We start from the raw sequence: 107793 nt of genomic DNA, 5'->3' as shown, positions 1-107793 counted from the left end.
AATTTTCCGGTTCAAGATGCCAACCACAGTGACAATGGAGGTCATGAAGAAGATAATTCAAAACAATTAACATTTTAGGCCTCACATGCATCAACAGGCTAGCTTATGACTTGGTTTCTCAAATTTAAACTTGCTCAGGATGAGAACCTTCTTATCGCAGTTTTATTCTCTCTATTGTCATGTGATATTTTGTTGGGTTGAGAACTTCATTTTCAAGATTTTATTGCCCGTCTCTCTTTATATGACCCATCACGTGAGGGGTGAGAGGAAAAAGATTGAGGAGTAATGAAACCTTGCGCGGGAGTATATTTTCCTTCTTGAGGAGAAATCGATTGATCTTTCAATTATATTGTTTACTGAGTTTGGTTCATTTGTAATTATTTTCGTGTAAGCAAAACCAATTCTCTTTGAAGTTTCAACCTTGTGATCCCTATTAGAAATATGAGCAATGGCCGTGGATTTGGAGGCCACGGCAAGGAGATTTAGGGCAATACCCTTTTGAACATATCCAATTTTGTTATTGAAATGGGGTTTGTAATGGTGGTGAATTAAAAGTTGAATTTGTCAAGGTAGTGATGAATTAAATTTTAAGAATGTGAAAGAGTAGAGAAAAAAGAAGTGTGTGAAAATTAATTCTCAATATATATATCGAGTCGAGGAATCACTAATTAGTTTCAAATGCACCCAAGTTCCAAGTAGTCAACTCATTTGAGCCTGTATGATTGGGCTGAGAGGTTCAGGTGCATCTTACTGGTTGTCTTGTCGAAGGAATGTTGGATTCACAAATGGTTTTACAACTAACACATTTCGATTTGCTTATAAAAGAGAAGTAGATTTGACAAATGCTAGTCGAAATTAAGGATCGAATCTCGTCCATGGGAACACCAATCTCGGAATATGGATGGAGGCATATGTCACCACTATTTTGTCAGTTAGGTTTCACTGTTTTCATATGTGACAATACCAATAAGAGTTAAACTTTGAATTCTGCTGTAAAACCTCGAATTTATGTATTTCTCATCACGTGATACAATTGACATGAATAAAAGGATAAATATCATCAATGTAGAGAAATAAACAACCTTCATGTTGGAGAGATTTAATAATCGGTGTCATTCTCGCATTAACTTGATATTACCAATTTATTTATGTTTTAACACGTCAATTTATTTTTAAAACTATATCCTAGTTTCATGAAACATTAACCATGTTGTCTACCAATATTATAACACGTTAATTATTAATAGTATATGACATGTCACACTAAAATAATTTCTCCTCTTATTCAGACAAATCTCCCATTTGGACTAGGAAATATAGAAGTAAAGAAAACAGTTTTGTAAGAGTTTTTCATATGTGAGTTGATCAAACTATTTATTTTGTTATGTCACACAACAAGTAAATAAGGGATTGTGATACACTGAGACTTAACACATGGTTTAATCAAGTGAATTAATATAATTAATTCTTAGAATTAGAGTTGGTTACAAACTCTTAAAACTGATGACTGTCTCTACGATAGGAAGAGCAGTTGTCATATAAGTGGCTTGATCCCTCTTCTCAAATCAACGTCGTTCCATTATGATCGCTAGTCCTATTGAAAGCAAGGAGTGCTAAAGGATTTCTGAGAAGGGAAGATCAAACACAAAACCTTATCGTGATGTCTTCCAGTGCAAGTAAATCCTTTTCTCTAACTAGGATTACTGGTATATGAAACGTGGATTAATCACTTGATTGTTGTGATCTCTGGATGATGGTTAATAATGGTTTACATGTTTTTCATAAATATTTTCATCAAACTGACATTTGATGTAGATAGAAAAGTAAAGAAAACAGTTTTTCTACTAGAGTGATTTTTCTATGTTGTTGCTTGACTCAGCACACGACGTGGCATTATCAATCTATTTATTAATAATATACTCTAGGTTGATGAAATATCAATTTCATCATCCACCAATATTGTAACAGGTTGAATACTCATCTACTAATATCACTACACGTAAATTAATTATTAATATATACTACATAAAAATGTGACTTTCAGTCTAACAATTTCTCCTTCAATTCAGCAAGCAAGAAATTATAAGTTTAATTTGGTGTTGCGTTGCGAGAAGAAAGGGTTTGGGTGAGTGGAGGATATTTAAAACCCAGGGTTTATAAAACCAAATTGAAGGAATGGTTTAAAACTAAGAAAGGGTTTGGGTGACGTGAGTGAGAAGAAAGGGTTTAGGAATACATCCTTAAACTGCCAAACCCTAAAATCTCCATCTATAAATACTTGCTCTTGTATTTCAATAGAGATGAGAAGAGAACCGCCAGTCTCAGAGATCTCGTCTTCCTCCATTCAGCCAAAAACGATGTCGGCTTCGGAACTTGCTTGCACATACGCCACTCTAATCCTCCATGACGAAGGCATCCCCATTAGGCCATTACCGCCGAGAAGATTCCAACCTTGGTGAAAGCTGCCAACGTCCCTGTCGAGCCTTACTGGCCTGGCCTGTTCACCAAGCTCGCTAAGAAGAAAAACATTGAAGATCTTATCCTGAATTCTGGTGCTGGTGGTGCTGTTGCCGCTCTTGCCCCAGGTGTAGGAGATGCTACCGCCCCGGCTGCTGCTGCTCCTCCTCCACCGGAGGATAAGAAGAAGGAGGAACCTGAGGAAGAGAGTGATGACGATTGTCCAATTTCCGATTTGTTCAGTTAGGAGCTCCTTTCAAACAAGACAGTGACGTCCAATTTTCAATTAATTTCCTGGTTTTTCCTACTTAGTTTGAGATTAGTTACCTTATGAACAGTGGTGAAGCCAGGATTCCCCAGAGGGGGGCGAACTTAAAAGAGTACAAGGTTAAAAAAAATGGCAACAACTAAATCTTTTTATATAGTAATGTCTTCTATAATTAATCAATACAAACAAATTACAATTGTTGCCGGCGAGGTTTTATGTTATGAAAACGTCGTATAACGGCAAAATGCAGCATCTTTTGATATACTATACTCCAACCACTTAAACTTATCAAACCAATTGATGATAAAACATCGTTTGTCGCTAGCTTTTCTTGGCATGATGTGGTCTCTAGGTTGACAAGAATTATTTTGGAGATAGTGTCTCGGAATTGCTTCACGATAATTAGGTAGATAATCAAGCATTCGACGTCTATATGCATGGTCTGCAGGAAGATTAGCCAATATTTCATCCAACTCAGTGGCCTCACTTTGTTGTGACCTACTCGGAATATTTGAAGGAGAATGACTACCCGAAATGTTTGAAGGAGGATTTAAGCATTGTTTTTTATGGTATCGTTCCATTACATAATTGTAAATGGAAAGAAAAAAAAAATCTTGGACTCTTAATCCTATAGTAAACTATACTTTAGTATGCATAATAACTAATCCAACCAACAATTCAATTAATCGATACCAATAAGCATACAAATTATTCGATAAATAAAAATTCAATTCAACTAATCATATGAATACAACTAATCAATTCAACTAATAATCAAGAATTCAAATTTTTTCACCGTAAAAAATAATTTCATAATTTCATATCAATAATCATAAAATCATATCAATAATCAATAACCAATAACCATATTAGTGAATTACCATATGATTTTGTACCAATTAAACGAAATTCGTATTAAATAATTAATTAGGGTTAGGGATTATAAATTTAAGAAATAAAAAAATTAACTTTGATTGAAGTCGCCGCTCAAGACTTCAGTGGCTGCCTGACTAGTGATGGCTGCAAAAAGACAACAGGAATCAACCTTCCAAACTTTTCCATTCCGTTGGGCTTGGGCAGTTGGGCGTTGGCTGCTGGGATTTTGGGGGCAAAGTTGCTCTCTCCCTCTCTGATTGGTGAATGAGATGTTGAAACAATAAAGGGGGACAGTACACGGGGCTGAAGGACAGAGGAAGGTGACACGTAGTCCCCTATATAGATATATATAGATATATATATATATATATATATGTGTATATATTTTTTTTTCAAACACCCAAATCGACGTCGTTTTGGCCCGGTTGTTTAAAAAAAAAAAAAATCAAATCTGCTGCTGCTGCTGCACGCAGCGAAAACAGGGGCTACACCAGTCAGTTTTCCGTCGAGGGGAGAGGCTGAACCCAGCTCTCTAATGGTGTTTTCCGGTGAGGGGAGTGGAGGCCGCCACTCCTCGCCTTCATGTGGCTTCGCCACTGCTTATGAATATCATAGTAGGGCTTTCTTTTTTTATTTTTGGCTTATGATAGCGTTGCTATATGGACAAATTGTTGTCTTTTTTTGGTCAATATAATTATATATTCATGGACAAATTGTTCAAACTCTTTTTTTTTCTCCTACCGAGCACCCTAATTTTGAACATATAATTTGTCTCAATTTCTGGGTAAAAAAGTTTGCCATATGGTCCCTGCAACTCAGTTCTTAATTGTTTCCGGTCGAAATTCGTACACAGCTTTCTGACTTTGTTTCCTGTTGAATTTAATGCTTGCGTATAATGCGTATGTCGATCTTTACCTTCTTAAATTTTATGATTTAAGCTTCATCTTAAATCAAAGGATCTGGTTGGGGATGAGGGTTTCCTTCTCACAATTCTCTGCTCACACGATATTTGGTTGGAAACAAGAACTTTCTCGTCACGATTTTATTATCCCTCTCTTCCTATGACATTTTATAAGCGATGAGAGCTTCCTTGTTATGGTTTTACTGTCTTTCCCTTCAGGTGATATTTTATCGGGGATGAAAACTTCCGCGCCACTATTTTTGCCCAATCTTTCTATTTGATCTCAAATTAGGTGAGAAATATGGAAAAGAATCGATGAGTAATGAAACTGTGACATGCATGGATGTATTTTTCCCTGTTGAGAGCAATGAATTGATCCTTCAATCATTTTATTGGGTTTGGCCTCACAACTTTAAATACACAAGTTCCCCGTGGCCGAAAAGAAGACTCCTGTCTCTTTTTTACTCTATAACAATGCATCAAATTGTCCGCACCGTTTACTTTGGTCCTTACCAATCTCATGTTATATTTAGTAATACTATCCTTTTTTTTTTTTTTTTTTTTTTTTAATAAGGAAATTGGTATTTGCACTTCAAAAATTTCATTTGGCACTCTAAACTTTCTATAATTAGAAAGAAAAATACACTTATAAGAAGTGTATAATGAGATTTTTGAAGTGCTACTAATAGTTTCCTTTTATAATACCCAACATCATTTACAGTTAACCGTCATACTCGATAGATTAGTAACATCATCTGGCTTCGCCCACCTCCCCGGTGGATGTGGGCAACCATTTTCCAGCCACCTGGGGTGGGGCTTTAGCTTACAATAAAAGAGAAAAGCCATTGTTTCTCCTATTTCTTTGTGCAATGGTCTCCATAGATTTTGGCATCAATTTTGATTGAACTGATGAGTCTGATGACTCTGAGTGGGTGGGGACTGCGATTTATTGTTTTTGAGAAGAGTGAGGAGACGCGGAAGAAGAAGAATAAAAGGATTTGGGAGGGGGGTTGAGTTGGATTCACAGTTGACATAGTTGTGCCAATTTTTTTTTTTCTATTTTAAGTAGAGATAATTTAAGAATATTATAAATTTACATGGATGTCCAGAAAAATATATAAATTTAATTGTGGGTGTCCAAATCTTTATATATAAACCCAACAACCTCTTTGGGGTCACAAGTTTTACCAAGAAATTTTGAACAAATTAAAATGCCCCAAAACAAAAAATTTCAAAAGCAACCCAAAATAATGCAAAAATAATGTAGGGGTATTTTCATCATTTTAACAGTATTTTTTAATAATTATTATTTTTTGTACAGTTTTATTTTTATTTTTTTTATTTTTATAATTAATACCTTACTAATGTTATTCAATCAGTTGTTCATTAAATATTATTTTCTCTATTTTTAAACACGTTCAAAACATCTTAAAGCATGTAATGTCGGTTATAAAAAAAATCTTTTGCACGTGCATAATAATATGATTAAATTAGTTATCAAATGATTTTTTGTTTTGTTTGAATAAACGATATTATCTACGCTAAGGGGGAGAGGGATGGGCTTAGCCTCACAATGGGCTAGCAATAATGTGATTCAATGAGTTGTTTATTAAATATTTTTTTCTCTATTCTTAATGTAAATTCAATAGAATGTAAATGGAAATTGAAAGACCTATTTTATTATGTGAATTTAGCTGCTTTGATTGGTTTGTGAGAGATTTTTTCTAGCATGATTTAAGATTATTCATTTACTTCAAATATTTGACTTTCCTTTTTGTCAATTCACATATATAAATACATTTAAAACGTGTAAGTTGTGCGTAACATGTCGTGATTCAAAAAATATCTTTTGCACACCCGTGAACTCGTGCATGAAAGCTAATAAAAAAAGAGTGTCCAAAGATAAAATTTAAAGTACAAAGAACCACTCTTAAAAATTTATCCTCCTAAGCAAACAAAGAACATTTTAAGGCATGGTTGGTCCAATGAACTCCCACATCTTGAGGCCTGTTAATGAAAAGTGAGCCCACTAATTCAATTCTGGGCTTCTTCTAACCCACGCAACTCGACTTGAATTTCTAATCGAATTAATCCGACCCATTATTACGGATCCATACCAAATCCCCATTGCGCCTGTGAGGGTTTTAGACGATTGAGCAGAACAAGAAGCTGAACAAAGGGCTTCAGGGCATCAACCCTCGAGAGACCAGACTGAACCAGCAATAACCGTAATGGGTATGCTTCGTTTTCCGATTTTTCTTACGCATTTTCTTGGCATCCAAACAGGACATAAAGTTCCTTCTTTTTCTATTTTTTTAATGTTTTTAGTGGTGTTCTTCAAAGGGTTTATCTTTATCTGACTTAGCAGCGGCAATTCTTTTGGTTTATTAGGGTCGTACAAGTGTGCTATGGACTTATGGAGGAAAAATCAAGTAGATTTGATTAGGGTTTTGCCCAGGATGAGATTGTGGGGGCAGAGGGCTTTCCACACAGAGGAGGTCAAGGCTGATCAGGTTTTTTTATATGATTTGATTGATTTGCATTTCTGTTTTACTCTAAAGGTCACATTTGTTTTCTGAGTTACTGTTTGATTGCGATGCAGTTGCTGGCAGTAGTGAGATCAGGTTTTGCAAGTCAATCTGCTGCTCCTGGAAGCCATTTGACTAGGGTGAGGTAATTGTATGATATTGGTTTTACTATTCTGTTTCTTTCGCACATTGCGCGCTGATGTTTGTTTTCTCGTAATTATGCAGGGCGTAGCCGGAGCTAATGGTTGGTGACTGTGTTTCCAATTCATATAGTTGATAAGTAGTCTTGTGCTTAGAATAAGTATTTCAACTTTCTTCTGTTGGTTTGTTTAAGCAAAATAATCTCTGGTGGCTTCTTTTTCATTTTCTGTCGTAGATAGTTTTTGTTCAACTATGGGATGTGAAAGAGATGCTTAAAGTGGATGACTTTTTTTCAGTCGATCAAGCCTTCTGTTAAATGACTTCAGTTAGAGTATTCATATGATGTACCTCTGATCATTAAATCTTCTCTTAGTTTCTAGCTTTGAATATACAGTTTGGACAGGAAAAGTTCATTAGTTAAACTTTCTAGGGTCTGGATGTATATGTATGCTATATAGTTTATGGATAAAAACCAGGAAGCATTTGGTGCCAAAAGTTTGCATTCTTATTTAAGTCTGAGGTGTAATGATACACTCCACTCGTGGGGAGTAGGGAAAGATCATATTGTTTTGCATTATAAAGTAGTTTATTATTTGCAGTTGAGTTTTATACAATCATCTTCCAGGAATTCCTGTTCTATATGGAAGGAATCCCGCCAAAGTGTTTATGCATGCTTCTTGGCAACAGTCACAACTCACAAGAAACTATGGAGAAAGTACCACCATTCCTCTCTTTAGCAGATCCTTTTCATCAAAAGCTACACGGAAACAACAACAAAGTTCATCTGAGGTTTGAGTTTGAACTGATTTTTTTTTAAATTTACATGTGTGTTATGTCTGCATGTTTGTGGCCGGGTGATTTAACGTAGTCAAACATCACTCTTGTTTGGTTTGATCCATCGTCTATGCGCGTGATCTGAAACTAGCACTTGCTTCGATGAATACAAATTATTAGGTTGAAGAGGTCAAGGGATTTTCTAGGCATCTCAATATCTGTGTTATATGGAAACATTAGGATTATCTATCTGTATCAACTTACTTCCTCAAGACCGTCTGTGCTTGAGATTGCTAAACTTGCTTTTCACTGGATACTCAAACTCAACTTTTGGTTTCTTAATTCTTCAACTATTTCTTTTTCCAGAATAAGAAAGACGTATCTACTGTAGAGGATCCTTTTGATGCTCCTACATACAACATCCCAGAAAAGCCTGTGACATTTGTAGAGGGAGCTTCCTACAGTCTTGTCATTCTTGCAGGGCTTGGAGTTGCTGTTGCTGCAGGATATGCTGTTTTCAAGGAGCTTATTTTTGAACCAAAAGAGTAAGGAGACCAAAAAAACCTTATTTTAATTTTCTAGATATGATATTTGATTCTGTCGTAAATTGAAAATTTGAATTATTCGGTATTACTCTATGATGACAACATGGTCCTTGGCAGGTACAAGATCTTTAACAAGGCTCTTAAAAGGATTCAAGATGATGCACAGGTTAGTATGTCATTATTGTTTCTCTAAAAGAAGTGTGGGGTAAATAATTTCCCTTCATCCTGGAACCGTGATTTCCAGAAAGGGGTTGGGGCTTTATTTATCTGTGCAATGGCAGTGAACCTTGAAAATATTTGTAAATTTGTAACATGGGTGGCAGTTTTTTTCATGTCCAACACTGGAAAATTCAAGAGCTACATAATTAAGGCTATCAACGTATAAATTAAATGTATGATCATCCATAGATATGCTAGCTACAATTGCATATAGGACTACAATTGCTTGGGGAGAGAAACCCGTATTTTTTATGCACTTCATGGGATTTATGAGCCGTTTCTGAATTAAATACTGGTCAATTTTACACATAATCCTCTTCGTGTGTTTGTTTGTGAACATTGTGTTGCCAATATTGCGGCTTAAATGACCTTGATTTGCCTTTTTTATCAGGTTAGGATGAGGGTCGGATATCCTATTACTGGATACGGTCAAGAAAGTAGAAATCGTGCTGCTCGCCAACGCATTCCCAACAGAGTATGGCACGATGAAGAAGGCGTAGAGCATGTAGAGGTGATTTCTTATTGTCAACTTCACCACGTTACTTGCAATACAAATTGATTCCCAGACCCGCATTTTGAATTTTGTCATTGATGCAAATGACCTCTCACCATTTAGCCTAATTTTTTTTTTGAACTTGTGCTTCTACCATTTGAGCGCAGGTTAACTTTCATGTTCGTGGGCCGCATGGAGCCGGGAAAGTATTTGCGGAGATGTTCAAAGACGGAACAGACAAGCAATGGAAGTTCACATATTTGATCGTTCAGATACAATCACCTTCTCCGGCACAATTGATTCTGGAGTCTTATCTGCCTGCTTACAACGCAGCCAACTAGTCACGGCGCATGCTCACGTCTGTTACCAAAATGGCATCGGGGTAGGATCGATATAGGGTTAGTCCTGTTAATAATTTTTCTCTTCTTTTTCCCCTAATATCCCGAAAAATTGAGCTTAAACTTGTCCCAAATTCTTGATCAACTCGCATAAGAAATTTAATAAATTTTATCCGGAATTTTGAGCAGCTTATTATTTAGCAGGGAAAAGTTGAAATGCTTTGTTCCTTCCTACTAACATTTTATTACAAACTTTTCTCCACCTCCAAGTTTTTAAGATTTTGATATTAACCTAATTAAATGTTTAATTATTGTTAATCAGCTTTAGGTCCAACTTTTGGCGCTGTCATGTTAGTTAGTTAATCTTACAAGGATCTGGATATAAAGATGTGCTTTTAATTGTATAAAATATATTCTTTATATAAAAGCTAATAGTTGTATGTTTATGTACATATTGTTTTCCCACCAACTTACTAATACATACATACATATATATATATATATATAGAATATATAAAAGCTAATAGTTGTATGTTTATGTACATATTGTTTTCCCACCAACTTACTAATACATACATACATACATACATATATATATATATATATATATTTCTTTAGCCCCTCTCGGTCAATTTGGTCTGTTCAGTTTGTCTAAATTGGTCTCTATAGTTACATTCGTTAGCCAATCTGTTAAATAAACAGTAAAATTGACATGTCTTCCATGTGAGAGGACAAAAATGTAATTTCACTGTAAGCTTGTTAAATCCATGCAAGTTCATGTTCGTTCGAAAATGATCATCTCACGTGCAAGGTACATATCATTTTTAACAGTTTTTTAACGAATTATCTAAAACTGTCATGAAGGTATATATGGAAATCAATTTGACCAAATTAAAAAGACAAAGACCAAATTGATCCATCGGAGAAACACATACATCATATTGACATTTAAGCCCATCTTTTCACAAGATTATTTTATTACATCATGGTGAAGTGAAAAAGTTGCAACGTGTGGAAATAAAGCGAATCAGTTTGGAAGTGTGGATTTTGATTGCAATCTTCTAATTGATACCGTGTGTCAAGGCGGTCTTTATCGTCCACTTTCTCCAACGATACTGCAGCAACGGCCGTGATTGCACCGCATGTGGGTCCCTGGTCTGCACCGTTGGTTTTTTGGGATTTGGATCCTCTTCTAAGTTAATGAAGAGGATCCTCTTGACTCATCATCGTAGACTGTTAAATTTTTATTCAACGGTTACAATTATAACTTTAAAATGATCCCTTATTTGTAATCGTTGGATAAAAATTCAACGGACCATGATGATGGATCAAGAGGATCCTCTCTATTAGTTCAGGAGAGAATCCAAATCCGGTTTCTTGACCCCATTGGATGTTGACATTTTCGTTTTGCATGTCCTCGAGACTCAAATGTTAGAAGGAGGTGTTAATGCGCGCCCAAGAACGTGCCCACAAGTGCCTTAACACTGAAAATTCAAACCCACGCTCACGTTTGCACGCGCTCGGGTTGGTTGTCTTTGTTTTCTAATTTATTATTTGTTTTTAAACCAACAATATTATGTACAATAAAGAGATGAAAGAATCATCTAAGCTTTTGGGCTAGTCATAATAATGTGGTTTAAATTTTCTGTTTGCGAGAATTAAATCTAAGATATTTAACTTATAAATGAAAATGAATATCATTAGACCGTACTACTAAGTGAATAATTTAATTTTTATTGTCTTTAGAATATCCCACCTTCTTTCATATATTATTCTAGGACAATAAAAATCCGAAAAGGAAAAGCATTAGTTTAATCAACAGAAATAAGAAGTATAATAGAACCTCGATAATTTAATACTCGATAAATTAATAATTTAAGAATATTTTTTGTCAATCCCAACTTGACGATAATGTGCTAATTTAAAAAAAAAAAGTAATAAGAGTTTATTAAGAAAGCATCAGGAACGGAGGTAGGAGAAGCAGAACTCGGATCCCAATATCCTAAGCCTAGGGATCAAATCATCCGGGCCGTGAAATTTAATCCAACAGTTACAAACAGGGGATCCTTTTAAAAAGTTATAATAATTGTAACCGTTTGATCAAATTTCAACAGTCCGGATTAAATGATCCCTAGGCTTAAGATATTGGGATCCGGAGGGGATCCGGGTTTGTACAAGCATGTCAAATGTAACAAATATGTCACATACTCAAAAAAATACCACACAAATTTACAATTACAAACTCAAGAATGCAATATAATTTTCCAACCACCATGGAAACCCATATCTAACCAATAAGAAGTATAACAACCTTGTGAGTCGTAGAACCACTGTAATAAACATCACGAGGAAAAGACTACACCACCTTTGATGACTTGCAATTGTCTGCAAAGAAGTACTGCTACAAGTCATCTTCAACAAATGTCAAGTTTCTTCCTCACAATCATTTGCCAAGAGCACAAACCAAAAGAAAAAAACAAAAATCAACCTTAACTATGAACAATAGTCACTCCTTTAAGATTTGAGTTTGATCTGTAACTCATAGCCATTACAAAGGATCTCCTCGACAAAGCGAGAGTGCGACAACAATCACGAAAACTCTTTTTGCCCTAATGAAAGAGTGACCACAACTAGAAAAGAAACACGAAAGAAAATAGAAGGAAGATACCAAGGGAGATTGTCGCCAACCCCAAAGCTAATTGCAAGGGTCGACGGCTGAGGAATTTTTCCTTTAGATTTTATTCTTTAGATAGCGGCTAGGGTTTTGCATTGGTGAAACGAAGAATGAGAAAGATTTAGTTGACTATTGTTAAATTAATAATTCACCAAACTTAGAAGATAATACAATAAAAAAATCATTTAAATCCCACATAATATATAAATTAATAACTTATTGATGCATAGTATTTATGATTCGACTATAAAACCTTTATAAAAGATGACTCAATCATTATTTGTTTCTGCTTAAAATTGATGTCACTTTAGATATCATCTTCAACTTCCTAACATGATAAAAAGTGATGGTGTGATATTCTCATACCACAACAAAAATTTATTCAATATCATCACAGCTTTGAGAGCTTTTTTTCGCTAAACGGGCTCTATGGTCATGTACCATCTATTTAATTAATTAATAAATTAATGATTTATCGATTATTTAATATTTCTTTAAATTAATAGATTTTGTTGGTCCCGATGCTAATGCTATTAATTTATAGAGGTTTGGCTGTAGTTTGACAAAGAGAAACAATAATAAGGCGCGTGGTGGGTTCTTCTATTTCCAACATCCTTGAGTCGATGAGGTGACTTCAAAGCCACGTGGCTCCTTTTTATTGGGAGTCCTCAAGTAACTTGTGACTTTAGCCATTTGACTAGGTTTGGCAGTTTATTCTCTCCATCTGTGCTGTTGATGCCGCGTTTGGCTTAATATTTTTGTCCCCTCCCATAACTACCCCCAAAACTGAGTTATTATTACGAAAGTAGCCTTTCTATATTTCAACGCACATTCAAGCATTTGTGGCTACTTGGTACTACAGTCTACGATCTAGTGGTATCATTCTTCATTTGTAAGTGAGATATTTTAAATTCGATTCTCCCAAAAAGTGAATTTAAACCACATCCTTACTAATCTATTGTGAAGTTAAGCTTACCTCATTTCTCTTAATGTAAATATTATCGTACATTAAAAAAAAAAAAAAATTGTGTGCATCCTCTCATGGTCTAGATTTTGGTGTAGTTCCTTATATCATAAGTTCATGGAAAATACTTGAAAACTATGTTTTTAGACATTTTACAAATCATATGATGCGACGGTTGATAGTTGGTTCTATTATTTATTGATTGTTTTTTTAAATTCAACCAAGAACCACCGTATCATTTGGTGATGATACAAATTTTATATTTATTGTTGATTCACAAATCTTCTATATCTGACCTGATCACAATGGAAAATGTTTCAGCTAATTAACTATATCATAAATAGAGAAACTGATTGTGACAGCCCACATCGCCCAGGGGAGTGATCCTTATATGTATATTCCTATCCCTATCTAGCACGAGGCATTTTGGGAGCTCACTGGCTTTGGGTTCCGTAGGAACTCCGAAGTTAAACAAGAAGGGGGCTAGAGCAATCCCATGATGGGTGACCCACTGGGAAGTTGCTCATGAGGTCTCAAAAACAAAACCGTGAGGGAATGGTAAGCCCAAAGCGGACAATATTGTGCTACGGTGGTGGAGCGGGCCTGGGAAGTGATCCGCCCTGGGCGGGGATGTGACAATTTGGTATCAGAGCCTAACCCTGATCGTGGTGTGCCGACGAGGACGTCGGGCCCCTAAGGGGGGTGGATTGTGACATCCCACATCGCGCAGGGGAGTGATTCTTATATGTATATTCTCATCCCTACCTAGTACGAGGCATTTTGGGAGCTCACTGGCTTCGGGTTCCGTAGGAACTCCGAAGTTAAGCGAGAAGGGGGCTAGAGCAATCCCATGATGGGTGACCCACTGGGAAGTTGCTCGTGAGTTCCCAAAAACAAAACCGTGAGGGAATGGTAAGCCTAAAGCGGACAATATCTTGCTATAGTGGTGGAGCGAGCCTGGAAAGTGATCCGCCCCGGACCGGGATGTGACATTGATGAGTCTAATCGATAACAATATTTGTATTATTTGTCGAAGCCTTAGAAATCACTACGTCTAACCTAAAAATTATCAAGAAGAAGCATAGCAAGTTTTTTTTTTTAATATTATAAAACTTAAATAAACCTATAAAACTGTACTATGACAAAATAAAATACAAATATGATTGCCGATTAGTACTACGGTCTAGTTAGTATTCATTTTCACTTCTTAGCTTCAATTTTCGTCAAATACCAATTTGAACCATATTATTGATAGCTGTTGTGAAGCTAAGCCTATCCCCTCATCCTTAGTGTAGATAATATCGTTTGTTAAAAAAAATAAATATATAGTACCCCTTTTAGTAGTGCTTGAAATTGAGAAGATAGCCCAAACCAAATAGTATTATCATTTAAATGCTAGCCAAACAAATGTAAATTTAATGTAGGGATGGGGAGAAAATTTAGAAAAAATAACAACCTTTCATAAATTTTAGGATTTAATGAATTAACATATTTGTCCTACCAAAAATAGCAATATTCATCGTAACATTTCCTTACAAGTTCATGCCATATATATGAATGATACACTGTAATTTTTTGTAAAGTGATTAATTGTAAATAAAAACTGCTTCTACCAAATACAAATCATGCGATTAATCACCAAAATTCTCTTGCATTCGCATCATTTTTGTGTCGTGCATGGCCCGTATGATACTGTGAGTGAAAAAAAAAAAAATGTTTTTACTAGTTTTAAATCTCAAATTATTTATAAATCCTTTAACATTTTTCTTACCAGTAAAATTACGATAAAAAAAACAATTAACATTCAATAGCGAAAGCGGTCAAGTACTGCTCATGAAAAGAAGTAGAGAAATAGAGAGAGTTTACCGCGTCCGGAATTCGATTAAAAGGTCAAAGTTTTCACACAAGTCCCGTGTGAAGTCCAGCGGGACCGTGTCTTAAAATTGCGTAATTACAGTCAACATCCAAGGGCAGTTTCGGAAACTCAGGAAGTTAATAGGCGTTTTATTTTGTTAATTAAATCGTTAATTGGAACAAAATTATGTTAATAAAACTTTACAGAGACCCGAAAAAATAAAAACCAAAGTCGACAGAACAGAGAAAAACAAAGAGCAAGAAAATCTAGTTGGAAAAAAACAGAGGGGGGCTTAATCTCTTCGGCAAGTTATTTGGATTTGTTGGAGGGGTTTAAGCTTCTCATATGTCATTCAATTTTTTTGATTAAATTATTTTTTGGAAAGAAAAATCGGCAAAAATTGTAGTGGAAGGAGGAGAAGTTGGAAGCTTTTGTGGTTGCTGGAATTGGATGGTTTCTGTTGGGAAGGGCTGGGAGTAGATCCAGAAGCAAACCCAAGTCCCTGATCTGATCAGTTTACTGTAAAAATGGTATTTTTATATATTTTATTTATATTTCTGTTGATTTTTTTGGATAGTTCATTGATTTGGAGTTCTGGGATTTTGATATTGTATGTAGGTTGTGTTTAAAGATTGGAATTTGTTGATCATTTCATGGTTGTGTTTGCTTTACTTGCTTGTGGACTGATCTGTGCTTGGTTTGGAGGAGAACAGAGATTTGATTTGCTTTCGTTGTTTTTTGTTTTGGTTCATTTGGTCGGATTTGTTTACTTATGCTGTCATGTTGAAATGCCCGTCTGGATTTAGTGAGCAACCGCTTCGAGCTTTGTCTTCGGTAGCATAAACGTATTGGCTACGTTGCTTAAAGTTTCGGAATTTAATTGACAGGAATGAGACTTTATAACTCAATGTGATTGAACTGAAATGCCCGACTGTGTTCAGTGAGCAACTGTTTCGAGCTTCTTCTTCGTAGCATTGACATGTTGGCAACACTGTTTAGGGTCTAGGCATTTATTTGACTAGAGGGAGACTTTGTAACTCAATGTAATCAGTAATTTGGATGTCTGTTTCTGGGGTTGCCCTGGCAATGACTCATTGGTTCAGCTCCCGTATGCAATATGTACTAGTATTCAGGCTGCAGATTTCACGAGCATGCCTAAATCAGTCACTGAACATCAGTTAGATTTGTTTGGCAGTAGGAATATAGAGTCTTGGAAGTGAAACTGGGAATGATGTGGTTGTTTTTGAGTTGCCAATAATTTTGAGTTCAGTAACTGAGTTTGAACTTCAAAAGGTTCATTATTCAGCTTATTTCATGCTGAATCTAGCTTAGTTATCAGTCAACTTATTTAAACCGCTAACACTCTCTTCCCGTTTGAGTGGTTAACTATTTTTTTTATCAATTATCATAGAATGCATTATTTTCTTTATCTTCTTTATTTTGGATTGGATCACTCCTTTTTTTTTTTTCCTCTCAATTACATGTATGCTGACTCTTCTGCTTAATTCTGTTGAGTTCCTTTGTTTTAAAAATTAAAAGAAAATCTTTCGGATACACTATGTGTTGTTGGCGTTACAATAAATTCTTGTTCTAATGATCCACTTGGTATATTAACTATTGGGACTCTTTACTCCAGGCTACTGCTATTAGTCTTGTGGTTGGATCTCTTGTTTGGATCGAGGATCCTGAAGAAGCTTGGCTCGATGGTGAAATTGTGGAGATTAAAGGTGAAAACTACAAGGTTCTCTGCACTTCAGGAAAGACGGTGGGTGCATTTTATTTTTGTTTACCACAAATTTGTGCATCCCGACCTCTGTAATTATGTTCAATGTTGAATCATTTAGCCTGTTCTGATAGTTCTATGGATCTTCCTTGCTTTCCCTATTTCTCGCAGGTTGTCGTTAAAGCCTCAAATGTCTATCCTAAAGATGCTGAGGCCCCACCCTGTGGAGTGGATGATATGACCAAGCTGGCTTATTTGCATGAACCAGGTGTCCTAGATAATTTAAGGTCAAGATATGATATCAATGAAATATATGTAAGTATTGACTAAATTAAATACGTTCTTCCATCTTCTTGCGTATGTGAGTGTGCTTTTAATTTTAACTTTTAGTATATGAAAGCCAATGATCTGATGTACTAAATGCTGCTTCCAGACGTACACAGGGAGCATTTTGATTGCCGTGAACCCTTTTTGTAGACTACCTCATCTGTATGATAGCCATATGATGGAACAATATAAAGGGGCTGATTTCGGTGAACTAAGCCCACACCCGTTTGCTGTTGCAGACGCAGCATATAGGTACATTTTCACATTCTCACTACTTATTTGTTTATTTATGTGATTTCTTCTTGTCCAATGGTGTAAGGTTCCATTGGTTTGGTTGGTTACAGACTTATGATTAATGACGGAATAAGTCAGTCAATATTGGTTAGTGGTGAGAGTGGGGCTGGTAAAACAGAAAGCACCAAACTGCTTATGCGCTATCTTGCCTACATGGGAGGGAGAGCTGTTGCCGAAGGGAGGAGTGTTGAGCAGCAAGTCTTGGAGGTACCCAGGATTTAGAACCTCAGTTTAAGTTGCAAACAGATATGAGAAGTCATAAGATTTGATACAATTTATGATCCACAACTATTTTCTTTCTTATCTCTGTTTTATCTTTGTATGACGTTAATATGTTATGGTTACTCTTGACTTTCAGTCAAATCCTGTTTTAGAAGCATTTGGGAATGCGAAGACTGTTAGAAACAATAATTCCAGGTGAGAGGGTCTTTATTCAAAATGTTTCTTCACGTCTTGAATTTTATGTTTACTACATGCTCGATTTGGGTATAACTTTATTTGCCTGTCTTGATTGCTGCAGTCGTTTTGGTAAGTTTGTGGAGCTTCAGTTTGATAAGAATGGGAGGATCTCCGGGGCTGCAATAAGAACATACTTGCTTGAAAGATCGCGTGTTTGTCAGGTGTCCAGTCCTGAAAGAAACTATCACTGTTTCTACATGCTTTGCGCTGCACCACCTGAGGTAAATGAATCTCTTAATATGAAATTAAATCCAACTAGAAGCAGAAACGCTTAGTCTCTGTTTTCAGGCAAAGCTCAAGGTTTCTTCTCTAACAATTTGGATTGATTTTTCTCTGTCATCTCCAGGATGTTCAAAGGTTCAAATTGGGACACCCAAAAACATTTCACTATTTGAATCAATCAGATTGCATTGAATTGGATGGGCTTGATGATGCTGAAGAATACATTGCTACAAGGAAGGCAATGGAGGTTGTTGGAATAAGTACTGAAGAACAGGTATTAATGATAGAGGGTACCTTCAAGTGTTAAGATTTCTCATAAGTGGCCTTGAATTATAATTAACCTTTGCAACTGTATTTAGGATGCCATATTTCGAGTTGTGGCAGCAATTCTACATCTCGGAAACATTGAATTTGCAAAGGGAAAGGAAATGGACTCGTCCATGCCGAAGGACGACAAGTCTTTGTTCCACCTAAAAACTGCTGCTGATCTTTTCATGTAATTATGCAATTTCATCGACACATTGTCACACACAAGCTGGTGCTCTTATATTAAGTTTGCTTCTCCATATTCTATAAATTAATAAAATGCATCCTTTTCTTTCAATGAATTTTGTTCAGGTGTGATGCGAAGGCGCTAGAAGATTCTCTTTGCAAACGTGTTATTGTTACACGTGATGAAACAATCACAAAATGGCTAGATCCAGAAGCCGCAGCTGTCAGTAGAGATGCTTTGGCTAAAGTTGTTTACTCGAGATTGTTTGATTGGTAAGCTTCTATACCAAAAAAAGTTTGACTGAAGATATAGTAGTATGGTCTTTCCTTGGTTTTACCGTTTACTTAGATTTGGAACCATAGTTGAAACTGAGGTTACTTATGCTGGTATCACTGTAATTTCCCTTGTTTGTGCAGGCTGGTGGATAAGATTAACAGTTCAATTGGTCAGGACCCTGACTCAAAATTCTTAATTGGAGTTCTCGACATTTATGGATTTGAGAGTTTCAAAACTAACAGGTGCTTCATTGGTATTCCTTTTGTTTACATAATTGACATGAAATAGTTTCGTCAAGTGAAGAAGTGTCCCCCTTCCTCGATGATAGTGTGCGCATCAGATGCAAAATAGTTGGAGCATAATCTCCTATCAGTTACTTTCAAGTCATTGCTCTCATGATCATATAGCAGTCCACTGTGCTCCACTGAATATGCTAGGTTTCAACCAGATCCTATTGAGTATTGTAAATTTATCGTATTAGGTACCACTCATATGATCTTCCCACTTCGGACAGCCTAGGGTTGGTCGGAAAGTTCACAGTTTGTAAGAGAGACATGATGGTCCTGGTATCCATAAGATGCATTGAAAATATGATTTACATTTCAGCTCATTAGAGTTTGATAATCCATTTATTAGAACTTGTTTGGCTCTTTCTCCTGATGCATGGTTGCTTATGAATTTTGCAGTTTTGAGCAATTTTGCATCAATTTGACAAATGAGAAGCTTCAGCAACATTTCAATCAGGTTTGTCAGTCAATGGACTCCCTATTTTCTCTATCCTCAGCACTTCTTCAGTACATCTAATCTATGTTGCTTATTTTATTTGGGCAGCACGTTTTCAAAATGGAGCAAGAAGAATATACAAAAGAAGAGATTGATTGGAGTTACATTGAATTTGTTGACAACCAAGATATCCTGGATATGATTGAAAAGGTTTGTGCTGTCTAACTCGAATACTGTAATTTCTTTCTATGTTGCTATTTAACACCATGTATTTATATGTATATTTAGTTTCATTTTTTTGTGAATGTACTGTTCAAGTAATTGTGTTGATTTGGTTTTTTGTTGTTATAATTTTCACATTTATTTTTATGATGATTCTTGTGTCAGAGTTCTTATGATGTTTTTAAATTTAACTCTGTTTTATTTCAGAAACCTGGTGGGATAATTGCTCTTCTCGATGAAGCTTGGTGAGTAAAATAGTTTGGATTAGCCTGTAGTTTTATGTCACGTTGATTTCCTTGACTTACCATTGTTTAAAAACTATTTTGACACTCTTTTATGGTGCGATAACTGAGGCTTATTTTTTGTAGTATGTTTCCAAGATCGACACATGAAACATTTGCTCAGAAGTTATATCAAACATTCAAAAATCATAAGCGCTTCACCAAACCAAAATTGTCGCAAAGTGACTTCACAATTTGCCATTATGCTGGTGATGTAAGTATACTTGTTTGTCGACCTCTACGGTTACTGCTAGTTTTAGGGATAAATGTAATATGTTGTGGTTATAGAGTTTAGAGTCTTATCTGTACCAAGTAACAGGGTTTAATATAACTTTCAGGTCACTTATCAAACTGAACTGTTTCTGGACAAGAACAAGGACTATGTGGTTACTGAGCATCAAGCACTTTTGAGTGCTTCTACATGTTCCTTTGTCTCGGGCATGTTTACGTCATTAGTTGAGGATTCATCCAAGTCGTCAAAGTTCTCTTCAATAGGTTCTCGGTTTAAGGTCTGATATCTTTTCTTTTCTTTTTTTTTTTTTTTTTTTTTAAATTCTGTTTAAGCAAATGATTTGTATATTTTCTTGTTTTGTGAGTTATTAACACCTCATTTGTACTTTATGCAGCAACAACTGCAACAATTGCTTGAAACTCTCAGTTCTACAGAGCCACATTATATCCGGTGTGTAAAACCCAACAATGTTCTTAAGCCAGCGATCTTTGAGAACAAAAATGTCTTGCAACAACTTCGGTGTGGGGTAAGAGAATGTTGATATCTTTAGGTTGTTTTTTTCCTGATAGTGTTGTAATTAAGATTCCCGGCATTTATACATGGTCTGAATTCAGGGGGTCATGGAAGCAATCAGGATAAGCTGTGCTGGATATCCTACTAGGAAAGCTTTTGTTGAATTTGTAGACCGATTTGGCCTCCTTGCACCCGAAGTTCTGGATGGGAGGTATTTATGCTTTTTGTTATGGGTTGGGGTTTTAAATCTTGATTGGTCACATCATTGAAGTTCCTAACATTTTTTCTTTCCGCTTATGTTATACTTTAGCACTGATGAGGTCAATGCTTGCAAGAAACTTTTAGAGAAGGTGGGCCTAGAAGGTTATCAGGTAAATGCTGATCCAATAATCAATTTTGCTTCTCAGCTTGAAATTCTAATACAGTGATGCTCTCTTTTGAAGTTGGACCTTTTTTTTGGTACTGTTGTTGTCTTAATTTAATCCTTGCCGGAATGATGCATTTAATTTATATTATCCTCTAATAGGCAAATTAGTGTTCTCTCAAACTAAACCTAACCTACTAGCTTATTCATGTTTTCAGATTGGTAAAACGAAGGTCTTCCTTCGGGCTGGTCAGATGGCGGAATTGGATGCTCGTAGAAGTGAGGTCTTGGGAAGATCAGCTAGTATTATTCAAAGGAAAGTTCGCTCTTATTTGGCTAAAAGAAGTTTTATTTTGCTCCGTCTTTCTGCAATACGACTCCAAGCTGCTTGTAGAGGTAGATTAGTTAGATGTTAATTTGAGTTTTCAAGAACTTTTGTCTATTGATTCCTTGAGGCTTATTGCTGTGATGTTATGGTCATGTCAATTGTAGGACATCTTGCTCGACATGTCTATCAGGGCATGAGGAGAGAAGCTTCCAGTCAGATGATCCAAAGGCATTTGCGCATGTATCTTGCTAGGAAAGCTTACAAAGAATTATATTGCTCTGCTGTATCTATTCAGACCGGTATGCGAGGGTTAACTGCTCGTAATGAGCTACGCTTTAGAAGGCAGACCAGAGCAGCAATTATCATCCAGGTAAAATGATAAAATAGATCAATGTTATAATCAAAATCTGCAGCTCTATTTTTATTTTGTTTTTCTTAGCCATGTGGAAGTTATGCATGAAATTCCAATACCACTTTTTTGAATTTCAAAATGTTTCAAGGAGTGATTTAAAACTTTAAATGCCTATCATGCCTTCCTATTGCTAAAAGGATTTAATGTTTCATATATTTTTCCTAAATGATTCTCTTTGGTGATTGCAGAGTCAAACTCGCAAGTTCTTGGCACGGTTGCAGTATAGGAAGACAAAGAAAGCTGCAATTACCACACAATGTGCTTGGAGAGGAAAGGTTGCTCGTATTGAACTACGAAAGCTTAAGATGGTAATAAGCTCTCTTTCTATGTTTTCTTTCATAGCGAGGTCTGTTCAATGAGACATATGCATTATTAGGTTTAAGTTTGGACGTTTTAACTGAAGAATAGAATCTTTTGGAGATGTATCCATCTACAAGGTTTGGAGCCCGATAATTTTCCCAAGTGCCACCGAAATAAGATTTCTTGTCATGTTTCTTTAATTTTGTTTCCATTCTGTAGCAGCTGAGAAGTTAAGTTTGTTCTTTCGACTGTTGGCAATTAAATCTTAGTGGGTCTCATTTCTTTATTGTTATATTATGCAGGCTGCAAGGGAAACAGGAGCTCTCCAAGCTGCCAAAAATAAATTAGAAAAGCAAGTTGAAGAATTGACATGGAGATTACAGCTGGAGAAACGCATAAGGGTATGCATGATAATGAATTTACTAAAACGCGTGTAAAGTTGTTATACTGGTGTTTTGGCTAGGCATACAACAACTTAGATTGTTCTTTGCATCATCTTCTTGAGCAAAACTACTTTGGGGATGGTGGTTCTTGCTATCCTGTGTCTCTCATTTGAATGCTATGTTCTCTTGCGTGTAGGCCGACTTGGAAGAAGCCAAAACACAAGAAAATGAAAAACTACAGTCTGCTTTGCAAGAGATGCAAGTTCAATTTAAAGAAACGAAGGCGATGCTTGAGAAGGAGCGTGAAGCCTTAAAAAGAGCAGAAAAAGTAGTCCCGGTAATACAGGAGGTTCCAGTTGTTGACCATGGCTTGATGGAGAAGCTAACCAATGAAAATGAACAACTTAAGGTAAAGTGCTCAAAAAGTATAGAATTTGTTGTCGAGGACTGTACTTTGATATTTTAGAGTTGATACATCAAGAATGTACGCTAACTTTGGGGGAAATGAACTCGTACATTTCTATTTGCTGATAAATTTTAACCTTGCATCCCTATTTACTTATGTGTCTTGCTGATTAATATGTTGCAGGCTTTAGTGAATTCACTGGAGATAAAAATTGACGAAACAGAAAAGAAATATGAAGAGGCAAACAAAATGAGTGAAGAAAGGTTGAAGCAAGCTTTGGAGGCAGAATCACAGATTATTAAGTTAAAGACGAACATGCAAAGGTTATTTGAGTAAGCTTCTTTTGTCTGAATATCGTTCAAATTGCGACTAGTCATCACTCTCTCGCTCGCTCTCTCTCTCTCTCATAGTGATTGTTACTTTCATTCGCAGGCTTGAAGAGAAATTTGCTGACATTGAGTCTGAAAACAAAATTCTTCGGCGACAGCAAATAAGTACACCTGTTAAAAGGGCACATGAGCACCCACCAATTCCACCAACTCCAGAAACTCATGTAGCACTCCTCTCTTATCTTTCCCTTTCCTCCCTCCCTCCCTCCTTCCCTCCCTCTCTCTCTCTCTCTCTGTGTATCTCTATACACACACACACACACCCACCCACCTCTTTATTGATTTATGCTATTATTTCACAGAGAGTAGAAAATGGTCACCATTTGAACGAAGAGAGCAGAGCCAATGTAATTTTACTTCTCTCTTCTCTGTTGCTATCAATCTTCTTTTATCTTTCTCCCTCATATAGCTGCTCCCTATCTTTTAGTAGTTGACAGAAGCGTCTTTGCAGGAACCACAAAGTGCAACACCGAAGAAGTTTGGCACTGAATCTGATAGCAAGTTGAGGAGATCACTTGTTGAACGTCAACATGTATGTTCTAACTAATACGAACATCCTTTGATTAGGTTGGCTTCTTTTAACATCATGCCTGGTCCTTTTCCACAGGAGAGTGTTGATGCTCTTATCAATTGTGTCGTGAAAAACGTTGGGTTCAGTCAAGGAAAGCCTGTTGCGGCCATTACCATCTACAAGTGTCTTCTCCACTGGAAATCTTTTGAGGCTGAAAGGACTAGTGTGTTTGATTGCCTCATCCAGATGATTGGTTCCGAAATTGAGGTAATGGCATTACTTTGTATAAGGTTTTCTGTAGGAAGTGAAAAACAAAACTGAAATCTGATGCTTTAAAGCATGAGAAATATGACAGAAATTATGCATAATCAATTAATCTGTCTATTGATTCCAGAACCAAGACCACAATGATCACATGGCGTACTGGCTATCAAATACATCTGCATTATTGTTCTTACTCCAACGAAGTCTGAAGGGTGCTGGTGCAGGTGCAAAGAAACCACCCGCTCCGACATCTCTCTTTGGGAGGATGACCATGGTATCCAGTCTTCAATATAATCTTTTTTCTACTTTCTCTTTGGTTCTTTTTGCTTTATATTTCGTTTGGAATGCATTATTATTTTGATTATTTCTTGGACATTTCACTCCTGTTTTATATAATATGGTTTTGAAATTGCAGGGTTTTCGCTCATCCCCTTCTTCTGCAAACCTTGCACCTGCACTTGATGTAGTACGCCAAGTGGAGGCCAAGTACCCAGCATTACTATTCAAGCAGCAGCTTACAGCATATGTGGAGAAAATATATGGCATTATTCGAGACAACTTGAAAAGAGAGTTGAATCCATTGCTTTCTTTGTGTATCCAGGTACGCTGAATTTTATTTGACTTGTCTGACTGGAAAAAAAAGAATCTTAGTCCTACCAAGAGGTGCAGCGGCCGTGATACAATTTTGGATATAAATCCAATTCATCTCGTGGTTTTTGACTTTTTATGTCTTGTTCCTAAACATTTTGAATGAGTCTGTTGAAATTGGTTTCATTATCCAATTGTTTTTGTTTTCTTCACTTCGAACTTTGTTTTTTCATCTGTCATACAGGCACCAAGAGCGTCAAAGGGTGTACTAAGATCTGGTCGGTCCTTTGGGAAAGATTCTCCAGCGAGTCACTGGCTGAGCATTATTGACAGCCTTAGCACTTTCCTTAGCACATTGAAAGAAAATTTTGTAAGAAACTTATTGTACTATTATATACTAATTTTGGCTAATGCCATACATTTTACTTTGTGTTATTCCTATCCTATTCTTTTTTTGGGGTTTCAGGTGCCTCCTGTTCTTGTCAAGGAGATCTTTACTCAGACTTTCTCCTATATTAATGTTCAACTGTTTAATAGGTAAGTACTTTTTTCTGCTTGGATGTTTCATTGGTTATGCTGAAAAGTTCATTTATACCGGAGCATGTTCTTCTTTTCCAGTCTTCTTCTACGTCGTGAATGCTGTACATTCAGCAATGGGGAGTATGTGAAATCTGGATTGGCTGAATTGGAGCTGTGGTGTTGTCAAGCAAAAGAAGAGGTGATTCTCCCCCTTGTTTGTAATTGCTCAATTCATCCTTATTTATTTTCTGACTTTCGTTGGCTTCATCTCCCTGGATTCCAGTATGCGGGCTCATCGTGGGATGAACTTAAGCACATAAGACAAGCTGTTGGTTTCCTGGTAGGCTTAACCCTCTTTGTGTCAAACGAAACATATTCGTGTATTTGTCATTTTGTTAGTGAACTCCATATTGTAGGATATATCTCTCATTATAATTTATTTCATTAAATAATTGGCGATGGAACTTACTTGATCTTTAACTCACATTGACTTAACAGGTCATACATCAAAAGTACAGAATTTCATATGATGAAATCACCTATGATCTGTGCCCTGTGAGTCTCTCTTCTCTCTCTCTCTCTCTCTCTCTCTCAAACAGTCCAGCTTATTCTCCAGAGACTCCCACTCAACCAACACTTTTTCTCTCGTCTCTCTCTGATATTAATTCTTCGTTTCTTCAGATCCTGAGTGTTCAACAGCTGTACAGAATATGTACTCTCTATTGGGATGATAACTACAACACCCGAAGTGTATCTCCAGATGTAAGCTTGTTTATGACAATATCTTCTTTAGTTAGCAGTATTTGGATTCATATCGTCCAGTGATTTTTGTTCTTAACAATCACCATATTTATCATTTTACAGGTAATTTCCAGTATGAGAGTACTTATGACTGAGGACTCGAACAATGCTGTCAGCAACTCATTTTTGTTGGATGACAATTCCAGGTGGGCTTTCGTTTTCTCATGTGTTCTCTGTTGATTAATTACTGGAAGAGTTTGTATGACAGAGAGTGAAGGAAAATGACCATACATGTATAAACTTGCATGAATGCATGCAAAGCAATGCATAAAATGAAACCATGCTTTCTACGGGATGCTATTGAAACTGTCTAGTGATTGAACGTTTATTTGCTTTATTTAATTTCCATTTACCCAGTGAAGACTGGCACTTTGAATTGCCACTAATCCGTGCTTGTTAATATAGCATCCCCTTCTCGGTTGATGACCTCTCTACGTCCCTGCAAGAGAAGGAGTTTTCAGATGTCCAACCAGCAGAGGAACTTCTTGAGCATCCTGCCTTCGAGTTTTTACATGAGCGAGGCTAAGGAAGCTTGGACATGATTTTCCCTTGTTTTCTCTAGGTAGGACAGTAATTCAAATTCTATTGCATTTGTTTGTAAATCTTTTTTCTTCCTTTTCTTTCCCCGTTTTATATCCATGCCCCTTCAGTAAAATTCTTTATTCATTCTTTTATTTGGGCATTCAAAGTGTAAAATCCTCGCCGTCGAAGGGGAAGCAGATACGTGGAAGTGGGTGTGCATTCTTTTTTCTTTCTCCTTTGTCTAGTTTCTTCTGCCAATCTATGCAGGAAGATAGATATTTGGAGTACACATACTTTCTTGTAGTGTGGTGGCTGAGCTATTTCTTTCTCCACCAATTTTTTGTTTGTACAAAGAAACAATATATATACAAGTCTTACTACATAATTTTAAGGTGTTTTTGGATCAGATTCTGGCCTTTTTTCTGCAGTTATATGACAGTTTTATTCATTTTGAACTTTTTGTTTCTGGCTCAAAAGATTTAAGAGTCTGTTAACTAGTGAGATTCTCTTCGTGCTGTCGGGTTCGCCTGTTATGGGAGCTGGAAGTAACGATTAGATGTGAGAGGGCTGGGAGACGATGGACGTTTACGCCGGCCCTGCCAAGAATTCATGCTTCCAGGACTGCAGTGTGTTGAATGATGAGGGTACTAAAAAGAACAGAAGAGATGGAATGCCTATGGTGTTTCCCAATTCCACTGAGTTACAAAATGGGGCTATTTTCTACGTCCACTAAAAGCAAATTGTATTGTGGAATTTTGGGTTCCTCTACCCAAAACCTACTAAACAATAAATGAATGGGGATATCCTTGAACTCGAATGAATATCATATTGAGGGATGGTAAATTATGCAAGGTGGCTTGATCCATATAATGTGATGGTAAGTTCCCATTCCGATGATAAAATCTTACCTACAGGCAACAACGTTCTTCTTTTCGTCACATAACTTGTCATGTGATGAGAGATAAAACTTTTGTTTAGCCCATTTAAGAAAAAATGGATCCTCTCGCCAGTCATATACAACTGTCGACACTCAAGAGTTTGTCTCCTCAGAAACCTAAATGACATGCAATAAAGCCCTCTTGTGCATCACCATCTTTGACTTCAATTTTTTTCTCTTCCTAACTGTTTCACCTCTCTCTAAACCCTAAACCTAAAGTCCAAAAACATTGAAATCAAAGAACAAGTTGATGAAATATCTAAATTCTTAGCAAACTTGATTTCCTAAACATAAATGCACACCGACATCTTGAAAATCAAAGCAAAAATTGATTCAAATCCTTTTGTTTCTCCCTAGCCATGAGGATTTCACATGGCACTTGCCAAGTACCTCCATGTATTTCACAAGGGACTTCACCGTGCCCTTCTCAGCCACAAGAAAATCCTCATTCCTCACTCTGCCTCTGGACCATATAGCAAATTTAGATTGGACCACCCTATGATTTTCTTCATACCAGTACAACTGGCCCTTCGTCGGCTTGGTTTGTACAGCTTGCTAAACCAGTCATATTGCACCTCATTGGACCCTATCCACTGAAGGCTACTTTGGGTCCATGTGGTTAAATTATGAGGATCACCTGACTCAACCAATTTTGTCACTCCGGTATTTTGGTCCATGGCTTGTAGGTCCCTTCTCTATCTAATCTCCTCCTGCCACTTGGAAATTAGACAAAAACCACACATCGGGTTATGCATGCAACAAAATTTTATCTGGCTTTATTGGGTCCATTTCTCAGGCATTCGTGTACACGGTTACAAAACGTTTTCTTTCGAGTGCGTTAACTTGTTATGTTGTTAAACTATTGATGAAGTAGAATTACGTCTGGATGTCCTCTCTAAAAAATTTAGTGGAAGTTCGTTCAAGTTGAATAAGTAATAAGGTTAGTACAAAAAGTTATCTAACATTTAGGGGTTATCTCACATTGGTCACAACTTTTAAAAATACTTTCAATAACTATATAACGCTTTGAAAACTGGACACTTATTAGGTCACTATTGTTAGTTAAGAACTGAATACATGTGAGGTCATTATCGTTAGTGATGACGTAAGAAAATATTGAAGTTGGTTCACTCTCACATATCTATGGAGCTATGAATTCCCAAATCGGCCCCTTTTAACAAGTACATTTAAGGTTTAACTTGGCTAAATAAACTCAATTTGAGGATTCATAGTTTCATAGATGACATGTCAATGAAAATCAGCTTCATTATTTGCCTATATCCTCACTTCACACTAGTAACGCTATCAGTTAACGTTGATGACCTAATGAATGTCAAATTTTGTAAACGTTGAATGGTTACTAGCTCGTACAATAACATACTAATCGATAAGATTCATTTGTATGTTTGCTGCCCAAACCCTAATCTATATCAATTCCTTTGACTGTAATGATACAAGCTAAGATTCATTCTTTATATCAAACAAGAAAAAAAAAAAAAAAAAAACAAACTAGGTAGCCGACGTGATATAGAATTCGCAATCCTAAATAATAATGTACACTCTAAATTTGTCTTTTACTCAATCGAGGATGAATAAGATGATACCTAATGGGAGAAGTCCGAGTGTGTCACTTTCATTATCACATGGCACATAAAAAAAATCCAAGTTGAACCTCTCTTAATTTGTAGAGCATCATTTTCATATGGCTTATCATATTTGTTTCCAATTTGTGGTCATGATTTGTTCAAAGTTTTCCAATGATTGCAGCCAAGAATTCTTATCATCGGTTACGTTACGACAAAATGTTACTGTGAATCGTTTATACATACATAATGAGTGCTATTTGTAATTAATACAATACGCGAGTTAATTTCAAAGTATTTTTGGTTGTACATATTTGGGCAAGCATACCTCTATTGGTGAAAGACAAATTAACCAAGCTTTTCAAATACCTAATTTGTCACCAGTATAACTGTATACGTATAATAGTATAAGTTGCCAAAGTAACCAACTGTCGTCTTCGATGCAGAATCTGACAGCTGACTAAAAGGGTTTTGAGAAGGAAGCGTTTTGGTTAGTAGCACTAATGCTACTAATTAGCATAATTAAGCATCTCACACCGCATGTTGATTTTTCAATAACTAACTAACTAATTAATTTATATACTAAAAGATAATGAGCTCGTTTGAAACTTCTTTTAAAATGGTTGAAAACGGTTTTGTCAAAATATTTTTTGAACCAATCTGTACAAATTCAAGTGAATTCTAAAAAAATACTTGAAGTGCTTCCTACGAGCACATAACTGGAGCTTTTATAACCTAAAAATGTTTTTTTTTTTTTAAAGTGTTTTCAGTAATTTTAGAAACACTTCTGAACGAGCCTAAGGTGGTTTGCCACAACCATAATGAAAGAAAATAGCAAAAATAAGAAATAAAAAATCCAAATGCATTGATTTGGTCATAGTCAATGGTGCCCCTCTTAATTAGTATAATTGAACAATTATATGGATTATGGAGATCAATTAGTTGGTAAAAAATCAAGGTTTATAGGTGATGATGGGTGGCCGATCATATATCTGTTGCACATGTATTAGTTGGGTAAAATGGAATTTTAATTTGCTAACAACAAAGACATTTGACTAATTTCTCACTAACGGTATAATTGAAGTCACTAATATTATTCCAAAATTGTAGTTACAATCGGCTGATCCATGTGGTCTCATGTGTTTCAAGGAATCGAGATCTCTTTGTTCCTATCTGGTCAAACTCCATTCATGACGTAATCGTAGGCTAATCTCTAATTGTATATGGTTTAAGGGTCACGTTCTGGTTTGAAACCCTGAACGAGTAGTTCATCAGAAATATTATAAGATGCTTGCAGTTAATGTAGTTGCAAAGTTAGTTAAGATCACCCATTCATGTTAGAGAGTAGTGAGCTTAACGATTTTGTTCAAAGCATAATCCACATATTCAGAGGTAGAATCGCCGACTTTCTCCGCATTTAGTTTCTTTTATTACTAGAGTTTAGAAACTATTTCTTATAGTTTCAACATTTTCCCTCAATATAAATGGTCAAACGGTATATTAATTAGTACGTTTTTCTTTTATTATCAGGATTTTGAATCTCAAATGTCTAATCTAGTTCTACTTATCATTCTACATTCTACGTGCGCTCATCACTAATTAAATTTCAGTGACTTACTAATCAGTAAATAAGTTAATAAAGCTTTACTGGAAAACGTTGAGCTCTATAGCATTGCCCTCTGTTCATTTGATGATGATTATATACCTCTGTATATTATCATCTAATTTTTTTTATCAAAGATTGATTTAGCATAATACTAAGCGTGGTGGTTGCAAAATTTGGTTTGCACAAATACTAAACAAATGGTTGACTTTCCCCACATAAAACCCAAGTGACTCTCTACCCTCTAATTTTTGGTATTTTTGTTTTTTCTTCAAAATACTAACCCCATCATAAAGTTTTGACTTTCCAAATGGGGAAATACCCGGGTCTCACCCACTAATAATAATGGTTTGTAACTATAAGATGGGTCACACCACATGGATTGGATTTGAGTAGTAGCTCTTATTGTGGCATAAATAAATAAGAAAAAACACAAAAAATAAATAAAATTGGTAGCTCGCATGACAAGATACTTACATAAATTTAATTTCTGGACGGTTAGGATCATTCCATAGCGACGATCATACTCCATCAAATTTTCTGTAGTTGCAAAGCTAATCCAACGTGTCGAAGCCGGCCTTAGATAGTGCCTGACATGTGGAACTCTGCATGCAAATACTGAAGCCATGAAACATTCATAAAAGTAATAATTTTTTCCGGAGTTTCTTCTCTACATTCTGCTCTGATCTACAGTAGCCACGGTTCGAGGACAAATGCAGCTAGGGTTTCGAGGACCAAGTTTAAATAAGATGCATTATTTTTGTTAATAATTGAGTTGCATGGCAGCTTTGGGAGGATGGAGAAGCATGAGACTGCGCCAATGGAGATTGACGTGTCTATGTGCATGAATCTCATAGCACCTAAAACACCCACGTAGACAAAACATTATTTTTTGTGTTGGGCACGTAGATATATTTATTGAAGTTCCAACTTGCAAAACTTGGTTTCTCGAGAAGCCTTGAGATTCTGACAGAAAATATGAGTTTAAAATTCTTGGAACTGTATAGTGAAGAATGTGTCCGAAGAGGGAAGCTAAAATAAGGCAGCATCATATTGTATCGCTACGATTGAATTGATTATGGGTTTATTATTATTTGCACCCAGTAAATATGGAATACTTTCACTCCAAAATTATGGTGAGCATGAATATTGAAATGATGTTATTAAGTTTTGAGATTTACATAGTAAATCTGTTCATTTTACATAGTAAACCTGTTCATTTTAATAAAATCAATAAATTAAGTGGTGACGTTCACTGCCACCACTTGAAGAATAAAAATACATTCATAATTTGAAGTTGTTTCCAAATTGATCCAGCGTTTTACAAAAGATACATGACCTAGGAAAATTACAATTTATTATAATCTGGAGTTTTCTTATGTATAATTGGTCAGGGACCAAAATTTTGTTATGACTAAGTGAAAATTATGAGGAAATTGTAATAATAGCTCTTCAACTTTAACTTAATTGGAGTAATGGTTTACTCAAACTAAAAATCCATGGTCATTGGTCCCTTAACTCATTAAAACATGCAATTATAGTCATTTTCACCAACACCGTTAAAACTTCTGTCAAAATGAGTCACATACCACACATGTGAGGCTGAATTAAGGGGCAAATATGGAAAACCAAATGAGAAATATTATAGCAATAGTCCCTTAATTTTAACCAAATTGGAGAAATAGTTCTTAACTTTTACCCAATTGGAGCAATGATTCCTTAACTTTAACCCAGTTGTAGCAATGATCCCTTAACTTTAACCCGGTTTTAGCAATGGTCCTTCCAATATGACTCATTTTGACGAAATTCGGACAGAGTTGATGAAAAGAATCATAACTGCACATTTTGATGAGTTAAGGGACCAGTGGTCATGGATTTTTAGTTAAAAGACCATTACTCCAATTGGGTTAAAGTTAAAGAATCATTGCTACAATTTTCTCAAAACTTACTCTTATATAGGATATCACTATAAAGATATTTATTGTATATGGGATTTTGTTCTATTATGTCCATCATAGTTTCACCATATAAATGCTTGAGTTCAATGCGTAGAGCTACCTAATCTTTAGAAGTGATTTTAATTTGGTCTAAAACTTGTAAAATAGTAATTCTAAATAATTATCTAACAGTTGAAACTTAGACATTTGTCTGTCGCTAGAGCATAAGTATTGACGTGAACAAATATATATTGAACGGTTTGTTTAGATGTTCGCTACATGTCATCTATAAATCTTTGAATCTACAAACGGACCGCTTTTTAGCCAAGTTAATGTTTGGCTAAAAAAGGTGGCTTTGAAAATTTAAAGTTCTATAAATTTCCTGATAGTAAAAATCTAAAATTATCTTTCAATTTGTTTTGTTTACGCAATTATTCAACGTTGGTGACGTAATCATCTAACACTGATGACCTGATAAATATCTAATTTTCGAATTTCAAGTATTTATCTAGAATATTGAGTTTACCAGTATACATATCGAAGCCAAAATATTTCTAACTTCATAATCATGTTGACAACTTATTTGCATGAAATTTTTTTATACTAGAAATAGTGCTTTATACATACATGCATTAGCTATAAAAAAAACTAGACCTAAAAAGCACTAAATTGAGCTACACTATTAAGGTAGTTCTTTGTATCTATACAATTTTCAATTAAGATAATTAAGTCCAAAAAAATATTTTTTGTAGCTAGTAGCTACACCTCTATTAAGTTTGTCACAATAATAATAAAATTTGTTTGGTAACTACACTTCTATTAAGTTTATCACAATAAAATTAAATTTTGTTTGGTCCTAATTACATTATTACAACATAGAGATTCTATCATAACTTCAAAATCTTAATTATAGTCAAAGATATTCAAGAGTATCATATATAAAATATACATTTAATCCTAATTAATCAGATGAATTTGTTTAGTGAGTATGGATTAGTCAATTCATATTGTTATACTAAGATGATAATACCAATTAGTGTATGAATTGAGTACCACAATATGGGAAAGGGTATTTACTTAACTATATACTTATAGTAGTTTATGATTAATTAATTGGAAAAACCATGTGACATCTATAAAACTTGGTTTATACGACCTCTAATCCCATTTTTTAATCAAAACCTCACCTGAATCCTCTCTCACTCTCACTCTCGAACTTGGAAGACTATCTATGAATGGATTTTGACGGGGTTTGTGGTATAGTTACAACGGAAGGGGGCGGCACCTAGGATTAAGAGAAGGCTCCAATAGAAAATTCACATAAAAATTTGGAAATAAATAACATAAAATATAAAGCCCGATGCCACATGCAGGCCTATGGTAGCGCCAGGTGCAATGACCCTAAAATGGTCTTTGGGTGATTAATTAGGAGATAACTTGAGACTTCATTCAAACTGTGTTACCGACCTCATCAACCGATTATATCCTATAATATAACATTACACTAAATATTAGAGAGACTATTTTTTATACTATTCGTAAAAAAACATGATGTGGTGTTTGATGATATTTTTTTTAATGAGTTATAGAAGGAATCAAACCAACCGTCATATATATCCTATGTTCTATAATGATCTAAAAACTGATATTTCTGGCAATCTAAAAACTGATCTTTCTGGCAATATTATGTGGGGTGCGATCATTGACGGTTTCTTTTGACTATTATTGACACAATGAAAAAAAATTCTATATCTTTTTATATATAGAAAACAAAAATATATTTTAAAATGACTTATTTAGACTGCCACTAATAGCTACCCTTATATTATAAAATTATTACTATATAAAAATATACTTATACCTGTTGGAAATTTAGTTATAAAATTGAAGGAATGAGCATTATTTATTTTTGACAAGAGAAAGCATTTAGTTTTAAATTTTTTTGGGTTAGATGCGTTTTTATGTTCTTTCAACCAACGATAAAGATAATTACACTGAAAAAATTCTAACTTAGCCACATAAAATAATCACACTATTCTGACTAATTTGACTTAATTTATATTTGCTTTAAATTTTATTGCTAGTGAAGAAACAATGATATTACACTGGAATTTATGAGGTCATCCACTTCCAAGGGATCAATGATTCGATTTAACAAACACATAGTCCATGTTCTCGTTCACATGCATGTGATTAACACAATGCTGATTATTGGGGAGTTGGAATCCTTAGTTTAGGGCTCTAATTAGAATCGTATATTATAACAACTTTTAATATATATATATATATAAGTATAGCTTTTATATATCAAAATTGGGTAGCATATGCTACACTGTACTAAGTTAACATCGTTAGAGAAGTTAAAAAAACAAGGGAATTTATATAGAAAAGCCGTTCCATTGCAAATTGAAGCCTAAAACGAAACTGAAATAATTTCCTAATTTAGTACTTCAATATGATCTTTTTTTCATAATAATATGAATTTGAGGTACATCAAATTAGATTTATGTGAATAATAGATTTTTTTCCTTCTTTTCAATCAATACTACAAGGATGATCAAAGTTTCAAGATATATAATAAGTGTATGAAGATAATATAAAAGCCTAATTTAATATGAGGCCCAAACTGCATGTCTTATATTCGCTTTGCTTTTAGGCCGCCTTTATAATACAGTGACGTAAAAACTACGTAATAATTTTCGCGTTTTTAAAAGTTTAAAACGTTAGTATCGAAACATAATAAAAATACTATTCTTATCACATATTTATACTATCTCTTTAATAGAGATGAGACTCATATATGTTCAAGTCCTAACTTTGTTAGAAAGATAGTACAAATAATAATACAAATAGATAGTGTAGCACTACTCAGAGAGTAAAGTTCAAGAAATGCGAAGTTCCTCCTAATGGGGTTATACTCTCTAAAATTGTTCTACTTTCCAAAAGAAAGGCTGAGTTTTTATTGTGATCACACACTGCTAATTGGAAACTTTACACAATTTCATTGGTAATAAACTAGTGATTCTTTTATTTTAACAGATGCTTATTTGGCCATCCATGTTATAATCGACTGACAAGCAATTTCATGTAAAAAAACTACTCTTTGCATTTTCTTTCAAGAGAAAAAAAAAAAACCCTACTCTAAATTAAAAAGTAAAGACCATGTCATTTATTGCACTCACTAATATGTTGACCTAAAATAGAATGTCATGAATTTTAGGCTTGACCAAAACCCTAAGCAAAATGTTAATACTGGTATCTTGGTACTAATCATATCATCACTAAGATTTTATGTTCGCAATACAAATATGTAGAACAAATCTAACCACATGCGATAAATATTCCTACTCGAATTAATTAATCAAATTTTGGTATTGTTTGTATTTAGTCAGCCACATGAAAGAAAACACATATGGAGGTTTAATTTTGGAAAGAAGATCTTTCAAATCTTTCCCAAGGTTGTTATGTGTCCATATAAATTGGTATAAGATTATCTTTGTATTTGGAGCCGTTGATTTGTGAGGTAGGCGAGGTGTATATATATATATTCTCCTAACGTTGTTTAAATCATTGGGCAGTCGCCAACTCGATTATCTTTTTTGCTAAACAATAATGAGATCAAGCTTTAAAAAGTTGTTGTAAGTGATATGAACATGGAGAGAGAGAGAGAGAGAGAGAGAGAGAGAGAGAGAGAGAGAGAGAGAGAGAGAGAGAGAGAGAGAGAATCATACTCTCTTGTAATCTTTTGGGGTCCTTTCTTAATCATGAATTAGACCTAACACTAAATTTTAAATTTTATATATTCCATTTCCTACCAAATAAGAGAAATGGAAAACGTTGCTTCTGGTTTGACCAAGAAAGAAGTGTGAAGACATGTTCGCAGACTACAAAAACTAAATATTTGTGTAGGAAGATGATGAATAGGAAAGAAGGATAAAAGAATATATTTATGTATACCTAAAAGGAAACTAAAATCTTTACCTACCCTCTAATTAGATTTTCTAGATAATAATTAAGAGGTTCACTGTGACATCTCACATCGCTCAGGGGAGTGATCCTTATATGTATATTCTCATCTCTACCTAGCATGAGGCCTTTTGGGAGCTCACTGGCTTCGGGTTCCATGGGAACTCCGAAGTTAAGCGAGTAGCGCGCGCGAGAGCATTCTCAGGATGGGTGACCTATTGAGAAGTTCTCGTGTGAGTTCCCAGAAACAAAACTGTGAGGGTGTGCTGGGGGCCCAAAGCGGACAATATCGTGCTACGGTGGAGTCGGGCCCGGGAAGTGGTCCCGCCCAGGCCGGGATGTGACAATTTGGTATCAGAGCCTAACCCTGGTCGTGGTGTGCCGATGAGGACGTCGGGCCCCTAAGGGGGGGTGGATTGTGACATCCCACATCGCCCAGGGGAGTGATCCTTATATGTATATTCTCATCTCTACCTAGCACGAGGCCTTTTGGGAGCTCACTGGCTTCGGGTTCCATGGGAACTCCGAAGTTAAGCAAGTAGCGCACGAAAGCATTCCCAGGATGGGTGACCCATTGGGAAGTTCTCGTGTGAGTTCCCAGAAACAAAACCGTGAAGGTGTGCTGGGGGCCCAAAATGGACAATATTGTGTTACGGTGGAGTTGGGCCCGGGAAGTGGTCCCGCCCAGGCCGGGATGTGACATTCACCAAAAAACAAATTAAACAAAAAATTCATATGGTATATACAGGACCAGATTCCATCTTATACATGTGTGTTTATCCATAAGCTGTTTCTGTAAAGATGGACGTAACCAACCCTATGGTCTGGCATTAGTGTTTCGATTTTGAGATATAGGGCAGATGTTGTCAAAACTTCCATATAATAAAGTTGTTGAAATTTGACCATAATAAGTCTAAAATCTCTAGAAAAGTTGTTATATATGTATTTTGATGTGCTAGTCACATATATAATCTCATGAAGAAAAAAATACTTAAAGTGAATTTTTTTTTTTAAAAAGTAGGGTAATGCTAGAGAGACTAAATTTCTAAACTACATGATGTGTCATCAATAGAAAATAAGCACGTTAATCAGTATTTAAGTAATAATCCAATCATTAATAACCACATCATTTAGTTTATAATATTTAGTTCAAAAATTGGGTAATGCTAGGGAAACTAAGTTTGTAAACAAAATTTTATAACCTAAATGACATGTAAGTTGATGATTGGATTAATACTCAAGCGTTAATAAATATGCTCATTTCTATTGGTGACACATCATTTAGTTTGTAAATTTTATCTACAAATTTAATTTCTATAGTATTACCTTTAAAAATTTAGTCTGCTTAGCATAATAAAAAAAAAAGCACATAGCACTAAAGTAGGTGCTTCTGGCAAGCACTTTTAAGTGGTTTTTTTTATTTATTTTTTTTTATTTTTTTATAACTAATATATACTTTTTGAAACTTTTTTTTAGAAAAAATTTTGAACTTTTTTTAAACACTGTCAGAAGTACTTTTAATAACCTCAAATATACCCAAAATTTCCAATTCTTTACTTGATCTCCAACATGCAATTAGGCAATCGATATGTTGCATATTACCAACTTCCTTTTATTAAAATATAAGTGATGCGAGAGAGATTATATTTTTAGGTCATATTTGTAGACTATATGATTTGACGGTTGATAATTGAATTATTTTATTAAATCATCAAATTTGAATCCAACAATCAACCATCACATCACTTAGTTTACAAAATATGATCTAAAAAGTGGTCTATCTACCATTTAAAGTTAGAGTAATGCTAGGTATATCAAAATTTTAAATCAAATTTACAAATCAAATGATACGTCACTATATGAAATAAACACGTTGATCAACACTTAACTAATAATTCAATCAACAACAATCACATCATTTGGTTTATAAAATTTGGTTTAAAATTTTGGCCTCCCTTAACATTACCCTTAAAGTTAACCCCAATTATGCCCTAGCCTCCACTTGGCATTGGCGATATTCACATTCTCCAAGATCATTTATGACTCATTTACGTAACCATAATTGGAATCAAAATACGAAATTGAATTTCAATTACGGAAAACCCTGGTGCTTACCAATTATGGAGGAATCAAATAGTTTGTGAGACCTACATGAATATTGGAATCTAACTCCAATAGTTGGAGGAATTAGACTCCTGCATTTACGTGGTATTTTGATTACGGGAGAAGGGAAGAATCGTGAATCCACTTTTTGTACCTATTATACCCTCACATAATCTCTAAATTCCAAACTTACCTTCCAACCCAACAGCAATCTAGGTGTTCTTTCTTCTTCCTCTAGGCGTCCTTCACACAACTGCGGCCATCCACTACCAGAAACCCCTACCGTTTTACCTTCCCCCCACACTAGCAATCTTCCCTTCCCATGAAATTAGTTACCAACAATTCATTGTACAAGAAGTTAATGGAGAGGGAAAGGAACTTTTGTGGCTTTCAATCAAAGAAAAAAGTTGAGATCGAGAAAGAGAGAGAGTTACAGTGGATGAGTGGGTTATTTTCTTGTTTAGGATCTGTGGGGTGGGAAGGTGAATTTGGCTAGAGTTTTTCATTTGTCTTTTAATTAGATTATAAACAATTTTATTTAAATAATGAAATTATTCTTTTTGTTTTCCTTTTATGTTATTATTTTTATTTTTTGAATAAATGCTGTTATCTACACTAAAGGAGAAAAGGTCGGGTTTAGCCTCACAATGGGCTAGCAATAATAATGTGATTCAAATTCGCCTTTGGCGAGAATCCAACCTAAGGCCTCTCACTTATAAGTGAAGAGGAATACCACTAGACTGTAATACTAAGTGGCATAACTAATTAAATTTTTATTAAAAATAAATATAGGGATGTAATAAACAAAAAATAACAAGGGCATTTTGGTAATCATATGAATTTCTATTCCAGTTAAACAACTTATATGAACTTAGTTACTATTATGATTTTAGAACATTTAAGCAAACATCGTCAACAGAAAATTCGATTATGACTTCTCTTCATTCGAACTCCTCAATTCAATTCTCCATCAATCTAATTCCTCATATTTTGATTATGGTTACATAAACGGGCTTCTCCTTGGTGAGAATTAAGTTGGCCACCGAGCTTCTAGCAATTAGCATAGCTAGCATTTATAAATAAACAACAACTAGGAAGCCAGTGATATCCTCATGATTTCGCTTTTCTTGCAAGCACTTTTCTTTACGCGTGACTGAAAATCATTATAGGTTTAACAAATTAAACTACTTTTCCATGATTAATCAATTAATTAATCTACATTTGAAAAGATAAATATTCTCCCCCAATGCTAACGCGCTTGCTTCTTAGCAAGTACCGCCGACCATAGAGAATGAAAGCATGCATGCATATTTCGATGAAAGAGAAGAAAGCTAGCCCCAAGGATCTTGCTATGAAAGAAGAGAAAAAGAAAAGAGAGAGAAGCTAGAAAACAATTCTTCCCCATCCTAAAAGTAGAAAGCATCCTTAATAAGATTATCAGCCACTAATCTGGCAGATTGGCAGTGGAGCATTGCAAGGCTGGTAGAATATACAAGCCATAGGGATGGCAAAAAAAAACACATATCCCTATCAAATCATGCATGGGATATATCATATATCACTACCAAACTCATATTATATATAATTATGTAGATATATATTCTCATTCTCTATCGCATATATCATAATATCTATCACCTTTGTATGTTGCATTTGGAGATTTGTTTTTCTACAATATTAGAGAGTGGATCACCAATGAAATACTGGGGCAAGGAGTAAGTGACTAGATAAGATTATGTAGCATGCAAAACATTTCACACTATTGAAGTTTAATGTTAGTGTCAAAAATAGGTCATGAAGTTTTAATTTTTTTACATTATATTCTAATGTTTTGACATTTGTCTAATTTACACCTTTCGTTAAGTTGATTGTATTGTCAACCATTTAACTCTAGCTGAACAACTAACGATTGACTATCAGAACATCAGAATGCAATATAAAAAATTAAAACCTCATAACCTAATTTAAAATTTTAAAATTAACTTCAAACATTAATTTTGTAAAATGTATTTTGCTGTTTATTTTTCTGCAATATAAAACTGTTGGTGGCAAATGGAGTATTGGGGCTTGGAGTAAGTGAATAGGTAAAAGCTTAGCAAGCAAAGCAACTTTAGATATTCATTTTGATCATAGTGACGATGATACTACTCATTTCATCAAAGCCAATATAATATGGAACTTCTTGCAAGTGCGAAGCTTATATCTTCCAAAACCTTTCATGAAAAGGAGAGACTCTCATGGAATTCAAGGCTTTCATGCACATGCTTCCCTCTCCTCTTCCCATGAATATATAATCTCTTTTCATATACTCAGAGCTCCAAGTGGGGATTGAGATGATCAGTAGAGTGGGACATACCCATGATTTTTCCAACTCAAAACTAAGGAGTATGATTATCTTTCCTCTTATTTAAATGATTACAATTAAGTTATGTTAATATCTTATTTTGAATTTTTTTATAAATAAAAAAAGCAAAAAAGAAAGTGTTAGAAGAAAAAGGAAAAAAGATACTAATAAGAAGGGAGGAAATCCTAATCCCAAAGCTCATTGTGTATATCCACAAAGTAGTGTACTTTGACAGTCCTGGCTAGTAATTTCACACAAGTTTTTAAGTTATAATACAAACCCTAAAAAGTTAAACCTAGGTTTAATCACCATCACGATCAACTTAATTAAGAAAAGCTCTAAAACTTCACTTTGTAGCCAGCTTTAAGGAGGGGACGCGTGTCAAAATAGGACTATTCAAGTTGATACCGAAAGTAGAACATGATATGAGTTTCTCTCACCCTTCCGCCTACTTGTATGAACAAACATCTAGGGTTTATCCAGCAAAATTAACATAGTAAAATGTGTAACTTAGTATTATGGTATATTGTGATAATTTTTTTATCTGTAAATAAGATGTTTTAGGTTTGATTCTTTAAAGACAAATTTGAACTACATTATTACTATTTCATTGTGAGGCTTAGCCATTCCTAATTTTCTTAGTATAGATAATATCGTTTGTTAAGAAGAAAAAAAACATAATAAAATGTAGCCAGTTAGGCCATCTCCAACCGATGGCTGGCCAGAGGGCTCGTTTCAGCCATCTGGCCCTCCAAGATTCTCCAAGATATTAATATTTTAATGAACAGTACAGGGTCATATTTGCCTCTGTCTCCAACCGAGGGCCAGAGGGTTCGTTTTAGCCCTGCCACAAAAAACCGTCTCCAACCGAGGGTCATAGGGCCAAACATAATTTATTATTTAAAAACTACAACTTAAATTCAAATCCAACGCCTAAGTGACGTCAGCATGATGTCAGCTAGACATTGGTAGCTGACATCATGCTGACGTCAGCTAGCCATTGGATTTGAATTTTTTCTTTTGCTATAAATAGGGTGGATATTGGGCTATAATTCACACAACTTTGAATTCAATCTATTTCAATTCAATCTTCAATTCAAGTTTGCAATGAATTCCAACTTTGGATCCTCTTTGGATTCCAACTGGGGGTCCTCATCCAATTCCAAATTGGAAGCAAAATGGGTGCAAATGAGACGAGAAGATGAGGAGTGTGATGAAGAAGTTCAAGTAAGGCGTAACAAACAAAACATAGTAGCAGCCATGGTTGCGGCCATGATGTGTTAGCCAACTGAGGAACAACCTCAATGAGGTGGCTCTATTGCTGGTCGCTTTTACAAACCACGAAACAGAGTGATGTCGCATGCCAATCTGATGAACAACTACTTCAACCCCAACTCGGTGTATACAGAAAAGGATTTCAGACGTCGCTTCCGGATGAGACGTCATGTCTTCGAGTGTTTACTTCGTGATGTCCAGCAAGTCAATCCATACTTTCGACAGAAGCTGGACAGAGCAGGCCGCCCTGGTTTCTCACCTCATCAGAAGGTTATTGTTGCACTTCGAATGATGGCCTATGGCTCCCCAGCTGATTCGATGGATGAAACCTATGGTATATCTGAGTCTACATGCCTTGATACTCTTCAACAATTCTGTGACACAATTGTTCAGGTTCACAAAGATGAGTATCTCCGCGAGCCAAATCAAGAAGATCTGAATCGGCTCATTCGCAAAGCTGAAGACCATGAGTTTCCGGGCATGATAGGGTCATTAGGCTGCATGTATTAGGATTGGAAGAACTGTCTCACCGGATGGCAAGGAGACTTTAGCGGAAGGTCGAGAAAGCCAACTGTTGTGTTAGAGGTGGTTGCCTCATATGACACATGGATTTGGCATACTTTCTTTGGAGTCCCTGGATCCCAAAATGACATTACAGTTCTTGGGCGTTCACCCCTCTTCAATAACTTGATGGAGGTAAAGCACCTCAACTTCACTACTACATCAACAACCGTCAATACAATATGGGGTATTACTTGGCAGATGACATCTACCCAAAGTGGGTGACACTTGTCCAAGCAATTCCAAACCTTAGGAATGACGCAGAAAAGTTGTTTACCATACACCAAGAGGCATACCGGAAAGATGTTGAGAGAGCTTTTGGTATTTTACAAGCACGGTGGAAGATTATTAGCGAACCGGCAATATGGTGGAGTCGAGAAAATTTGGACTCCATCATGATGTCTTGCATCATATTACACAATATGATAGTGGAGGATGAGCGAGATGAGTATATTGATGGAGAGTCCGATGACGACCAAGAAGATCCAAATAGGTCAAGAATGGCTCGTGCAAAAATATATGATGGGCCTAATTTGCCTTTCAATCCAAGAACTGGTAGTATCTCTATAAATGAGTACATGAGGCGCTATAGAATGATACATTCTCGTGCCACAAACAAGTACCTACAACATGATCTTGTTGCACATCTTTGGGCCAAAAGAAGCATGGAGAAGGCATTTAAGTTTTATGTTGTTAAATGTTTTTTAAAATGTTGTTTAAGTTTCATGTTGTTAAATATTTTTTTTTATGTTGTATAATTTGTATGTTGGTTAATGTTATTTAATGTTATTTCATATTGTTTAATGTTTTTTCATGTTACTTAAATTAGTTTAATGTTGTTTCATGTTACTTAATTTAATTTAATGGCTTAGGAAGTTATAGGAAAAAAATATAATTTAAAAAATATATGAAACAAATTTTTTGAAATAGAAGTTATAGGATAAAAATAGAATTTAAAATAAAATAAAGCAACTATGTGAAATAGAAGTTATAGGAAAAAATGGAATTTAAAAAAAAAATGAAACAAATTTTGTAAAATAAAAGTTATAGGAAAAAAATAAAATTAAAAAAATATATTAAAAATAGAAGTTATAGGAAAAATTTTGTAAATAAAAAATAATAATAAAACTATATATATAAAAAAAAAAATCAAATGCAACGGCTAGCTGACGTCAGCTAGCTGTTGCATTTGAATTTTTTTCTTAAGCATTCTTGTCAGTTATAACCGACAGGAAAACTGAATTTTCTGGCCAGCCAAGCAGCCTGCCCTCCAGCCCTCTAGCCCTCTCCGATTCCGTGGGACCCTCTCAGATTCCAGAGCCATCTGGCCTAGCCCTTAGTTAGAGACGGTTTTCAGGTTATTTTCGGCCCTCTGACCCTCTGGATCCTTCAGTTGGAGATGGCCTTAGATTCATGCGATCTAAGGCTAGATAACTGACTAGAAGATTGTGGTTCGTTTTGGTTTGGCATGCATTACATCTAAATTCCCAAAGGTGTTAGAGAAAGTAACTATTTTTATAAGATAAGTGAGAGCGCTTTCTACCTACAAAAGTAGGTTACAATTCAACTTTTAAAACTAATTTGTGGGAGTAATCGAGTCTGCAAGTTATAAACTAGTAACTTCAAACTTACTGAAAAAAAAAAAGCAATATGGTATGATCCAAACATCTTGTTATAATTGTATTGTCGGTCACTTGCAAAGAAGAAACATATTCGTTTATATCAAACATTTGCAAATGACTGAACAACGATTAATATTTAGTATCAGGCAATCTACTTAATGATTGATATAACCAAATGACAAACATTATAGTACTCGGCAAAAGAAAATCCTAGGGCTAGGGTCTCTTTTCTTTTTCGGTATAAAGAAAACACTACGGAAGTAATTTTTTAGTATAATTGTCACTACATCACGTGATGATACAATCCATCCACTTTGTAAAATGCATTTTATTAATAATGTTATATCGTGAACTATAAATCAATTGGTAAGAGCACAAATGTATCATTGGTTATTTCGTAAAATACAATTAAAATAATTGGCATTTCATCCCTAATAAATGTACTTGATAAATTAAGACTGTAATATTGTCGTGCGCGATAGATACAATCTTTATTTTTGAATACTGTATTGTCTTTTTTCTTTGGGTCAAATAAATACTATATATACTCTAAAACATACACTTGTTGATGGTGAACGAATGCATCATTGTCTACTTCAACAAAAACAAGTGAGATGGACAGATGAGATGGACAAATGTGGGACCAAGGGAAGCTGCTAGCGTGGTGTAGAAACCGGTTAGTGGAATGGGCTTTGTGGGCCATTAGGGTCCAGTTTCCTCAAGTGAGCCCCAAACAACAACTTGGCTCCTCCCCTCCACGTGAGCACACTGCTCAGACATCCATGTCAGCATTTTCCGCCACGTAGGCACCAACTTCACGAGATATATATTTTTAATTTTCAAAATAAATTATTTTTCAAACGGCTTTCGAAATTCCCTGCGGGCCAAAATGAATCAATTGAGGATGACATGTCCCTTTTCCAACATCCCATTTCTTGGATTATTATGATTTAATTTCCACTATCTATGTACTTATTTGATTTATGCATTATTTTGTTATATATAATTTAATTTTTATTTAAATTTTGTATTATTATGGGTATCATCTATGATTGTGAATGCAATTTCCCTACTAACATACATTTCAAATACTTTTGCATGGTTGAAATAGAGATGTGATATTGGTATAATATTATTTGTGATAATAATAATTGTCTTTTTTATAGGTCTAATTCATTTTAAATGCATGCCTCCAAGGGTGATTGAAGCGTTTTCCTAACCTCATTTCTTTTTAAAAAGGGGGACAATTGGTGGCGAATCACGGTTATCTATCTCTTCCGAGTCTAGAGGAGGCTAGTTGGGAATTGCACTTCATTCAAGCAGTTTCACATTTCACAAAGTATCAAACTCAGAACCTCATATTATTTTTTTAAAGAGCTGATGTTCACACATTTTCGCTAAACAACTTTTGGCGGTTCTTGTAACATCCCACATAGCCCAGGGAAGTGATCCTTAAATGTATATTCCCATCCCTAACTAGTACGAGGCCTTTTGGGAGCTCACTGGCTTCGGGTTTCGTAGGAACTCCGAAGTTAAGCGAGTAGCGAGCGAGAGCACTCCCAGGATGGGTGACCTATCAGGAAGTTCTCGTGTGAGTTCCCAAAAACAAAACCGTGAGGGTGTGCTGGGGGCCCAAAGCGGACAATATCATGCTACGGTGGAGTCGAGCCAGGGAAGTGGCCGCCCGGGCCGGGATGTGACAATATGGTATCAGAGCCTAACCCTGGCTGTGGTGTGCCGACGAGGATGTCGGGCTCCTAAGGGGGGTGGATTGTAACATCCCACATCGCCCATGGGAGTGATCCTTAAATGTATATTCCCATCCCTACCTAGCACGAGGCCTTTTGGGAGCTCACTGACTTCGGGTTCCGTAGGAACTCCAAAGTTAAGCGAGTAGCGTGCGAGAGCACTACCAAGATGGGTGACCCATCGGGAAGTTCTCGTGTGAGTTCCCAAAAATAAAACCGTGAGGATGTGCTGGGGGCCCAAAACGGACAATATCGTGCTACGGTGAAGTCGGACCCTGAAAGTGATCCCGCACGGGCCGGGATGTGACAGTTCTTAACCTCACTTGTTTCACACACAACATACAATTCCCCACAAAAATAAAGATTATCAAACAAAAATATAAAAAGTCCTTCATCTTGTGGTAGTGATGAAAACTTTCCCAAGAAAAGAATAATCCAATAAAATAATTGCAAAAAAAATATTCCAAGCCTCTTGAATATTTTTATGCAAGATCTAATAAAATAATATTAGAAAATATTGTTTATTATTATTTTTTTAAATAAACAAAAAACAAAATGCTTATGATTTGGAAGTGCATTTAACTCCCCACACTCCTATCACATGCACTTCTCATCTATATAAGCACCCCCCAACCCCCTCCTCTCCCTCCAAACCAAACTCACTCTATTCTCTACATTTGCAAACCTCAACTTACAAAACCTTTTCTCTCAAGATCTTTGATCTATTTTCGACTACAACAACAAACAATCCCAACTTGTGTTTTGCTTGAAACCCATTACTCAAAATCCCACAAAATTCACACTTTTAGTGTTTGAACTACTTCTTTGATCATAAACATGGAGAACTTGTTTCGATTAGCGGATCATGAAGATTTCTTTGCTCGCCGTTGTATCATGATCAATGGTCCAGTTATAGTTGGGGCCGGACCATCAGGTCTGGCAACGGCAGCCTGTCTCAGAGACCAGGGAGTACCCTTTGTCGTCCTTGAGAGAGCCGAGTGCATAGCATCACTTTGGCAAAAACGCACCTACGACAGGCTCAAGCTTCACCTTCCAAAAGCATTTTGCCAACTCCCCAAACTTCCATTCCCAGAAGACTTCCCTGAGTACCCAACAAAACGACAATTCATCGACTACCTTGAGTCATACGCAAAACACTTTGAGATCAACCCAAAGTTCAACTCCTGCGTTCAATCAGCAAGGTACGATGAGACAAGCGGTTTCTGGAGAGTCAAGACCGTTACCTCAACCGAGTCGACCCGGTCCGAGGTTGAGTATATTTGCAGGTGGCTCATAGTGGCTACAGGCGAAAATGCTGAGTGTGTCGTGCCAGAAATCGATGGCTTGTCGGAGTTTGGAGGTGAAGTTATTCACGCTTGTGAGTACAAGTCGGGTGAAAATTTCAGGGGAAAGAAAGTGCTTGTTGTTGGGTGTGGAAACTCCGGCATGGAAGTCTCTCTTGACCTCTGCAACCACAATGCCTTCCCATCAATGGTGGTTAGAAGCTCGGTAAGTCTTCGAACAAAGTACTTTAAAACTAAAAAACGAAATGGTTATCAACCGAGTCATTAATTTTCTTTAATAAATTTTAATATTTAATGGGATTCTAATAATTCTTGCTCTGTTTTTTACAGGTTCATGTTATGCCTAGAGAAATCTTCGGAAGATCGACGTTCGAATTGGCGGTTTTCTTGCTAAAATGGCTGCCAGTTTGGTTGGCTGACAAGTTCCTACTGATGTTTGCCTGGTTAGTGCTCGGAAGCATTGAAAAATACGGGCTGAAAAGGCCATCCATGGGACCAATGGAGATGAAGAACGTTGAAGGAAAAACCCCTGTTTTGGACATTGGTGCATTGGACAAAATCAAGTCCGGTGGAATTAAAGTTGTTCCTGGAATCAAGAGGTTCTCAACCGGTCAAGTCGAGCTCGTCAATGGCGAAACCCTCGAAATCGACTCCGTTGTTCTAGCCACCGGATACCGCAGCAATGTTCCTTCTTGGCTTCAGGTGAAAAAATGTTCCAAACTCCTCTTTTTCTTTCTTGAAATTTAAAACTCGGCCGTATACAATATCTGTCACATCATCTGTTGACATGATAAGTCAACCGAGGATGATGTGACAAAAAGTGTATGTATACGACCGTTGATGGTAAAAACTTTCATGTTAACTTTGATTGTTGATTTTGGACTGGTGACTAATCTTGTTTTGTGCTATGTTTAACAGGAAGGTGATTTCTTCTCTAAGAATGGATTCCCAAAGCAGTCATTTCCCCACGGTTGGAAAGGAAATGCAGGACTTTATGCAGTAGGGTTCACAAGGAGAGGGCTCAATGGTGCATCAAATGATGCCATGAGAATTGCGCAAGATATTAGCAATGTGTGGAAGGGAGAAACCAAGCAGGTCAAAATGAGAACCACAGCTTGCCATAGAAGATGCATTTCTCAGTTCTAAAAATATTTACCTATCCATTCAGAAGATTAACCACACACTTAATTAACTCTCATGGTGTAAAAAAATGAAAATAAAATAAAATAGTGTACATGATATAAGGGAAAGAAAACAAGCAAATAGCACACAGAGACAAAGAGCCCTCTCCAGAGGCCCAAGTACTGGAAATGTTCGGGCATTTTGTATACTGAGGATGATGAGGCTTTTTTTTATCTTTTTATTTTTTTATTTTTTTTCTGAATTTCCATACAGTTCTTTTGTATCATATTAATCCAATGATCACGTTCAATCACATATTTCCATTTCTCTTTCTATTTTCTTTTCCCATTTATCACATACTTTTTACATACAAGTAGAAATGTCAGTCTTATTAAACGATCAGAACTACATACAATATTCAGTTCAAATGTTTTTTCTTATACAATCGATATTATGCTTTAAACTAATATAGATTACAAAAGTAATGATTCAAACTCAGATGCCTGGAGAAGTACATCAACTATAGCTAATATGGCTATCGCGGGTGCCAGCTTTTGCGGCTAAGCTCATGTGTTAACTAATTTGAGGTTCCTTCTCCCACTTCCTCTCCACCTTGCATTAATTTTACATGGTTTTTCATGTGCAAGGTTCCTAATTCGCAGCCAAGAACAACTACTTGAAGCAATATAGCTCTAAAAATAGTACTAAATCAGCTTAAACCCATGTTTTCCCCAAAAACCTATTAAAAAAAGGTCAGCCCACTGATTCAAAGTTTTTGAGATTGGCAACTAGCCATAAGCATCCCATCATGGGTAGGACCCATCAATGGAAAAATGCAAACTCAACTCTCTCTTCCACCCCAACCCACCCCCCCTCCCCTCTCTAGAGAATTAGCCAAACACCATTCCCTTTAACAACTATTATCTTTGAGGTTTGACCGACTTAATGATCAAATAAAAATACATGTTTATTAAGCCTCTGTTGCCTCTGCACATGGATAGGAGCCACAAAGCCCTTCATGAAGGTTACTTACTAAATCTTCTCTGTAAAGCAATATCTAGAAATTGAAGGAATGCAGTTCAAAACTTTTACCTTTTGGAGTGATAATTTGTAATGTTGTGTGGGAATTAATTGTTTAAACATATTTAATTATGTAAAGGAAGCCAATAACTATACCTTTCTGCCAGAACACTAATGTATTTGGCCGGTAATATTTCTGAAAAACTTTTAAATGGCTCAGGTAGGAGGAAAAGGGAAAAGGCATTATGCATATAATGATATTAGCAGAAAGCTAAAGCTTATCGAACAGATGATGAGGTTGGTGTTATGGATAAACTTTTAAGTGTGATGGTGGGACGATCATGTGATGTATACTAATTCACGTGTTATAATATCAGTAGATGACATGATTGGTAATACATGAATTTAGGGTATAGAACTGTTGTTAAATATATACAAGTATTATAGTATGAATGGTAAAACTGGTACGTCAACGAAGAAGTACTCGGTGGTTGGGCAATAGATTAGGAAACTATATTTGGTTATGGCATACGTGTGATGATGACTAAGAAATTATGAAGGTATGTTGGTAGTGGTACAAATGAGCTGGTTCTAATCTGGACGTGAAAAAACAACTCAAATTCCTTTCATCCATAGAAAAATCTTTGTATCTGCAGCCACACATAAAGTTTGTTTTCTGTGAAAAAGATATCCAACAATCTATTCTTACACTGTTACACATTCTATGCTCCACCATTCTGGTAAAGACAATATATGTCACTCTCAGTATTTGTTAACTGAATCAAAGGGGGACAAAAAACTTCTCTGAATATATCAAACTAACTAATTTCGATGTGCCTTTACTTATTAGTTCTTACCCATTTTATGTTGCAGCAATATTCTCTTGAAAGAGAAAATATCAACCTCATTGAATGTAATTGATTCAATGTACAGAAGACAGATTGTAGGACAAATTTACACAAATAGAAACCAGACTATCAGTTTCTTCTGTTTTCTGTGCAAAGACAAAAGATCAGATATAGCTAGGAATGTCATTGTGGAAGTAAAAGCAATCACGCATTGAATCAAATTAAGGACAGTGATAATGATGCATTGTCATGTAGTTTAAATTTTGCCTACATTAGGAATGTCATTGTGGAAGTAAAATCAAACACGCATTGTTATGTAGTTCAAATTTTGCGTATATAAAGTAGTGCGTGATTGACTTGAAATACGGTCATAATGATATCGTCTTTGCATGATCAAGTTGACATACATATAATAAGAACATTCACATATATGTTGAGAATGAATTCCACATGGATGGGAGGTGGGACCTTGCATGAGCTTATAAGTAAGTTGAGCTACTCCCTATATTACCAATCGATTTTATGGTATAACCTCAACTCTTTATGGTATCAGAGTAAGTTGTCCCACGTGTGAAGCTTGAGCCTAATGGCCATACGTGCTCCACATCATCGATTCATTTGTAACGTGTTAGACTTGAAAAATCGCCACACGTGAGATGCTGTGTTGAGAATGAATCTCACATTGATGAGAGGAGGGACCTTGCATGAGTTTATAAGTAAGTTGAGCTATTCTTCATATTGTCCATTGATTTTATAGTGCAACCTCAACTTCTTCACTACACACACAAAATCGTATCCATTGAGTAAAAAACTGTATGAGGCAACGCATCCATTAGACTTTACAGAAAAACGAAGTCTCTTAAAAACACCCCACATGAGAACCCCATGCTGCAGCTGATTCAGAATCACAAAAATGATTTCAATTGAAAGAATGAATGATGCTCTTTCAAGTCTTTCACCACCACAACCTCAACTCACCTGAGCAAACTGAGCCTTTCTAAAAAAAAACATGACTGCGATAACATCTACAGTTATTTTTTTGTTCCTCTCTCTCTGTTATTTTCCAACATCTTCTTCATAAACGGGCTTTTTCTGCCGGTAACACTAAAAATAACACATGGGGATGGCCACGGTTCTTCTCTGCCGCAATCACATCACTATTAACTTCTCTTTTGATTGTTGCTCAAGTGAACCATCAGACTTTGTGTTCCTTCACATGCCATGTCTATCACAGGCTGGTGTTAGTGGACCTATATGGATCATCGAGGATTTTGGATCTTAAGTAAAAGAAATGCATCACTTCATTTGGGCCAGTAGGGTTTCTGACCATAACCCTAAATATATCAATCAGGAACAGGCAGCAAATTAAGACACAGTCTGAAATTAGCCAATAAAGTTGTAGTTCTCTTTCAAATGTCATGTTGCTTTCACGAACTCCAGCTGCATGCACTGTTTAGTACTTTCCAAGTACAATTGAATTGAGTGGGGGCAGTGGTTCGCTGGAATCTAGATTCTACTAGAATTTGCACCCGCGCGTTGCTGCGGGATTGAAAATTATATAAAAGATTATGCACCTGCAATCTTTATAAACAATGTTCGAGTCAAAAACTGAGTTACAAATGCAAATGCAATTTATACACAACCTCATCATGAATGAAACAAATTTAAACATCTAAAGAGAATTCTATTTCTTCAAAGCAGAAAGGGGAAAATAATTGTTTCCTTAACTATTAAGGGAATACCCGCCAAATAAAGCTTACTACATTCTTAGACTTTTCATGTGCTACATGCAACGAACGTAAAGCTTGGATACCAGACTTGCTCCCAGTTTGAGTTGTATCCAAAGAAGGGATAACTGACATTATTTTGCAATAAATTGCAGAAAGTGCCTTGTACAACTCTCCATGCTGCAGAAGAAAACAAAGACAGTTGTCAACTAATGATGTACGACGATAAAACCATAAGGCAAATCAAAAGGTGACAGTGATAATAAAAAAAATAAAAAAAAATAAAAAATGCATGACAACTTCAAAATTGAGTTTTGGAGAGAGAGAGAGAGAGAGAGAAAGAGCAGAGAGAGGTTGTAAGCAAAGACCAAATATATAAGACTTTTCATTTACATGCATCCCAAATTAGGGTTCCAAAATCACAATAATTCTGGAAATTCAGGTTCCAACATTCCAGAAATAATTAAACAAAAAGAAAAAAAATTAAGAGAGGAGAGGGAGGAATAATGCATACCAAGGAAGAGAAAAAGCTGGAATGGATCGAGATGTTTGGGGACTGAAGTGAATTGGTATCTGGGTCTGTTTTGTTTTTTCTTGAAGTTATAGTATTTTGTATGCACCATCCATTTGTATTTATAGTAATTACCTGCACAAATCTCAATCACCTTACAATCTATCACTACACACATATAGTTCATACAAAATTGCAGGAATAAATTAAACTAACAAATTAAAAGAAAGGGACAAATAATGCATACCAAGGAAAAGAAAAAGCTGGAACCGACCCTGCCATGGTATACAGGCATCTCAATTTTCAATACCAATTACCCTTCTCAAATCTAAACATCTCTCTCTAGTCCTCCCTCCCATACCAAAGTCCTCTCACCACCGCATCACATAGTAACACAAAATCGAGTTATTCATGATTACTCAAATCCCAAGTTGGGTGAGTGACTATAAATTCTCAAGGCATCTAGTGACCAAGAGAATGACGCTCAGTCTTACCTTCAAAAATAGCCATGTTAGGTTATTGTAAAAATTATGATCCACTTTTATCATATTTATTAAACTCTAAATAAAAGATTATGAACCATTGTGTTATTTACATGTACCAACATACAGGAAAAACATAGGGTTTCATATTCCAAGAGAAAAATAAGTTAAGGAAAAACCTCAACACCTAACCTTATTATAATGGTGGCTGCTGAGTACAGCATCTGATCGTCTCAAGGACCTCTTTGAAACCGCCGTGGAAACATGTGATTGGGAATCTAGATGATAGCCTAGAACAACATTGTATTTCAAAGCCTGATATTCATAAAAACCTGTGTCAGCTTTAAAAAATCTAACTATTTTCTGAATCACCAGCTACAATTCTTTAAAATCAGTTTCCTGGAAACAAAGATCATTCAAATGTCACTATTATTAAACCTATTAGCAGGAACAAAGATTCTTAAACTTCCTATCTCCATATATGAATTTAAGGAGGAGAGAAAAACAGAGTTATGCAAGTATAGAGGTGCAGTGCAGTTGATTTTAAGTTGTCAATGGGAGAAAATACCTGGAGTTGGAGATAAACTTGGTGAAAGTAGAAATCTTCAAGCTGCAAACAAATTGATCCTGGTTTTTGTCACAGAATGTCCTTTCATCAGAGAAAATTATAGCAAAACTTTTAAAACTAAACAAAATTGTGTGAAATGATTAGGAAAGCAGAATTTTTCCAGACTATGCAGAGAAATAAAATTTAAATTAAAAAAAAATGTGAGTTCAAATAGAACTATATAGAGGTACACTGAGCAGAAAATCTTATTTAATGATAGTCTTTTAATTTATCATAGGTTTTTTTGTTACCAAAATTTAACAATTCAAATTAAATTCACCAAAAAAGCATACATGTTTTTTCGTTAACTTGTACATACATTTGTGAATAATTAAAGAAAAACTGCAGTTTAAAAATCTCACTTCTTCAACAGAATTTTATAGGTGGATATAAGTAATTTGATTTTGTAGAAGCAAGTTGGATAACGTGTAAACATACATAGATTACAATGCTGAGAAAATAAGTCTTTATCTTTTATAGTAATAAACTATAATTTTAAGAAATTTAATTACCATTTCATTCGAGAGTAAAGTTTGAACGCCTTGAAATTTGTGGAAGCTCAAAACCTGCAATATGAATAGTGACAAAAAGGGCTCAATTGTTGAGAAGCATTTGTAAAGAGGAACTCAACATTGGACCTCTAGCAATCACATAACTTTGCACAAAACACTCAGGTAACTTTACCAGGATTACACAAAAGAGACAAAAACAGAAGAATAATTCCATACCTCTGAATCTCATATGGGAGACCAGTAGATTCAAATGAATTGAATGGTGGAGGCACATTAGCACCCTAGCAAAAGATGTAAATCAGATCACTCTGAGCAGATAAAAAATTGATATCAGACATCCAGAGAACAGATCATCATTCAGGACAAAGTTGAGTTTGAAGTTCTTTGAACACCATTCGGAACAAATTCCCATGTTACCTTCATTTAGGACAAAAAATTTACAAAATTAAAGTTGGGTTTTTCATATTCTCTATTGGGTATCGAAAGTCGTGGGGAAAGATTGGAAACAACCAAACCAACATCCAATTTAGCGCACACCTAAGAAAAACAGAAGCAAGAAACAAAACAATGAAAGATCATAAAAGGTTCAACAATACTAAACAAAATTACAGTTGGATTTAAAGATGCATACTCAAGCAGCTCCTTAGTGCTTTCAAATATGGCCAGGTCTTCTTTCTTGAGATTCAAGGATACTTCTATGCCATCTCCATCTCGTGTATCCATTAACATAATTAGATTCTTGAACTCCGTACCTGAAGTCACCCATGGTGGCTTTCCCCATCCAAAATCAGGTTCATAGAAAGGAAACCTGCATCAACTGCTGCAGCTATAAGTTTCTACATCACTCCTTACCATGAGATTCCAATAATCCTTGAAAAATTCCCATACATCGTCCCCACCAATACCAATACCATATTTTATTTTAAATTCCCTTAAATATTCTAACACATTGATATGTACAAATTTTCACAGAATTAATGTAAAAATTACCTTTTTTTGGAGACCACAACCTCAAAAACCGCTACTTAACCCAGAAATTTAATCACAAAAAATTCTGCAAAACCTAAAAAATTTTATTAAACTGACATAAAACCAAACCCAGAAATATAAGGGTACAATTCTACAAACCCACCAATTTAATGAAGAATTCTCCAAAACCCAGAACCCTCTGCCAAATGAAATGGTCAAAGCATGGAAAGTAGACTCGAGAAATCCAATCGTTAAAAGCCATCAAAGGAAAGGTTGAAATATAGCTATAAAAACAGGTCCAACCAAGTAAAGTAATCCACTTGGTTATTAAACGTAAAATTCTACAAAATCACTAAAAACTTGTTAAAATTCAATTATATTAAATCACAAATTTGAAGCTGATTTTGACATGCAATAGGTCTAAAAGGTACCTGAGGTGATAAGGTATCGTTTGACATCTTCTTCTTTCTTCACCTCCTTCTAAGTTGCTCTTTGCATAAACTACAGTAATTAAAAAAATAACCCAATTACGTTGTATTAATCTGTAAATACAATTAAAGGTCCACCAGAAAATTATATAACTCAAAATTAAACAACACCAAGATGAATTTAAGCAAAACCTAGATCAGATTCTAAAAGGGTTTATCAAAAATAATAATTTAATCAGAAATTAACACTAAAAATAAATAAAAAACCAAAAAAATTGCAATTTTATCGTTTCTTTTCACCTTTTAAGTTCCTGAGAGTGCTGGAAAGCTCTCGCTTTGCCATATTAGCTTTCTGGACTTCTACTCTGGAATCTAAGTGAGAACTGAAGGCCCTGCGGGAGCAGAAGAGAAAGCAACCTCTAGCAACAGAGAAAGCAGTGAAGGTTTTTTAGCAAGAAAGTGCGGTTGGTAATTTGTGAGACAAAGATCGCACGGTGGAAGAGGGAGAGAAGGTAGCCTTGGAGAGCGAAAGGAATCGAGGTTCAAGAGCGACAGAAGCAGGGAATTGTGAGAGAGAAAAGTGGAACGGAGGGAAAAGTAGAGAAGAAAGGTCGAGAAGTAGTCGATGTGGAGCGATGATCGACGCGTGGACAAACGGCATAATGGAGAAGAAACAGAGGGCATTTATGCCATTGAAAATGACAGAAGCTGAGGAGTGATCGACAGGTGGAGATGAAAGGCAAAGTCGTCTTTTTACTGTTAAAAAAAGGAAAAAATGGGCAGATAACAAATGAATTGGAGGGCACTTTCGTCCGCTTACTGTGAATGAACAGTAATTTTATCCTGTTGAGTATTAGTATATACATACACATGTATGTATATTTCTCTGCCACTTTGCATTTATTATCCATTTTTCGAGGAATGGGCCTTCGTTGCTACCACCAGACAATGGCAATGGCAATGGCATTCCCCTTTTCCTCTTGCCTCTTTCTCACATGGAAAAGAAACAGTGAGAGAGAAATAAAATAATAACATGCATAAAAATGAAAACCCACTTTCAGAGAGAGCTGCAACAGTCGGTGAGGGAGTTCTTGAGAAAAACAATTATATATATAATAAACAAAACAATCACCAATTGTTTTACCCCGTGGATGAACACATTGGTTTTTGGACAAAAAAATGATAAACAAATAGACTGCAGGACAAAACAAATGATTATAGTTGTCAGGAGTTAAATCCAGCCACATAGTTTGTGGCGCCAAAAAGGAAAAAAATTATAAAAATATTGTTTGGGTTTTTAAAAGCAAAGAACCGCAGATGATGGAGAACGGCACCAGAAAGCGGAAAGGACAAAATGGCCAACTCACTGCACAATTCCAGAAAAGGACAAAAAATTGCTCAGCAGGCGAGGGACAAAACCGGGTGGGCACTGTTAATGAACAGTGCCAATCCGCTGAGCTTTAGTATATATAGAATTTGAAGGAGGTTGTCACATAGTTAAGTCTATTTAGATGTCATCCATGCATCTTATGTTTTCATTTTTGGTTTTTTCATAAGAATTCAGCATTAATAGTCAAAATTTAACTTTTAAATTCATAATTAACAGGTTTTATAAAAGCTTTTAAATATAAACAAACATTCACATCAACATACGAATACCCTCCAAAATAAAAAAAAAACAAACAAAACACCGAAGAGATGGCGTTTTCTATTCTTTTTTTTTCTTTCTTTTCATTTTAGGGTATTGATTATTGTCATCTCCCAATATAGAAAATTAGAAAGTGGAGCATGATAAATTTTTATTCATTTCTTAGTTGACAAAACCCTCTCTATTTGAGGGTAGTTAGGTCTTTTCAAGATGAGTTTTGGCTATATTTAAAATATTTTATAAAAATTGACATGTATGAATTTAGGGACAAACAAATTTTGGCTATAAGTGATAAAAACTGACATTTATCATTTTGAGGGTATAGTTAGCAAAACCCTCAAATCTATCAAAATTAAAACTGACATTTACCATTAGGTTTTGAGGGTAGTTAGGTATTTTCAAGTGGAGTTTTGGCTATATTTGAAATGTGGGACATAAACTGCCATTTTCCATGATTGAGGTTGTGCCATTCCCATATGGACCATGCACGCACACTGAGTCACTGATTGCACATGCAGTGAAGAGACGAGTGCAAGTCCTCTGCAACCCTAAGCCTGAAACCAGCCAGCAAGGAGTCTCTGACCATGCAGCAAGCCTTGCCGAACACAGAGACACAATTCATACATTTGTTGTATCATTATTTATCATGCTTTGGTTTGGAATTAAATAGCAGCGAGACAGAAAATTGATGGGGTTCTTGGCTTTACTAAGATATGCATGGATATCTGATGAAGATGCAATTTAATAAGGAAAAATTGGAAAATAGGCACATTTTGTTATGAAAGCAGATCATACACTTTTTACAAATATGAAGGAGCTGATATCATAGTTCGTCATCATCTATTTGGGGATTTATTGACGAGGAGGAAGACTTGGATGTCACAGTCACGTGATAAGTGCTATACTCACATGACCGAGATACAGAGGAGAAAGACTATGTCGTCACTGGTCACATAATCCTATACTTACATTAGTCGGATATAGAGAAGGTCGTCACCGGTTATGTGATGAATCCTATACAGTATACACACATGGGGATGTACTTGATGACCTCCAAGAATCCACTAATCTAGAAGGACAAAGCCTACAATAACATACAAGGCTGATCGTAGTTGTACAAGCAAAATGGTTATATCTATTGCTTGAAATACACAAATATAAAAATGTATAACTTATCTAACACTTGTTTTTATTCTTTCTTAGAAAATAAATCTTTATGTAAGACGTCTGATATTGATTAAACAATGAACATGCATAAATGTTATTGAAAATGTATCTGCAAAATGTCTGGATGTATTGTTGGCAAGATATTAACGGAATGTTTATAGTACATTTTTTTTTCTAAGAACAAACGTTTGTTCAATAGCCGGATTATTACCCAATCCAAGTGTTTATTTTTGGTAGAAGGAGGGAGTTAGGCCCAAAGAAACATGCACGCTCCATCTTAGGCTCAAAGAAACATACATGCTCCCTAAGGTGGCCCTTAGACAAAAACCTAAAGGTCCATAAGTCCATATCTTCTTGCAGGTTAATGCTTTTCATATGTGGCTTTCGTTCTCCTCAGTCCAACTGCCAAAAGCCTCAAATCAATGGCAGCAAAAGCCCAGTTCCTGTTTTCACTTTTTCATCAGCCACTGAATGACAAGGAAAATGAATCCAACAGTCAAAAACCCAAACCAGTAAGAGAACACAACGAAGAATTTTAAGATTTTATCATAAAATTAAGGATTGACAATGCGAAAAAGTAATTTAATTTCTTCTAAATTTTTACAAAGTTTTTCTTTCATCGATGTGAGAATCATTTATTTCATATTTTCACACGTTCTCTCATATATAAGAAATTTTCAAACCAAACACGTAAAAAATATGAATTAAACAACGTATAGCACGTGTAACTATTAAACTTAACACAAACATGGACCATCATTTTTCGATACCATAAAAATAATTTAAAGTTACATCATAAGCAATTATAGGAGACCCAAGCCTGACAATATTTCTCCTTCACCTGTTGTACAGCTTTTTACCTTCGCATTCTCATTTGTCAACAAAAAAGGCGGAGGAAGCAGGTAAAGTGACCGGTAGATAGGCCGAAAAGCCAAGCAAAAAGCTCCCAAGAAAGCTGAAGCCACAGAGAGAGAGAGAGAGAGAGAGAGAGAGAGAGAGAGAGACAGCAGCAACAGCAATGGCAGTCTCATACAATCTCACCAATTTCGCATCCGTTTCTCTAAATTCAGCTCGCATTCTTTCTTCTGCAAACAAGTCATCCATTTGCTCTCTTCCCTTCAGCAATAATAACAGTCCGGGAGGCAGCTTGAGCACCAGCCTTTCCAGCGTCCATGGCAGCTCGAGACGATGGAGACCCATGTCGGTTCAGGCCATGGCTTCCTCCTCCTTCGGGTCTCGGCTCGAAGAGAGCGTTAAGAAGACGGTGGATGAGAACCCAGTTGCCGTCTATTCCAAAACTTGGTGTTCGTGAGTGCATCTTTTCAAATCTCCTGTGCTTTTAAATTTCGTAAATTTGCAATTTGGGTGTTGATCTTGGTGTAAATTTGGTTTCTTTTCGAGAAATTTTGAATTCGGTTTTTGGGAAATTGTGTTTGAAGATACTCGTCTGAGGTGAAAACGTTGTTCAAAAGGCTTGGCGTGGAGCCGATCGTGATTGAATTGGATGAACTGGGTACGCATTTTTTACCATTACATGGCAACGCTTGAGTTTGCAGTTCAGTCCTTAGATTTAATGTGAATGTTAATTGAGCTTTAGATTTAGTTTTCTGTGTTTCACAATGTGGTAGAATAGTTGGAATAGAAAATTTGATGGTAGGTTAGCTGAACATGTGTAGAAGGTGTGAATATTGAATACCATTCAAGATCAACGTGTGAGCTCCATTCGCCTTTCGAACAGAAAGGTTGTAGGAATGTCCTCACGTTTCTGGGGATTTCAGAATCGTCGAAATAATTTTTCTATAATCAAGAAAATAAGTTTGCTTTTATACACAAAGTTCAAAGGTTTTTGTTCCCCGAATTTAATAGGTTACGCATCTGTTTGGCTTTGTTTTAATGTTGAAGAATCATGTTTGAATCCGTCGCTGAATTTGAAAGCTATTTCTCTTGTTCAGGTCCCCAAGGGCCACAGCTACAAAAGGTATTGGAGCGGCTTACAGGACAACATACTGTCCCAAATGTTTTTATTGGTAAGCAACTCTTTGTAATTCTTAGTTAATCTAAAAAATCTCGAACATGTTCAATTTACAACCTGAGCTCCCATCCTTGGATTCATTTGATGGATCCAAGGGTGGACTGGTATTTTAGGCTACTTATGCTGCAGCTCTACATAGCTTAGAAATAATATTTATTCTAGAAAGTATCTCAACGCGATGTTTATTGCAATTTTGTACAATTTCAGTTGTCCTCAATACTTATTATACACAGTTGTTGATAAGTGCAACGGTATCACCCATTGTTGATGAAGAATGTAATCTTTGAGCAACAAATTGTTTATCTCCTCCAACAAAACTAGAGTAGTAGTCTTGTGGATGTTATCTATATGTAGTTCGGCGTTGAATGTTATCCAAAAGGTGAATTGCTGTATCCTTTTTTCTATTCTCGTCTCAAACACGCAATCTTCCTTTTTTACATTCTTTTCTCCATACTCACTCTCAAGGTTATATTCCCTTCATTTTTTCTCCTTTCAAACACTGAATCTCATCCTCCAAGGTTACAAACAAAAGTAAAGACTAAAGAAACCTCCTCGAACTCTCTTTTCACTCTTTATTTTGTTACTGAGCAATTGCCGGAATAGTCTTGGGTCCTTTAACAGTCTCTTGAGTCAATGCTAGAAAATTGTGATATTATCTGTCTCTAGCCCCTGTTAATGGTCACTCAGTGAAATACGGTAAGGTTTAATTAGAAAAGAAATTTTCATTTTGTTAGATTTTGACTTCATAGTAATCCCATCCTCAGTACGATTTCTCAACAGTAGCTTCATTCACTAATAGGCACTATCTGAAGAAAGATATTACCGACTAATGGGTTCGAACACATTATAAGTTTTTCGTATTGCAATTTCTACTATTGATCTTAATGTTTGTTTAATAATAAATTAGTAATAGAAGCTCATACTTCTGTTCCTTTCCATGCAGGTGGGAAACACATTGGTGGTTGTACAGGTATCATATTCTTACATGAATGGTCGTCTTTTATGGCACTGGTTTTTAACAAAACAGTTTTGCATTTTTTTTTTTTTTTTTGTATTTTTCACGAGTGGGCAATTGATTATACTCTTAAAAACATAGAAGACCAATGTGACAAGAAAGTTAAGAAAAACACAGGCAAATATGTAGTGACCATCTCCAACAGCCTAGTTAAACGAGACTTTCTGGCTACTTTGACAAAAAATGCAGAAAAACCAAAGCTCCGACAGGCTAGCTAAATAACTAGCTATCTTAACTTTGTGAACATTAACTAGATAGATTTAGCTAGGAGGAGAGAGGGAGAGAGAGTTGGATTTTTGCTAAACATTCAAAACTATACAATTACATTGTTCGTGGGCTTCAAGAGAAGAAAAAGGGCTTGGGTTGTTAAGTTTAGGAAAATAAATATTTTAACTTAAGCTAAAATAGCTAGTATTGTTGGAACATGGTGGCTAGCCAAATTAACATGTGGGTCATTTGGCTAGCTACAATAACAAAAATTTAGCTAGTATCGTTGAGATGCCCGAACTCGTCTCTTTTTGGGTCAACAGTTGTATATCTTTGTGTTGGCCGTGCTGGCTAGTTATAAAATCTTCCGTGACGAAGGAAAATCTTAAAAAGAAGGAAGTTAAAACAAAGGGAAACTATTTTAATGACTAATGTTGCTCTTACTTCTGATATGCAGACACTGTGAAGTTATACCGAACAGGTGAACTCGAAACTTTACTCTCAGAAGCGAGTGCTAAAAATACACAAAGCTAAGCTCGACAGCCCAGCGTGCATTCACTTACAGAGCCTGATCTCCTCGCAGTCTGATTATTCGAAAGAAAAAGACGCTCAATTTCTACCTCGACAAATTTCATTGATCAGAGAAAGTACACTGTGAATGCAAATTCATTTTCATAATACCTTTATGATTCGACAGTTAATGAAGGGTTTTTGAAGATTACACAAGCTGTTGCATTTTTTATATATCTGATATGACTCCTTACTCTTGAACCTTTATTCGTGTTTGGTTCATGTATATATATTAAGAGACTTGGATATCAAGAATTTGCTGGCTTCGTAAACTTCTCCCTTAGGCCTTTAAAATAGGCCAACAGTTGACTTGGATCAGGATGATTTCCTTTGATCCCAGGAACTTCCCTGAAACTTTTAATCCATGCGTGCAAGCGTGGGAAGCTATCGACGTCCAGCACTTTTACACCAGCCGTTTCTTCCATGACCTCAATCCAGAATGCTATCCATCCAAAAGATAAGTCTGTCATTCCGATCTCATTTCCGTCAAAAAACTTCTTCTCACCAAGGCCATGCTCTTCTAGGATTCTCAGATGTTCTTGGGCATCTTTTACTGCTCTTGCTAGATCTTCGCCAACAGCTTTGTAGAATCTAGTAAAGCTTTGCTTCTGAATTACACAAAAGAAAACTAGTCAGTGAAGACATCATATTATGTCAAATGGGGGTAGAGTCAGGGAGGTAGGATTACCTTGTCATCTCCAAATTTGGTCCAAAACCGAGCCACGGCCCTTGCGTGAGGGTCATTTGGCAGGAGAGGGTTCTGCGGCCATGTTTCGTCGATGTACTCGAGTATAACCATGGACTCTGCAATACTTTTTCCTCCATGGACAAACACCGGAACCTTCTTATGCACCGGGTTATGGCGAAGAAGCAAATCAGTCTTGTTAAAAATGTCCTCTTCCAGATACTCATATTTGATACCCTTGAGATTCAGAGCCCATGTAACCCTGTAAACATATGGACTTGTCCAGAACCCTATTACCTTCACTTCCTCCATATTCTTCTTGCTTGTGGTTGTCTTCTTACTCTGGTCTGGTGGATGCTATATATTGCTGGTTGGATGCAGTTCAAACTTGCGTGGGCTCCAAGCTGTCTGTAAAGGAGGTCACATGGAGATTACGAATTATAATACCGTCTTATTTGACCTTAAGTAATATTTCATATAAACCTACACTTAGTCTTAAGTCTTGTTGGTTCATGTATCTATCTAAGATATATATATATATATATATAACTTAATTCTAACAACTCTAATTTTTTTTCTACACAAATAAAAAATCCAGATTTTTAGATCCTTATGCTCCGGACAATAGTGGATCCAATTTCAGAAATTCGTGCTCTCGGAGCTATACGTGGCAGAGAAACGTTGGTGGTCTTGGGGAACACACAAATTGCTTTGAAAAGTCAGCTCATTTGGTCAGAAGGCCAAGAAGAAATAATCAACTTCTTGTTAAATTCTAAAGGAAATTTCAAAGCATATGTATTCATAGAATCATAACACATATGGGGCCAAAGGCTTGAGGAATTAAGAACACAAATTCAACAAAGAAAATGGAAAAAGTGAAGCTGCTGTTCGGAACTTGGCCCAGTCCATATCAATAATTGTAAGCGTGGCAAAGATAAGGATCGAAATGAAGAACATATCAAGGGCACATATGTAGTCACTTATCAAGATATAAAATAGGTTGTTATAAGGATTGTAATTGTCACATCCTGACCAAGGACGGATCATATCCCGGGCCCGCTCCACCACCGTAGCACGATATTGTCCGCTTTGGGCTTACCATTCCCTCACGGTTTTGTTTTTGGGAACTCATGAGCAACTTTCCAGTGGGTCACCCATCATGGGATTGCTCTAGCCCCCTTCTCGCTTAACTTCGGAGTTCCTACGGAACTCGAAGCCAGTGAGCTCCCAAAAGGCCTCGTGCTAGGTAGGGATGGGAATATACATTTAAGGATCACACCCCTGGGTGATGTGGGATGTCAGAGTAACAGGTAGTTATAAGGTTGTTAGAATCTTATCCAGGTAGTTAGCTTACATTGCATGATTAAAAAACTGTTAAAACAGTATAAGTGTACACCGTAAAATATTACTTGATCACTAAGAAAAATACAAGTTTTTTCTCTCATACACTCTCGAGCTCTCTCTCTGTTTTCTGCAGAATTCTTTCTTCATCTTCATCAATATTTCTTCCATCTTTACAATAATAAGCCTTGAACAAGTGAATCTAAAGGCAATATAATAACCTAACTTTGCATCTCTAAACTCCCCAATTGTTAAATGCCTGAGGGGGAAAATAAAAACTCAAATAAAAACAAAAAATGTTCACGTGTTGATCAGTTGGATGCTTTCCTCTTGTAACATGCATGTGTAGACAAATGGAAGATAAATCACATTTTCACATGAAAACACCTTATCATGCATAAACTAATTGGGCCAAATAACACAATTACACCAAGAGTTCTACCAGCGTATAGTTGTTAACAAAATTAGACACATAGCAGGAAACCGAAATGCTTAATTAGCATAGTAATACAACGAATGTGCAACATATATTAATTAGCTTTGAGCTCTAACCTCTCGTGGCCGCAGTTCTAACGGAAACAAAATTAAATTGGGCATGTGTTCAAGTGCTCCCATCGAAAAAGGCCTTCTATTGATATCTACTCTTTGAAGAAAATTCCACCAAGGTTAGTAAAGTTTCAAATCCTTGTCATGCAACAAAAATATTTGTTTCTTCTTTTGCCTCCTCCAAAAGTCGAACGGACGAATAACGAGTACAGTGGCCATCGGTTACAAGTTTTTGTTTCCAAGCCTTCTCAACAGGTCATCCTTAATCATTCAAACAATAATTACAGGACAACATACTGTCCCAAATGTTTTTATCGGTAAGCAATTCTTTGTAAATCATAGTTGTTAACCGAAAAAATCTCAAACATGTTCAATTTACAACCTGATCTTCAAAGCTTGGATTCACCCATTGCTGACGAAGAACGTAATTAATCAACAAATTGTTTATCTCCTCCAACAAAACTAGTGTTGTAGTCTCTTGTGGATGTTAACTGTATGTAGTTTGGCGTTGGCTTTTTGCTATTTAATGGTTGAGTATTAACCAAAAGGTGAATTGCTGAATCCTTTTTTCCATTCTCGTCTCCAAACTCAATCTCAAGGTTATATTCCCTTCATTTTCTCTTTTCAGACACTGAATCTCATCCTCCAAGGCTCTACTAAAAAAGCTAAAGACTAAAGAAAACTCATCGAACTCTCTTTTACACTTTATTTTGTTACTGACCAATTCTGGAATAGAAACGACACTTCTTGGGGTTCTTTAACAGTATGGAGATATCTTGAGTCAATGCTATAAAATTGTGATATTTGATTACAAAGATAACCAATGTTTGGGGCAGTTTTAGAGAAGATAGGTGGGCTATTCTCATTTGGCCACATTATGAAGTCAATAACTTGGGAGAATAGCCCACATTATGAAGTCAGTAACTTGAGTACTCCCTAGCGAGTACCCAAGTATCGCCCAAAAAATAAAAGATCAATGTGACAAGAAACTTAAAAAACACAGGCAAATACGTACGGAGCATCTCCAACAACCTACCTACTTCAACAAAAATGAAGAAAAACCAAGCTCCAACACGCTTGAAGAAAAACCAAGCTCCAACAACCTACCTACTTTAGCTAGGAGGAGTGAGAAAGTTAAATTTTTGCTAAACATTGAAAACTATAAATTGCATTGTTTGTAGGCTTCAAGAGAAGAAAAAGGGCTTGGCTTGTTAATTAGTTTAGGGAAAAACATATTTTAACTTACTAAAATAGCTAATATTAAGTGGAAGTGGTGGCTAGCCAAATTTCTTAACAACAATGAAGAATTCTATAGAAATCAAGAAATGTACAGATGAAGGAAGACTGGAAGAAAATTGAAGAATTTATCAATGTATTTCTTTCACTGTTTTTGTGTATAACCATCACTTACCGACTACAAAAGGAAAGAAAGTATTTATACTCTCCTATTGAGACTTATGACATACACTTCATGCGCATATGTTTTGCACATGTAAGTTGATGACTTGGCATTCTTTTTACTCATCCAATACCCCCCCTCAATCTTAGCTTGGATAACCAAGCTTAAGATTGAAACAGTGACGAAGAAAATCTGGACCATGAAGGCCTTTGGTGAGGGCATCGACTACTTGATCTTTAGTACACAAGTATTCAACAAAGAGATCTCCTTTCTGAACTCATTCACGGACAAAGTGAAAATCGGTTTCCAAGTGCTTGATCCGAGAATGTTGAACTGGATTTAAACTCAAAGTTATTGCAGATTGATTATCACAATATAACACTGGAGGAGAAGACAAGAACTCATGTAAATCTTTAAGTACGAGCCTAATCCAAGCAATATCAGCTGTAGTATATGCTAAGGCACGATATTCAGCTTCAGTGGAACTCCGAGAAACAGAGGACTGCTTTTTGGATTGCCAGGAAATGGGATTAGACCCAAGATAGACAACATACCCCGTGATAGATCGCCGAGTGTTCAAATCTGCAGCCCAATCCGAATCACTGTATGCAGTTACAGAGACAAACCCTCTATAAATATATGTCAAACCACACTAGACAGTACCTTGCAAATAACGAAGTATTCTTTTGACCATGGCAAAATGAACATCCGTTGGAGCATTCATATATTGACAAACAGAATTTACAGCAAAGGCAATATCAGGGCGTGTAAAGGTAAGGTATTGAAGAGCTCAAACCAAACTGCGATATAGAGTAGGATCAGGTAATAAGATACCAGCAGTGGAGAGAACTTGATTATGAAGTTTACAAGGTGTGGAACATGGTTTGCAATCATCCATGCCAGATTTATGAATCAAATCTTTAACATACTTGACTTGATTGATAAACAGATCCCTATTGGTCTTGTAAGTAACCTGTAAGCCTAGGAAATAGGCTAACTTTCCCATATCTTTAAGGTCAAACACTTCACTAAGAGTTGTGATCACAGACTGTATCAACTGAGAATTAGAACCTGTGATGACAATATCATTGACATAGAGAAGGAGAATGACAACATGAGTCCCTTCAGTTTTAACAAATAGACTAGAATCCGAGACAGAAGCTGCAAATCCAATAGCTTGCAAATAACTAGTGAATTTTGCATTCCAAGCTCGTGGAGCTTGCTTTAAACCATAAAGGGACTTAACTAATTTACACACATGAGTAGGAAACTGAGGATTAACAAAACCTTGAGGTTGTTTCATATACACATCTTCCTGCAATTCTCCGTGAAGAAAGGCATTCTTCACATCAAGTTGTCGAAGATCCCAATGATGTGTAGCAGCTAATGCTAAGATTAGTCGAACTGTAGAATGCCGGACCACAGGACTAAATGTTTATGTATAATCCAGCCCTTTTTGTTGGTTGAATCCCTGAGCAACTAATCGTGCTTTATATCGGGAAATGGAACCATCACTATTTCTTTTGATCTTATATACCCACTTACTGCCAATGACATTCTTATCACAAGAATTCGGAACGAGAGTCCAAGTACCTTGGGTTTGAAGAGCATCAAACTCTTCTTGCATTGCCATTTGCCACTAAGGAATATGAGAGGCTTGTTTAAAAGTTGATGGTTCTGAGGCATCCATAATTGCAGCAACAAAGGTAAAACCTCCTGAAAAATGAGCATCATCATCAAGAGTTAAAGACTTCACTTCTGGAAATATGGTAGTTAAGGCTGAATAATCCTTTCTGGTGATTGTACCAGTGCGTAACCTTGTCTGAATCCCATGTGATACAGATGAATTCACTGTGCTTGGAGAACTAGAGGAATTAAGTGAGGGCAACATAACTTGGAGTTGTTGTGGATGAAAGACATGCAACATAGGGCTGGAAAGAGTAGTCTATGTACATGAGTCCTGTGCATTTCCCAAAGAACTAGAAGAACCAGAAGAAGTAGAAGCACTGTGATGTTGTGATGTAGAACCAATGGATTGAGTGCCTGAAACTTGTGGCGAAGCAATACTAGAATCACTACTTGAAGATGAAACAACTGGAGATGGTAACTGAACAATTATAGGACTTGAAGTTCTAGTACAACCAGAGGAAGGGAGAGAAGTAGTACCAGTAGCTATGTGATTACCATGGTTATAAGGAAATGTAGTTTCATCATGAAGTACATGGCGAGAAATAAAAATCTTCTTCATTGATATACGGTAGCAGATAGCACCTTTATAACCATGTGGATAACCCAAGAAAACACATTGAGTAGAATGAGGCTGCAACTTATTAGTGTTGTATGGTCGGAGATAGGGATGGATGGCAGAACCAAAAACTTTGAGATTAGCTAGGTCAGGTTTCTTACCAAATAACTTTCCAAAAGGTGATTCCATATGAAGATTCTTGCAGGGCATTCGATTGATCAAAAATGCAGCATGAGTGACTGCATAAGACCAAAACTTGTAAGGTAACTGTGCAACATAAAGCATTGTAATAGTTGTCTCAATGAGATGACGGTGCTTCCTCTCAGCCAATCCATTCTGCTGAGGTGTATAAGGACAAGAAATAAAATGTAATATACCATGTGTTGCCAAGAATTCCTTAAAAGCATTGCTGAGAAACTCCCCACCACCATCTGATTGTAACACTTTGATTCGAGTATGGAATTGATTCTCAATATATGCACAAAACTTGACAAAAGAACCAAAAACTTCTGATTTATTCATTATAGGAAAAATCCATACAAACCTAGTTGCCTCATCTACAAAAGACACATAATAGCGAAAACCCTCAACTGAAGCAACTGGAGAAGGTCCCCATACATCACTGTGAACTTTGTAAAAGAGAATATCTACTTTATCAACTCTATCAGAAAATGGAATTCTAGTCATTCTGCCATCAATACAATGAGAACAGATTTTGACAGTTTCATCAGAAGTAACAGCTATATTAAAATCCCTAATCATAGTTGACAAGATATCATTGGAAGGGTGACCACAACGCTGATGCCACAGAGAAGATTTCACAGACTGTCCCAGATAAGCAGACGAACATACACCTTGATTCATTAGTGTGGGAAAAATATGCACAGGTACTCGAAACAACTCATGATTGCTACTCTTTCCGTGATGGAGGATTGCCCATGTTGCCTTGTCCTGCACAAAAAACTAAATATCATCACATATAAACCAACTACGATTGTCTTTACACAGCTTTTTAACAGACAACAGATTAACAGTCAACATGGGCACATGTAAAATATTTTTCAAATGCAAAACATGAGATGAAGTTTGCAAAGTGCCATGACCAATATTTTGGACATTCAAACCTTCACCATTTCCAACTATTATCTTCTCAGACCCTTCATAGGGTGCAAATTGAGCAAGGACTGTTAAATTAGGTGTCATGTGGTGAGAAGCACCAGTATCAAGAATCCAGGAGTCTCCATTTGAAATTTCGGGTGAAGGTTGTGCATTCATAGCTGAAAATCCAGGAGGAGATGACATAGAATGAGAATTGAACGGAGGAGGCTGATTAAAAGGCATAAACTGAGGAGAGTGACTGGCATTCCCAAACTGAGACTGATGTGAAAACATTCCCATACTAGCTGAAGAAGGCATATTAAAACCTTGAGATGCATAGTTGGCAGACAAGGAATGAGGTGGTTGAGCTCCTTGATATGCATAATTGCCTCTATGCCTACAATTTAAAGCAATATGACCACGTTTGCCACAAATTTGACACTCTTGAACATGCTGCCCAGTTTCATTCCAGTAGAGACAAGTAACTGCAATATGACCTTTACGGGAGCATATTTGACACTCAGGAACCAGTTCAAACCTATTGGAAGTATTGCCAGACCAAGATTGCCAATTATTACCAGATCTAGAACCATTGAACCTTTGTTTATACCCTCCATTACCTCGTGGTCTATAAGTATTTGAACTAAATGATCTGCCATTTGAACGAGTGCTTGAAAAACCATTAGATGGAAACTGATTACCGGAGGAATGATGGTCGTACTGAGAAGAAGAGCCACCAGATGATCCAGACCCAAGAGTGGGAGAAAACTGAGTAGCAGAAGAACTATTAGAAGATCCAGAAGAACCACCAGCATTGGCAGTAGAAGAATTAGCATTCACAAACATGGCAGACATCCCTTGAACTAAGAAATGCATTCTGGCTTCAATATTCCTCTCTACACCAATTAATTGATCACGAAATTCCTTAAGAGTAATATGAGACTCTCTTGCAAATATAACAGTTCGAATCATATCATAATCCGAAGGTAAGCCTGTGAGTGCAGCAATAATGAGATCATTATCTGACACTTTCTCTCCAGCAGCTTGTAGTTGATCTTTAATAGCCTTTAATCTCAGTAGATACTTGTCAATAGTATCCACCCCTTTTTGCATAGTATGTGGTTCGGCTTTTAAATGATTAACACTAGCTTTAGAAACATACATATATCGATCATGTAAAGCAGTCCATGCCTCATGAGAGGTCTTGCAACCTACCACATGTTCGATTGCATCATCACTGAGCGTGGCAATCAACAAGCTTAACAGTGCCATATCAATCTTAACCCAGTCTTTATACGCAGCATTGATCTCAGTGGTAATACCTAATTCAGGGGTGAGCACAAACTTGGGAGGACAAACAGAATCACCAGTGAAATGATCAAGGAGATCATATCCACACAGAACATAACTAAACTGAAAGCTCCACTTACGAAAATTGTCATCATTCAATTTAATAGTGAGCATACCCAATAAACTTTCAATTTTCACTTGATTCACCATCGTTATCTCTAAACACCTTACACGGATATCACCAGATATACACAGAACAACAATGTCGGTGAAAGAATCCAGAAAAACCCAGAAGAAAGTTAAGTCGGTGGAAAGAACCCAAATGAAAATTTCAAGATCTGATATCAAACCAAGTACCAAGTCACAACCAATCACTATACTATTGCACAATAACCAAGAATTACAAACAAATCTCAACAATGGCAGCAGCTTTCATGCAATTCAATCAAAGCAAGAAAAACCCCAAAATCAATCGCAACAAATCTGGCATCGGCCTTTCTTCAAATCAACTTGTAAATCTTCAATACACCAAAATCTATGGCATCGGCCTTCAATTATACTGATATTCGAAACAAAATTCCAGAATCAATCAAAATTCTTTCAAGATTTGTGAAAAGTACAGAAAGGATATCACCTTATTATCAATCGTAGCAGCGTATAGCAGAAACTGAATCCATTGCGCAAGCAAGACTGGCTCTTGATACCATCTTAACAACAATGGAGAATTCTATAGAAATCAAGAAATGTATAGATGAAGGAAGACTGGAAGAAAACTGAAGAATTTATCAATGTATTTCTTTCACTGTTTTTGTGTATAACCATCACTTACCAACTACAAAAGGAAAGAAAGTATTTATACTCTCCTATTGAGACTTATGACATACATTTCATTCGCACATGTTTTGCACATGTAAGTTGATGACTTGGCATTCTTTTTACTCATCCAATAAAATTAACATTTGGGTCATTTGACTAGCCACAATAACAAAAATTTAGCGAGTATTGTTAGAGATGCTCGAACTCTTCTATTTTTGAGTCAACAATATCTTCCGTGACAAAGGAAAATCTTAAAAAGAACAAAGTTAAATCAAAGGGAAACTATTTTAATGTCTAATGTTGCTCCTACGCAGACACTGTGAAGTTATACCGAACAGGTGAACCCGAAACTTTACTCTCAGAAGCGAGTGCTAAAAATACACAAAGCTAGGCTCCACAACCCAGCATGCATTCACTTGGAGAGCCTGATCTCCTCGCAGTCTGATTATTCGAAAGAAAAAGAAGCCCAATTTCTACCTCGACAAGTTTCATTGATCAGAGAAATTATACTGTGAATGCAAATTCATTTTCATAATACCTTTATGATTCGACAGTTAATGAAGGGTTTTTGAAGATTACACTAGATGTGCTTGAAACTATTGACGTATGGAATGCACAAGCTATTGCATTTTTTTTATATCTGATATGACTCCTTACTTTTTAACCTTTATTCGTGTTTGGTTCATGTATATTAAGACTTGGATATCAAGAATTAGCTGGCTTCGTAAACTTCTCCCGTAGGCGTTCAAAATAGGCTAACAGTTAACTTGGATCAGGATGGTTTCCTTTGATCCCAGGAACTTCCTTGAAATTTTTAATCCTTGCGTGCAAGCGTGGGAAGCTATCGACGTCCAGCACTTTTACACCAGCCGTTTCTTCCATGACCTCAAGCCAGAATGCCATCCATCCAAAAGACAAGTCTGTCATTCCGATCTCATTTCCGTCAAAAAATTTCTTCTCACCAAGGTGCTCTTCTAGGATTCTCAGATGTTCTTGGGCATCTTTTACTGCTCTTGCTAGCTCTTCGCCAACTGCTTTGTAGAATCTAAAAAAGTTTTGCTTCTGAATTACACAAAAGAAAACTAGTCAGTGAAGACATCATATTATGTCAAACGGGGGTAGAGTCAGGGAGGTAGGATAAGAGTTCACAATTATGAGAACGTTTTCACCACGGGTTGGCCTTGAATAAGAGTTCACAATTATGAGATTTATAGATGACAGCTTTGTTTCTATTTTGTGAGTATATGGTACTTGAGAAACCAAACTCCACATGAATGACTTAGAATTAATGTTTCTTATGCTTTAAGCTTATTGTTGGACAGATTCATTATTCAAATAGAATAGGGTCTAGTTATGTTCAGGGCTGATGTTTTAAGAGGTTTGGTGTTACATGTAGGCATCGTCAAGTTGGTTATGGCAGTGTGTTTCAGGTTTTTAAAGGCTAATTCCTTGGAATTTTTTGTTCTAACTTGAAGATTCCTATCTCTGTGGTGGCAGAGGTAATAGCGATAATTAAAGCTATTGAATTAGCTTCAGTTCAGGATTGAAATTTTATTTGGTTAGAAGTTAATTTTTCTTTGGTTGTTGACTTCTCGCGTTCTCCTCAATTGGTGCCTTAGCAATTGATGAGAGTGGGAGTGGAGGAATTGCTTGCATAAAATTTTCCAAATGCATGGTAGATTGTAAGAATTATCTCCGGCAACTTCATCAAATGCAATTTATGTGTACACATATTTATATAGAATGAAATCAGGTTGTAGATGATTTAGTTTCATTTGGGATAAATAGTTATGCTTATTACTTGTGGTCTAGGGTTCCGAATATTGTAGCCTCTGTCCATGTTCGTGACACTTTGTTTTGTCCTTATTATCGTTTTCATTGTTCATTTTGTCTTCGCTAGACTTGGCATAGTCCTCCTGCTTGTATCTTTATGGTTTACTTTCATTTATTATCAATAAAAATGGTGGAGGGATGGGGCACGTGGTTCTCCGAAGACTTGGCATAGTCCTCCTGCTTGTATCTTTATGGTTTACTTTCATTTATTATCAATAAAAATAGTGGAGGGATGGGGCACGTGGTTCTTTGGAGGAGGGTAAGTGTCTTACACGCAACCATTGCCGACTAATCTCAACTAAGTTTTTCTCTATTTAGCAAAAAAAAAAAAAAAAAATTCTGTAGTTTGTGTCAGATTCTTTATCTCTCTTCCTCTCCCCAGAGATATAATGATCACAAGTGACACAATTACTGAGAGCTTCAATAAACACATCCCATAAGTCCATGAAGATATATGTGTATGTGTGTGTATATATATGTATAATTGTTTATGATTCTGCTTAAGCAATGAGTGTTGCTCTTCGGTCCTTGTAATACGTTAACATTGTGCTGCGCTCGGGAAGGTTTTGTTTGATTGCTGGGAACTCCTTGAAACTTGTATCCATGCATGCAACCGAGGAAAGCTTTCAGCTTCCAACACTTTAACCCCAGCTACTTCCTCCAGTACTTCCAGCCACCAAGCTATCCACCCAAATGCTAAATCAGCCAATCCAATCTCTTCGCCGCCAAAAAACTTCTAATTTCTCAGGCCATGCTCTTCCAAGATTTTAAGACTTTCCTGCGCTTCCTTTATAGCTTTCACTTGTTCTTCCCCAGTTGTTAAAAAGAAACCAAGAAAAGCTAGGTTCTGTGACAAAATATATCAGGGTTAGTTTTTGCGTTTACATCAAAGATTTTTATGGCCGAACAGTATGACAAAGTCAGTTTGTAGTTCAATGCAATGTCAATATAACAGTCATATATCCGAATAAATATTCGTAAGTATTCAATCATTCTGATAACATCATATGTCTTAGACTGTCGAGAAAAATTACCGTATCCTCTCCAAACTTCACCCAAAACCAAGCTTCGGCTCTTTGGTGAGGGTCTTTCGGAAGCAAGGGCTTGTGTTGCCATGCCTCTTCAATGTACTCAAGAATGACAACTGATTCTGCAATCCGTTTCCCATCATGAACAAGAACAGGAACCTTCTTGTGCACTGGGTTGTACTTTAGAAGTTCCTTACTCTTGTTAAATAACACATCCTCTTCTTCAACATACTCATAGTCCACACCCTTGAGTGTTAGAGCCCATCTAACCCTGTAAACAAATGGACTAGACCAGACTCCCAGCAATTTCACTTCTTCCATTTTTGTTATGCTGTGGTACTAGTGATACCTTATTTTTTGTACTTGGATTAACTATTTGTGCTTGAAGTAATCTAGGGGAATATTGACATTTCCCACATAAAATACAGGATGATGTTATCTATACATTAATTTTTATCATTCACATAACTTTTTTCAAATTTTAACCTTTTGAATCTTGAATTAAAGAAGTTCAAATTATAGAAATTAAAAAGGTATGTACAACGTAAAAAAAAAAAAAAGAAAAGTGTGGATGTCATTACCCAAAATATATATCATATTTGGGTGATTGTTCAATGGTCAACAATACATACAATTCAAAGGTACATCTGTACGTCAGCGATGATGTCACAACAAGAATTCAAGAACAGTGAACATGCAAATTAAGTTTATATTGATGGGTTCTATTACCAATAATTAAAGATGATATATGATATTTTTTGGGGAGGCTATTACCCGTTTGTTTTCTAACGCTGACCGCATTCATATATTATCTCACCTACATGATGTTAATAAAAGCTCTATAATACTGCCACTTAGAAATAAAGAAAACCATGCATATTGTACATTTCAAAGAAGTGTGTTATGGTCAATCAATTGCTTCATAATTTGATATGTGATATCTGTTTATCAATCGTTGTGGGGGTTTTATAATGCATTAAAATAGCCAATAATCGTGGACGATTGGAAGTAGTATAATTATATGTTATCCATGACTGAAAATAGCAAAATCATATGTTATTGTCACTAGTACATAAGATTTTAACCAAAGTAACAACGCATATGTTTATCTTAGTAGTCAAAATGTGTGCAATTTCCACTTTAATTGACTTTTCAAAGTCAATTAGAGCAGTTCCAGCCCAAGCCATTTGGACCGGCACCAAGTGAAAAAAATAGCCTGACACCCTGTCCATCACCTCCAACCCGCAAAACAGGCTGGCACCCAGCCCAAGCCAGGCAGCAGCCCAGCCCATTTCGGACAGACCCAGAAGCCGGTCCAAAAGGCTAGCGAGTGCACAACACGCGCGACTGTACGTGAGTAGCCGACAACAATTGCAGGCGGTGGGGCCCGCGTGTAGGGCAACTTGCGTTCGACCGGCTGAGGGCTACGTGGCCCTCCTCAGAGTCGTGGGATTTCCAACGGCTAGTTTTTGTAGGTAGTTGGATTTCCAACGGTAAAAAAAAATTTAAATTTGACTTTTAAATTGGACTGTCCGATCACAAATCAACGGTCCACGTTTTTTTCACCAAAAATTAAATATAAAAAAAAAGCTCCAACGGTCAGAAATTTGACTGTTGGCCACGTGGCAACGTGTTGGCTGTTGGATTTGATTATTTTTCAAATCCAACGGTCCAGATTAATTACAACATTAAAATTTATTAAAAATTAATTAAAAATTGTCAAAATTTTTTAAAAAAATACAGAAAAATTTAAAAAAATTAACTTTTTTTTTATTTTTTTATTTTTTTTAATTTATAAATACTTAACCCTCATCTTCCACCTTACACCACATTTCAATATTTTCTACACTTTCTACACTTTCTACATTTGAATATTTTGTACACTTTGAGAGAAAAAAATGACTTCATGGAAGCTTAGTGAAGATGTTACGTTGTGTGAATGTTGGGTTCGCACTACTCATGACCCGATTACGGGTAATGAGATGGATAAGCGAGAAATGTGGAGTAAAATTACGAAATCATTTTGCGATGTACATGGAAAAGATGCCAGATCTAGTCAAGGTCTTCAAGGTCGTTGGAAAAAACTCAACGCATCCTTTACTTGTTGGAAAAACGCCATCTCTCATGCTTCTGGTAATCTGCGTAGTGGGACAAGTTTAGCGGATGAGGTAACAATATTTTTATTTATTTATATGCATTCCACCCACATCAATATTTTAATTTATTTAATTTCTTACGTAATTTTTATGTATTTGCATTCCACGCCCATCAATATTTTAATTTATTTATTTGTGTTACACCCACATCAATATTTTAATTTATTTAATTTCTTTTATGTAATTTCTATGTAATTTCTTATGTAATTTATATGCATTCCACGTCCATCAATATTTTAATTTTGTTTATTTGTGTTACACCCGTATTTTTTAATACTACCTTATCCCACATTTTTATAGATACTACAAGCACAAGCATTCTACAATGCAAAGAACCATAACAAATCATTCAACAAATGGGAATGTTGGCAAATTGTCAAAGATTGCCCTAGATACAAAATTGTGGCAACCGGTCCAGAAGTTGTCATGCACGGTATGGGTCTACACAGTTCGCCAGAAGCAGACACAACCGAACAAGAAGCCAACACATTTGAAGACACGGAAGGGACACCTGAACAAGTGCCAGAGACCCAACCGACTCGTCAGTCCCTCAGGCCTCAAGGTAAAAAGGCATCAAAGAAAAAAGGTAGTTCTTCCAAAAACGACTACACTAAATATATGGAGGAACTTACTCGTCAAGGTGAACTGAACATGGTATGGGAAAAGGCTAGAGATGAGGAAAAAGCTACTGCTATGGCAGCAATAATAGCAGCTACTGAGGCTCGTGATGCGGCGGCTGAGAGACAAAGAGAAATAGTTAATCGAGAGAACGAGATGATTAGAGAAGCACTTCATCGAGAGAATGAGATGCTTAGAGAAGAAATGATGGCTTAAACAGATCGTGACACTATGAACAAGTCTCTAGTAGGACTGTCTCCGAATTCAAAATATTTTTGGACATAAGAAAAAGGAGATGTCGTGCGAATGAGGCATGCAAGAGATGCAGAAACAAGTCAAGGGGGTTCCAGCTACAAAAATCCTAGCAACCAAGATCCTAGCACCACATATCCTAACTCCACAGACTTTGTATAATTTCGCATTTATTTGTACTACTTTATTTAATTTCTTATGTAATTTCTTATTTACTTTTAGAATTTTATTTAATTTCTTATGTAATTTTTGTACTTTATTTAAATATTTGAATAAGATTACATAAACTCACCAAATAAACATTTAAAAAAAAAAACACCAAATAAAATTACATAACCTCACCATTTAAACTTAAAAAAAAAAAAAACAAACACACTAAATAAGATTACTTAAAACAATACACTTTATTGTTCAACCACAAGCCTTATTTTAATTATCTTCGCCTTCGTGCAATCTCCACTGATGGTCAATCAAGTCATTCTGACGGGTTATGTGCCAGTATGGCTCTTGCAATGAAGTGTACCGTTGAACGATCAATTCATTGTAACGTCCATCTCGTTCTAATGGCTCGTGTTGCACGGGATCTTCGGTCCGGTCATGAGCATAGTAGATTTGTGTTCTTGAGTTATTCATCGGATCCGGCTCGTATTCATCTACGGCATCATAATCATACTCGTCTTCAACAATCATGTTGTGGAGAATAATACACGTCATCATGATGGATCGAAGAGCCTCGACATCAAACATTCTAACTACAGCCCTGACAATGGCCCAACGAGCTTGCAGGATACCAAAACAACGCTCGACATCCTTCCTACACCCTTCTTGACACTTTGCGAAGTGTTTCTCTTTTTCACTCTGCAGATGTGGCATTGTTTTGACAAATGTTGACCACCTTGGGTAAATACCATCTGCAAGGTAGTATGGTCCCTCATATTTATTACCATTAACCCAATATGTGCATCTCGGCCCATTTCCTTGTAGCAGTTCGTCAAACACTGGAGCTTGGGCAAGGACATTTAGGTCATTCTGAGCTCCTGAAACACGAAAAAAAGCATGCCAAATCCATGTATCAAAAGAAGCCACCGCTTCCAGAATGATGCTTTTGGCTCCTTTTCTGTCGCCATAAGCTCATTGCCACACACTTGGACAGTTTTTCCATGTCCAGTGCATGAAGTCGATGCTTCCAATAATGCCAGGGAAGCCTCGCATCTCACCTTTCATCAGAAGCCTTCGCATGTCCCTTGGCGTGGGTTGCCAAAGGTACTCATTGGTGTAGAGGGCTTCAATTGCAGAGCAAAACCGCATCAGGGACTTCAGAACTGTTGTTTTTCCCATCCTTGCGATCTCATCCACTTGATTTGCAGATACTCCATATGCAAGCATTCGCAAGGCAGCCGTAATTTTTTGCTCAGGAAGAAGACCTAGAACATGAAAAACATCCTCTTTTTGCACAAAATATGGATCATGGTTGCAAACATCACTCATGATTTTATCGAACAAACTTCGTTGCATTCTAAAACAACGTCTAAAAACATGATCAGGGAAAACGCTGTTGGGAATAAAATAATCTTCCAAGAGATCTTTACCTCGTCTTTCCCTTCTTCTATCGATGTTTGCCGCACGTCTGGGTTTGGCTATCTGACCCATAGCTTCCATGATACGGCGGGAATGTAAGGCCCTCCGCCTTCTATGGTGATCATCCTCATCCTCCTCCATTGCGAAGGCCTCATCTTCACCTCCACCTTGGTCAAGATTGACCAATTCTTCCTGTTGTGCCAACAACCTTTTCTGCTGCTCTTGCAACTGTTTATACGCTCTCCTTGAAGAAGACATTGTAAGAACTCAAGATTTGAAAACGATAAAGAAGAATTCTGAGCTAAAAAAAAGGATTGAGTTTAGTGTGAGGATGGATGTAGGGATGTAGGGTTTATATGGACAAAAAAAAAAAGATGAGGTTCTGGACAATGCCACGTGGCACTACGTGATTGGTTGAAAATCTTATTGAAATCTTGGCTAAATTATTGTAAATAGGAAGTGACACGTGGCGTGTCGGGATTGGTTGAAAATCTTAGCGGAAATCTATTAAAAAATAGTACGTTCGGATAATGACACGTGGCGTGACGAGATTGGTTAAAAATCTTATCGAAATCTTGCCTAAATTATTGTAAACAGGAAGTGACACGTGGGTTGTCGGGATTGGTTGAAAATCTTAGCGGAAATCTATTCAAAAAATAGTACGTTCGGATAATGACATGTGGCGTGACGAGATTGGTTAAAAATCCTATCCGAAATTAAAACTATTTTTTTATTTATTATTTTATAAAAAAATTATTTAATATTTTAAATGGACTGGGTGCCAGCGCATTTTGTAAGGTTGGAGATCGTTTGTGCCAGCGCATTTTTAGACTAGGTGCCAGCACATTTTTTTTTTGGGTGGAGATGCTTTGGCCTATTACTGTTCATTGGGTCTATTACTGTTCAATTAAGTGGATAAATAGGCTGGGTGCTGGCGCAAAGTCTTTAGGGGTGGAGTTGCTCTTAGAGATAAAGAGAAAAGTACACTTCATTATTCATAAGTAGTTAACAATATTCCTCAGATCTCTTCTTTGGAATTAATTTTTTTTTTATATGACCAGACGTCTCTCCCTAGCACGAGAAAAAAGAGAGTAGGAATATGGAGACCTATAACTCCAGTAGGCCATGGAAGTGTACATGTAAATTTAAGTGCAAGTTTTTATTTTCTGGAAATTGGACAGTCCAACTAATACAACATGATAGTAACAAAGAAGTGACACCAGCTAGCACTAGCTACTTATTAGCTAGTATATATTGTTCATGATTGTGCTGAAGCAACAACTGTTGCCCTTCGGCCTTTGAAATAGTTCAACAATGCATTGCGCTCAGGTAGGTTTTCTTTGATTGTTGGGGATTCCTTGAAACTTTGAATCCATGCATGCAAGCGAGGAAAGCTATCTCCTTCAAATACTTTAGCACCGGCTGCTTCCTCCAAGACTTCCAGCCACAAAGCTATCCAACCAAATGCTAAATCAGCCAATCCAATCTCGTTGCCGCTGAAGAACTTCTTGTTTCCCAGGCCATGCTCCTCCAAGATTTTAAGATTTTCCTGCGCTTCTTTTATTGCTTTCACTTGTTCTTCGCCAGTAGCAAAAAATAACCCAAGAAAAGCTCCGTTCTATGTTGGACAAAACATTTGGGTCAGTTTGTGTTTAAAATGTTACGTAGCCAGACAGTCTAATACGTAACGTTAGTATACCATTAATCTCAATAACCTATTTAAATAAGAATAACTCATGCTCAATCACATGGATACCATAACATGCTAAACTAATGTCGAGAGCGATTACCTTGTCCTCTCCGAACTTGGCCCAAAACCGAGCCTCGGCTCTTTGGTGTGGGTCTTTCGGAAGCAAGGGGTTGTGTGGCCATACCTCTTCAATGTACTCAAGAATGATAATGGACTCAGCAATTGGTTTCCCATCATGAACAAGAACAGGTACCTTCTTGTGTACTGGGTTGTACTTTAGAAGTTCATCACTCTTGTTGAATAATACATCCTCCTCTACATACTCATACTCCACACCCTTGAGCTTTAGTGCCCATATAACCCTATAAACATATGGACTAGCCCAGGCTCCTAGTAGTTTCACTCCTGCCATTTTTGTAGTTTTTGTGTTGTGGTTCCTGATTTGTTATGCTGGGTTTCTAGATCTATTTATACCCCTCAATTAGATCGGCTGCTTGTGCTTCAAGTACATGGTTTTGGGAATTTAGGGAGGAATTGGCTTCTTTCACATAAAATATTATTGGTAGGTGCATGTGGACGCGAGTGATTTCACTTCTGCCATTTTTGTTATTTTTGTGTTGTGATTCCCTGATTGGTATGCAGGGTTTTTAAGTTTATTTGTACCCAACAATCAATTTGGCTGCTTGTGCCTCAAGTACATGGGTTTAGGAATTTAGAGGGGAATTGGCTTCTTTAATGTAAAATTACTTTTCACTGGTGTATAGTTCTTAGTAGTACGGAAAATGAATAGCTGAAATTAATGCTACATAGAATTGAAGTTGCACCATAAAATAAAATATAATATTCTTAAGTTATTGTTACTCAGTATTACAATCTAGTAATATTTCTTTTTACTTGGAAGTGAAAGGTCTTAGGTTTGAATCTTGTGATTGGCGAATTCGATACCAAATTAGGATGCCCATTGTGTGGCTTTGTCGAACTCCCCCTCTCCTTAGTGTAAAAATATTGATGTACTAATTAAAATATATATATATATTCTTAGATTACTTAGTCAAGGGCCATCCTTAATGTAAAAATATCGATATATATATATATATATATATATATTAGGTTACTTAATCAAGGATCCTTAATGTAAAAATATCAATATACTAATATATATATTCTTAGGTTACTTAGTCAAGGGTCATTATAAATAACTCACTGGAAACATAAATGGGGTGCATGTACGTTAGCGATGATGTCACACAAGAAATCATATATGTATTCACAGCTCACTGGCCTCTCTCCTGCAGGTGGTTCGATCAAAGACAAATTTTTTTTTTTTTGTTGCCGATTCAAATGTGGTAGATAGATAAGGAAATCTATCTACAAGGCCCGGTCAATAGCACAAGTCGCACACTTTCATAATTCATTGTAGATAATTTTAACGAAAAATATCAGGTAATGTTTATTTTAATGAAAAATCATATTTTTATACTAAAATGTCAATCATGGTACTATTCATTCGACCCTTTATTTGGTCCTTATCGTTAAAACTCAAAGTTTTCAAGCCATTTTCATTAGTTTTCCTTTCATTTTATCCTTTGCTTCAATTATGAGTGTAAAAACAATATATAATACATTTTTGTAGAATTGGAGAACTAGTTGTGGGCAGGGACAGATCTATTAAGGGACCGGGGTGGTCCCGGAACCATCCGGAAGCTCAGATAAATAGTTGTGAGGATCTTCAAGGACCACCCAAGTCTGGGCAGTGGTGAAAAAGAACAGCAGCCATGGTGAAGGAGCCTCGTTCCAACGAAGAAGAAAATGCAGAGCAACCTTTTGTCTCTGTTTGTAATCAATCTCCAATGAGGCTGCTCTACCTGGCGCACTCATTAATAAGAAATTCATGAAATAGGGCATGGCTTCTATGCTAACAAAAGTAAGATAATATCAAGCGGTGTGGTGCTTTAGATGTAAGACCTTTTGACTTCTTTTGCAATTGGTGGCTAATCAGGCTGCCCCACCTAGCCCATAAATTAAAATAATAAACCAAATTTTTAATATAAGTATAACTTTTTTAGAGTGATACTATACCCACCTCTTTGTTTTATCTTTTTGCTCATCACATATTTACACCCACCGTTAAAAAAAAAAAAAAAAAAAAAGAACATCCTACTATGACAGTGATAGAGCACCAGCACTCACCATCTTTTATAGAATAGTCAGATTCTTTCAATTAAATTAACTTTACCAAAGTCAAGTCATTAAAAAATTTAAAAAAACCTTCACGTGATACTGTGTAAAAGAATAAAGTTTTGGGGTAAAAGTCTAAATGTCTGTGAAAGTAAAGACTTTTGAACATCTATGTTTTATGTTATCTTGTAAAATCGGTCTAAAAGAGATGTCTATGTATGTTTGTAATCAATTTCATTCCAGCAATAAGAAAAGAAAGTGTTTTTGTTATCAGAAGAAACTTGCTACCAATGGTAAGGAGAAACTTGCATCAAGCTAGCTTTTAGAAAAATAGTCTGAAAGTTTTTCTTACTATTAGCAGCAAGTTTCTTCTGGTTACAAAAACATTTTCTTTTCTTATTGAAGGAATGTGATCGATTATAAACGTACATAATAGTTTTTATTTTTATTTTTTTGATAAAAAAAAGGGAAGTGTTATTGGCACTCCAAAAATCTCATTCTACACTCCTCACAAGTGTATTTTTCTTTCATAATATAGAAAATTTGGAGTGTAGAATGTGATTTTTAGAGTGCTAATAACAATTCCCAAAAAAAAAAAAAAAATCCTTTTTCATGCATATTTTTTGTTGTTGTTTGTAGCTACTTCTCAATTCAATAATGAGATTTGATTTTAATTTCCTTCTTACTTTCGAGAAATCTAAGCATAACAATAGTTCTTTTCAGTATCTCTGTAATGTAAAGAACAACTACTCATGAGCATAATAATAGTTTTTTTCATTATCTCTGTAATGTAAAGAACAACTACTCTACACGAGAAATGAAAATTTAGTATTTCTAGCTTGTTTAGCACAAAGATTATAAATGAAAAGTTGTAGTTTGCCATTTATTTGTTCAATGATATTTTCATCTTTTTTTTTTTTTTTTTTTTTTGGAGCTTTTATATTGGGACCACCCTATGTTAAAATCCTGGATCCGCCATTGGTTGTGAGATCTACTCCACGTTGAATTTCAATGATCTGAACCGTACATTTTGTAAGTCTCAATTCATAGATCACCCTTGCAAAAATTCAATTTAATCCAAAGACAGTTGCCTATTTTATTATCACAATGAATTTTCATTGTTTATTATAAAACAAAGTGTTCATCAATTTCTTTGAACTCAATTAGAATTCTCAAATATTATTCTCGAGTTCAAAAAACTAGAGGTTCTTTTAGATGAGATTGTATTAGTTTTGAGTTCCTTTTTAACATATTAACCGAAGATGTAAACATTTTAATTAGAATTTAATAAAGTCTTGTCTTTTGAGGAAAAAAAATGAGATATCTCAAATATTTTTTATTTGGTTAATATTTTGCAAAGATGATCTATGAGGTCCATCTCGAATCGTTAAAATTCAATGTAGTGTGGACCCAACAACTAATCTCTATTTAAAAAAAAACGAAGATCCCGTAAAGGCCTCTTATATATAAATATATATATATATATATATTATCATATCGTGCCCTCTTTTGAAATGCTGACCACATTCATATACTTTTCTCACAAATATAAAGTTAATTGAACATATACTAATAGCATTTGAAAAGTAAAAGCATGCATGGTATATTTCAAAAGTATGCTTCAGCGTTCATGAGCAATTTCTGACTGTTGATGTACTCCGCGCGAAATCTATTATGCATCACTGTTTGAGCTCATGTGCATATAGAAGACGACGACTAACAATAGCCAAATTCGATTTAAAAACTAGGTTATGATCTTGCTGATGCAATGGACCTCTCTCTTAGGGATTTGAAATAAGCCAACAATTCATCATGATGAGGGGTGTTCTCCTTGATCTCAGGCACTTCTTTAAAATTGCGTATCCAAGCTTGCAAGTGAGGAAACATATTTGGTTCTAGCAACTTTAAACCAGCTGATTCTTCCATAGCTCCTAGCCAACCAGCTATCCATCCCAAAGCCAAGTCTGCCAACCCAATTTTCTCCCCTCCAAAAAATTTCTGATCTCCAAGTCCATGTTCTATTGTTTTCAACGCTTCTTGGGCTTCGTTTTTTGCCTTCTCCTGCTCTTCACCAATTGATTGAAAATATGCAATAAAAACTGAACTCTGCAAGGCTCAATTTGATATTTGATTAGCTATACACATGTGAATCCATGAAACATTTCAAATTATTTGGTAAACAGATTTGACGACAGGATTATTTTCAATATATAGTTAGCCTACTGTTAAGATGTTATAAAGAAAATAATAAAAAGTTATTAAACAAGTCATGCTTAGGATAATTGTAATAGATTAGAGGGACACCAAAACAAAATTTAGTATGAGACTATTACTCACTTATAACGTGTCATGTTAAAATTTGTCACATTTTCTAAATACATGTGGCCAAATTTTTGTCTAGTGGTTGTTCTAGAATTCTAGGATCGAGATTGTAGTCCAAATATAAATATCGCCTGGAGATACAATTATGTTATGCTGACCACATTTTTATATCAAATACGTTCGCAAAGAGATGTGTTCATAATTAAGAATATGAGCATCTTGTTAAAATTAAATAAATCTAAAGCGAGTCTAGATTTGAATTACTTAAACTCAAAATTTTGTGAACAAATTTGAATGACTCTCACCTTGTCCTCTCCAAACTTAATCCAAAACCGAGCCATGGCCCTCTCATAAGGTTCATCTGAAAGCAGTGGGTTCTGTGGCCAAACCTCCTCAATGTATTCAAGAATGATAGTGGACTCTGGGATTGGTTTTCCGCCATGAACGAGAACAGGGATCTTCTTATGAACTGGGTTATGCTGCAAAAGACGTTCACTCTTGGTGGTAAGATTTTCTTCGACATATTCATACTTGACACCCTTTAGTTTTAGAGCCCATATGACTCTGTAACAAAAGGGACTAGGCCATGCTCCTAACAGCTTCACTTCTTCCATTTTTGTAAACTACTTGCTTTTTTCTTCTTCCTAATTTGCTCTCACCAATGCGTTAGCTTTATAGGTCTCTATGAGCTTTTATGAGCTTTTGGTGGGATAGGAGAAATGAGGAAAGGAAAAGGACGAATGGAGATGGTGTGAGTCTCGTTCCATTCACATTTCTTTCACTATCCTATCTTGGCACTTCTTCGTTTTTTTCTTTTTTATACATACTTTTCTTTTATCTAACTAAACAAATCTTGAGTTTGTTATTTATATTCTTTAAATTGACTATATATATTGAGAATTTAACTAACAATGTTTACCATCTCAACGTTCGAATGATAATATATTCAATGTTATATTCACATTAGTTATATTTGACATAACTATGCTATAAATGCATTAGCCCGTTGTAAAATATCTTTCAAAATATTTAACATTAAATTGTTATCCTGTCTGGAAAAAAAATTGGAAATTCGTGTACATAATCCACAATTGGCTCTTGGAGTTAAATACTTGGCAGAGAAACATTGGTGTTCTTGGGGAACACTCAAATTACTTTGAAAAGTCATCTCATTTGGTCAAAAAGGAGGCCAAGAAGAAACAATGCAACTTCCTGTTAAACTCCAAAGGAAATTTCAAAGCTTTATGTATTCAAAGAATCATAACATAAAAGGGGGCCAAGGGTTTGAGGAATTAAGAATACAAATTAAACAAGAAAAAAAGTTGGAAGAAGTGAAGCTGCTGTTTGGAATTTAACAGGAAGTTGATAAATATCAATATTGTTCTCAATCTATAGCTTTTATTTAATTCTACAAGACGACATGAAACTTTATATCTTCAATAAAAAATTGAGAATAGCAGAAAGATTGCCTCTTTGGCCTGTTAAAGAAAATATCCACAGGACCACAGCCGTCTGCAGACAATAGCTAGATGGGAAATCCTGTATATTCTAAGGTAATCAAGCTCAAGACAACTTTTCAAATACATGAACGCGTGGTTCTTCCATTACTATTCTTAATATGCCACACCTAAATTGCTTGAAAAATCATCTCAATTGGTCAAAAAGGAAACCAAGAAGAAACAATGCAACATCCGGTTGACAATTCCAAAAGGATATTTCAAAGCTTTATTCATAGAATCATATTGTATAAGGAGGCCGAACACGAACATTTAACGAACGCAAAGAACTCAACAAGAAATGGAAGAAGTGAAGCTGTTTGGAGCTTGGCCTAGTCCATATAGTTCCAGAGTGATATGGGCTCTAGAGCTCAAGGGTGTGAAGTATGAATACATAGAAGAGGATTTGGCTAACAAGAGTGATTTGCTTTTGCATTACAACCCAGTTCACAAAAAGATCCCAGTACTCGTTCACAACGGGAAGCCAATCGCTGAGTCCAGTGTGATCCTCGAGTACATTGAAGAAACTTGGCCCCAGAATCCCCTCCTTTCTGATGACCCTCATGAGAGAGCGTTGGCGCGGTTCTGGACGAAGTTTATAGACGAAAAGGTGATCATTATATATGTCAAGCAATGTCGTATATATATTTATATATTGTCATATAAATTTACAATCTGACAACATAACATATATTGCTTTTATAGATTATTGGAGCCCTTTCAGTCATTACTAATCAAATGCAAATTTCAATTTGTGTGATCAAGCAGAGCGTACCATTTGCTAAATTCTTTATGGCTGATGGGGAAGAACATGAGAAGGCTGCAAAAGAAGTCAGAGATCTACTCAAGATCTTGGAAGAGCAAGCTCTGGGAGAGAAGGAGTTTTTCGGTGGCAATGAAATTGGGTTGGCTGACTTGGCCTTGGGATTTATAGCCTCCTCTTTTGGAGTGATTGAACAAGTGGTTGGTGTCAAAGTGCTGCAAGCCAGTGAGTTCCCTTGCTTATGTAATTGGATTAACAACTTTAGGGAAAACCCAGCAATCAAAAAGAGCCTCCAGCATGTAGATCAAATGTTTGTGTATTACAAGCAGAAGAGGGAGATGATTCTTGCTTCAAGGCCTTGAATTGCTTTCTTGTTGCATCTTTTTAGCCATATATGTAAGTGGATTAAGAAAAAGAAATCATAATAATTGTTGTTATTCTAAATAAGTTGTGAATTGCATAACTCTTGACATTTTCAGTGTAATTGTCACACATTACATCTATATTATCAGTTTAATCCACCAAAAAGGACCTTTTGGGATGGTAAAAACGTGTCACAAAATCTGCCAAAAGCGTCGCAATAGGCCTTTTACGACGGGCTTGTGACGGCAAGTGACTCATCGCATTAACTATGCGTCGTAAATGTTGGTCGATTATATGCAACGCTATGTACTATTTACTACGGGACGGCAAGTAACATGTCGCAAATAATTGCCACCAGGTTTAAAAAAAAAATTGGGCGTCAAATTGGACACCAATGACAATATTTTTTAACAGCTTCAACAAAAAAAATTCATGTGAAATTGTACTACAGGTTCCAAACTAAAATGAAATTCAAACCAATGTTACAATTCATAATTTACAAAATGAAAAACACTTATTTGGAATCTTTAAGATTGTAATGTATTTCATTTCAGTAATTAAACACATATACATGTTTAGACATTTATATAGTCTATAATACTACATCAGACCAATGCTTCTCTGTCGGACCAAGCAAGAGATCCCCTTGAGTGCTTTCCTTCTAAACTTTATGCCTCTCCTCTTCATCTTCCAGTCTCTGTAGTTGACAAGAATTTACTACCACAAAAATGATATCAATAATGACAAAGGAACAAAAGTAACTTGCAGACTAGTACAAAAATCAATTTGCGCGACGTACTTTGCGCGACGAAGACGACGTCGCGCAAAACAGCTATGCGCGACGAATACATCGTCGCGCAAAGTTTCATTGCGCAAAAGACGTTTGCGTGACCCCTATATGCGTCGCGCAAGATTTTGGCGCCAAACGAAGGATCTTTACTGCTTTTTTTTTCCAAATTTGCGCAACGAAGGCAGAAACACGTCGCACAAAATAGCTTTGCGCGACATAGTTGGGAAGGCGGCGCGCAAAACATCTTTGCGCTACGTATACCTACCTACGTCGCGCAAAGTCCCTTTTTTATTTTTTATTTTTTTTATTTTTTATCCCTTTTGCTTTTCTTTTAGGGTTCTTTCATTGCCTTTTCCTTTTGTGGTATCCACTTGTGTAAATATTTTAAATTGACGATCCAATTAGTTCATTGTATTCATATAGGGTTAAAGAGTGTAACTGTAAAAAATCATCAAAATCAGAGTTAAAATAATCGTTTGATCGTAATTTTTTCGTTTATGGCCGTCGAAATGGTTTGTCCCATTACTTGATTTCTGAATGTTTGTTTTTTGCGATTTTAGCGTATAAGATCTCGAAGCATATACAAATAAGTTTGACGGTCAGATTGTTGAAACTAGTTTCGTACAATGCGTTTCCCATCAAATTCAATGGTATATGTATTTACTAAGTAGATTTCAATTTATTTATTTTGTACTCATAAGCAAAAGGGCGAAAAAAAAAAAAAAGGACTTTGCGCGACGTAGGTATAACTACGTCGCGCAAATATGTTTTGCGCAACGTAATTGTACCTACGTCGCGCAAAATCCTTTTTTTTTTTTTTGCTTTTGCTTTTCTTTTGAGGTTCTTGCATTGCCTTTTCCTTTTGTGGTATCCACTTGTGTAAATATTTTAAATTGATGATCCAATTAGTTCATTGTATTCATATAGGGTTAAAGAGTGTAGCTGTAAAAAAATCATCAAAATCAGAGTTAAAATAACCGTTAGATTGTGATTTTTTCGTTTATAGCCGTCGAAATGGTTTGTCCCGTTACTTGATCTCTTAATGTTTGTTTTTTGCAATTTTTGGCGTATGCGATCTCGAAGCATATACAAAAAAGTTTGACGGTTGGATCGTTGAAACTAGTTTCGTACAATGCGTATCCCATCAAAACATTAGCTTCACTAACACTTGGAGTTTATTTATACTTTCATTAAGTATAACATAAAATTTTGTGGTATCCACTTGTGTAAATGTTTTAAATTGACAATCGAATTGTATTCATATAGGGTTAAAGAGTGTAGCTGTAAAAAATCATCAAAATCAGAGTTAAAATAACCGTTAAATCAAGATTTTTTCGTTTATAGCCGTCGAAATCGTTTGTCCCGTTACTTGATCTCTTAATGTTTGTTTTTTGCAATTTTTGGCGTATGCGATCTCAAAGCATATACAAACAAGTTTGACGGTTGGATCGTTGAAACTAGTTTCGTACAATGCGTATCCCATCAAAACATTAGCTTCACTAACACTTGGAGTTTATTTATACTTTCATTAAGTATAACATAAGATTTTGTGGTATCCACTTGTGTAAATGTTTTAAATTGACAATCGAATTAGTTCATTGTATTCATATAGGGTTAAAGAGTGTAGCTGTAAAAAATCATCAAAATCAGAGTTAAAATAACCGTTAAATCAAGATTTTTTCGTTTATAGCCGTCGAAATGGTTTGTTCCGTTACCTAATCTCTGAATGTTTTTTTTTGCGATTTTTGGCGTATGCGATCTTGAAGCATATACAAACAAGTTTAACGGTTGGATCGTTGAAATTAGTTTCGTACAATGCGTATCCCATCGATTTCAATGTGTGTCTATATATATATTTATTTATTAAGTAGATTTCAATGTCTGCAACTGAGTGATCAGTTTCACATATTGGAGGTAAGCTAGGTTGAGAGTTCTTAGATATAAAACTTATAGTTAATGATATCCTTTACCATATCAAGGGCGAAGTATATCAATGTTCCAAGTATGAAGCTGCTTGTTTAGTTTCTTGAACCATTGGTTTTTTAAATAATCTTGTATTGATATTATTGCTCTAATTACTTATATTACTTTGGTTGCTAATTTATTAGTTTCAAATGCAAGAAAGGATTAGTTTCTAATGTCATATTTTTATGGTTCAAAAAGTGTATAGATGTCGCAGTTGATCACTCGTCGTCGGAGTGTGTCTAATGCGGCTCCTACATCATCAGCATCTACTCCAGGCGTGAGTGCTCCATTGATTGGGGAGCCTACACCCCTTACTGAGGCTACTCCTACGGCGTCTTAGGTGCCCGTATCATCAACATCATCAGTGTCGGTTCAACCTCTCAGTGCACGGCGGCCTCACCGTCGCCGCCGCGAGCTGGAGCTTGGTGATCACGCTTCCTCCTCCTCCGGAGTCGATGGTGGGGCCTCCTAACCAGGTAGTTTTTTTTCTAATTCTCACTACGTTGTATTTTTTTTTTTCTATTTTAAAACTATTATTTTATGATTGTGAAAATTTGTTGGATTGTGAAAATGTGTTGCGGGTTGTGAATTACTGTTTTAAGGTTTTGGGAAATGATATACTATTAGGGGAGGTTTTGCCCAATTTTCTGTACAAATTTAAGCTTTTTACCATTTAAGTTTTTTTGGGCAGCTAAAAAAAACACCAGGGGGCCTAATCGAATGCTAAAGGAGGCACATGCTGTACGTATGTCCGCCTCCTTGATCAAGATTGCATATGACTCGCAACATCGTGGAGCGGCTACCTCACAGCAGCATAGCAGCGTTGTTACTAGCTGTGGTTATGTTATTCGGAATTGTTGTCCTATGCGGTGGGAGTCTTGGGCACAAATTCCCGAGGAGACGAAGAAACTGGTGCCAGACAAGTTGTCGGTTAGTAAATTAATTTTTAGCCCTTATCATTTTTTTTTTAAATTTTGTTTACAAATATTATAAACCAAAGTATATTATCTTAATATTATTAAATTTCTTAATATTATTTTATTGTTTTTCATATTTGTAGGTCAATTTTGATGTTAATGACTTATCCCCTGAGGTCAGTGCCTACTTAGAGGGGACCTTAGCAAACCGGTACAAAGATTGGAAGAGCGCTTTTCACACGCATTTTCAGCTATGGGATGATCCGGAGATTGCTCGCCTAGAGGGTTGCCCAAACGAGTTGAGGGACCGGCCAGAGGATTGGGAGTGGCTCTGTAAACATTTTATGGATCCAAAATTTGTGGTATGTACATAATACTTTAATAATAATTTACTGTTTTTGTTATTTTTTAAGCTTTTTTTAATAATTTCATTCAAATAATCGCACTAACATGTATATTGTATGTTTAACAGAAGAAATCTATTGCTGGCAAGAAAGCTCGGGACTCAAAGACACTTCTCCACCATTCCGGTTCGAAGCCCTTTTCGTATAGGCTTGAGGCACGACGTCAAGTAAAAGTATATTAATTTTTAAATTTTATACATTTTATTCTTTATTATTGACTAATAAAATTTACTTAATGATTTTTTTTTAGGAGGGTTCTACGTTCCCACAGATTGACATGTTCAATGACGTTTACGTTCGACCCGGCAATGAGACCGCTAAGGAGCTTCATGTAAGTATATGTAATTCTTATTATTCTTATTTTTACGAATCGTTCAAATATTATTTATATTTTGTCATTAAACATTATATGTTTTTTCTTTATTATTACAGGATGTTATGGTGGAAAAGTCCACTGCTGTTCTCCAAGAAGCAACATCGCAGCTTCCCCCGGAGACCCCGATCGAGGACGTCAATGTACCCGAGGATGCATATATTCAGATCGTGACTGAGGTCTTGGATCAGAAGTTGGGTCGTCGTTATGGCAAGGTTGTTCGATGTATGGGGAAGGCGGGGGTTCGTGAGACGGGTGCCTCCTCTTCCAGATCGTCCACAGGATAGGTAAATGCCTTGAAGGAGGAAGTGACAACCCTAAAAGGTCAGCTTGCGGCCCAGGGCGAGCACATTAGGGCCCAGGACGAGAGGATGAGTATGATTGTACAAGCCTTAGCGATGTCCGGCCTCCAGATCCCGATGCCAACACGTGATGTTGCTCCACCTTCAACTTCCCAGCCACTTCACCCAGCTGATACCCAGTAGCATGATGTATCCTAGAAGACTAGTAGTTTTTTTTTTTGTGTTTGGACATCTTGTGTGTACATTTTTATATATTTTATAATTAAATACTTTTTCTTGGTTTAATAATTATTGTTTAGAATTTCATTACAATATTTATTAAAAATTAAATAAAAAAAATTCTTTGGCCAAAAAAAAAAAAAAAAAAAAAAAGAAAAGGGTTTGCGCGATGAAGAAGTGATCTGCGTTGCGCAAAACCACTTTGCGCGACCCAGGTTTTTAGTTGCGCAAAGTTGTTTTGCGAGACACAGGACCTAGGTTGCGCAAAGTGGTTTTGAGCGACGCAGGACATTCGTCGCGCAAAGTGGTTTTGCGCAACGTAGATCATTTCTGCGTCGCGCAAACCCTGCTTTCACGCACTTAGCGCAACGGTGAATGCGCGACGAACGTCCGTTGGGCTAATTTTTGCACGACGTTTTTTGACTTTGCGCGACGAAGGTCCTGCGTCGTGCAAAGCCTTTTTTGTACTAGTGAGACCACTGGTACAATATAACAAACGACACAACGCCAGCATTTATATAATTACTTTCATAAGAACAATTTCAATACCACTGATACAACTATAATTGAGCTTATAACCAGATGTCATATCAAGAAATGGAACTCAACCTAGAAATTTTATGTATTACCTGTTATAGTGGAATTTTGATGCAACTCATCCCAGCAACATCTGATTTCACTCGACCTTAGCAGTAGCCTTTACCCAACCAAGCCAATTTCTAGGGAAAAAGGAACAAGATAAGGGAAAAAACACAAGAAACAAAGATGAAGGGGAACAGTAAGACACCAATTTATAACATAGATCAACCTTTTATACAGACCAAGTTATTACAGCAAAACAACACGAAAGTAGCTACATTTCTTAAAGATAAATAGTGGAGTAATTCTTAATGTAATAATAGAATTAATGGTCTAACATACACGAATTAGTAGAAGAAGCTCACTACAAACACATGATGGTTGAAGTGGATGACATCATAACACTTATTGAAATATTTAAACCATATCAAGACCAAATCAAACGTCATTTACTGGATTCTACTCAGACAACTCACTTCAAAAGGTGGTGGCCATTCTAACAAAACGAACTCAATTAATCCATCATCTTAGTAAGTTACTAATCAGAAATATTAAAAGATATAGAGCAAATTAGTGCATGGCATTTATGTATGAAAGGAATACATAATCGTTTCTTCTTTCACTCTTTGCGGCGAGTTTGAGCAATTTCGTTAACTAATGACATAAACATAGATTTTTACACAACAGTCACAACAAATAACAACATAAACATAGAATACCAGTTATGTATGCATACCAGCTCAATCACGTTATAAATCACAACATTGACAACAAATGACATAAACATAGAATTTACAAATTACTTACTTTCTTGGACTGCTTATTTACTTTTCTTTCATCCTACTTTGTATGATCCTTTATGGCCCTAAGAAAATAACCTACTCTCTTGCTTCTTCGCAAACCTTACTCTATATCAATGTCATCAGAATGCCCCACTTTATCTTCTACCTTTAAACTACACCCCATTCTCACCTTTCTTAGAGGCCCGCTTTCCATTTTCTCCTCCCTTTTGCTCTGATTTCAACTCATCATTCACCATTACTTTCCAAACAGTTCTTTCATTTTCCTCTACAAATCTCACCTTTTTTCGGACCATTCTGTGCTTCTTCACAAAAGCACCACCATTGTCTCTGCATTCATCCATGCTTTCTTACTCATCCTTCTCCAATTAATCCACCCCCAAATTTCTGCTTCTCTTGCTAAATGAGTCACCAGTGCCATTAAAGAATAAATAAACAAAACCAAGCCAGCATACTTCTTTGACTAGCTCCAATTACAAAAAAATCCTCCAACAATATTAGCAATTAGTGATGAAATTGAACATAGAAAAAAAGAAAAAAAAAAAAAAAACCCTAAACAACGGGAGAACTAATGGAGAATAGATAAGACTGGAATTTTTGAAAAAATGATGAAACAACACCAAGAAAAAACAAATTAGAAGATGATTCCTCAAATAATCTTACCAAATAAGAAGCGATGAGATTGAATTTGAATTTCTAGCAACAAAAAGAAAAAACTGAGAGATGACAAAAAATATTAGGGTTAGGGAAATGGGAGATTTGAGAGAGGAACAAGAAACATAAATCCTTACTTGGTTCAATTGTGTCTCAGCATCAGTGGTTGTGGCAAGAGTCTCAAAGAAGGATCTATGCTTTGAAGAGAGGGAGATAGGCTGAGAGCGAGAGGGAGATGAGAGCGTGCAGTTGTGTTTTTTTTTTTTTTTCTTCTACTTATTCACAACAGAGGTGTGTGCGACGGAACTTTCATTCATGTCGCAAACAACAGAGCGCCAAAGTTTAGCGCACAGAAAATAATGAAATTTAATAGTTATTGCGAGAGCCGCATCACGCGTCGTAGAAGGGTGTCGCAATTACCATATTTTCTTGTAGTAACGTGTATATATTTATTTAAAAATACTATACTAAGTCAATGAAATATCAACAATGTTATCCACTCATTATAAAACGTGGAATACAAAACAACACGTGGTGGTGTGATTGTCGCAATAAAAAATTTGTCCATTGAGTATAATCATATTGCTTCATGATATCATTAATCATCTCATGTTATAACATATAAATATATTTATTAATATATTTCCTAATTTCTGTATTCATGACATATTAATCATGTCACATACTTATATTATAATATGTAGATCAATAACACAACGTGATACAGTAATAGTTAGTCACACTTAAAAATTTCTCCACTTGTAACTAGAAACCTATGGTGTTAAACTCATGCTGCTAAACACTGCCGTTTCCAGGGGAAGTGTTTTTTTTTTTATTTTTTCCTAAGAAACAAACAAACGTAAAAAAAGGTTAACAGAGAAAATAAGACTGGCTGTAATTACTACCATTTGGGCTGTGGGAGGTGGCAGTATTGTGTTCATCCAAATACGGCCTCCCAAGAAACCATTGCCAAACTCTAAAAAGCAACACAAGAACTCTGAATTCAAGCGGTGGCCAAGGCTTCTGTTGCAAACTCTCCCTTACACATCCTCAAACCTCGAAATCACACTCACTACAAACTCAGCAGTGGAATCAGAACCGATCCTCTGGTCATTCTCTTGTACAAATGCACCATTTCTCACTCTGCAGACCTCAAAGCATAAGTCTTCAACCATCACATGCTTTGCAACTGATAAGCAAACTTCTCCTACTGAAATCAGGTCTTCCCTTTTCCAGTATTTTGAGAATGATTGTGTCGTATGATTCATTTAAGGGAGTTCTGCACAAATAGAATCGATTACCAATTCTAATTAAAAACATAATTGGAGACCCTAGACAGACGATAAAGTGTATACATAACATAGTGTCCTGTTATTGCCTGTTTAGTGTCCTTTCGGTTATTTTCTTATTTATTAAAAGCTTTTAACCGGTTTTACAAGTGCATATTTCCTTGGATTTAAGCTTACACCATATCTTAATGTTTCTTGGATAATTGGATTGGGACATGTAGGAACTATAATTGGTTAGTCTTCAACAAGGATCACAAATAACATATCTTACATATATTACAAGAGTTGGCATTAAAAAGAGATCGACCATACCTGAGAACCCATCTGCCCAGCAACAAAGACAGCAGCAACACCAACTGAAAGACCTGGTGTAGGCTGTGTTTACTGGTAACACATAAGAATTCTTCTACTCACTCAAGACCTTATGTTTCAATGGTGATAGAACCCTGATTACAGAACATGTTCTTTGTGAGCAGGGAATCCTTTATTATATCGAACTGAACTTCTCCAACTTCCATCTATCAAGATGATTGGATAGCAACTGCTATGAACTGCAGCAATCAGTTTCTTTTGACGTGGAGCAATGCAAGCATCCTTATCACGTCCCATATCCCTTAATTCTAGGAGATCAGTTATTGACATGGCCATGACTCCTAATTGGTTTGAACCCACGTTTAGGTATCCTTATCATGATATGTGTAAGTTCAAAACCTAACAGGGACATGACCAAATGAACGTCTGTGATTGGTAGTAGTTGTGCCATAGTGTTTCAAATTTGAACTTTTCATGATCATTGCATCAATTTTCTGGGATATTTGATAAGTTCTACCTATTTGTACTGTGAACGGAACTGGTTCTAAATTGAAGTAGATAGACTAGTAATGGGGTTTTCCCGGTTTCAACATCTTTGGCAACTTGGGTTCTCTGGCTCTCTGCCTTTCAATCCAATGCCTTGTGCTATATTAGCTTCTACTATACACATTAGGCTTCTTGTAATCATAGGTTTGTTTGTTCCTCAGTTCCACAACCAGGATCAGGAGTGAAGTTCTCACTCCCTTTCACTCCGTTCGAATGTTTTTCTATCTTGCTTTCATTGCAAGTGGTGGTTTAGGAGGACTAATAGCAACCACACAATTGATTGCAGCAATAACAAATCCATCAAGAGTACTTGATGCCACCGAAATTGCCAAGGGTCTTGGCAGACCTTGGAGCAGTGTCTCTCTTTGCATTTTTGTATTTGAGGGAGAACAAGGCCAAAGATGCACAGATTGCTAGGCTCTCTCGAGAGGAAAACCTTTCGAATCTTAAGCTTCGTGTTTCTGAAAAGAAAGTTATTCCTCTTAGCTCTTTGAGAGGGATTGCTCAGCTGGTAATATGTGCAGGCCCTGCATCGTTCATCACAGAATCCTTCAATCGAAGTGAGCCTTTCACTGAAGGGCTTGTGGAAAGAGGAGTGCTCGTTGTGCCCTTGGCTACGGATGGAAACGTACCTAGTTTTGAGTTTGAAGAAAGTGAAGAGGCTAAGGATATTACTGCAAAGAGGAAAGGACTCTGGCAGCTGACTCCAATTTATGTTACTGAATGGACCAAGTAAGTAAACCTTTTTCAAAACAAAATGATTTAATCATTTACAAGTTCTTATTATCTGGTCAGACACACTCATTTTTTCGTTGGATATTGTAGCTGGTTGGACGAACAAAAGAAGCTGGCCGGTGTCACCTCTGACTCTCCCGTGTAAGCATTTCTTATTATGGCAGTTTGTATAGTTTGTGCTTTTAACTATACTTTTTTTTTGCATTTCGTTAGTTTTCCTTTTAACCAATGAGTCTATTTTCTTGGGTAAATTCGCATAAGATCACTTCTTGAGTAATTCTACATCATTTTTTTTTTTTTTTTGCCAGGTATGTATCTCTTCGCCTGGATGGTCGTATTCGTGGCAGTCGCGTTGGTTACCCACCTTGGAATGCTTTCGTTGCGCAGTTACCACCTGTAAAGGGAATATGGTCTGGTCTCCTCGACGGGTTTGATGGAAGAGTTTAAGAAAACATTTTTAGTTTCTAGTCATTCGTTACTTGTCATGACTCCGCAGTCTGTCGAGAATATTGTGGTGTTATGTGCCATTTATAAGCACTTGCATGCTTATCGATTTTTCGAGTATCTCCCAACTCTCTTGCATTATTGGGTGCTTAAGCTTAACTACATGGTTTTTTGTTTCGGCCAAACACGTAAAACAAACATCCTGGTGCCCACAAGGATTTGCACATTCTGAAACATAAAATGCTTATGATTGAACAAGTAGTCCTGCCTATTGGGTTCTGGAAATCGTCTTTGGAATAGTTTAATGACTTTTTTGTTAATGGAAAAGAGAAGTTATTTGCACAAGTTTTTCACCCCTTGCACACGCTTGCTTGTTTATGCTCTTTAGATATAAATGAAAGGAGAATCGATAAAAATAAACAAGGGTCAGAATGTATAAGGAGAAAAGTGAGTGCATAAATCATTTTCCATAAAAAATAAAAATAAAATAATAAAAAAAACCAGTTTGATACACCGCTTTTCTCTTTATCGCGAGATAAAGATACAACGGTAAAGAGAGAATCATGATATGTAAGATAGTTTTTCTTGTGATATTATATACTTGGAAAGAGTTGTATGGACAAAAATATAGCGAAGCTAATCTGCCCTCAATCCTTGTGGAAATTTTAGAAAATACAATAATACTCTATGAATTTATATCGATCGATTGGGATTTTGAGCATGCAGTGATTTAAACATAACTAAGAAAAGGGAAGAAGAAATCATAGAGTATGGTATAAAAATAAGGGGCACCAACAACTAGGAAGAAATTGATAGAAGGAGAATTTAATTAAGATTACAATTTACAGTGCTACTACAAACTCATTTAACTTCTTCAATCTCGTCCAAAGCATAGTTATTTGTTGACACATTGGCATAGTTAACTTTGTTGAACCGGACCACGACCGGGTAACGGGTATTCGGATCCTGCAAAATGGATATAAACACATAAATTTTAAGAAAAGCGCACCATTTTCCATGTTCATTTTCATTTTAATTGAGAGGGAGAGATAGGTCAGACCTGATCCACTGCTACAACAGATCCAATGCCTTTGAACCAGTAGGATTCCTTCCTCAGAATCTTCACCTGTTAATGGAAGTATATAAAGTTATTAGCTTATATTACAATTCACCAATTGCAACTACCAAACCATTCAATTTGGTTTAAGTCTCTATTTTTTTCTGGGTTCAATTTGGTTTTCCAATTCACCAATTGCAACTACCAAACCATTCAAAATTCACTAAAACAAATACTATAAAAGAACACTACTTTTTTTTTTTTTTTACTTGAACTAACCTTAGTGCCTCTCTTGGGTCCAATTGGTGGTGGCTTAGGCTTAGGGGCAGCTTCCCCCTCTGGTGCAGTCTTGGTGGCCGCCGTCGGAGCAGCGGCTTCCTCTGCTGACCTGGTCACAAACCTAGCATTGCTTCTGGTGTTGGTGCTGGGTTTTGATGGGAAAAACAGCATGCTATTTCGGCTAGAAGTTGAGCCTGCGTTGGTGGTTGCAACATTTGGTGCTACCACAAAGCCTGAGGCAGCTGATGCGATGCCACAGCTAGCCATGTTTGTTTCTGTGCTGCTGTTAGTCACTAAACTCTGCGTGTGTTTGTGGTAAGATTGTGGCAGAAGTTAATGGATATAAAATTAAGACAAAAAATTGAGAGGCTTTGAATGGACTGAGTTTGTATTGCCATTGGGGAAGACAGAATTATCTGATCCTGGCAACGCGAGATGATTCGTTGCCTCCACTAGGGTGATGACACCTGTGCACCATATCCTTTATGTTTGGATAATATGTGATTACATGTCATCCTTGCGGGTGGACTTGCTGCGTAGACAAACCAACATCTTTCTGTTTCTTCCCGTGAAATTCTTCTAAATAATGATGGAATTGTTATATTAATATTTAACATATGTTTGATTGTGTAAATTCTTGGTAGAATGAGTTTAAGTCTATAAATTAATAAATGCACTAGCATAAAAGAAACATAATCCTACAATTTTCGTACGCTTTGTTCTCTCCACTCTCTCTTGTCGTATTCTCTCTCTTTAGTTCATTAAATTGGCCTCAATAAGAATTGAATTTTCAAGAAAAATATCTAAAATCATTCATTAACCACCAAAAAATCTTCTTAATTCCTTTTAATGTTTTTTTTAATATTATTAATTATGTGGTTGTTGATTTGGAGCCAATGAGTAATATGAATATTTTAGCATATTTCTATGTCCTAAGCCTGTAAATAGACAAGAATAATATATATGGCTTGGTTTTCTACTCCCAATCTCTCTCTCTCGTCTATATCTTATCTCTCTCATCTATTTCATATCTAACATGTTCCGAATCATAGTTATTTCACCAAAACATAATTCAAAACCCAATACTAAACCATATACTGTGGAATGGAAAATTAGAAACAATTATTTTTAGATAATTGTTCGTAGCATTCATCTTCATTGTATATTGAAGTACAATAAAATTTAGATTTCTGGAGCCTTCTTGTAAGGGAAACACAACTAGTGCTTATAAGAAAATAGTGTACAAATTTTCATAAAATAAAATAAACAAGTTAAACAGATACCGTAGAGACGGTAAAATGGGCACTAAACAATGATTTTGTTTTTTTTTTTTTTCAAAATTTTTTAAAGATAAAAAGAGACCTAAAAGTCAGAGGCTTCCCCTACTACAGCAATTGCCAACAAGATCAAATATTTCCTGGCAAAACTTGGGATCGTATGAAACTCCTTCAATTCCCTCCAAAATCAAAACATGAAAATAAAGCTAGGGTTTTAGCTGATGGTGCTGATCACAGACTTCTCAGTCTACGTTACCGCACCATGATGCGTAATACTTCCGAATCGAACGCCAAAGATCCAATGCAGATCAGAATTCCATCACATGGAGGTTTTCTTGGGATTCAGAGCTCCGATACCCGATTATCCCCATCACAACGCCTCCAAAAGACTCACAGGTTAATCCAAACCCTAGAGTTAGTCACTTATTTAGTTTTAAATGTGTTAAAATATTTTGTTTCTTAGTGAGTCTAAAGAGGGTGTAGTCAAACTCGAATTTAAAGAGATCTTAAAATCCTAATGTAGTCAACTAAAGGATTTTAAAGGCCATCAAAATCTAGGTGTATTAAAAAAATTAAAGATTTTTAGGATTTCATTAAAAGTTGTGGATTTTGTGGGATCTGAGAGTAAGAAGTATATATAATCAATACCAAATAGAATCCTATCTCACACCTTAGGATTTCAAATCCAGAGACCTCTTTGAATTTCTGACTCTCCCTTCCTCTCATTGCCTTCCACCCACTTTGTTTGCTTGTCTTCTTCCTTCATCTCTGCAATTTTTTCATGTATGGATAAATATGAAGTTGCGTTGCATCATTTCTCATATGGCATCGAAACGGTCTGAAGGAGCTCAAGGACGAAGTATTGTGATTACATAGTGCAAAAGCCTAGCTCCTAAAGAAAAGAAGAGACATTTAAGGGAATACTTGCATATAGAATACCAATTCATTCCAAATAGCAGTCCAATTACAACATGGATTTACAAATCCATTCCCAACAAGACTTCCTACTCAATCTCTAATCCTACAACCAAGTTTACCAATTCATATTCATGCTCATATTCTAACATTCTCCCACTTGAGCAAGTATGAACCAAGAAAACTAGTTCGATTAAGACCTGGTTTGGTACTGAGGTGATTATGAAAAAAGCTGCTATCAAAAAAAGCTGGGAGCTGTTTTTGTGTTTGGTAAACACTCAGCTTCAGCTTTTTTTCACAGTTTTGGGTGAAAAAAAGCCAAAAACAAGAAGCTGCAAAACCTAGCTTTGAAAAACTTGCTTTTTTTCACATCTGTTTTACATAAAAGTTTACCAAACACTTTAATACTGTTTTTTTTTTTTCAAAAGCACTTTTACAAAAAAGTTTACCAAACACTCTACTGCTTTATTTCACAACTGCTTATTCTCACAGCACAGGAGAATCAGCTTTTTTTCAAAGCACAACAATACCAAACCAGCCCTAAGACTATAATAGGGTGATCACACAGTTTTTTGAGTAACATCATAAACGATCTATCCGTGCATTTCAAAACACAGAATCTAAAAACTTTCAGTCACAACCAATAACCAGTGCTTCTAGATTACTTATGTCCAATCCGCACATATAACATTATGATCAAACTGAAAATTTTAGTGGACCTAATTATCCACTCCCACTATTTCTCAACTTAATTCGAAATCAATCAAGCTTATCACAGACAGTAAAACTGTCTTCTTGCAATTCTCAAGAATTCAAAACAACTGCTTGAGTCAAATCACAAAGACTTCTCAAAGCATCAAACTGAATTAAAAAATCACACATATAAAACAACTACAAAAATTGAATTTCTGAACACAACTAGCTCATAACAAAAAACTTAACTCAAGAGAAGAACTTCACTGCTATACCAGCTCTTTGAACTTCACAATAACAGCACTTCTCAACTTTATTATTGCAACTGTCTTTAACACTACTCCCACTGATCAAAAGACTCGAGCACACTCATTCTAGAGATCAATTCGTCAGAAAGAAGGTCCTGAACTCCCTCAAGAACTTGTTTTAGATAAGGACATCCTCAATATCAGGACTAGTGCAATAAAACACTCACTACAAGATTGCCAGGTGCCTTAACAACCTCGCCTGCAACATGGGCTGCCATGGAAAGATTGTCCTTCCCACCATCAATTGCAATACCAATTCGATCATTGCCACTGAAAGAGATGTAGCAGCATCATACATAGCTGTTCCTTCCCCATCAAGCTAGGCTGCATACATCCAAGTCCCGCTTTCTTTAACATCAGATAGAGAAGTGACCTTTGTCCAAAAAAGATTTGTGAGTGCTTCTCCAACAGCCAATCTCACCAGCTTTTGGATCCAACAAACCTTTGATTGGCTGCTACCCAATGGCACATGCACCTCCAGTCACGTCAGTAAAAGTCTGCGCTATTACTGCAACAACAGAGAGAGGAAATTGTAAGGGCCCAACAGTTTGCTGCTGTGCTACAAGACCTATAACACACTTGTCTACTTTGGATGTCAAGAAGTGCTTTGAACAAACAAATGGAAGTCTCAACACCCTCTTAAGTGAATCCATCACTGTTATTCCAGAAGCAATATCAAGTGGTTCTCGTACATCAGGCATCCTGTGGAATTCAAAACTTTTCTGTCGCATATCACCAAGTACAATTGCCCGGATATCAATCTGACCGTCCTTGGGGTATATAACTTCCTTAATTTGCAAACCATATTCTCATTCCCCCCTTTCAATAAATCCAAGGGGTTGAACCATGTAAATGTCTTCTCGAAGATCACCATTGAGTTATTTTGTAATCTGCAGAACCCCATTTTAACATCCATTTGATGCAACTCCGGATCAAAGTGTGCACAACAGACAGTGAAGAGATGTCTCATGCATGATAACCATCATTCATGGTTTAACAGAAAACATAAAGGTGCATTAGCATTCTGCAGATTACAAAATAACTGCAGATAACACATAATCGAACACCCAAAGTCTAAATTACTACAGAATAGTTTCAATTCGATCGAATCCATATAGTTTTTGTTATTTCAAAGCCTTATCCTTTAAGACCTAACATAAACCCTCGACTCAATATGGAGAAGGACTTTTAAGCAAGCAAGAATAAAACTTTGCAATTTATCAAACATACCTTGCACAGATCCAATTTATGAAACAGCGCAGCGGAATAACCATTCAAATTGATCATATCAGTTGCAAGATTGATGAAATTATAACCCAGAAGCATGTTTTGTTGGTTAATGTTCTTAATCGAAAAGACCCAATCGGAAAGAAAACCCCTTCCCTTGGATTTGCAGAAAATCCAACCGTGAAACTCAAACGATTATTATTTTTTTTTTTCAAACATGTTTTGTCGTTATTCGCAAGGCATTATACTAGAACCTATGTTCGATTCCCCAACGCGGCAACGAAGATATATTTTCCTCAATATTATTTATGTTTTGGAAGCTACTGGTTTTAATCACAGAACTTATAATTTATGAACCTAAGGGCTCTGATACCACATGTTAGCGTAAACACAACACCAGGATCATGCAAAGCAAGTTACCGTGATCAAAACACAGAACCATAAACCATAAAGCAATGCACAGAGAGAAAACATACATGTAGAAAAGTTCCAAGCTGCTGCCATGCCTAATTTCTGCATCAAAGTCGTGGTGTACCTTCTCCTCTCTTCAATGAACGAGAGTCTCAACTAATAATAGGTCTTAGTCTTATATTGAGTACTCACTGCGAGAGTAGAGGCCACCATATATATACTATACAATCTTAGCCAAATTCTATAAGGATTCCCCTATTAAAATCCATATAGAATACCAATTCCTTCCAAATAGCAGTCCAGTTACAACATGGATTAACAAATCCATTCCCAACAAGACTTCCTACTCAATCTCTAATCCTACAACCAAGTTTACCGATTCATACTCATGCTCATATTCTAACACTATTATCCTCTCTTGAGGGGTAATTTTCAAGCTTTATGGAACCCCTTATTTAATGGCTTTAGCAGCTAAAAAAACCCAACAATCTTTATCTCAAGCTCAATTGTTTATCTATACAAAAAGCAACAATCTTTCACAGACTTGTGATCATTTTATCTTATACCTAATTTTGTATTTGTCGAAAATCGAATGACATTGTATTTGTTTTTGAAATTTGGTCAGCTTAAGGTGCTATTGTTTGGTAGAGCAAGGATGCAGCTCCCCAACATGAATCAAATGTAGCTTCATTGATTAGATTTATAACCTAGGTATATTTATTAAAAATTGAATGAAATTGTGGTCAGCTGAATGTGCTATTGTTTGGTAGAGCAAGGATGCAGCTCCCCAACATGAATCAAATGTAGCTTCATTTGATTAGATTTATGACCTAGGTACATTTATCATCATTTGATTTATTTGACGGTCAAAATTTAACGCTATAAAATCTATCAAAATCCATAGAAATTTGTTATATGAATCTTCTCAAATCTTTCAAAACCCATATGGATTTTGTAGAAGTTACATAATCCTATGAAATCCATCACTCAAAATCTATTAAAATCCTCTTAAATCCTAACTTAACTGCACAAGTTGAATTTGATGCTCTTGTTTAAAAATTTCATCTCCTTGTAGATGATCAGCTGTAAGAAAAAAAAAATTCCTTCTTGTAGATGATCGCTCTAAGAAAAGAGCCAAATTTACAAATCTTGATGATGAAAATCAGAGAACCCTAAGAGTGAATTTGTATTTTATTTCCTTGCCTTTTTCCAAAATGTGTCAAGTTCACTTTTCACATTGCACTTGAATTTTTTTTTTTTTTTGAAAAGTTGAGGTGTATTAATTGAATTGCCTCCTTAAAATGTCATTTAGTCTCAATTTACCCTTTCAAACTGATTTTGTTTCACTTTGCCTTTTGAAACTATCATTTTCAATTCTTTTGATCTCATTTTAACCCATTCAGTTAAGGAAACCTTAAATTCAAGGGCATTTTGGACATTTCAATTTTTACACTCTTCTTTTAATTGAATTCTTCAAATACGATCATTATATCAACCAAAATAAAGGTTACAATTTTGTTTCTAGAGTCATTTCATTTGCAAGACATCTATGTACGGGTTCAATGGAAACTTTGCACTTGAAAAATACTCATTACAATAGAAAGAAAATATGACTAGCCTATTTCAAGATATCTTTCTAATCAAAATTGGGCTAACTACAAGTTTCGCCTATAAAAAATGATCTTAGATCGAGTGCACAACATATGATCCTACAATAACCATTACGGTATCCCATCCAAAATATGCTTCTTATGCAAACCCAAAACCAAAAAAATTCATCTAAAGCAAATGTGCACAATTTGCAACCAAAAGTTTCACATTGTTGAATCACATGTTCCACTAGGCATGAGCTTGTTCAAAAGGTGCTTGCACTTGTGGTTGAGAATGAGCTTGTGGGGCAACAAATTCTGCTTGGCTCTGAGTGTGAAGCACTAACGGCTTGTACTCCTCCCTATGACTGAAATTGATCACAATGCCCTCATTTTTGGATTCCTAATATATATGTTGTTGATTTCTCCAGGTCCACTCACGACCGATTAACATAACATTCAATCTCTCAAATATATAATTAAACACTTTACTGATAATTCCATTAAAAATGGTGTGTAGAAAGTTAAATGTCTAACATAGCATTGAATTTAACGTTTCTTTAACAAAATAAAGTGGAGTGAGACTAAATGAGTTGAAAATAGCAGTTATGGGAGACAAAGTGAGACAAAACCAGTTTTAAGAGATAAATTAAGACTAAATGGCAATTCCAGAGACAATTCAATTAATAATCCAAAATTTAATAATCTGATGCAAAATCAATTAAGCAGCTATGATGCCGAGACTTCTGACTCCGGAGTACGATTTCTTTAGGAAATTGAAGGTCTCAAGCCCCTACAGTCCAAAATCGCAATTGTACAAAAGATCATGAAACCCTAAAAGTCCTAAATCCCTCCAAAACCCAACATTGGGAAATTTTAAAATATAACAAAAAAAAAAAAAAAAAAAAAACAAACCATGTACAAGAAAGCCAAACATATTCGATGGCCACCCATCCCTAAACCCGATCACGGTCATCTCCGTCATTGGCCCTCGCCGGCCACCATATCACCAACCTTTCTTCGTCTCTCTCTCTATATAACCCCGAGTTTCCCAGCACCCAAACTCACCAACCTCGTCCCCTAATAAAATGCAAACGTCTGTAATAATCCTTCACTTCAGTTTAACAAAGAAAATCCCCAAATTATAGGGTTTGTACAATCGCAACAGAAAAAAGCTTTAAGCAAATGAATGTCTTTACCCATTATTAGGGTTTGTATTCTCTACTTGCTACAATCCGTGAAGAGAATTGCAAAACATAGACATCCAGAAAGAAAATCAGAATTGGAGAATGAATCAACAAGCGTAGCTTCCTTGGCAATTGATACCATATATTAGTTACAGAGAATTCGTATAGAATTCATACGAACAAGAAGATGAACTTTAGATAATGTGGCGCCATGTGAGTGGATGGTTGTGTAGTGATGATTGGCTGCTGGCAAATGTTTATATGGTTGTTTTTTTTTATTTTCTTCTAACCTTAAATTCCAATAGAGGTAAAAATGAAGTTTAAGTGAAAATTTTGAAGTGTGGGTGTTTTCATAAAACTGTGGATTGTTAATAGAACTATCCTATAAATA

The 107793-nt window shown here is 36.0% G+C and overlaps 12 protein-coding genes, 2 long non-coding RNA genes and 2 pseudogenes across 33 annotated transcripts; 9 read left to right on the top strand and 7 right to left on the bottom strand.

Annotated features, from left to right (window-relative positions):
• Nucleotides 1–2357: 2357 nt before the first annotated feature.
• LOC103960137 lies at nt 2358–2704 on the top strand (annotated as a pseudogene).
• Nucleotides 2705–6608: 3904 nt separating this feature from the next.
• LOC103960148 (probable mitochondrial import inner membrane translocase subunit TIM21) lies at nt 6609–9728 on the top strand. The gene is made up of 9 exons (XM_009372565.3): nt 6609–6737; nt 6894–7015; nt 7105–7170; nt 7256–7274; nt 7797–7960; nt 8312–8490; nt 8608–8656; nt 9101–9220; nt 9370–9728. The coding sequence occupies exons 1-9, from the start codon at nt 6734–6736 to the stop codon at nt 9541–9543; spliced, it is 897 nt and encodes a 298-aa protein (XP_009370840.2). The 5' UTR covers nt 6609–6733; the 3' UTR covers nt 9544–9728.
• A 5502-nt stretch (nt 9729–15230) lies between these two features.
• Nucleotides 15231–26991, top strand: LOC103960156 (myosin-6). 2 transcript variants are annotated; one of them, XM_009372597.3, is made up of 39 exons: nt 15231–15563; nt 16670–16798; nt 16928–17071; nt 17190–17335; nt 17428–17584; nt 17736–17794; nt 17898–18057; nt 18183–18332; nt 18418–18554; nt 18677–18823; nt 18968–19069; nt 19514–19571; nt 19659–19760; nt 19980–20017; nt 20141–20267; nt 20392–20562; nt 20680–20811; nt 20900–21009; nt 21109–21169; nt 21381–21558; nt 21655–21860; nt 22091–22210; nt 22505–22603; nt 22782–22994; nt 23175–23314; nt 23424–23544; nt 23683–23727; nt 23832–23912; nt 23988–24158; nt 24286–24429; nt 24571–24756; nt 24988–25113; nt 25210–25280; nt 25362–25461; nt 25546–25602; nt 25761–25817; nt 25944–26024; nt 26127–26209; nt 26469–26991. In XM_009372597.3, the coding sequence occupies exons 1-39, from the start codon at nt 15561–15563 to the stop codon at nt 26587–26589; spliced, it is 4533 nt and encodes a 1510-aa protein (XP_009370872.2). In that variant the 5' UTR covers nt 15231–15560; the 3' UTR covers nt 26590–26991. The 2 variants fall into 2 exon arrangements, with proteins under 2 accessions (XP_009370872.2, XP_009370864.2); XM_009372589.3 differs by having other exon boundaries at nt 23175–23323.
• A 15420-nt stretch (nt 26992–42411) lies between these two features.
• LOC103944719 lies at nt 42412–42843 on the top strand. The gene has a single exon (XM_048591324.1). The coding sequence runs from the start codon at nt 42412–42414 to the stop codon at nt 42841–42843; it is 432 nt and encodes a 143-aa protein (XP_048447281.1).
• A 4133-nt stretch (nt 42844–46976) lies between these two features.
• LOC103960183 (probable indole-3-pyruvate monooxygenase YUCCA5) lies at nt 46977–48826 on the top strand. Its single transcript, XM_009372610.3, has 3 exons — nt 46977–47773; nt 47899–48270; nt 48487–48826. The coding sequence occupies exons 1-3, from the start codon at nt 47102–47104 to the stop codon at nt 48712–48714; spliced, it is 1272 nt and encodes a 423-aa protein (XP_009370885.2). The 5' UTR covers nt 46977–47101; the 3' UTR covers nt 48715–48826.
• A 3286-nt stretch (nt 48827–52112) lies between these two features.
• On the bottom strand, nt 52113–56370 carry LOC125469730 (acyltransferase Pun1-like). Of its 16 annotated transcripts, none has more exons than XR_007251951.1 (12): nt 56095–56370; nt 55530–55867; nt 55388–55451; nt 55029–55214; nt 54614–54678; nt 54398–54451; nt 53847–53905; nt 53471–53593; nt 53044–53290; nt 52800–52931; nt 52301–52465; nt 52113–52139 (listed from the first exon to the last, which is right to left on the bottom strand). XR_007251951.1 is itself a non-coding variant. In XM_048567460.1 (9 exons), exons 4-9 carry the CDS (start codon nt 54398–54400, stop codon nt 52125–52127), a joined length of 480 nt encoding a protein of 159 aa, XP_048423417.1. In that variant the 5' UTR covers nt 54401–54451; nt 54614–54678; nt 55029–55214; nt 56095–56370; the 3' UTR covers nt 52113–52124. The 16 variants fall into 16 exon arrangements, 4 of the variants coding, with proteins under 4 accessions (XP_048423417.1, XP_048423421.1, XP_048423425.1 ...); XR_007251952.1 differs by having other exon boundaries at nt 53044–53285; XR_007251947.1 differs by lacking the exon at nt 53044–53290 and having other exon boundaries at nt 55530–55707; nt 55798–55867.
• A 3083-nt stretch (nt 56371–59453) lies between these two features.
• On the top strand, nt 59454–62688 carry LOC103960201 (monothiol glutaredoxin-S10). The gene is made up of 5 exons (XM_009372633.3): nt 59454–59917; nt 60049–60122; nt 60562–60636; nt 61585–61611; nt 62321–62688. The coding sequence occupies exons 1-5, from the start codon at nt 59628–59630 to the stop codon at nt 62395–62397; spliced, it is 543 nt and encodes a 180-aa protein (XP_009370908.2). The 5' UTR covers nt 59454–59627; the 3' UTR covers nt 62398–62688.
• Nucleotides 62512–63445, bottom strand: LOC103960192 (probable glutathione S-transferase). Its single transcript, XM_009372621.3, has 2 exons — nt 63122–63445; nt 62512–63041 (listed from the first exon to the last, which is right to left on the bottom strand). The coding sequence occupies exons 1-2, from the start codon at nt 63428–63430 to the stop codon at nt 62682–62684; spliced, it is 669 nt and encodes a 222-aa protein (XP_009370896.2). The 5' UTR covers nt 63431–63445; the 3' UTR covers nt 62512–62681.
• A 10660-nt stretch (nt 63446–74105) lies between these two features.
• On the bottom strand, nt 74106–75035 carry LOC125480917 (annotated as a pseudogene).
• Nucleotides 75036–80288: 5253 nt separating this feature from the next.
• Nucleotides 80289–81435, bottom strand: LOC103960224 (glutathione transferase GST 23-like). The gene is made up of 2 exons (XM_009372660.3): nt 81109–81435; nt 80289–80936 (listed from the first exon to the last, which is right to left on the bottom strand). The coding sequence occupies exons 1-2, from the start codon at nt 81418–81420 to the stop codon at nt 80577–80579; spliced, it is 672 nt and encodes a 223-aa protein (XP_009370935.2). The 5' UTR covers nt 81421–81435; the 3' UTR covers nt 80289–80576.
• A 3300-nt stretch (nt 81436–84735) lies between these two features.
• Nucleotides 84736–86204, bottom strand: LOC103960208 (probable glutathione S-transferase). The gene is made up of 2 exons (XM_009372652.2): nt 85814–86204; nt 84736–85292 (listed from the first exon to the last, which is right to left on the bottom strand). The coding sequence occupies exons 1-2, from the start codon at nt 86120–86122 to the stop codon at nt 84936–84938; spliced, it is 666 nt and encodes a 221-aa protein (XP_009370927.2). The 5' UTR covers nt 86123–86204; the 3' UTR covers nt 84736–84935.
• Nucleotides 86205–87120: 916 nt separating this feature from the next.
• Nucleotides 87121–88239, top strand: LOC125480906 (probable glutathione S-transferase). Its single transcript, XM_048592145.1, has 2 exons — nt 87121–87614; nt 87773–88239. Exons 1-2 carry the CDS (start codon nt 87306–87308, stop codon nt 88127–88129), a joined length of 666 nt encoding a protein of 221 aa, XP_048448102.1. The 5' UTR covers nt 87121–87305; the 3' UTR covers nt 88130–88239.
• A 324-nt stretch (nt 88240–88563) lies between these two features.
• LOC103960238 lies at nt 88564–95653 on the bottom strand. 4 transcript variants are annotated; one of them, XR_007251923.1, is made up of 3 exons: nt 94487–95653; nt 93730–93819; nt 88564–88847 (listed from the first exon to the last, which is right to left on the bottom strand). It is a non-coding gene; the product is annotated as an uncharacterized LOC103960238 (long non-coding RNA). The 4 variants fall into 4 exon arrangements; XR_007251926.1 differs by having other exon boundaries at nt 94652–95653; XR_007251929.1 differs by having other exon boundaries at nt 94761–95653.
• On the top strand, nt 90692–93166 carry LOC103959551. Its single transcript, XR_007251920.1, has 3 exons — nt 90692–92164; nt 92275–92537; nt 92639–93166. It is a non-coding gene; the product is annotated as an uncharacterized LOC103959551 (long non-coding RNA).
• A 255-nt stretch (nt 95654–95908) lies between the features above and the next one.
• On the top strand, nt 95909–99250 carry LOC103961457 (protein LOW PSII ACCUMULATION 1, chloroplastic). The gene is given in 6 exon segments (XM_009374007.3): nt 95909–95913; nt 96003–96353; nt 97442–97621; nt 97623–98012; nt 98106–98156; nt 98324–99250. Coding segments are annotated over 6 exon segments (1116 nt in total). The 3' UTR covers nt 98463–99250.
• LOC103960252 (photosystem I reaction center subunit IV B, chloroplastic) lies at nt 99213–100156 on the bottom strand. The gene is made up of 3 exons (XM_009372702.3): nt 99796–100156; nt 99520–99585; nt 99213–99425 (listed from the first exon to the last, which is right to left on the bottom strand). The coding sequence occupies exons 1-3, from the start codon at nt 100060–100062 to the stop codon at nt 99321–99323; spliced, it is 438 nt and encodes a 145-aa protein (XP_009370977.2). The 5' UTR covers nt 100063–100156; the 3' UTR covers nt 99213–99320.
• Between the last annotated feature and the right edge of the window lie 7637 nt (nt 100157–107793).

This window comes from the organism of the source record quoted next, unplaced genomic scaffold, assembly GCF_019419815.1.
Source record: "Pyrus x bretschneideri cultivar Hongxiangsu unplaced genomic scaffold, Pyrus_bretschneideri_v1 Contig10, whole genome shotgun sequence".
Classification (NCBI taxonomy): domain Eukaryota; kingdom Viridiplantae; phylum Streptophyta; class Magnoliopsida; order Rosales; family Rosaceae; genus Pyrus; species Pyrus x bretschneideri.
Note: the sequence above shows the minus strand (reverse complement) of the source record. Positions and strands in the feature narration are given on the sequence as shown.

Coding starts and splice junctions, on each gene's coding strand:
- LOC103960148 (XM_009372565.3), top strand. Junction 8,491..8,607: donor CTTATTTTTGAACCAAAAGA/GTAAGGAGACCA, acceptor GGTCCTTGGCAG/GTACAAGATCTTTAACAAGG. Junction 9,221..9,369: donor AAGGCGTAGAGCATGTAGAG/GTGATTTCTTAT, acceptor ATTTGAGCGCAG/GTTAACTTTCATGTTCGTGG.
- LOC103944719 (XM_048591324.1), top strand. CDS start 42,412: ATGTCGCATGCCAATCTGATGAACAACTACTTCAACCCCAACTCGGTG.
- LOC103960192 (XM_009372621.3), bottom strand. CDS start 63,430: ATGGAGGAAGTGAAGGTAATAGGGTTCTGGACAAGTCCATATGTTTAC. Junction 63,042..63,121: donor CCAAATTTGGAGATGACAAG/GTAATCCTACCT, acceptor TGTGTAATTCAG/AAGCAAAGCTTTACTAGATT.
- LOC103960224 (XM_009372660.3), bottom strand. CDS start 81,420: ATGGCAGGAGTGAAACTACTAGGAGCCTGGGCTAGTCCATATGTTTAT. Junction 80,937..81,108: donor CCAAGTTCGGAGAGGACAAG/GTAATCGCTCTC, acceptor TGTCCAACATAG/AACGGAGCTTTTCTTGGGTT.
- LOC125480906 (XM_048592145.1), top strand. CDS start 87,306: ATGGAAGAAGTGAAGCTGTTTGGAGCTTGGCCTAGTCCATATAGTTCC. Junction 87,615..87,772: donor CGAAGTTTATAGACGAAAAG/GTGATCATTATA, acceptor GTGATCAAGCAG/AGCGTACCATTTGCTAAATT.
- LOC103960208 (XM_009372652.2), bottom strand. CDS start 86,122: ATGGAAGAAGTGAAGCTGTTAGGAGCATGGCCTAGTCCCTTTTGTTAC. Junction 85,293..85,813: donor TTAAGTTTGGAGAGGACAAG/GTGAGAGTCATT, acceptor TGAGCCTTGCAG/AGTTCAGTTTTTATTGCATA.
- LOC103960201 (XM_009372633.3), top strand. CDS start 59,628: ATGGCAGTCTCATACAATCTCACCAATTTCGCATCCGTTTCTCTAAAT. Junction 60,123..60,561: donor GATTGAATTGGATGAACTGG/GTACGCATTTTT, acceptor TCTCTTGTTCAG/GTCCCCAAGGGCCACAGCTA. Junction 60,637..61,584: donor TGTCCCAAATGTTTTTATTG/GTAAGCAACTCT, acceptor CTTTCCATGCAG/GTGGGAAACACATTGGTGGT.
- LOC103960156 (XM_009372589.3), top strand. Junction 16,799..16,927: donor TCTGCACTTCAGGAAAGACG/GTGGGTGCATTT, acceptor TATTTCTCGCAG/GTTGTCGTTAAAGCCTCAAA. Junction 19,572..19,658: donor TTCAGCAACATTTCAATCAG/GTTTGTCAGTCA, acceptor TTATTTGGGCAG/CACGTTTTCAAAATGGAGCA.
- LOC103960183 (XM_009372610.3), top strand. CDS start 47,102: ATGGAGAACTTGTTTCGATTAGCGGATCATGAAGATTTCTTTGCTCGC. Junction 47,774..47,898: donor CAATGGTGGTTAGAAGCTCG/GTAAGTCTTCGA, acceptor TGTTTTTTACAG/GTTCATGTTATGCCTAGAGA. Junction 48,271..48,486: donor ATGTTCCTTCTTGGCTTCAG/GTGAAAAAATGT, acceptor TATGTTTAACAG/GAAGGTGATTTCTTCTCTAA.
- LOC125469730 (XM_048567460.1), bottom strand. Junction 53,594..53,846: donor AAGTTTATCTCCAACTCCAG/GTATTTTCTCCC, acceptor TATGAATATCAG/GCTTTGAAATACAATGTTGT. Junction 52,932..53,470: donor GCAGCCACCATTATAATAAG/GTTAGGTGTTGA, acceptor AGATTTGTGCAG/GTAATTACTATAAATACAAA.
- LOC103960252 (XM_009372702.3), bottom strand. CDS start 100,062: ATGGCTAGCTGTGGCATCGCATCAGCTGCCTCAGGCTTTGTGGTAGCA. Junction 99,586..99,795: donor GACCCAAGAGAGGCACTAAG/GTTAGTTCAAGT, acceptor TTCCATTAACAG/GTGAAGATTCTGAGGAAGGA. Junction 99,426..99,519: donor CTGTTGTAGCAGTGGATCAG/GTCTGACCTATC, acceptor TCCATTTTGCAG/GATCCGAATACCCGTTACCC.